Below are 144,179 nucleotides of genomic sequence, written 5' to 3'. Positions count from 1 at the left end.
AGCACTGCTGAAACAGGACGAGTAGAGTCTTTGCCATTGCTGAGGTTAGTATCTTAACTTTGAAAAAATAGATTCTTTAGTTTTCAAAGATGGAAGTTTCACTATTATGGGTCGTTTGTGGTTAGTAGTGTGCCACCCTAGACGGTGCGTATACGCTCTATATCTTTTGGTTCGATTGCAAGACCAGTGCGTTCATGGCAGTGGTGAATTATTGTTTGTTCTAATTGAGCGTTTTTCCTTGGGATTTCTTTGGGAGCGTGTCCGGAAGACCGTAAAATATTAGATTGTAACGGTGGGTGCGTTTCTCGAGGTCGTCAAGCCACTCTCCCAGGTTACACATATGGCGAGCTAACTGAACAGTCTTAGTGTTTATGGCTTCTAGTTCTGTTAGGAGGGTTAGAAGATTTTGACAATGGCTTTCTAAATCAGCAATGCGTGCCCTAAAATTAGTGATAGTTTGGTTTGTGGCCGTTTGCAGGGTTTTAAGACTTTGCAGCTCAGATACTAGTGTCGGCTGGCCGGCGGATAACTTTTTCAACTCTTCCAGGCTAACTTTGTCCGGAAGAGGGTTTGTCTATACGTCCCCTGATAGCATTAGCAAAGCGCGCGTAACATTAAAACATTCATTAACAAGTAAATAGCAGCACTGTGGGCTCGGCAGCTGCACCAACAGTAATCACTTGATTTTTTAGGAGGCGTATTATATACCAGCAACCAACCTGAACGATCAGAATGAACGTTTTAGCGGTCTGTGTAGTGGAACAGCCACGAACAAACTGTCCTACTGCTAACAAGCTGTGAACACCACTAGAAGAAACTGTGTTACCATCTACGTCTTTTCGCTAATACGGGTCCAATTCAGTACTGCCAAGCAAGAAGATTTGTGCCAGAGAATCAGCTGTGCCGCACACGCTGGGTCAACCGTCAAAGTATGCAAGTAGTCTTCCGCATGCTGTAAGGCGTTTTGCGAAAGGGCGACACTTCAGGAGGACATGTCTTTTACAAAACTCTCTTTACTAGAGTGTATACTTTTGAAGAAACCACATTTCTGTTCAGTCATTCACCAATATTTGAACTGATTTTCTACAATGCATCGCAATCACCTCGAAAAAGAACAAAGTAGAAACACGGAACACGGTGCACCACTCTAACCATCAATGAGGGCGACCGCAGAATCCTTCAAAAGCATGGTGCACAGGAACATATCATCGCTCACATTCCTACCGATATACAGATTCATCGTGCACAACTTTCGTTTGCTAATGTTCAGAAAATGATACCGGCTCATTTCCATGCATATAGTCTTAAACTTTTGTGCCAGTGGCCAATGAACACGCGGCTACTACGATATGCACTGTTGGAGGGCGCCGCAATGGGTTTTGCCATCTGGGCTTTTTTAATGTCAACATAAGTAAAGACACGTGCGTCTGCTGAAAACAATAAAATATTTGTGCATGTAAACTACTGAACACTTTACAAGAATGAAATATTTCGAGTTCGGTTTTTTCAGGGACTTGTAATTGTTTCGTTCGGACGCCTAGGCGTTAAAAGGGTATGTGTGAGCTGGTCCCGGGAAAAGCTTTCCTTATGATTCCGACCTAATTAATGATGATTGCAGACAGCTGTCAATTTTTTTTAAATAAATCAATTGGCCGAACTTTCCGAGCACGTATTCTTGGTGCTTATTTCAGGTTAATGCGGCTATGGCACTTCATCTTAGACTGCTAATTGAGGCGATTCCTATTTCCTGGAAAAATACACCGCTCTGTCCGTCTTCAGTCGTATTTGCAACCATTTGAGGTTACCGCGCATGTGTTCATTTCAAGTTTAATTAAGATAACGCGCAAACCAAATACAAGCCTACTGTGATAACTACGACGAGCAACAACGAAGGTCCAGCAGAAAAAAAGGCTGTATATTTGACAGAGCATATAGCGTTCTTATCGTCCACTGCTAGCGTGCCGTGCGCAGCTTATCAAGAGCAAAGAATGACTATTACAACAGCAGCTCCCCAGGCGCTCGCGCTATCACGTCTCATCGACCTTTCGACAACGTTATACAGTCATTTCTTGAAGCCTGATGGTCTGAACCAATCGGGCGGCCAACGCATACGCTGGCTACGGCATGGAGGCACCACAGCGTCTTCATTGGCTGGCAATGAAGACTCCCGTGAGTCCTCTGAAGCATCGGGCGGCACAGTAGAATCGGCTGTCGAAGGAGGTGGCGAAACCGGTGCATTTGTGCCGGCAGTTGCCTGTTCTTGGCATACGGTCTCCAATAGTGGTTCTGCCGATGTCTCTCGAGACTGCTCAGTCGACGGAGATGCCTGTTGCGAAAGCGAAGCTGGTCGCGCAAAGGCAGTGCGGAGGTGATAGGCGTGCACAAATCGAACTTGACACGACACGCGCAAGAGATAGGTCGCTGGGCTCACAACTTGCACTACTATGCCGTCATCCCAAGTGGTGCCCTCACCACGCACGCACTTCACGAACACTCTTTCACCTATGGCAAACGCACGTTGACAGCCCCTGTCTTTGTCTATTTGCTGCACAATGCACCGTTGTTTATCACACATGTCTTGCACAAAACTCGGTTTGAGAAATGAGAACTTAACTCGTGGCTGTCGCCTCAAAAACAACTCGTCCGGGGTCTTCCCATTCCTGAATTAGGGGTATTCCTGTAAGACATCAAACAGCTGTATAATCCTACCTAGAAGAGTTGTTGCTTTCCATGTAAGGCAAGAGACAACAATTTCTTTAAGAGAGCCTTTTTTGTTGTCGGAACTAGACGCTCGGCAGCTCCGTTGGAGCTTCTGTGATACGGGGGAGTCCTAATGTGTTTGATACAGTTACCAGACAAGAATGTTGCAAACACCTGCGACACAAACTGTGGGCCGTTATCACTCACAAACCCGCTGTGGTTGCTCAGTGGCTATGGTGTTGGTCTGCTGAGCACGAGGTCGCGGGATGAAATCCCGGCCACGGCGGCCGCATTCCGGTGGGGGCGAAACGCGGAAACACCCGTGGTACTTAGATTTAGGTGCACGGTGTGCCTCATAATCAGAAAGTGGTTTTGGCACGTAAAACCCCATATTTTTTTTTTATCACTCACAATCTATTCGGCAAACCCGTACGCTGGGAAAAGGCGCCGAAGCTTACCAATACCCTGAGAGGTGGTAGTTGAGGGCATATACCAAACTTCAACCCATTTGGAGTATGCATCCACTAAGACAAGTTGTGACTACCCTTTTGCGTATGGTGAACATGCACGCTTTGCCAACACCTTGATGAGTATGGCCACAGGCGGAGAGGTATAGGCTAAGCTGCCGGTTGTGCGAGTTGGCAGGATCGGCACTTCCTTACATACTCCTCTATAGCTTCTTCCATACTGGGCCACCACACAAAACTTTTTGCCAACATTTTCCTTCGGCTAGAGCCAGGGTGGTCCTCACGAAGCAAGGATAGCACCGTGGGCCCGAGGTTCTCAAGTACGATTACTCCTGTTCCCCACGTAAGACAATTTTGTTCGACTGAGAGATCCAGGCGCCGGACACAGAAGGGCTTCAATTCGTCCACGAGATTTGCTGGCCAAGCCGTTCTAAGATACTCGAGAACATTGCTAAATGTGCGATCTCATGCAGCTTGTTTTGACACATCTCGCCCTGTGAGCGGCGTGCATTGGAAAGCAGACAGACATTTAGCCCTTTCTGGTTTGGAAGAACAAGGGTTAGGTTATCTTGACAGAGCATCAGCCACCTCAATTTCAATCCCTTTGCGGTACTTCAGAGTGACCTGGTAAGAAGACATAATTAAAGACCACCTTTGCAGTCTGTGTGCTACTACGATGGCGTTGCTTTGTTGCGTCCCAATGTAGCCAGTATAGTGGCTGATGGTACCTGTATAAGTCTAATTTTCTACCGTACAAGAACTTGTAGAATTTCTGCAATCTGAAAATGACAGCTAGGGCCTCTCTTTCGCACTGCGCATAGTTCTTTTCTGCAGGTGTCAAGGTACGCGAAGCAAATGCAATCGGGCGCTCTCCGCTGTTCAGCAACACATGAAAAATAACAGCTCCAACGCCATACGCTGATGCATCACATTGCAACCCCAGTGGCTGGCGTACGTCGTAGTGCGTGCGCGCTCGACTGCTGATAAGCAGCTACTTCGTGGCCTGCATTTCTTCGTCCGAACCCAACGCTCTCCTTTTCGAAGTAGCTTGTACAATGTCCCCTCCACGGACGCTAGGTTGCTTAAAAATTTGCCATAGTGGTTCAGTAGCTATAAATGAGCTTTCAACTACCTGATATTCGTAGGCTCAGGAGCATAGGCGATTACTTTCAACTTGCTTTCTGTGGGATGTATCGTATCTGAGCTTGTCTGGTAACCCAGGTAAGACCCTGAACTCAGGAAGAACTTGCATTTCTCTGCCTGGACGGTAATGTTTGCTGGTTCAGTCGCTCTACAACTAGCTCAAGTGTTTTTTTACACTCATCTAGGTTCCGGCGAGCTGCAATCACATCGTCAAGGTAGCAACCTACATTCTTAATGCCCATCAAGGCTTTATTCATCAAGGATTGGAACAAAGCCGGAGCACTTGCTATACCATAAGGAAGTCTGCTGTTCCGATATAGCCCCCAGTGTGCGTTTACTGTAGCCACCGCTTCGGACTCAGGGCTAAGCATTACCTGCTGATATGCTCATGATAAATCAACTACAGAACACATTTCCCTCACAAACTGCACTGAACAAATCTTCAGGCAGGGGCAACGGATAGTGATCCGTTTTTAGGACCGGATCGAGCATGACTTTGAAGTCGCCACACAACCATATTTCTTCACCTTCTTTTTTGGGGACCACTACGAGTGGCATAGCCGAGTCGCTCCGAGTTACACGCTCGATTACACCTTTCTTTTCGAGGTCTTTTTCAGCTCTTTTTCTACCGCTTCTCGCAGCGTGAAGGGTACCGGCCGGGATTCACAAAATACAGGGGTGCACTTTGGCTGCGCAACCAATTTTTCCTCATAGTTCTTAATAGCTTCCAAAGTGGAAGAAAATACCCAAGGGTACTTGCAACTCAGCTTCAATGCCCTCTCTTCAACGCTCAAAGCGAAGAGGGCTTTCCAGCTAAGCTGTAACCCGTCAAGCCAGCTTCTTCTTAGAAGAATAGGCAGATTGCGCTCACCGTTACTAACAACAGGTAAAACGGCACACTCACCTTCATAGCGAGCAGCGACATGGTGCTGACCAAAAACCTGCATTTTTTTCACATGTATAAGTTTTTAGCACCCGTTTTGTTGGCTCACACTGGACATGCAAGAACTTGGCGTTGTACACGCTTTCTGGCACTACCGTCACGGTCGCACCCGTGTCAACATGCACTGGCAGGTCGTGGCCTTCGACGTTGACAGGCACAATATAGCTTTTCTTGGAGGGCGTAGCGTCACAACTGTGCAGCAGGTGCTCGTCTTCCGATGACTCGGCTACCGGGTGCGCTTTTAGTTCCTCCCGGCTTGTCTGGCACATCTTTTGAAGAGGACCTACTTTCGAGCACTTGTAAGCCTTGTACCAACAGTTGTCTAATGCATGGTCTTTGCCACAGCGGCTACACTTCTGCTTTTTCCTTTTTTTACTTGCGCTGAGTCTTTCGTCTTTCTGTCACGTCTTTCGTCCCTTCTGACGGCGTTGACTGGTTTATTACGACTTCTTTGTTGCAACTGCACGGCCTGTTGTGGCGCCAGTTCCCTATCTAACGCAATGTAAAAGGCGCCTTGAAACGTTAGTCATTCCATGGTGAACAGAGCTCTTTGTGTTTCTTCATTGCGAATGCCTGCTACCAGCCTGTCTCGCAAGGCATCCTGCAGAAAGCCTCCAAAGTTGCATTTTTGAGCTATGTGTTTTAACTCAAGTATAAAATCTTCTACACTCTCCTGCTCAGTATGAACTGGGCGCTTAAACGTGCACCTTTCAGCAATGACTGACGTTTGCGGACTGTAGCGGTTCTTGAGTAGAACCTTGACTTCTGTGAAAATGTTTTCTCCAGGAAGCGCTGGAACTACCAGATTCTTGAGCCCTTCATACGCCTCTGCGCCTAGTACTGTTAATAAAAGTGGCAGCTTGTTTTGTTCTTTGATATCACTGGCGCTGACGAAGTGATCAAATCGTTCCAAGTAGGAATCAAAGTTCTGGACCTTGCGGTCGTACTCATTCATTCTTCTAAGACTCGACATCGTTTCAGTTCTCAACCGTAATGCAGTTACTTATCGTGTCGCTGCATTGCTTGGTGCGTAGGATCGGATGTCCGCTGCTTGCCCCTGGCCTCCAGCCACTTGCAGTCTATACAGTGAAAGCTCGTTAATTCGAACTTCAATAATTCGAATTTATGGATAATTCGAACTGTACGATTTGGTCCGGCCAAGCTCCATAGAAGTCTATGTATAAGAAAGTCCGTTAATTCGAACGCGAGAAGGTTCCCTCACGGATAATTCGAACTACGCTCGCCTGGCACACGGCCAGAGAAACGCGCCTACTGCCTACACACAAGGCTGTATTGCCTCCGAAACGGAGAGAACGGCGAGAGAAGGCAAAATCGGACAAAAATCTAACCGACGCGGGGTCAGCCAGAAGGCAGCGGCGGCTGCCGCCTCTCCGTTCTACGTAACCTCGGAGACTTCTTGCCCGTTGCGAATCTCGGAGGCTTTGCAAATCTTGTACAGATGCTAATGTTGTGCGGAGATGGCACCGCAAGCTCCAAAACACAGTGAATCAAGTACGTCGCAGCTGCGCTTGCAATCAAGAACCAACGAATCAGGACCTTCGCCACCTTCACATGTTCAGCGTCTTTGTCTCGGCAGTCTTCATCGGTTGTGCACCTCTGTTTTCAGCTTAGGAGGTATCGGCCGTCGCGATTCATTGAGATGGTGTTAAGCCTCGGCTAACGTTCGTTTCGGTGGACATCGGTGGTGTGGCACAGTCGGACCCAGAGCTTCGACTTGAAGATGGGGTGTGTCTGCGGCACACGCCATCACTTTCTGACACGCCAAATTTCTGACATGCCCTACTGCTTCCAAATCGCAGTGTACTGTTGCCCTCCTTCACTTTCGTTAGTTCGAACTTTCGTTAATTCGAACTGAAGCGGCTTCCCCTTGCGGTTCGAATTAACGAGCTTTTACTGTAGTGGCTTCTGATGTGCGTCGTCCTATCTTGTCCAGACACGCTTGGCAGGCCAGTCTCGGCGAATCCCACCCTCGTCGCCAACGTGATAACTACGATGAGCAACAACGAATGTCCAGCAGAAAAGAAGCTGCTTATTTCACAGAGCATCGTGTTCTTATAACCCACTGCTAGCGTGCCGTGCGCGGCTTACCAAGAGCGTGGAATGACTATCACAACAGCGGCTCGCCAGGCACTGGTACTATTATACCTACAAGTCCCATAAAAATTAGTTTGCTATGGGAAAAATTCATCTTCACCAGCGGAGAGCAATTCAACGCGCAAGACGGACCGAGTGAGTTGTTGAGCTTGATAACTTGCCCACGTTCATTACGCTACTCAACTGGGAGAGGCTCCACAAGGCTTTAAGATCAAACGCGTGAGCTCCGATGTTCTTTTTTTGTCAATCACATGTTCTGCTCTCGTTTTTACCACTTATAGCATTTCTCTTCTATAGGTCCCCTGCATACGAAGTTAAGCCGGTGCTCCGTTCTGCGTGTAATTGGTGCAGAGCTAGTAGAGCTTGCGTCCTTCAGACTACCAACAGTTTCGACGGAACACAAATTGAGTTTAGGCAACTCGTCGAGAACCTGGGCCCGGGAAAACATTTTCTTATTTTTCTAGTGGACTTTCTTTTTTCTCTAAGCTCAAAGAACTTCCTCTGGATGTCATGAATTTTATCACCGTATAACTCATGCTTTTTATGATAGCTTCCTTTTCTAACGTATTTTCAATGGTCTTGCGCAGTTCTCCAAACGAACCCTTCGAACTACGTGTGTGCGAATTTTAGATTAACGAATCAAATGTATTCCTATTCGATTCGTTCCTCAAATCGCGCAGGCACTATTGATTAGGTCATCGAATCAAATAGTCAGCACGTGAAAATCTGAATATTTGTTTAACTTTTTTAACTACTTGACGTCGTCGACTGTACAAAACCATGAAAGTGAAAAAAGAAATGCAAATATATTTTTTTCATTAACAGCTTACGCTGCTTCGCTCAGACAAATGGTCGTGTCTGACTAAACACGATCGCTCGTTATAAAATGCGTGTGCGTGCGTGTGTGTGCGCATGTGTGTGCGTGTGCGGGCGTGTTTTAACTCTGACATCGCCTCAAGCGACAAATTTTTTTTTGGTCTCGAAGGTATACGCAGATATTTATTGATTGCCAACGTTGACCTTTATAAACTATACAGGATAATGCACGAACGCCTATGCCCGAAGAGCCCTGATTTTAAGAAGAATTTGCTTAATCCGTCCCAAAGCTTCCCAAGCAGGTTTTGCAATGTACAGCATAATGACAAAAATTTTCTTTTTGTCGTGAACGCATCTTAAGCGAATCTAATACAAATGGAACAGCACCATGCTTACGTGAAGCAAATCGTACCCAATGTTAAACATTTTTTTCAAGCAATTGGGAATAATACCTTCTCACTAACTAGTTTTACACCCTCATTTTACATCAAGAACTGCCATTCGCCCACCCCTACTTCAAATCCCTTCCATGTTAGAGATTGCACCAAAGCTGAATTGAACCATAAGAACATCAAAGGTTTCGGAATGCGTTTCTCTCTCTATGCACGATTCATAGCTTAATATGCACTGCTCAATCGCTCCGTATATTTTACAAGGGTGCAAAATTTTAACCTGACGAGCATGACAAGAGATCATGCCTTGCAATATTATTGTGAACTTGATCTACGAGGCCGGGAGCTTACAAGATATTGAAGCATTTTCCCGATTATTTCACTCAGTCGACGTCTTTCCGTAAAGAGAAACGGGTTTCCTCCTCGTTGTCTGGCGTAGAGTAGTGGCAAATCATGTAAGCAAGATTTTTCTGCGTGAGAAGGCATATTACTTTAGATTGCGAAACTGCCAACGAGAAAGATGACCAATGCAATAACGACACAATAATCAAAGAAACGACTAGAGGACGCCATAAAACACCACTTTTCGTCGCGGGATCTATAGCCACTCCTAACAGAGTATGGATGTTCCGGCTTAGCAATATGTGATCACAGATGTATTAAGCTCGAGTTGAACGTGTAGAAATGGCGGAGTAACACGCGAAAAGCCTGAACTGCTCATGTTTCCTGCTGTTCCTCGTATATGCGTTACCTGGTTTTCGCCGTTCATGGCAGATGTTCCCTGGTTATACTGTGGACTTTTAATAAATACTGCACAACACATTTTTTGTTTAATTCTTCCAGGCGTATCTGTCGCGTTTCTTTTTGAATCTGCCGTGCCGACATCACTCAGCCAGGTGTTTAACATATTTGCTTCGTGGAGTGATCCTCACCGTAAAGGCATTATGCGTTGTGCTCCATGTGGAAGAAATCTGAAGAGGCCAACGTGACAAATATCGATTAATTAAACAAAAAACCATGTATCGCCCAATTATCGTTGCACGTGTATTTCCGTAGTTAAGCGTACACGCAATAGTAAAACTCGCATTGTGTCAGAATAGGGTATTTAAGCTTATAGTGTATTTATGACTTCTGAATATAATTTAAGTTACAGATACTCATCTGTAAAAAAAAAAAAACACTGACCGTTATTTTCTTTTGTTTTTCTTTTTCTTTTTGTTGAAATTTATTCTTACTGAGTCCTTCTAATGAAATCCTTTCGTGCAACATTCCCTTGTCATATTTTTTTTAACTACCGTGCAAGGTTACATTTCTCAGTCCTAATTTCGTTAATGAGCCTCGCCAGCAGTGCGATTATGAAATGTGTTAGAATAACTTAGCTCCATATCCCTTACACAACCCTGCGCGCTCAGCGAAAAAGAAAACAAGCCGAGTCCACTTCTTTCCCACGGAAGTACTTTCTGTTATATCTCTGCAACGTTTTTTTATTATTTACATACATTTTATATATTTTTCAGGCACCCGCTTTATATAACGCAAGAAGGCAGCTGCAAGGACACAAGGATGTCAGAGTCAGCCCAGCACGACTTCACGTAGTGCAGAGGAGCGAACGCCAAAGAATCAAAATACATTGCCATGCAATTTCGACAAGAAAACTAGGATGTCGGTATATTGGGTATACACTTGAGTAAATATCAACAAAATCAAAATGCAGTATGTCACACCTAGATGAAAATTCTCATGTGCTCCAGGCAGTCATCTTAACTTCGTATATTTATGTAAAGTCTCTGATGGGGAAAGTAAAAATCAAGTATGCTCTCTGGTGATAAACCCATTGGAGCAAGTGTCATTGAAGAAATAGAAATGTGTTTAAAAAAGCTGATTAGTTGTGAGAAGTGACAGCTTTTTTTCTTGCCTCTTAAGAGAGATATCCATGTGATAAAAAATAATGGTACAATGAAATTTCATATTTGCTTAGTGACAGGATACATACTTGCAATGAGCATGGTGCCTGTGTTCATTATAAAAAGCATCAGCTCATGCATGGTTAGGTGCTTACATACATTTAACAGCTTTAATAGCTTACATTTAACAGCATGTGATTCTGTATTTTAAATGACTGTGATTGCGACTGTGATTCAGCTGTGATTCTGTATTTTAAATGCTGACATGAAGCAGGTAGATTTTCATATATACCGCTTTATCTATTTTTTGCACCTAGTTTTATAATTATGACTTCCTTTTAGGTTCCAGGAACGGGTAACATTGGGGAAGAGAATCCCATGTTTAAGAAGTCATCGTTTAAGTGCATGCTTACGAAACCAGTTCATTAGAACCGCTCGTGCCTCCCGAAGCAAAAGCCAGGAGCAATTAAGCCATTTAATAGTGTACACCGTAGTGCCAACCTTATGTCTTAGAAGCCGGAGAGTCACTTGGAATTGAAAATTATTTTAAAAATCTAAAATTGTGGTTTCTCTAATCTACTTGCCAACCAAGTATGCTAGTGGAAGTAGAGATGCGTTCAATGCAAAGAACTGAGAGCATCTGAGTAGAACACTTGTTCATCAATTGCCGGATGCGAAAATGTAGTGTTAAGCGAAAGCCCCTTGGCTTCATGGCTTCTCTAGGCATAATTCTTCTGGACTTAAAACAGAGGGCACAGAGCGGCGATTTATTAATCTTCCGAGACACATACGTACTTGTTTCGAGACGAAGATTCTCTGAAGTGCGATAATTTTTCTTCAGCGCATCTTAACCGCTTCAGAAGGAAAAACGCTTTAGTTTCAGGTAGTTGGTTCATTGTGCAGGTATATGCAAAGTTGCTTGCAAAATCCACGTGCATGCTCAATTGCCACGTGCCATTCTCAATTCATGAATTGCTTCTTTGTTTGTCTTTTTCGTGCACTTCGTTGCCTGTACTTATGCTTATGTCGCCTTTGATGCATGATATTCGTCACACCTGATTATTGGTTCACATCTGAAGCCATGTTATCCTTAGGTTACATCGCATATTCAACGACTCACAATAATTGATCATGTAATTACGCAAGCTGCTCCTCTGAAGCTTATCATACTGACCCTAATGGGAATGAAAAGCTACCATATATGACAAGACATTTCATGCGCAAGATTTTAATGCCAATGCTCCTTGTAGTTTTATACTCATTTGTTACATACTAAATAACATTGTAAATTTTATTTGTTGGTGAGGAAGTGTAACGGATGAATCCGAACAGCACCAGGAAACTACTTTAGTGAGGAGGCCAACCGAAAAGGAAATATAATACGCCTCTGTACCGGTTTGAGACCGGGCCCCCAGGATATTGCTGCGGGACCACGACAAGACACTTAGAAAATATGGAGTGCAGCCCATTCTTGAATAACTTTACGCGAAATACATTGTATAAGCAAAGCTAGCTAGACATGCGACCTCACATCAGAATATACAACACATTTCTAAATGTACTGTACTCTCAGTCAGGAACATCCATACACTGTACAACACATTATCAAATGAGCTGCTGTCTTAGAATATCGCACACAAAAAATTTCTTGCACAATTTATCTGCATTACCAGCCCCATGCTTAGGAGCTTATCTGGTAACCTCTGCCATGTAAGTTCACGCATTTTGTGCCAGAAATGCGTTTGCTGGCCAGTAATCGGGCGCATATTTCTCTTCGTCATAGTGTCAATACTTTGTGAGTTTGTACACGTTTGTTCTATGCTTAACTTTCCATTGTATATTTTTGAAAAGAAGGAGCCAATTGAAATTAAAGGATATTTCTACATTAGTGCTATGATACTTTAGAGAATATACTTATGTTTTATTACATTCTAGAGTTCATGGGCGTCATTGTAATCTGATTTTATGTGTTTCTCAGTATGTTTCTCAAATTATTATTCAGTTCGTCTTGTGACTGATCAATAAAGATTTTGACCTTTTAAGAGAGAAAATGTTTCATTTGAGTAACTCGGCGACTACAGATTACATCCTATTTACCAAACATGCGTGCAGAAGCTGCTTATGAAGGAATCGAATATTCCCCAGATGTAAGTATTGCGAATCCCTTGAAACGTGACCATGGATCTACATCGTGATTTCACACTATTGGAAAGAGTACTAGCACTCTGTTCTGAAGGAGTACAAGCACTCTGTTTGGGGGAGTAGAAACACCCAGATTGGAGGAGTAGACGTACTCGGTTTGGAGGAGTAGAATCACTCGGTCTGGAGGAGTACTATTACCCCTGTGGGGAGAGTATTAGCACTCTGCTGAAGAGTACTAGCACTCCCTGTGGGGAGAGTATTAGCGCTCTGTGGAAGAGTACTCGCATTCCCTTGCGGGGGAGTAACAAAACTCTGTCGGTAGGAGTTGACCTACTCTCTCTCAAAGAGGTCGATCTACTCTCGAAAAGAGAGTGAAATATGGGACAAGCAGTTACTCCCTCAAAGAGAGTGCCCGGAACTCTCTTTGTTTTTAGAGTGTAGCAAAGGTAATCATACACATACCCTTGCCTTTAGAGCTTTTGTTTCATTAGGTTTCTTTCTTCTCTTTTCTTTAAATATTGCTCGGAAATAGCACGCCTTAACTGAAGTAAAGCGGCTATTTCTGAACCGGCATTTTTTCGTAAGCGAATAGTTTCGTTCACTCTTTCAACGGTCGTGGCCGGTAGTGTTCGGGCATTTGCCGCCGACACAAAGGCGCCGGTCCAAAGGACGCCTGCTTTCACGCAACTGAATTGCGGATCGCATTCGTGCCAACTCCCCCCTGCAATCATTCCTTCATTTTTCTATCCTGTTTCTTCCCACTTCCCTGTACCAACAGAAAGGTAGCCGCCCTCCTATTAGAGATGTAGTAGTATATATGGGACTCTTCTTCTAATAATGTGTGAGTGTCCCTTCTGAGAATCAAGCATCAATCAGCCGGACAAACTCCAGCAGCCATGCGTCCCAAGCATCGCGTTTCAATCGCTGAACACTGAGATCTTCTCCCAATCACTACAATTGGAACTATCATGTTACCTTTGCGCAATCAAGGGAATGGTTGGAGGAGTACCGTATTTACTCGATTCTAAGCATGCCTTTTTTTTCACGATCGCGATGCCCAAAGTGAGAGAGGGGGGGTGCTTAGATTTTAAAAAATCTAGAATGACACCCCCCCCCCTTCCTCCGTCTTTTCGCTGCAACTTCACGACGAGACGGGTGCTAGAAATAACATTATATTTTGCAAATATTCAAAAGAAAAATCGGTGTAGACAGTGAACCCACCGCTTGCCTCGGATGCTCAGTCACTAACACTGCCACTCGAGTTCGTCGCACCGCTTGAACCGCTGCTCTCGGTATCCCACTGCAAGTCGTCTTCCGTTCCGTCGAAGTAGTTTGTGATCGAGCACTTCTTAAATGATCTGACTACAACGTCCACTTGGGCCCGCTTCCATGAGTCCGAAATCCATTTTGCGATGGTTGATGGGGACGCTTTCTTCAGCTTTCCCGTCGGCGTCTTCTTCCGGTCAGGGTTTCACACCCACTATTCGTACTCCTGTCAAAGATTGGCTTTGAAGGGTTTGTTGACTGAAACGCAGAAGCACGTGCGCGTCACGAGCCCCCGCTGTACGGCGTACTCGCGCCGCGGACGCCGTGTCACTTCGGGACTCGGACGGCTCCGGCTCCATGACAGAGTGAGCACGCGCGCTTAGCGGCCTTGGCTACATGCTCTTCCTAACAAATAGGGGGGTGCTCAGATTTGCATGCCATCTTTTGTTTAAATTTTTTCGCGAAAATAGAGGGAGGGGGGTGCTTAGAATTGGGAGATGCCTAGAATTGCGAAAATACGGTAACTGGGCTCCAAGGAATAAATGAACCACAAAGAAGGCGTTCAAAAGATGAAGCGCCAATAGTGACGGCACACTAAGAAGGAACAAATACAGGACACTGAGAATGAAATGGTATGACAATGGAAATTCAACTCCGCTTTTTTGGTCGTAAAGCATGTTGTGGGGCTAGTTGGTGCATAGCTTTTAAAAGTTGAAGCGCCAACAGTGACAGCACACTAAGAAGGAACAAAGACGGTCTTTGTTCCTTCTTAGTCGATTGCCTTATAATAGAAAAAAAAACCTTACTATTGTTTCCTCTACCATTATAGTGATCATTAGAAGTGGAGCACAGATTAACGCATGTGCAGAGGAAGGGTACAGAATGGCACAGTGGACCGCAAAATACGATGCTTGTAACTGTCTCTGTAGCGTGATGCGAGGACTCGACAGTACTGTGCGGGCTAGCGGTATATTGTGCCGAGAGAAAGATAATAAGGCGTATACACAAAGGAAGGAGACAGGATGGTGCTCGTCGTGTAATCTTTCTCTGTGTTTGTGTTAATTTGCGCTCCTCTTCAAGTTCACATGCGTCACGAACTAGCCTAGCAAAAAGTACACTTGTTCGTGGATCTCATAAGAAATCAGCAAACAGTGCGAATGTTATAGCCCTTTCCTGCTTGCCTAAAAGGGGATTCGCATGCAATAAGTAAAATTAACGTTGACAAGCTATAAATCAAATAAAGCCTACTATACTCGCTGCTTTATTAGCTCTCGCAAAGCATCTCTATTTGCACGAAAATTCACGCTTGAAACACCGCTGCAGAGCTTCAGCCATAAGAAAGCGATGTAATGTGAGAATGCAAAATATATGTTTTTATATTCTCTCGTCAAGGCGAGGTAGTGGGAGGGGTGACAGATTTGTTGAGACAATGTATCAGGTAACTACAATTACGTCTTCAGACATTGTCACTGCGTGCGGCATGCTCCCTCGACAACGCAAGCTATAGCAGTCGGTATAAGTAAGTAGACTGTCTGGTACAAGGGCGAACAAAGGTATAGCGATTGGTCTAAGCTCTAGATTGGTTATTTATTTATTTATTTATTTAGTCATACTGTTAACCCTCACTTGAGGGTCGTTACAGGGAGGGTCAGTAATACATAGAACAAATATTGAAGATCATTTGTAGTAGAACATTTGTAATACATAGAACATTTGTAGAAAAAGAACACACAGCTACATGCATTATAGAAATGGTTTCACTGGTTCGGTAAATAATTTTTTAGTGTTATGAACGGTTTCATTTGCGTGCTAAAATGTAATTGCATTGTAATGTGCCCGTAAATGAAACATCAAAAATGTCAATCAGGAAATTTATTTTTTGTTACCTGTCGAAGTTGAATATGCATAAATCATGCTAGAATGTATTTTTTGACTTCTGCAGATGATTGACAAACGCATTGCGTACAGCACGTTTTCTTGGCGGAACGTTGAAACAACCTTCCGAAAGACCATAACGCTTGACGATGCTTGCTGTTTTCACAGGCTTAATAGGCGGTGATGAGGAAAGCTTGCAAAAACACTCGTACCACGCAATACTCTGTAAACTTAACGAAACAGTGAATGCCTTGCGGTCCCAAAGTTATGCACATATAGAGATGCTGCGCGTACAAAGTGAATCAGACATTTCGCCCATCGACGTTTCTAGATTATTATTGGCACCTGCTGCAGACAGAATATGGTTGAACCAAGCAACAGCGCAATAACAGAGAACGGGACACTAAGCATTCCAGATAAAGTGAAAAAGAAGCCGAACGAGCGAGTTCGTATTTTCCAGCCACCCGGCGGCAATTTCAAGAGGAGTTCTGACACAGGCCAGAACTTTCGCCGGAGAGAGCCCTTTTCTTTTTGTTGCTTTCTTTTTGCCCTGCCAATGTGTTCGTGGTCTCCCTTTTTCGCTGTCGCAGAGTTGCCCGGGCGTGTCTTCCCTGCTCATTTCTGGAAGAGCGCCTCGACTCCTCGTCGGCTCTCTCGGTTCGTCGTGCTGGGTTATACGGTGTCGCAGCTCTTCTCGCTCCGGCTCTCGCTCCAGCAATGAGTGCCGGCATTTTCGACCTGTCCTTACGTGGGCGAGCTCCTTTGGAGGAGGCGTTCGCCGGCGGATGATGTTCACGCGCCACGGAGAGCGAAATGCCAAACGTCGTTGCATAAATAACGCGCGAGGAGGAAAGGGGGGACTAAATGTCTTCCGTGACGGAGCGGTCACGTCGAGATTTGTGCATTGCAGCTTTATTATATATCTATATTCCTCGCACGCTCACGAGTCTACTCACACTAGGTTTACTGTCTGTCCATTTCTGGAATAAGAATCATCGGGAGATTTGTTTTATTCTATATTGTCTATTTTAACAGAACGTTTGTTTGGTCTAGTCGGTTTATGCTTTGAGTGATAACTACATGGCCTAACAACCTCGACAAAAGTAAGCTGACAAGACGAACGCTGCTTCGAGTAGCGTTCATCCTCTCTTCTTTACGTTTCTTTATGATGTTTCTGCTGAGGTTTCTGCTTTATGATGTCTCTGCTACTTTTGCGTGCATTGCTCTTTCCGATATGCCGAGTATACGCCCCTGTAGCCTATTAAGAATGGCGTTCAGCTGTTGGGCACAAAGGGGGGGGGGGGAGGGGTCGACGCCGGCCACGGTGGCGACCGCACTTAGATGCTACTCACTTAGAACGGTTGCGTACTTAGATTTAGGTTAACGGTGAGAAACTCCAGGCGGTGTAGATAAAACCGGAGTTCTCCCTCCATACGATGTCGTCTTCTATAGCCTGAAGGCTGATCTGAGACCTTAAACCCGATTGTGCAATCAATCGCTACCCGCTATCTCCAAGATCTTGCGCTGCAAGCTCGAATCGCTTGTGATATATCTGCTAAACTTTATAGAAGTCACAGATATTCAGCAATGAAGCAGCGAAAAAGAATTACGCCTATAGACAGTACACCAACGTCACATGAAAGAAACTTGCCATTGGGATCAAGCCGGTGAGCGCGAAGACCTGCCGTATAGGGGTGTGCTCGCAAAATGCATCTACCAGCTTTGTCTCTTCTTGGCATCTTTTTAGGGAAAGTTCGCGAATAGCTTGCTTTACTTCAACGTATAAGTATACAACATAATGAGTCAATATAGATGTTTTAAAGGACGTAGAAATGGCTGACCACGATGGCAGATTATGTATTTCCGGAAAATCCTTTAGCAAAAAGACATGCTTAGACAGGGTGTCAAAAGTTTTCGTCTCGTCTCTCACGATCAGACATGAATTCTCCTTTCTCACTGCGAAATGGCATTTTGAGCGCACTTTCTATTCACTATACAGCTAAATATCTGGCACGTTCAAGAAGAAAAATAGTATTTTGGCATGTTACTATATCATGTTTACAACACATATATCATATGAAGGCAACAAACATTCCTAAAGACAGCATTACATTAAATGAATTACAAAAATAGTACAATAATGGAAATGAAAGTCGATGAATATACAACTGACCACAGGTGGAACACGAACCAACGTCTTCTCATTACGCATGCGATGCTCTTACCAATCGAGCTACCGCCAACGTTTTCCAATCCACTTTCTAGGGTATTTAAGTTTCACAAATAACACTGGAGCGCAACATGTATATACGCCCGAGAAGAAAGGAAACCGAGGGGCCCAATTTTTATTCGTCAGAATCCTTAGAAGTCAGCAGGCAGTGGTAGCAAGGGCAGCAAAGCGGAAATTCTTTGTAGTTCCTAATTGTATTAGAGAAATGATGATAAATGAACCTTGTAGTGGACGAAAAAATAAATAGCCGCAGGTGGCATCAGAACCCACGTATTCTCACGACGCGTGCGATGCCTTCACGAATTGAGCTGACGCAGCACCATTTTCCCATCCACCTTCTGGGGTACTTATGTCTACCGACTAGAACTAATCCTAGCACTAAGTGGTGGCGCTGGCTAACACCCCCTGGGCTAGTTCTAACATATGTATACATAAATAAATAAATATATATATATATATATATATATATATATATATATATATATATATATATATATATATATATATATATATATATATATATATATATATATATATATATATATATATATATATATATATATATATATATATATATATATATAGGTGTGTGTAAAAACTGCGTGTGTAAAAACACTGAACGATATCTATAGCGGCTCCACAGCCACCGTAGTACTCCATAAAGCAAGCAGCAAAATCCCAATAAAGAAAGGCGTCAGGCAGGGAGATACCATCTCTCCAATTTTATTCACAGCATGTTTACAGGAGGTATTCAGAGACCTGGATTGGGAAGAATTGGGGATAAAAGTTAATGGAGATTACGTTAGTAACTTGCGATTCGCTGATGATATTGCCTTGCTTAGTAACTCAGGGGACCAATTGCAATGCATGCTCACTGACCTGGAGAGGCAAAGCAGAAGAGTGGGTCTAAAAATGAATCTGCAGAAAACTAAAGTAATGTTTAACAGTCTCGGAAGAGAACAGCAATTTACAATAGGCAGCGAGGCACTGGAAGTCGTAAGGGAATACACCTACTTGGGGCAGGTAGTGACGGCGGATCCGGATCATGAGACGGAAATAATCAGGAGAATAAGAATGGGCTGGGGTGCGTTTGGCAGGCATTCTCAGATCATGAACAGCAGGTTGCCATTATCCCTCAAGAGAAAAGTATATAATAGCTGTGTCTTACCAGTACTCACTTACGGGGCAGAAACCTGGAGGCTTACGAAAAGAGTTCTACTCAAATTGAGGACGACGCAACGAGCTATGGAAAGAAGAATGATAGGTGTAACGTTAAGGGATAAGAAAAGAGAAGATTGGGTCAGGGAACAAACGCGAGTTAATGACATCTTAGTTGAAATCAAGAAAAAGCAATGGGCTTGGGCAGGACATGTAATGAAGAGGGAAGATAACCGATGGTCATTGAGGGTTACGGACTGGATCCCAAGGGAAGGGAAGCGTAGCAGGGGGTGGCAGAAAGATAGGTGGGCGGATGAGATTAAGAAGTTTGCAGGGACGGCGTGGCCACAATTAGTACATGACCGGGGTTGTTGGAGAAATATGGGAGAGGCCTTTGCCCTGCAGTGGGCGTAACCAGGCTGATGATGATGATGATAAGTGTGTGTGTTTAGGTTTTCCCATTGTAAATTCAAGGATTTTACTATCCTTTTACGCCATATCAAGAACTGACATTTCCAGGTGGCGCAAAGGCACGCCCTCCTAAAAGAGTAAGAGCATGGAAAACGAAATGATGAAACTTGACCTATATTTCTAGAGGGGTCCCGCAAATCATGGTTCGCAGAGCCCAACAAAAACAAATGAGCGGTCATGCCCAGTGAACGACTTACAGCTTCACAACTCATTTTATACCCGCGTAAGCATTTCAAACCCTTCCAAACAGTCACAACGAATACGCTTTGCCAGCATTTGACCAAGGCAGTTATAAATTGGCTCCTTAGGTCCTAGACCATGCCATGAAAGTCCTTTCAGGTCTTTGAAGTAACCGAAGCGCTCCAGTATGAATGGATGCAGTGGAGCGCTTAAGTGGCTGCATACTCGTTATATGACATAGTGGCGTCATGCAAAGAAAAAAAATAGAGTGTTCACTTCGCTGAAGCGGTTATGTAAAAGATGGTGAATAATAAGAGGCTGCTCGTGCTACAACAAAGGCTAGCGCTGTCAGTGTTCTGTGAGATATATTGCACCATAGCGCCTTTTGAGTATGCCGTCGTGAGCTACGCAGAAAAACTAGCATGACGAGAAGAAAAGAGGTAGGACAGCGAAGAAAAGAAAACAATAGCAGCTCATGGTTGTCACCTCCCAAAATAGTGTCGAAATGAATGAGCGTGTATATTATGATGCTTATGCGTTGACAGCTTCATTCCCTGGGCAGAGACCGGCAGGCCAGGCGGCGTCCAAATTCATGGTGTGGGCGAGAATCGCTATTTCGCTATTCAGTGCAAACTTAAGCTCCAGCGTATAATGGGACATCTTAGAAATAAAGGAAAATACTATACCCTCCATCCAACGTGCGTTGCAGAGATTACACAAGTGCATGTGTAAGAGGCTGTATAAGACCTTCGAGGTAAGGTTATCCAAGAATGTTCTGTCTGAAACCGCGCTTAATGACAAACCAAACAGACCGTAATTTTGTTTTTGTTTTTTTTGCCAAGTAAGTTATTTTCCATTAAGCTTTGGAAAATCATGATGACGACTTTGCGGTGGTATGATGCGCTTGCGTCACTGTCATGACCGACGAGTGGAAGGCAAATTACGACGGATGACCGTATGCAAGCCTGCTGACACCACGATGCTCCGAACACAATTAAGCGCAAGAACCATTGCCATTTCTTTTTTGCTGAAAAACGTTTAAAGGTAAAGTCATTGCTAGTATTCCTTGCCCTGGTATTGTATGACAAATGAAAGCAGGTATAGTTGGTAATTCTGTGCAAGAACTGGTAAATACACGAAGATGAATGAGCGACTACAGCACCCAAGCACTATTATATTTTGTGCGATGTGTTACTACCAATAAATTCGCTGTTACGCCAGAGGAGGTATATATATATATATATATATATATATATATATATATATATATATATATATATATATATATATATATATATATATATATATATATATATATATATATACACGCACACAATGTAGCTCTCGTACACGGCTATGGCAGGCTTTGACAACTGAGGCCGGCGGGCACAGAAAACTACGCAATCTGTTTTACGTAACAAGCACAGCTGAAGCACATCCACATTCGTCATATTTCAACGAAGATATGTCGATGGCTTCTGTCCTCGGACACACAGTAATTATGTATTTTGAGCACATCAGTTACGACAATGAAAATTTCATGGAATAACAAACGTCGATTGAAACACTGCTATTGCGCCTTTGAAGCATTGCGGGAAGTGGTTCGCGATGGGGTTATTCTTCCTCCTTTTTTTAGGGTGGAACACATTGCTGGCAAAAAGCAAACGTCATCCTGTCCGTGCGTCATAGTGTTTTTGCATTTTGGGGAAGAGACCAGATATTTGTTTCGCAAACGAAAGAACCAATTTGGTGGCAAAATGCGAAGTGCGTTACGAAAGCGAGTTTCACCGTTTTTTTTTAAGAAGAGAAAATGGCACACCAGGTGAAACAAAGAATGGCCATAGAAATACATGCCCGTTGCTGGTTCAATGACGGAAGGAGCGTAAGCGGAGGAGGAATGACGCATGCGCAGCTAACCGAAGAAAGGAGAGCAGCGGCAGACCGGCGTGCCCGAGGTTATTAGAGTACAAATCACGTTGACAGACAGACGTGTTCTGCCAACGTGGTCGCCACTGGAAGTGCGCTATCCAGTAAGATTGGGCACCTGTTCCCTGCATTGAAGGCCGCACTCTCGAGACGCACTTTCATAACAACGCTGAGGTTGCGCCGGCTGTGCGACAATTCCTTGAATCGCAGGACACCAAGTATTACAACAGTGGTTTCTTCAAACCGACTGCACGCTGCGACAAGTGTATGTCGGCGGCGACTATGTGGAAGAATACTGTAAGGTGTATGATGCCATGGCGTATCTTTTTTTTTTTGACGATAAAGTTTCCATGCGAAAAGAAATGATGGAACTTGCTATCGGAACCTCCTTGGTATAAAGTCATTACAGGCAATATATTGTTTCTCAGCCCCATTCTGATGAATATAACAGAAAATAAGATTGCTAGCAGTGTTAGGACAAAGTTATCTTAGGGCCTGCCGTAATCGAAGAGCTAATATCAGTTGCACCAAAGAATAACTCGCGAAAGAATAACAGTATTGCACTCTTTTGGCTAGCGTCAGACTCGTAATGTCTACGCAAAGCAGAAATCATACAAAATTAAGCGCTTTAATGTAGCGACCATGATGTACGAGCTGATATTATTCAGCGAAGGAAGCCGCCATCACATTTCATCGAAACATTTACTCTAGGAAAATGCGAGAAATGTGCTTTTGAAAAGTTTGGAGAGTTTTTACAACCTATGAGACTATTTTTGCAAGTTTTCAGTCAGTTGAATTATTTTCTGCTTGGACACAAAGTACGGGGCGTTACAGCTAACTCGTGCCAAGTTATTGCTTTAAACTAGGCGTGTGCGGATATTTAACATTTTGAATAGGCGTGTAATAGTCCTCGCTAGTCGATTCGCATTTGATGCGAGAGTTATCTATCCGAAGTTGTCGAATATTTGTTTCGCTCGGATACCATGAAACAGAAAGAGGTTTTGAAGTGTTCAGGAGGTAAGGCTTATGCAAATGAAAAATCTTCCAAATGATTCTACTGAAGGAGAACCGCGGTTGGTGCGCAGACATCGTTTCCGAGGCGAACCAACAGAGCAAATAATTTATGCACATTAGTTTCCACTTGTTAAACACGCATGTCTCACCATGGGCAGCCTAGGAATTTTCTCTCCAGATTTAGGCAGATCCGCTTATCATTTGGACAATTCCACCGTGCCTGAATCACTTGAAAACGACGTGCGGTACTGTATGGTAATGCACTTAGCTCCTTGAATGAGCACAACAGTTGTACGTGCATCTGTGCACGTGCTTTTTATTAGTTGAAATGCTTTTCATTGTCACAACGTGCCCCATAGAGTCACTGTAATTTACAAGCTTTTAAATAAGCTAAAATCCAGTTGATAACAGCTATAAGTGCTTCAGATAAGGCAAACAGGCTGCAAGACAGTTCTTAAATTTTCTTTTGTTTAGAAGTGACAAAATATTTGAAATTCAACTCTAACCTATTGTCGACTTGTACGATCCTTTACTTTTGACACGCTACAAATTAGAGTTTAAAACAAACAATCTCTACTTTAGGAAACTTGCTAACTTGACAGACAGAGCGAGTGTTTATGATACGCACGGAATTTCGCTTATGGACTCGTATAAACTATGGCCGACAAATCATCGCATATATATTGCCTACACTTTTAAACTACTAGCATTATTCACTGTAGTACTACTTTTTTTACGTCATACAGTAAGGTGTTTTCGTTGTTAGTGCTTGACTTTTAGTACTATATATATTTGACCTGTATAGTTTTTGTCACTGTATGCTTGTCGCATGCGGACATTTTCTTTTGCCCTTGTCAAAGAATGAATGAATGAATGAATGAATGAATGAATGAATGAATGAATGAATGAATGAATGAATGAATGAATGAATGAATTTGAAGCCCTCGTTTCTTCAAACACTAGTATTAGATTTTATTCGAAAGTTTCATTATTCGCACACCTCTACTTTAAACATGAATTCTTCAGTGGAGAGCCCGTAGAACCTGTATTGCCACAAATACAAATAATGTCTTTCCGCGATGACAGCTTCTGTCAGTTTCATTTTTCCGAGCTACACTGACAGTGTGCCAGATTTCCAAAAGTGCCACGTGACTAGGCGCTCACACGCAGCGACATTATTGCACTTGAACATGCTACGAATGAATTACCGACGTTGCGCCCACACCGAAGGCAGGAACAGGCCTTGAGCAGCCCCGACGGACGGCATAGAGTGTTCTGGACTTCTAGTTTTGCCTAGTTTCGCCTAGCAGTGAAGCAGATGGAGTAACTTTATGCGCGCGAGTAACTTATGGAGTAACCTTATCGCAAATTTGAGAGCTCTATCATAGTTATTTGTGTTGACAGGCAGCGCAAAGAACGATGAGGTTTTGACGCACGATAGTAATACGCCGGAGACGACTGGTGTGGCCATCGCATATCACTTTTGCTTGCGGCCTGCTCATGGAGTTGTTCTGCATAACATTGATCATTCTTTGCAATAGCATGGTGCGGGCACTAATGTCTGTGTGTGCAAGTTCCTAGTCTCGAGGTGTTCTTTTTTATATATATAGGACACTTCTTTTTCAGCCCCAAAAGAAATTAAAACCAAAACAGTTGTCGTCACGGATATATTTTTTTTCAATATTTGCCAATGGAGGACTCTACAACGTCTCCACTGAAAGCCTTGCCTTGAAATCAATACTTTAAAGTTGGTTATTTATTTATTTTTAGTTAACAATATAAGTTAATTGTAAAAAGTGCTTTAAGTTACTCAAGGCGACAGAGAATAATACTAAGTTGGTTGCATCCTCCTATTGCACCCGTGGATATTTTGCCCCATGCATATTGCTTCCGTGTATATATTTCGGACTTCGCATAATTTAGCTAAAACGCCCTTGTACTTTTTTGTAAATTACACCTCGTAAGTCCTTCTGCCTGTTATCCATGGTGTATCATATATTATGACACGCGACAATTTTTGCTTATAAAATTTCGACTACGGGTATTTACAAAAAACGAAAGGTTTGTTTGAGGGAATATGACCAAAACAATATCTTGTCTAATTTTTCGAAAGAAAATCTATATTCATGCAGCGAAGGGTTACTAATAATGGAGTTGTTCTGTTCAGCACGCAAATAAAGTTCTGTATGCACCAGCTCATGTTACTAAACTCGTTTTCAGGGTAAAATGTACTCTCCTGAACATTGTAAGCTAGGCAAAGAACAAGCAGTGGAACAGCAAAAGACAAAGAAGCGATGACAAACAGCCTTGGTGAAATACAGGCCTGCTGTAGTGAGCTGCCTGAATTTTCCACGTAGATGGAAAATTCGGATACATGGATACAAGAGCAACCTGTGGGACATGGCTAAAGCTTTGAATTTTGCACCTATCACATTGAAAGGTTGTACTGTCCGGATAAGGTGTAATCATTTCCTTTATACTAATTCATAAAAAACGTGCTTGGTTCACAGTGGAGGAACACTGGCCAAGTCTTTGAAGGTTGGCATGAATGATCTTTATGGTGAACTCGATGTTGTGTACCCTTGTGGTGCATTTCGCTATGGCATCGTAGCGATTCTAGTGCACCGAGAAACAAAATTTACCCATGTGTTCCGACTCATGAAGTAATCATGTTGCAGTAAGAAACAGCAAGTATCAAAAATTATTTTTCTTAGTGTATGAGGCAAAGAGATTTCCCGCCGTGCTATAATTATTCCCATGCATTTTTTTTTCAGGCCTGACAATTACGATGTATCGGCTTCGGGAACTCCTCAGACGTGGCTTAATCTCTATTGTGTAGGCCTTCATGTCAGCACATACCATACAAGTACCACACAAGACTGCTCAACCAGACTTTGGATTTCACGAAAAGCTACTTGCTAGATGTAAGCACGTACTTTACGAATCTACACGATATGACTAGTCACTGCTTAAAAAAACAAAATATGGTATTACCTGCAATGAACACCTGGAAAAGGTGACCTAGTGTTCGTCGTTACCTCTACAATGGCAGGAGCGGTGAGGCAGAAAATCGAGGAACTGTAAGATACGCATTTAACGAGAAGGAAAAGAAAAAGAGAGTAACCATACTACATCATCAAAAAAAGTGACATTACTAGATCTGCTTGCGCAAGGCTACAATATTATCAGGAATACTTTTACTGCCGAAGTATACATTTATTTTCTCGACATCAATGAGTAGGCTATTTCGGTCAGCCAATCTGAAATCTGTTCATCTGCGGAAGCAATACCTTAGGTTAAAGCTCCCGAGGGACGCAGGTAGATGCAGGGCGTGCATAATCACCTAATAAGAGCATTCATGACTACGTAGCAGTTCGAATGCGCGTTAAAACGCATTGTCTTCCTTCGAGAACTATGCCTTCAAAGCACAATTCCGCTTCTTTACTGTCCTGCCGATCAAGTATTAAATATTATAACTGGTGCACTCACATGGCACGCAGAAAATGCCTTCGCTATGTCAAGTTTTATGTAATGCAAAAGGGCTCTGGCGTCAAGTATTACTTGAAGTGCTTTACGTATGTCAAGGTCCCAGTTCTTATCCTCGTGAAAAGCAAGATCTTAATTTTTTTCAGCAAAAAGGCAGACTCTCCAGCTTAGAATAATCTTCACTTGTGTATATATATTGCTTGGCCGTTTATGTGAAGAGCACTGATTCTCACTTACATAATTTATTCTCTATTGTCCTTATTTCATCAGTTCGACATTATGCTGGTTATCCCCTACTGGGTAATTCATACATCATGTCACAGATCGTGAACGAATCATTGACGCATTCATTCATTGCTATCCGGTCGAATGCCACACATTATATGTTTAGTGTCATTTGAGCATATCGCAGCTATAAAAATGCAATCCCTACTAGTTACCAAAGGGGCTTTTATTAAACCCCACCTCTCTCCCTTTGCGGCAACATACAGAACTTTCCGTTGTCGTTCTTATGACCGTCTTTGTCTACATTCATTAAGCGGTGCTTGACATAGTTTGACAAGCAATAATGTTCCTCGATATAATAGGCGGTCACATTAGACGATACACTGCGTAGCTACATTAATTCATAGGAAACACGGGATTCTTTAGAAAGCATTATCTCGATAGTGCATATAAACTTTATTTAATCAACACTAATGGCTCTCAATAACTTGCGAAACCCTCATCACCGGTGGAATATTCTGGTCGAGTGGATTAGTTCACCAATATCAATTACCTAATTGATTGCCACGCGTCACCGCTGCCGTAGTGGAGAGTACGAAAATATTATTTCAGAATCACACTCTAGTTCTGCAAGTTATATTTCTAAATAGGATACTACAGGAAATAGAAATCGTAATTTTTCAAAGCAACGGAGAAAAGGATTTCCCAATACCTCAGCGCCCTCGAGCCAAAGTAACCGGACCATTGTGTCGGAACGGAACGAGAGCAAAAACGAAAAATGAACAAAAAAACGATATTTTTTTTTACCAAAACAAAAACGTATAACCGCAACGTTATTTGTTATTTTGTTTCAGAGTGAAACCAAAATATTTTTTATCGGTTTTCGGTTCAATGGTAAAGTTGGCAATCCGAAACAACCGACGTCAGCCAGCGTCAGCATTACGGAATACCTCAGGGGTCCGCATAAGCGCGTATCAGGCATGGAGAGTGCGAGCGATAGCCGGTCGAGTGCTCCACTGATCTAAGCCTGCCGCTGAGGGCATTGGCAGTTCGGCAGCGCAGCGAAATCCCGGGCTTGCACTCTGAAGAGCTTATCGTTTCGTTTTCTACGGGCACGACGCTTTGTTACCGAAGTTTTATTGTTGGTTTATGTTCGTTTAAGTTCGTTTTATCGGAACATCCGCCTTAAATTTCGGCGAGTGCACTCGATGAAGTGCTGCTGTTAGATCATTCTCAGTACCTTGACTCAAGGCGCTGAGCCTGATCTCAGAACTCCTAATTCACTTATTGAGAAAACCAAATGCTGTGTTTCTACACTGTATGCGAACCAAAACCGGTATGAATCGTTACGTGTCTTTTTCTTTCTTTTCTCCTTTTTTCTCGTTCCGAGGCAGAACCGGAACGGTACTCTTTTCATTGAAACGAAACTAAACCCAAAACGAAAGACATTTCCTTCCGACACTCCGACCTGCAGAACACACATAAGTTCTTTTAAACACGCTTTACGACGCCATTTTTGGTCAGTATAGTGCTGGGGCAAAAATCACCACAATGCCGTCGTTAACATTCCGCAACGTTGAAATTGCCAAAGAACGCTCTTTTCACATTCCGACTGAGGTCGCAATAATTTGTCTTCTCCCCCTCCCTTCCTCCCTCCTTCCCTCCGACAATGTGCCCGCATCGCACCTATATACCTAAAGGCTGTTTGCTCGGCGCCTAATGGGCGTGCCGTAATAAATTCGCTCACATTTTCTTTCTCCGCCTTAAGTATGCCACTAAGAGAGGCTTCCGTCGTTGCCGTCTTTTCCCGGAAAGAGTTTTCCTGTCGTCGCATTAAGAGTTCCCCGAGTTCCCCGGAGTGCTGCATGCATCGATGCCTTCGTGGGTGAAAACGGTGCAAGATAGGAAAGCACGCCGTTTAAGCGGAAGAAATTAGGCCCACGGGCCACGCGGGTGACGAGGCGAGTCCGTCGCCGCGGGGAGAAGGTTTGCAGCTGAACTGCGTATTTTTGTTGCTGGAAACAGAGCATCGGTGTCAGAAAGTTTGCAGGTAAGTGGTGGTATCATTTAGCGCAAAAGGAGATGGTTCGGAAAATTGGGTAGGTTGCCACGGCTTTCAGCATGCCAAACTGAAGAGAGAGAAACACGAGTAGCGAAAGAAAGCTGCTGATCTCAGATGTGTGGTCTGCCATTGAGCGCGCAAGACCACCTTGGCATGGCTTGCCAGAGCTTCCTTTATTTGTTTGTTTGTTTGTGGTGTGGTGTCAAATGTAAAGTTTGCCCTAAGTTGCACTCGGAGTCGTCTCGCGGACTCCAGTAGACTAGTAGTAATGTACGATATGTAGGGAAGGATTTAGCAGATTAAAATTATGCAGACCTCCCCACTGTGGGAATCAATTAAAGCAAAGATTTCTGTGCAGTTTGCTTTTATTGATGATCACTAGCGGTGATGTTAAAGGCGAATGTTTAATTCCTTCAACGTTTAGCCCAACACGGGAGTGGTGAGCTTAAGTTACAGTTTACCTTGCGTGCACCAATTCTATTTGTCTGAGTAGTACACAGAGCGCACAGGGGGAGCTGTTTGCTTGAGGTGTCGTTGTGCGCCACACTTCATAACCTCTGAGAGGGTTGAGCATATTCATTGCCTCACATGGCACGTCGCATAGTGGCAGAACTATTCAACTTTAATTTAATTAAGGGGCTGTACTTTCGAAAAGCGCAATTGGATTATTAGGTATGCCGCAGTGTCAGACTCCGGAATAGTTCTGACACCGTCGTACCTTTTAACGTGTCCCTAAATCTAAGGGGACGAACGCTTTTTTATATTTTTATTTTTTAAATGCAGCTGCCGTGGTCGGGATCAAATCAGCGACCTCGAGTAATGCTATAGACACAAAGTGGGCACAGAGGTGTTGCTTTGACGTACGTGCGACCGCTTCCGTAATGTCGCCTAGACTCTACGGTGGGCTTTAATATGGCTCTGCTTTTGCACGCCCTACGTAACTTGTCCACTCGACATAGGTGCATAGTGCATATTTTTCAGAAACAGCATAAACGTACCGTACCACTCCTTGAACTTAAATTTATCGAGTTTGCCTGTAACCGCTGTCGTATCCATAATACTAGTGTTTCCTTGCCTGCTCACGTCTTTCCTCTATCCCGCCCTCTCGTATGGGAACTGTGAGCGAAGACCGGCAAGGCTGTTATTCACTCATTTTGCGACTTCGTAGGTTCCACCGATTCCATGCCTCCTCTCCCGCTCCAATATATTATTCTGCCTATCTTCTCTCTGGACTTGTACGTTAGTACAAAGGCAAGCGCTGCAGTGTCTGCAATGCTCTTGGTGGAGGTCACAAATAATTTTAGCTGTCAAGAGGATAACGTGGCGACGCCGAGGGAGTTCCCGAGGGAATTTTCAGCATTCGATGTGGTGCAAAAGTCCAAACTAGCTTCTTCCGTTGCCTTTCCTCTCTGCCGCGCTCTTGTCACATATGCACAGTTTCTGAACCACCCCACGACGCGATGGGCCACACAGCAGCAGCAGTGGGAAAGTCCAAGGGAAGGGCAAATAAAGCTTCGCTTTTAAAAATTGACTGCTAGCGCTCAAAGCGCTGGCGACATACAAGGCTTCCACCAAGTGTCAATCTTTGGCCGAGTGTGACTGAGGTAGCTGTTTCGAGCTGTGCGACTGGCGGAGATGTTAACAGTTCAGTCGCACTTACCTGGTAGAATTTAGTAATGGTACCGGTTGAGTCAGCAAGTCCTTCCAGGATCTAGGACGTAGGTGAATAGGGATAGATGCAAGTTATAGTACTTGTGCTGAAGACGAAGTGCTTCTATTGTGGAACACATCTCGCCCGTCTCTGTGCTTTTCTGAACTTCTCACTGCACCTGTGGGGTCTACAGCCCCCTCCGTCACGATGATGGATGTGCAACACCCCGAGGATCCTCTCGGTTCCCGTTCAGCCGCGGACATCGGTTCGAGGAAGCGAGGGAATACGTCGAGTGGTAGCGAGGACACAGAGCTGTACTCCGCATCAGGTGACGAGTCCTCGGAAGACAGCTTTCGACTTGTCCAATACCGCAAGGCCAAGCGAAGAATTATCAACTCATCTTCGGCGTCCAGCTCGAACACTGTGAAGACAGCGCCTCAACGATGGCCTCACTCCATCTCGTTTGTGCCACAGAACGCTACCGACAACCTGCGCATCCTCAACAGGCAAGCCCTCTCTGTGTATCTCGAAAACACTGTGCCAAACGAGATCAAGGATGTCAGGATAAACACTAGGCGAAACATCCTGGCAATCGATGTGATGAACCCGAGCGCGCTGACCATACTACAACATGTAACGCAGCTGGGAAACATCAAGGTCCGACCCATTATGCCAACGAATGGTGCCACAATAACAGGAGTGATCTATGACATCGACAACGAAATTCCTAATGCAGACCTCCCAGTTCTCATAAAACCAGCAAGTGAACACAACGTGATTATGCACAAATATGCACAACGTGATTGTGCATATTTGTCGCCTCGGCAACACACGTTGTGTGAGGCTAACGTTCAAAGCCGACTGCCTTCCACCCTACGTGAAGGTCGGCCACTTTCGACATCAGGTTCGACCATTTATCCCAAGACCAATGCAATGCTACAATTGTCAGAAGATTGGCCATGTGAAGGGTGTCTGCAGAAATTCGGCCGTGTGCCCTCGATGTGCCGAACCCCACTCAGAAGACAACTGCAGCGTAACCACATTGAAGTGTCCTAACTGTCAGGGTGATCACTGCGCCTCTTCCAAAGACTGTCCCCAGATCAAGAAAGAGATCACCATTCTTAAACAAATGGTGAGAGACAGTTCTACCCACAAAGAGGCCGCTGTGAAAGTACGGCGAAGACGACGTCACCGTCGAAGGTCTTCACGACGGAAAACGTCAAGCTTCCAGGAAAAGTCAATGCGTCAAGCATCATCATCAGCGGAAGTTTCCAGCACTCCGAACACCGATGTTGGAAGGGAGAATACTGCCAGATCTCTCTCCACAAAGGAATGGCCGCCACTTCCGCGTACACGACCGCCAGAAGAGCCGCAGAAGAAGCCGCCCCCTGTACAGCAAGGTGCTGTATCCGAGGAGTCGCGGAAAACAGATGAGCAAGTGATAGCACTTCTTAGGCCTTTAATGAATGCCATTCGCGTGTTGCTAAGCAACATGCACACACCGTCTGCCAGAAGTGCGCTTCAAGTACTGGACGCTCTGAGTCCGGTGCTGGCAACCCTTGAGTAGATCATGGCTCCACAGCCACGGTCTTTTAGGGAAGAGGTCCGACAAGCAGCTGTTTTCCAGTGGAATGCGCGCGGACTCAGAGCGCGCCTTTCGGATTTCCGTCGCTTTGTGTACGCCAATATGTTTCCCATTATCGTCATTTGCGAGCCGAACTTATCGAACACAATCAGGCTTTCTGGATATGAATTATTCATGTCGTCAACTGTTTCTGAAAACAGTAAGGTTTTGGTGTGTGTTCGCCGTGACCTCACCTACACTCATCAGCCTGTCCCACCTAATGACAATAACCAATATATATGGCTAAACGTAAGGAAAAACAACTTGGCCTTTACTTTTGTGGGCGCATACCTATCTCCGTCAAGTCGATTTGATTACAAAAGACTACAAGACATCCTTTCCGCAACCTCCCATCCCTGGGTCATCATTGGAGATTTCAACGCCCACCATACACTCTGGGGAAGTCCGATGATCAACGGAAGAGGCAGATCTCTGGTATCTTTCGCCTCCAGTAATGAACTTTGGCTGCTGAATGATGGAAGTCCTACGTTCTTACGTGGCTCCACGTACAGCAGCTGTCTTGACTTGGCCTTCGTCTCACGAAGCCTAGTCAGACGCGCAGGGTGGTTTGCGGACATAGAGACGCACGGAAGTGACCATATCCCCACGTACATCAAGATCAGAGGATTGTCCCCTTCCAAAATAAGGGATACGATCCAAAGAGTAGACTGGCCTAAATTTCAATCTATTATGGAAGAACACTGCGACGCCAATCAATCTTTCGACTTGGAAGAGGCAATCAAGAGCGCGGTGCAACACACTATGCGTACTCTCACATGCTCTTCGAGACTGAATGACTTTGATGTGGAAATAGAACGACTTCGAGCAATCCGACGACGTGCTGAACGAAGATACCGACGTACGAAGACAATGGAAGATCTACGGACCGCCAGGCGCACGCAAAAGAAGATACAGCGCCGGTTAGACAAGCACGATTCGCAACGTTGGACTGCCTTCTGTGAGTCGCTAGATCCACGCAAGCCTTTATCTCAACTATGGAGAACGGTGCGCGGTCTCCGGACACTTCCCGTACAGCGATTCCCATTCAAAGCGCTTGCCCTCTCTCAAAAGAGATCGGAGATTGACGTGGCAGAGGATTTCTGCGCCAGACTATCAGGCCAACTCACAGCTACCAACATTCTATCACCTTCGAGCAGCTGTCCGCCACCACGTGATCACCGGTTGGATCTACCATTCTCAGTCCACGAACTTAAGGCAGCATTAGCTTTGTGTAGCCGCACATCAGCGCCAGGACCTGACGGAATTTCCTACCGAGCTCTGTGTCACCTGGGGGAGCGAGCGAGAGGAGTTCTCCTCGAGGTGTACAATGAATCTTGGAGAAATGGCACGCTACCAACAACCTGGAAGACAAGTCGCCTTGTTCCACTGCTGAAGCCTGGCAAATCGCCGTTGGAGCTCTCATCCTATCGCCCGATCGCTTTGGCGAGCTGTGTGGGCAAACTAATGGAGAGGATGGTCCTAGGACGTCTGGAGTGGTACCTGGAGTACCACAACACCTACCCAGATGCCATGGCGGGCTTCCGACGCGGTCGATCATCGATCGATAACGTCATCGACCTGGTCACCTACATTCAACATGAGAAATGCCGTAAGCGTCTCTGCGCTTCTTTATTCCTCGACGTTAAAGGGGCGTATGACAACGTTACGCATGAAGCCGTCCTCTCTGCTCTCGCAGAGGTAGGAGTGGGTGGTCGGATGTTTCAATGGATACGGAGCTATCTATCCATGCGATCCTTCTTTGTAAGCACCGAGGGAGGCCATACTTCTCTACATTACAGCTACCGCGGCGTCCCCCAGGGCGGTGTACTTAGCCCTGTGTTATTTAACCTAACACTAATTGCTCTCCTTGAGCACGTGCCAACCACAGTCAGGCTTTCAATGTACGCCGATGACATTTGCATATGGACGTCTGCAGTAACACGCCTACAGTTGAGAGCGAGAATTCAGAGAGCCGCCACACAAACTGTTATCTACCTCCGTAATCGAGGCCTGGAAATTACCGCAGAGAAATGCGCACTAGTGCCATTTACGCGCAAACCCATGGCCAATTACAGTGTAATGATAAATGGCCAAATAATACGACGTGTCCGATCGCACAAGTTCCTAGGTGTGATAATCGACAGGGACTTGTCATGGAGCCCACACGTATCATACGTGAAAAAAAGGTTGACAGGCATCTGTCACCTGCTCAAGTTTTTCGCTGGCAAGACCTGGGGAATGTCGCCCAGTGCCATGTTGCAACTGTACAGGGTGCTTTTTCTAGGATTTCTGCGATACAGCTTGCCAGCAATAAGCAGCACAGGTAAAACAAATGTACGCACCATAGAAAGTCTTCAGGGTCAAGTGCTCCGGATTTGTCTAGGCCTGCCTCAGAGTGCTTCGACAGTGGCTACAATAGCAATCGCTGGAGACCACCTTGTCAGGACCCACACTGAAATTGAAGTACTCAGGACACATATAAGGCATCTGGCCAGGACTCCCCGTCACCACCTGGCTTCCCTAACAACGGACAGACCACACACATCTTTCAGCCAGACGATAACCGCATATAATGAGTCATTGCGAGCTTGTTTCACTCCGGCTGCGAGACCTTCGATTCCTCCATGGTGCCTCGCTCAGCCAAAAATCAACCTCGCTATACCTGGTATCTCGAAAAAAGCTGATCTATCATCGCCAGCCCTTAGACAGCTCACGCTACTACATTTGTACGAGAACTACCGTGATTCTACGCATATTTACACTGATGGATCTGTTCTTCCAAGCAGCTCCGCGGCGGCAATCGTCATACCAGCGAAAGCTACAACAATCAAATTTAAGACGACTCGCGCCACAACATCGACGGCAGCAGAGCTCGCAGCGCTCTTTACTGCCCTTCAACACATTGGTGATGAACCACCACACAAATGGACAATATTCTGCGATTCGAAGGCGGCACTGCATTCTCTACTGTCACCTTTACGACGCGGACCGCACGAACAGCTAATATTCCATATTACAGAAATGTTACAACATACAAGTGATGCGGGCCACAAAATAACCTTTCAGTGGCTTCCAAGTCATTGCGGGATTATCGGCAATGAACGGGCGGATCACGCTGCGCGCTCAGCCCATACTGAGGAGCGCCACGTCCCAATTCCTCTTTCTAGAACTGACGCAGCACGGAAGCTCCGCCTACTTGCTCGGCAGTGCACCGCGTCGCAATGGAACGAGCCACATTTAAGAAACACGCGATTGTACTCACTTGATCCCACACTAAGTCTTCGAGCGCCATTACAGCTTCACCGTAGAGACGCCACGCTTTTATATCGACTTTGGTTGGGCGTTGCCTTTACTAAAGCCTATGCATTCCGCATAGGGATGACCGACAGCCCAACCTGTGACCACTGCGGCCTTGAAGAATCAATTGGCCATATCTTGTGTGCCTGCCCGCAGTACAGTTCCCAGAGGGCATGCCTTCGCCACGCACTTGACCAACTGGATGACCAACCGCTATCCGAAAAATTAATTCTACAACATCGAAAGGACCTATCGTCATAGAAGAAGGCCGTGCAAGCGCTATTGCGCTTTTTACGATCTACCGGCCTGTGTGAACGACTTTAGCTGGAACGCCATTTGTGTGCGCGCCTCCATGTGTGCGTGTCTTTTTATTTTCCTTTTTTTAGCGTTTTCCTCTGCCATCTTTCTAACCCCTATCCCCCATCTCCAGTGCAGGGTAGCAAACCGGAGCCTCATATCTGGTTAACCTCCCTGCCTTTCCTTTTCATTCTCTCTCTCTCTATATAGTATTTGTGCTGGTGGGGCATTGTGCCTAACTCATGAGCACCTGCGTCCTTTTTGAAAAGGCACAAGGGAAAAGTACTGACGCTTACAATATTACCACATCGCGAAAGCCCCGCAGTGTGAGCTTTTCTACTGTACCGTGACATGCCTTTGTCACGCGTTGTTCTATTTGGCAGAAAATGAAACTGAATTGAAGTTATTCACATAAACCTACTTACAAAAAACATAATTGCAGTAAAGCCTCTGAATCCCCTAGCCTGTGGCTACTTTGAGTTCATTCAAGTATAATTATGAAAAAAAGAACATGTCACATAACAAAACAATGTTATTTCCACAGTGCTGCCAGAATAACAAGTTGTAGAAGAATTAATTGTCGGGCTAGTTGGTTTTGCATATCTGAACAAGTCAATTAGTGCCATAAAAGATAGACACAAGAAAGCGATATAAACAAAATCACTTTTTTCAAAATTTCGCATTATTCTGGGGTCCCACAACATATAGCCAGTCTTGAAAATGTCAAACTTGGCACCCGAGCTCCAACTTCAAGAGTTTGCATAGCCTTTTGACACGTCCCCAAGAAAGCTTCACCAATCCAAATAGGTGACACACATGTCGAGCGTACAGCACTTGTCCTCGTTTCCCTTTCTTTTGTGTATGTGTCTTTTAATGCGCTAATTTACTTGTTTGACTAAAGCGTTAGTCTGTAGGCTTTTAAATTATATTGTTTCTTTCTTTTTGTAGTGACTTTTCTTATAAATGTCCATTTGCATAATTACACATTTGTAGTAACTCACGTCCGCTACCTTGCATTCAGAATATGTTAAAATATAACTTCTGGAGTACGTGCCGCAAGCACGATCTCATCATGTGACACGCCCTAGTGAGGAACTCCGGATTGAATTTCTACCACGTGGACATCTTTAATGTGCACCTAATGCATGCCACACTGGAGTTTTTGCATTTCACCTTGACCAAAATTCGGTCACCGCGAGAGGCTTTTGATCCCGCGAATCGTGCTTAGCAGTGCAACTCTGTCAACGCTAAGCCGCAACCGCGGATGCAAGATTATATTAGAGAGCTATAGAATTGGAGACCCAAGAAAATTGCACGCCGCAAGCGCGCGTGGACAGAACGCAAGGCAGTCCTCGGTTCTTGCGCTTGCGCAAACCCAAGACCCCAAAATCGAAAACTAGCGTGGGTCCCCGAGCCGTATTGGGCCTTGAAACAGCATATTTCATTCGTAGTCCTAACAAAGGGAATATGCTTATTACGTTTCAGGGTTTGCTCCTTTCAATTCAAAAACGCATGCTGCTGGCTTCCATTTATAGGAAAAACATTTTTTTTTGCTTTCGGGCACCTTTTTATATTCCTCACTACGGCGTCTTGAGCGCTCGATCTAAGGCTGTCTGTGCTGGACCCAGTTCTCAAACTCTGCTGCACCTCTAAATTCAAGAGCAGCTTACCCAAAGCGGCCTGGAGACACAGTGTCTTCGGTCCGCCAATCTTAATACTTTCTATTATCCTTACACTTATGCTGTTTGCCCTCGTTTTAGTTCTTTTGAGTTGTCCCCCCTAGTTTTAGGATAGGATAGGGATAAGTTTATTAAATCGCAGGCAACCGACGGTCTAACGCGTCGTGACGTTGGCCAAGCGTCGACCCGGGGTTATGCCCTACGGTGCACTACCATAGTTCGGCCCGTTCGTGGTGGGCCATGATACTTGTGCTTTTCGAGGGCACCCCGAGCCTTCCGAACGGCCCATATGGGTAGAGTGTCCTTGCCTGTATACTGCACTGCACTTTTAAGTTCGGGCGGGTATGTCCTGGAGGAAGCTTCGGTCGGGAACCTGGCACAGTTCCACGTGATGTGCCATTCATTGGTCCATCGGACCCACTGCACAAGCACCGCACACACCACTCGAATAGAGTTCTTGGTGAAGCACGTGTAGCACTGCCGGGGCGAAGAGGGACGCGGTCTGTACCTGTCTTAGGGTGTTTTAGGGGAATGCATCAAAACTAGGTACAACTAATCAAAAGCAGGCCTCCGTAGCAGTGAAACGGCCCCTGTATTTCCATTGGCTGCGACGGCACGTCACGTGTTCACCTCGACGGAGCAGAGCTGGCGAAAGGGAACACTTGCTGGCCGTGCCCACAAGCCAGGTGTTGGGTGAGGGGAGAAGGCCTCGCCGCGACGCCACGTCACCCTCTCTCTCGTAAGCTTGTGTTATCCGCGTGTTCCTTGTCCGCCGGAGCTCTTGCCTGCGTTCTGCCTTCGCCTCAGTGATAATCATACAAAAAATTTTAGTGTAAAGAACAATAAATTCGAAAGGAAAAACGCATGCTCCACGTGCAAACCACATGCTCAAGAAGCCGACTGTCTTACCCACTGGGCTAAACCAGCGCTTCCTTAGATAGCAAATCTGTTGCACTCTGCTTTAATGACATCGTGCTACTTGGGCCAAAATTTCCATTGCCAAGCCCAGAGTGACGAAAGCGGTGACGTCAAAACCGCAATCTTACTTGGGAGCGTCCCCATTATATTCTGTGGCAATAGGGGAAGGTAGTGTGACGTCAAGGATCGAAGTGCACCAGCCTTGTGCTATGTAGGAAGCGTTGGCCAGTGTTTTAACGCGCTCACTTGTCCGCGATGGGCTCATGACTCGAAGGACCAGTCGGCGACGTTCAAATGGACATTAATGCTCTCGCATTGACAACTCATAAGAAGCGCTTAGGTATCCTTGCATTATTTTTCCTGCAAAATTTAGTATTTATTGAAATTTACACCACACTCTGATTGCTACGTTTGTATTAGAAAGTTTTGCTTGAGGCCTTTGCACTAAGGTTTCTTCAAGCATAACTATTAAGAGAAATTATAAAATTGCCACATACAGAGGCCTCAGCAGCTGCAACGGGGCCGCTGGGTTTAATAATCGTGCTGTATATTCTATGATGCTCAGAATAAATGAATCGAAGTGAAACATTGCAAACAAATACTCATTTCCATCGCAACTAGTGAAGTAAGGAAAGCTTTTGAGGAGAGGACGAGTTGCACATATCCTGAATGCGTCCTGATGTGTTCTGCTCGTAGGTCTATAACTTACGAGCCGTATACAAAGCATGAAATAAAACAACTTATATGTCGTACTTACTAACAACCAGAGCCAAGTTTGACCCGAAGGCGGCAGGTAAACCGCGCACTGAGTAATCTACCAAAAAAAGCTTGTAACATTAAAGCATCCAGGAAGACAGCAGTACCTATCAGAGACTAATCCTAGCTCAGAGCTGAAGTAGAAAGAAGAATTAGATTTGTCCTGTTGGTGAGATTGGGCTAACACGACAGGTGCCAGGTAACTAAATAGAAATGCTCTCGAGGGCGGCACGGGACGTCTACTTATCAGGTTGGAAAAGGAAAGAACATAAAAAGAATACAGCTATTGTAACATCATTAGCAGGAGATAGCTGCGGCTCTCTTTCTGGCATGGAGTTTAATTATCTGATAACAAATGGCACACATCAATACGTTGACGATGTTAATTGGAATCCTGAATTCAGCGTGCTCCCGATATTCCACCCTCACGACGTACTTCGCCCACACGGAACCTGTACAAGTAGCCCTGCACCACTTCCATGATGCTTGCATTGGTTACCTGTAATTCCAGCATCGGTATACAGGGCGTATCCAATTGACATCTACGTGCTCTATGTTGTTGCCCAATTCACAGCATCTACAGTGCTGCTAGAGATAAGCTGATCGAGATAGAGCTCGGCTTTTCACTATGCTGGCTGTACGAATATATGGTAGCGTCAGTGACGTCAGCGCATACGCCTGTGGGCAACTAGCACTGAAAATTATTTCACGTGCCAACGACAGCATGTTAGACGCACTTTAGCGAGTGGACGGAACCAATTTCAGTTGCGCAAGCTGTGCGTTTAACGTCAGCAACTTCACCGCTAACGTTTAGGCACACGTGTGTATCCTGCTTCCGATATTACTGGGCCCCAGCGTCCCAAAGAGTATAGGAGAGCACGCTCTCCTCGCAGCGCGCACTTTTGAGGACAGAGGGTCGACTGTATGCATTGAACTAAACAAAACGTTGAAACAGGCGCGTATCGTTTATTCTTCGAAATTCCGTGTCATTTTCGTGACCTCCCTACCACACGGTGTCAGCATATTTGAGTTGTATGCACTTAAGCTGCCGCAGCGCCTCCTCTCCAGCACTGATTTCTCATAGCTAGTGCAAATGATGTGGCATCCACCGACATTTATTTCTTTTTTTTGTACTGCTTTACTAAAAATATGGCATCCTTCCAAAGCACAAGTAACGGCACATTTTTGCACAAAGCGTTTATTTTGCAAGAGCGAGAACGCCATTTCTTGTGAGTGAAATACCGGCACATCAAGCAGCAGCAGAAGCGTTAAATGCAATGTTCACTGCACCCTTTCAAACCGACGCACTCTCGAACAACGGCATTTGTAGTTCTAAAGATGTGCATAGATGGAAACAAAAGGCAAACAAACGAGAAAGAAAGGAGGCTGGCGTCTCCTTTCAGTAAGATTAATGAAACTTAGTAAGAGGAGCGCAGGAAATCCTACGAAAGTTGCCAATGTCGGAGGCTCCCGCCTTGCGACGAAATATGATCTTCCTCATAACCGTTTGTCTTCATTCGAAGCAGTCACTCGAGCGACGAGTCTTACGCTGTGCGCGGAACCGTAACGCTCGCCTCGAGACTCTTATTGACGTATCGTACAGAAGACGAATAAATACCAGTTTGCACCCTATACAACAACTTAGGCTATTCATAAACGCAAAAACTTGCCAGCTAGTCAATCTCATTTAAACAAGCTATGGCTTACTCTATGTTGGTGCTATAATATGACCTTTCTAAGATTAGTCGTTCCAGCTGCAAAGCCGTAAAATTTCAAAAAACAGCAAAGCTGCAGTTCTTGTCTAAACACGGCAAGTTTAAAAACGAGCCCGAACTATTCTGGGAAGGCACTAAGAGAGCGCAAAGAAGTAAGTAGATCATAAGTAATAAAAATATATCTTTGCCTACGCTCGCTAATGTTTGATCAAGGTCATGAGTTAGTTCCGAGCGCTCAGCGCAGTTTGTCTTCAAATGTACGTTTTCAGTCCGCTAGGCACTTTGTTGATGCCCATGTTGCTAACATCTCATCGGATTATTTAGGAAAAAAAACTATCTAATAGGGTCTGCCAAAGCGTCGTCGTCATCATCATCATCATCATCTTCTTCTTCTTCTTCCACTGCAAGGCGGAGCCCTCTGCCAGTAATCTCAAAAAGCCATTCTCTTGCGCCAGGTGATTTTATAATATGTTTTGCGAATTTCGTAATTTGATCTAACCACTTCCCCACCGTGCTGCACTGCCTTCTCTTGGCACCCATTACGTAATATCTAATGCACTGCCGGTGACTGCCCCTACGCATTACACCGCCAGCCCCAAACCATTTTTGCATCCCAGTGTAAACTAAACTTTCGACTGTCACCACTTGTTCTCTAAAGCACGCAGTGTTCCTGTCTCTTAACGTCACATTTAACAGTGTTTTGTCCCATCGCTAGTTGCGCCGTCCTTTACTTCTGCAGCTTCTTTGTTCGCCTCCAAGTTTCTGATAGGTCCTCCTATCGAAACGTTGGCCAGCCTTTCTGAGGCACCTTATCCCTGTTTACGAACTTTATACCGCAGTGTGCTATTCCATCTGTCAGCCCCTTTCTTGTTTTTGGGCTTCGTACGTAAGTACGACAGCATGCAATGGCTCAGCGGCTATACACGTTTCTTTTTAGTAATTCCTATGGCTCCTTCTATAGATACGGGTACCAGAAGGATATTTCAGTTCTTTAGTGTTTCGAATTTGGCATTTTATTATTAGTTTCCGGAATCGTGCAGCGCGGCGACAATACCAAGCTTACGCGGACCTAAATTAAAATTAAATCATGAGGTTTTACGTGCCGAAACCATGATCTGATTCTGGGGCACGCCGCACTGGGAGACTGCGGAAATTTGGACCACCTGGAGTTCTTTAACGTGCACCTAAATTTAAGTAAACGGGTGTTTTCGCATTTCGCCTCCATCAAAATGCGGCCGCCGTGGCCGGGATTTGATCCCGCGACCTCGTGCTTAACAGCCCAAGACCATAGCCACTAAGCGACCGCAGTGGCTTTACGCGAACATTAATTTAAGCTCATTATAATTAGATTTCGATCAGTATACTTCCTGTAAAAGAAAAGATCTTAAATCCTTCTCTACCTGACACACTTTCAGGCCGCAAGCAGCTAAATGACGTCGAGAAGCATTTGGACGTGGCTGAGTACAGATATCTGCAACACTTCCCAATTCGAGTGTTCAGAGACCACTCTCCAAGCTGCCTGAGAACTGAGAACTGAATACTTAGCGCATAATATTAATAGAATATAAACCAGCTGTGGCCGATACGATTGTATATATCCCTTTTTTCGCGCCGCCATATTCCACTGCCACATTGCTTACATGAACATAGAAACGGTTCAGGTATGGCACATCTGCAACTACGAATGTACCCTGTATGAAACGCTCGGCAAGGTTGCGCATTGTCACGTTTAACGGCGACGAAATATGACAAATACTGCCGAGTGAGCGCATTAAAATGTAAGCCTTCACTGGCTGAACTCGTGCATTGAAATGCAAGTAGCAATCAAATAACAACGACTGCGGTGAGTGCGTTCGTCGAATTTCAACCAACAGAACGAGTGTGTCCGCTATTTATAAATGTATCACAGCAACAATGGAGAATAATCGCTGGCGCTCGAGCATGGAACTATTCCCGCCACGCGGACGATTTCATCAAACACGCTTCCTGTGCGGTACAAATCATGCAAGCATTAAATAAATTTTCAATACTGTGGGCACGTTTTGTGCCGAGCCGCACATTTGAAACAGTGATGCTCCGGCATAAACGAACATTGGAAAGAATACGACAATGACAGGTTGAAACATTTTCAATTAAAGTTGTGTGGAAACACAGGAGCGTCTTGTATTCATCATCGCCCCACTTTTGGGTTTGGTGGTTATATCCATCACTGAAGGAAATGTTTGTTTAGCGAAAGCACATGGCAAAGAACAAATTGCTGTGTTCGTTGGCATTATTTATTCTTTTCCATGTACTTACCCTAAACAAATGTTTTCTGTCCCACGTTCTTCTGTCTCTCTCTTTTTATTTTTGTTGTGTAACTCTGTTTTATTCTTTTAAATAAATTATATTATGTGGTGCTACGTGCCGAATCAAGAAGCTTATCATTAGGCATACGGCAGTGGGGCCTTCCGCATTGATTTTCGTCGCCATTTCGAACTTCACTCCCATCTCAACACTGCCGCCACGACCAGGAAACAAACCGAAAGCTTGAACTCAGTAGCTCGCAACGGCATAGCCACTACGCTATACCGAAGAGAGCGGGTATATCCTTTGCCGATGCACGTTTTCACCTTTTCAGATATGTGCGACTGCTTAAACGCCTCGATTTGTTGTAATGGGTCCATTCTCATAAGCTTCTGCAGTTTATTTATTCGTTCAGGTTTAGCGCCCCAACGCAACACTGGGTCTACGAAACGCGCCATATCTTGAGGACTCAAAATTACCCGGCGTTCTACAAATATAAATCTAAGCACGCCAGCGTTCTTGCGTTAGGCCTCCATCAAAAATGTGGCCGGCACGGATGGGAGATCAACCCTGGGATCTTGCCCGAAGAGAATGATGCCGTAGCCAACTGTGATTGAGAATCGGCGCTTGTTTCACGTCGACCATTTGATCTATTCTCGTGTCGTGGTCGCACTGCGTTAAGTAGCAATGGAATCTGGAGCGCTGCGCAAATTCCTGCTTCCCAGAAGATGCAGGCGTCTTTGGTGCTAAAACATTAACCACTCACCACTGTGCCTAAGTCAATATGCCATTCTGCCTAAGAGCACCAAGTCGCAGGTTCCCTTCCTGTGGGGTGATATGCAAGAACCCGCGTTGTCCGGGTTCGGGTGCATGGTAAATCCTCATGTATTTTGTAGAAATTAACCGTGAACACTATACAACGGCCTCTCAAGCTGTGTCATGCATTGTTGCCGTTGAGTCGCTAAATCTAGCCAACCAATCGGCGACGTTTCAAGAAGGGAGCCACAAATTAATTAAAGCTACGTAGCCTGGCATGCGCGATATGCATCTACGTGAAACTGTTTCGAATCTTAAGTCGGTTGTGGAATGCCTTTCCTCTGTTTGTACTCCGCCTTATTTCATCATGTTGAATTCTGTCAAACAGAGGGCTAAAACCTGCCGGTATAGTCTGAAGGTTGAGCGTATGCTGGGGCTATACATTTTTTTCTCGACACAGTGTGATAAAATGAAAGCAATTTAAATGATACGTAGCATTTTGTTCCTGAAAACAAAGGAACAAAAAAAAACGAGCGATCACCTTTGTATCACCCATGTATGCAAATATTAATCTCCTGTGAGTCCAGGCCTCAGCCTGCTACAAGCATTAGTGGTGTTGGTGGTCATAAATAACGGTGGTACGTAACGCCATCCGTAAGTAACGTCGCCATATAAAAACAAAAAAAAACTTTTTCTCTCATTGTGACATAACTAATCAAAATTTAGAAAACTATTCCGAGATTCAAGAAACATTCTAAGGGAACCCTACAACGCTCCCGCTGAGAAGTCTGACAGAAGTTAACCAAGCTGAATTTGTCAAGCACGCCAGTACAACATGTTGTGCTTCATAAAGTTACAGTGACAACGTTACGTTTGCCAGACGAAGTTCCGCACAGATGCTGCCTCTAGCCCGCAGTGTTATACTGCTTGGCACGCTATTAGCGGCAGTAGCTCTGGTAATTGAGGTGCAAAAGTATACACTGCTATGCTAGACAGTACTGCAGAAGTTTTCCATGTTCCCCGCCTCCTCTGTTTGACCTTTCGCAAATGCAACACGCATTGTCGTTTGAGAAATTGTGATTAGCATGAGGGTGAGAAATTATGTATGTATGTCCCTATGTAACCTTTCGCTATAGAAGAGTCGTGTCTACTTTTCCTTTCTTTATTTTCATTTTTATACCTCATTGTGATGGACGCATTGATCGAGGTGTGATACAATAGACTTAATACGGAAATCCTGGCGCCCCTGTTAATCGGTTATCTCGCATTGCTCCGTGTGTGGAAATTCTCCTTACGGTAAAAATTTCCATGCGAACTCAATTCGGTGAGGCATTTTTTTAAATTTTATTGGAAAAGCCACATGAATCAACTGAACTTTCGCAATAGAAAAGGTACAGTGATGGAACGTAGAGCAAATAACTAAGGAAAAAAAGGAACGTTGGGTGTAAATAAATTGGGAATACGACCGAGCTCCTCAGGACCGCCTCAACTAACGTCTTCAGTCCCTTGCAGGTGCAGTGCCGCCCACAGTTAAAGCCAACAGTGTTGTATGTTATTCGCAGTTCACCGACTCTCCCGCTGCAAGTGCAAGGTGTAGCTTTGTCAGTGCAGTGCAGAAGTGTGTAAAAACTTGCCAGCGACACACATAATACACTGCACAGCTAGACGAGTTTTTCACTGGTGGAAAGAAAAAGAAATTGCGTGTTCTCTACATTCCTCTGTTTCTTTTAGGAGTGGACCGCACTGTAAATACACTTAGGTGCACGAAAGAGGCGTTTCTAACTGCCAGAGAACCGCCCATTGTGAACGAATTCTGAGCAATAAAACAAGAAAGTGAGCACTCTTTGTATGGCAGTACTGGCTGCCGTTCAGGCTATCAACAACTAGCAGTGCACGATGTAAGTCTGTCAGTCAGGCAGCGAGGATTCCTAAACCAAACTGGGCCGGTATTTTGTAGCGATGCCTTTTCCGATTCTATGCTTTTTCAGGCTTTTCGCGCTTGGCCAGTGGTCAGAGCGACGGTCTGCCCACAATATCAACGGAATCAGGCGGCCGTGTGTGGTGGATGATAAGAATAGCATAGAATAAGGCATAAGGCATCGCTACAAAATAGCGGCTCTGGGGTCTGGGGTATGTTCGCGCAGACGTCGACAGAACCATTTTTCATAAAAGGTAGAACACGTAATATATATATATATATATATATATATATATATATATATATATATATATATATATATATAGAGAGAGAGAGAGAGAGAGAGAGAGGTTAGTTACATGAATCTATTTATTTTAGCAGCGCATCAGCGTTTTTTATCCTATTGCAGATGTGTCGCTTATGCTGTTTATTTATTTATTTGGAAGCACGGTGGGTATGATACCAAGTTTACAACAAAAGTAAAAATTGTACAAATGCACTACATAAAAAATTATTACAAATTTGTCACTGCGGATGGGGCAACGCTTGGCTTGATGATTTCCGTTACACGGTAGTTGGCACAAAAAAAGAGAGAATTTAGTTGTATCTGCTTTTGCGAAAATCGGCGCAGGCGAATAAGGTATGCGTTGCCTAGGATGTCTGGTTATGAGGGGATATATGTAGAAAGAGGGATCTAAGGCTAGCTCGAAATCAAATATGCGCGAAAGGCACTGCAATCTCCCTTTCTTCCTCCTAAGTTCTAACAGTGCTATGGCGATATCTTTCGATAATGGCAGGAGCGGGGGATGGGGGGGGAAGGGGGGGGGGGAGTGAGTGGCTGAGAACTCGCTAAAAAGCAACGATGATTTTTTTATTTCGATTCTTGCTAAGTTGTTAACGTTAATACTTTTGTAAGGATTCCACATAATCGAGGCGTGCTCGAGTTTGGGCCTCTTTAAAGACAAGTGCTCAAGCTGTCTGAACGGGGTGAAGTGGCTTTAAATTTCTGACGTAGAAAGCATAGCTTTCGGAAATAGGAAGAGCAAATTTTGCGGACGTGTGTATTTCAGGATAAATTACGTGTTATTGTTAAGCCTATTTGTAGTATTTCTGACACGATACTTGCTATAAAGGTAGTTATATTAGGCCGCATGTATATGATGAGGTCTTTTTTTTTTGCTTGTGATTGGAAAGTAGATGCCGTTATTTGCACTGAGAAGCATACTCCACTGCGTACACCATTATAAGGCTATACTCATGTTACTGTGAAATGTCGAACTGATTAGTACATCCGATAATTTCTCTGAACAGAGCGCGTACAATCCTCGTCAAACAGCCGAATCTGAACTCATGAATCAAATATATTCGCAAAAGTGTTTATATAAACGGCAAAAAGACAATTGGCCGAACACACTGCCCTGCAGAATAAAATATACCACAAGGCAGCCCGAGAATTATTCTCCCATTTAAACGAATTACTTACGCTTTTCGAGATAAGCTGATATGCATGTACGAATATTTGGGCCATGTCAATTGACCGAAGCTTTGCAATGAGCTTCTCGGAGGGGACTGCATCAAACGCTTTACTGCAGTCAGGCAAAATGGCATCAATTTGGATATTAGTATTAAGATAAGTAGCAAATGAATGAATTATGGTAACTGATCGAGTTGTTGTAGAATATTGTAGTATTCGTAGTTGGTGACCACTTGCGGGGACTGCGCACGTGCTCTTAATCGAACTGCAAGTACCAAGCAAATAAAAGTGCTAAGAACGCGACGCTCAGTTCCGTCACTCCCATTTTTCGCGAGATTGGCATTATTTGAGTATTGGAAGTAATTTTAGCTTTGCAGGGGCCTATCTAAACTCTTTCGCGGCGCTGTCTGACCCCCCGTGCGACTTTACAGTGAGAGACTCATAAAAGTGAGAACGCGGGCTCTTCTAAATAAAATTCTTAGGCCTGAATTTGACGCCTATGCAATTGCGCCGTACATTTCATTCGAAGTCAAAGATACCGAGCCCCAGATCGACAGTACCAGCGGGATCAAAGTTGTTGCATTTGGGAGGTCGCGTTTATCGAAGCTTTCTTTGCGTCGTTCGAAGGTGTCGATGATGTGGCGTGCGAGAGTATTAAGGCGATTAGTTATCTGACACTACTTCCGCACTACAGATTGTAAATTAGGGTGTCTTCAGCAATGCATTGTGCCCCCAGATTTCTTTTGTTGCTTTTCGTGGTAGTGTCGAGTTCGGTCTTAGTCGTTTACTTACTATTGTAATGAAATTGGGTTCTTGGCTTTGATGTGTCCAGTTTGCGTTCCCACGCTTAGCATCAGGCACGCCGTAGGGGAGAACACTGGTTTATTTTCGACCACCTGCATTTCTCTTACGTGACCCAATATATAAGTACACAAGGGTCCTTGCATTTCATCTCTAGTGCCACCAGTTGATATGACCTGCAGGGCACATCTCAGCATATCTGTAATATGTTTTATTAAACAGGTCTAAGGTCTGCTAAATCGAAGTTAAAAAATTTGTAACAGCAGAGCGAAGCCTTTCCCACCTATTTGGCTTCGCTGTTCGTTTCCTCATTGTTCAGTTGGCTTAGCCTACCAATTTCATTGCCCCTGATTGTTCTCATATCCTTAACTTGGTTAAACTCGCTTTCTACATTACATTATCAGAAAACAAGCAGTTGTTACGAAAAATCACTGTGTGAACACTTACAACGAGAACGCCTTTTGTGCCATATTGACCCTTCAACATGACGAAAATTCATTTTTAACTGCTGGGGAACGCGTTCTATTGCTTCGAGTCATTTGACGTAGCCTATGTCCTATGTCGAGTATTAGTGCGTGTCTGTGGAATGATTACTCTATACCGAAGCAGCACTTTGCGTTCATGCCACACAATACCACAAACGCCGATTGCGGGGCTCTCAGGGACACGTTATATATATATATATATATATATATATATATATATATATATATATATATATATATATATATATATGTGTGTGTGTGTGTGTGTGTGTGTGTGTGTGTGTGTGTGTGTGTGTGTGTGTGTGTGTGTGTGTGTGTGTGTGTGTGTGTGTGTGTGTGTGTTGTGTGTGTGGATGGGTGCGTGCCTGCGTGCGTGTGTGTGTGTTGAACCTTGGAGTCGTATGCACCGCGATCGCTAAAGGTCGCACTATACACGTATTGTTGATTAGGCGGGTTGATACAAGCGAGACACGGCGAAGAGAGCCCGTAATCACGTTGTTTACGAGTCCTAATGGGCCAACTACTATAAATATTCATAGATAATTTGTCCTATATTGACTATGCCGTCGATATTCATGAATGTAGACGAGAGATGTTTGCGTAACGAGCTGAGCATTGTCACGTGGCGAGAAAATATTTTTTTGTTACCAGGATAACAAGCGTGTTCAGCATTCAACTTGTTGAAGCTAGTAGGTCTGCGGGTCGTGTCGCCACAGAGTCACGGGTGTATTAGTCTCTAGGAGTGCGGTATTTTGTGCCCTGTTCTCGTTGCTTTACATGAAAGATGTAAAATGAGGCTACTTGTGGTAAGAGAAACAATGTATTACTGTCGTCTATAAGTGGCACCTTAGTTATCGTTCCTTTTTTTTGGAAATGCGACTCTTTTTGCGATCTCTGAGGAATTGGTAAACAAAACGTTAATCTCCCGGAGATACCTATAGAACATATTTAGATGGGACACAAAAAGTGTTCAGTGAAATGAGCTTGTGCCTTTTGTTTACACTGCATTTCATCGGTTCCATTAGAGGCGTGTTGCATTTCAGTTACTTTATTACATTTTCGGCATTTCTTTTGCTTGTTTGTTTTGCCGTTATTGTGACATATAGCTGTAGTAAAATTAGCAAATCTGCAGGCATCGTGTTCCTAGGGCAGCATGATGTCGTACTGTAATATGAAGGAGGTTTGCGAGCCGCCGTGTGATTGCCAGTAGCATCGGATAAGTAAACGTTACAGTCTCTAATGTTTTCAACAGTTGTTGTTATCCTAAAATTATTTCATTTCTCATCGATGCTATCCGTGCATTTTTACTCTTTTTGTCGAGTTTCACAGATTACGACGCTTCCTATTCACAAGCGTCAAGCGCCGCAGGCTCGGTAAAAAAAGAATTGTTCATTTTCCTGTCACAAGAAAATGTGCCATCGATGTGATACGGTAACGAGCAAGCAAGGAAGCAGGTAAATAAAATTGGTGGTGGTGGGAGGAGTCTGCCTTTTCAGATGCCTTCAGGCTATATGTCGCCGTGCTTGTAACTCATCATTGCAGCCATTTTCTTCATTCAGCTTTTGTGCATTGGTACTCAAACATAGACTTGTGATTTGGTTCTAACGTCCCTTCTGGATATGTTCATTTCTTGAAACTGCACCAGGGCCGTGGACTTTTTTCTGACGTTTACTTTTGCGGTTCATTGTGCTGGAAAAGTATAAACGGGTCCAATAAGTCTCCCATCGCATCATTAGATTTCTAGTTCAGTGTCCCTGGTTTTCGAAAGCTTCGGCTTCTTAGTCTTGATAGCAGTGTGGCGAGTCTGTGACTATTACGAAGCCTGAAAAGCAAAACTTTGATTCGAAAACACCACTGTACTCAATTATCCGCCTCGCCCCCACACACTTTTTATTTACGTTGGTGCGGCCATTCCTTCAGGAAGTAGACACATATATCAGAGATTCTAGTACTCGCCTGGCGGGAGCACCCGACCACTTCGAGTAAGGGCCAGTCACAAAAGTGGAGCCGCGTTATAGGGACACTAATAAACAATGCCTGGCTGTCATTTGCAATCTCTTCATATTTCACTCCTTCTTGCGCAGATGTCTTGCATGACTGCGGAACACACGTCCTTTGTCAACAAGACGGCGCGCACGACAGAACATTCTTTCCGCCTCAGCTGCTACGAACCACAATGTGCATTTGTGCGTCTCCCCAAAGCGTAATTGAGTTTAAAAATGTGACATTCGAAAGCACTTTGGGTCAATTTGGGTTATACTACATATGCCTCGTGTAACCAAGACATTTCGTCGACAGAAGGCCTCACTTCTATATCGAATAAGGACAGAATCTGGCAGTACACCAGCATGGTTATTTAAGACGGGGTGTATCAGTTCTCCGAAGTCTACGACATGCGAGGAGACAGGAGACATTGAAACACATTCTGTGGTCGTGCACTAAATTCCGTGACGAAAGGGACGTTCTCCTACAAATATCTGCAAGAAAAGGACCTTTCGCATGCGTGCCTGCAACAGCTTGTGTTACCCCGAAGGATCAGTTAGAGCCCGCAAACAAACGTCACGTCTTCTTATAGCATTCCTAAAGGAGACTGGTCTGATGGACTCGTGGTGAAACACCACACGCTCGGGCGGAGCAAGTGTCGTGCTTGATTTCCAGGCTAAACCCGCCTCTTGCTACGAATCTCCAACACCACCATCCACTTTTATTCATTTTCGTTAGTCCCTGCTGCTAAATGTAACCACTCAACCTAATTACCGACTACCACGGGCGCTTTTATCTCTAGTTAATGTTAGAAAAAATAAACATGCTAGTCTACTTGCAGCAGTGTCGTGTAGTGTGCACTCTTACTGCGTGACATAGTAAACGAGAGTAACAGCTGCCGGCAAAGCCTTAGCCAGTAATTACATAAATTCCCGTAGTGCACGATGTTTCATATAGTCAAAAAAAAATAACCACTATTATATTTTCAGGATACCCGCTTCTTCAATGTACCAACATGGTGAATCGATAGTGTTACGAGTTACTGCACACATGCGCCACTTCATATCAATAATGAGCTCACAGGGTGATTATTTTCTTTGTGTATGTGTGTGTGTCTGTGCGTTACTGTGTTCATTTGCAAGAAAAACAAATGTTCTGGCAAATCTTACGAAAAACCAGTACGTTAACTTTTTACTGCAGAATTTCGTGCTTCTGAGACCGTCAGTTCGCTAGTTTTCACCAACAGATACAAACACAGAATCATCTACGACGCAGAGAGATCACGCAAAAGCTACGTAATACTGCTATTAAGTAATCCTCTAATGATTTATTACTTGTGGCGTCCAAATGAAACTTTGTGGCACAAAAGGACCATCGACCCGCTTATCTGAAGTGCTCGAAGGTGTAAACTAAAATGTACCATTTAAAGAGAGAGTGTGGTGTCAAATTAATCATCCATTTTTTCCGCGTTAAACGCGCTTTTTTTCATTTCATTAAAAAAAGTGCGTTTGAATCAGTGTGAAACAATAAAGAAGTAACTAAATGCAGTTTATAACACAGCAGATGTGCTTATAAATTATTTAGTGCATAATACCGGTTTTACGTGGTTGAGATTTTTTTTTTCGTCGACACATATTTATATACGCCACGATAGCGCGCACCGAAGCTGCGGCGCTGATTAACGTACGACCTGGGAGGCGTTTAATTTTTTCTTTGTTTTCAGCCCGACTAAACTCGGTCGTTCTCTCTCGCTTTCGTCATTCAAAGCTTTCCAGCCCCTCACCTTGCCTGGTCGCCGGCCATCGGGGCAACCGTCTCTCAAAGCGCTCGGCAGATGGCGGCAGCCGCCAGAGCAAGATTTCGTTCCGCTTCCGATTGGTGGCTGAGCCGCCGCCGGCCATCAGTTCGGCCAGAAAGCTTCAGCAACCGCCGCTCAACCCCCCTCTCCCTACTCTACCCCCCGCACTCCCCACAGTCTCGCCGCGCTTTCCCCATTCCTCCCTGCATTTCCCTACGCTCCCTTTCCCCCCATCCATCGTGAGCTCTCCTTTCGCTATCCCCGCCTCTCCCGAGCATCTTTCGGGCGCCGGCCTCGTTGGCGAGAAGCTGGGGAGCGCCAGTCGGTCGCCGTCGCGCCTGCATCCCGGATCTGCGGACTTGCACGCGTCGTGGTGCCCGGAGACGGGAGCTTGTCAAGCACCCTGAACATTCGCACTGCGCCCCCTGCTCTGACGTCTTGTTGTCAACCTCCTTCGCCTTCTCTGAGTACTGCCTGCACAGCGGCAAGTTGAACTTCAAGGTAAGCAAGTGTAGTCTGCAGCGGCATCGAGACAGGGAGAGTTAATCTGTCACGCTTTCCTTGAGGGCCCTGAGTGCACTGAATAGAAAAAAATAGTGTTTCTTGCCTCTCGTGGGAGCGGTTGTAATCGACGCTTTGAGCATGTGCGCTTGTCGTCATTTGGCGCAGCTGTACACCAGCGATTGTTCGTAATTAGAACAAGGTTTTATTTGGTTGACGGTAATAACTGGAGTCACGGCAATGCTTAGAAACGTTTTTTAATTGAGGTTCAGGAGTCGGCTCTCCTTTAGAACTAAGTTAGCGGCCAAACAGACGAAACTCAGTTAGTACAATTTTGTAAGCTGTGAAAGAAGCCATACAAAGAGAACGACTCAGACAATAATGCTTCTGAGGAAGTTTACGCTACGACATTTACAACTTATTAAACATCGACTTTTATATCAATAGCGTGTTATCATACGTTTTCCCACTTATATGCAAATAGCACGCTCAGATAATTTAGGTCATAAAGAGCCAAACATTTTATCGTTCTTTGAGCGTCGTATTAAGGCAGTAGACTTATATCGCACTGCATGAAAACTGCAAATGCGTTTTTTTTTTCAGACGCCTTTCGAAAAGTTCGCAAAGTCACTTGTTACAATCTAATCATGAGCATGTGTAGTTTCATGTTGTGTTATGGTAATGATTTTATCAGCAGTATAGTAGAAAATACAATAAGAATTTCTAGGTATGTACTAAAAGCCACCGGTTACTTGCCTGGAAACGGGAAATAAATGGCAAATAGCTGCACGCTGTGAGCTTCCTTGCTTATTTCGGTGCTGTCGAGAAAGTTTCTTGGGACACTAATGGCTCTTAGCTGCGCTAATTGCGGTGGCTGGCAGAAATATTGGTCCTAATTAGTCTGGCGAGAAGACGTGCTACAGGGAAGGCATTTCACTCTCACGTAAAGATCGTTTCTCGCTGTAGGCCCTACTTAGTATGTTGGTAATGTTGTTCGATGAAGCTCCGCAAGAAAAGCGCAAGCACGTGTTAATGGGGCTTTGGTCCATTATTTCTGGCAATGGTTGTAGTAGCATTAGCTAATGAGGATTAGCGTACCACAAGAACCACACGTTTTCTTTTTGCGTCGCTGGCAAACGTGTGCTATTAGCAAAGTGCGCATAGCTCTGGGGAATCCGCGTCCTGTCTGATTATACAAACGCAACGATCTCGCCAGTGGAGTGACGTTATAAGCCAAACTATTTCTTTCCCGCCCAATTTTATTTCCTTTCTTTCCTGTACGTTTCATTTATTTGTAGTCAACGTGAAGTGAGATATTCTAAGAATTATAGGGATAAGGCTCTCCATGGAAACTTCTGCTCCGCCTTTAAAGCTTGACTAGTCATGCCAATTAAAAAATATTAAATGTTGCTTGTTTTTGGAAGAAAAGGTCTGCGTCTGAGTTACAGCCACGTATTTTTCACCCTTTGCATTTCATGAAACATTCAGCACTACATAATGCTAGGGCACAAGTCAAAGCATGTTTTGTCTAACGCCACATAAATATATAAATAAAGTCAATTAGTCATGTGACTGTATTGCTTCAAAAACCCCATCATCATCATAATCTTCACTATATATGTATTTTTTTCTTAGCGAATTTCTGTAAATTCTCGTTATAACATTACCGTCACTGTAAGCAAAGACAGATTAGAAACGTCCAGCAAATATCTTTCTTTTCTTTCCCAATAGAAAACTTTGCACACAGCAACGCCTTTTCGCCCTTTTTTACTAAAATAAAACTTATTCCGGTCTACCATCTCCTAGCACGATTTCTAGAACTGGTGTTGATGATCTTGCGCGTATTCGTCTTAGGTGCGAGAAAACTCGTTGGTGCTAAACAGTTGCATTTTTTCTCAGACAGTAGGCAATAATTGTTGCTGCAACACGATTTTTACCCTGAATTTGCGCAACCTCAGAATATGAAGCATGCATTATCGCATTATGAAACCACAATTTTAAGCTCTCTTGTAATTGCATCGCTTCTTTTTCTGTACATTACAAGCGCTCTCATGATTTCCCGGAGCTCTTTGAGCATTACTAGCCTTGCGCCATGACGCACATATCATCATTATCATCATCATTACAAAGGCTCTGGTGTCAACGCGACGGCACGAATGAGCCAACAACACTGTTCACTGGATGCATATCTCACTAAGTCGTTGCGTGTTGACAAACGTGACTGGCTAGACTCCACAGATCTGCGCAAACCTGCTAAATTAATACATGAAAGACAGCGTGAAGGAATTTTCATACCATTCGGTAGAGCTAAGAACATCTACCCACAATCTTTTCGAACGCTTTCCCACATCCGAGCTAAGTACTTTTCGAACTCCTCTTTATTCAGCGCAATTTATTTTAAGCTGTGACGGTAACGCCGATGCCGGTGTCCAGCTGCACGTATCAACCATGTGGTGGCCTGGGCGCTTCGGGGTTTCGGTGCACGTGGGCTGCGTTCCTGGCTACAGTTGCACTCGGTTTCCTACATAGTAGGCAACTCTGCGGAGGCTCGGGAGGCTTCTGTCGCTGCTCGCATGCGTGATGAAAAAACAGTGCGTGGCACATGACAAAGAAAGACGTAGACACGCGTCATGTAATTAGATGAAAATCTTGCTTGCTCATGCATGTCGAAAAATAGGACGTACTCGCTACAGGAAGCGCGCCGGAGGTCCCGCACTATTTACCACCAAGTGAGTGGAGTGACAAGCGTCTGCAACGAGCGGCTACAGCGCATGCTCTACCCTCGCGACCAAAATATCGCACGCCACATACTGGAAGTTCATAGGTTAACAAAAGAAGTACGTAATTTTGCATAAACCCAGTTTCTGCGTGTTGCAATTGTAATATATGAAGTAGTTCATTGGATAGAAATCTCGCAGATCAAGAGAAACTTCGCTGCAAAACGCGCGGAATGAGACTTCAGTGACTGCACTACTTGCCTATATTCCGCAGTGTTAACTCCTATGCGTTTATTCCAAGTGTGACCAGCATCGTAGACGGTCTACGTTGACAGCTAAGGGAACTGTCGAGAGTGCTTCCAGCCCAAGTAATGGAACGCTCATCGAACCAACTACCTACTACCACCTCGCGGCGAAACCAACTACCACCTCGCGGCGAGAAGAAAAGGTTGAGAAAAGCACAAGTTACATTTTTAACTCTGCGGCTGCGAACCTATGAAAAACAGCACGTGACTTACATTAAGCTCATAAGAAAGCGTGACTACAATTTCTTGTGCGCAGACGACCTTCCCGTCTATTTCCGAAGCGTCCTGCTCAGCCGCCCTCATGTTTTGACAGGAAAGTAGCCCGCATCGTTTTTGACTGCGATGATATCTTCGCGAAGCTGTTTTCGTTGACATCGCTGTTAGAATTGGAGCGAGACATAAGATGGCCGCTGTCAGATAAGCCTTAAACTTTGCCTTCTGCGGCGAGTATTGGCACAGAGCCACAGTGTGAAACGAAGCAGCACAGACGCCAGTGACCGGATGCGCGTGTTTACTGGAGCCCTGGTAATATACGGTCACTCCAGAGCTCCCCGACGCAAGCTGCGTTGCTGGCCATTTCCTCGCTGACACTGGATACCGAGTGCGCCGCCAGCACACCGCTGTCAAAGAAAAACCATCGTGAAACTCTCCTTCACCGTTTCGCTCTAAAAGCACACAAACGCAAGCGCACGCAAGGCACGCAAGCTGTGCCTACCCAGGTCACCCGGGGCGCTTTCTTCGATTGCGAATTGCACGATCGTAATTACCACATCTTCGCAGCTTGCGCAAAGGAGTCAGTCGAGATCGAAAAACTCGATCCCGCTTACGCTTGCCCAAGATTGAAAGGGCCCGGGGAGGAAAGGGGTACTTCTTGAAGGAGCATATACAGACCAACACATTTCCAAACCTACACAGATACAGTAAAATGTTCCCACATACATATCGCGGCATCTGCCCCTGGTGCGGCGACACACGCCCTACACTCTTTCACATCTCGTGGGGGTGCGAGGGCAAACCTCAACACTTAAAGACTCCTAGCACGTCATTTGAGTGGTGGGAGGTACAGCTGACCGGCGATACCCTGGCGGGACAAGAAGTTCTCGTCCAGCAAGTACGTCGAGCAGCCATGGCCAGTGGAGTCCTGGAATGAGGACACCACCCACTCGACCTCAAGAGCAACCACCTCGGTGGTCCGAATAAATGTTTTCTCTCTCTCTCTCTTGAAGGAACATAGGTTAACATCCACTACAGAACGCAATAAGTGTTTATTGTGTGCTGCTTGATACGTCAAGTGGTTATCACAGGAACAGATATTATCATCCACGACAGATAGCAATAAGAAGTTAGTTATTTATCAAAGTCTTGGTGCTTAGTATTCTTTCTCAGTTATATCACAGGCGCTACATTTGTGGGGTTGAAGCCAGCAAAAAAATAATATCCATTTATCAAAAACTCTCCTGGTTATCAGTTTCTGTTGATATATGCCCAAATTCTTTGGTGAGATGCACTGATGCTCGACATAAGCTTTTAATAAAATAATGTGCTGATCGGCGATCATTGTAAGATCAGTGCAATTCTTGGAACATCGTTTTATTATGTCAGCTATTCTGCAGGAACCCAGCTATTCTGAGCCCAAGGATTTCAAAACTTCCTCATTGTTTTAGACGATTTCCAGAGCGGAAAAATTACAACCTAAACGGATGGAGTAAAACTGAAAAAGCAAAATAGAAAATAGCATTTGGGCGGACGCTCGTTCAAGAAGCTTAGGAAAATACAATGCACGTGGACACATATAAAGAAAACGGGGGAGGGAGGAGGTTGGTGGCGGGGAGATGAGCGAAAGGGGAATGAACCAAAGTAACATCTCCTTGGCCAAGTTCTATACACGAGTACCCCATTGTTTGCGTTCAATTCCGTAATGATTCTTGTTATGACTGTTACGGTGTTGCATTTTAGTTGCGGTTATTTTAGCATCAAATTCGATTTCCGTAAATAACGTGTGAAATGAATCTGAGTTACGGGCTACGAGGCTGTGTCGGCGCGTCGGCTTTGTGTGACGCGATGACCACATTTCACGAAGCGAAGAGGAGGCAAGGACGAGCTACAAGAAAATGATCCGAAAAGGACGGTGATGGATGGATGGTCGGGCGGTTTGTGGTGAGTCAGCCCTCCCGTACCGCGGATACCACGACGCAGATTCGCAACTCAGTCGAGGGCGCATCGGACGTCAAAGGATAAAAGCAACGAAGTCCGATAGAAGAGTGATGACCGTCTCGAGCAAATAGAAAACGACGTGAGAGAACCCAGCAAATAACGGGCCAGTTTCGGCACAGTCCAATCTGGGCGCCAAGAGAGAACCTTCCTCCTCCCCCCCCCCCCCACCCCACACGTACTCACACGCACACTCCTCTTTTTATTATTATTATTATAACACCGCAAATAAAATTGACTGGGAATGCAGCGTAAATGGTTCCCTTCGATCGGCTACATTCTATGCAGCCTCACTCCCCTCCCTCACCACTGTCCTACGCTAAAAAAAAAGAAGAAAGGAAAACGAGACTTTGTTGTTCCTTCTATCACGTGGTCAATTGCCTGCAGTGAGGAGGAATGAAACAGGTGCCCGAGAATCGCTATAAACATGAGGATATATTTTCTTTTTATGTGCAGTCAGGGATTCCAAATTGGCTTCACTTGGCTTTGCAGTGCTTGCATATAAAGTCAATGATGAAGATGAAAAAAAAGATACAACTGTTTGAAACTCAGGGGGCAACCTAGCAATATGAACATTCTGTACACTCAGCTAAAAGGAGGCACCGGCTGCGTTCAGCCATGACCAAAAAATGGTCAGTGTTTTTTTTTCTCTAAAATGAATATTTATTTACAGCATGGTCAACTGTTAAAAAGAGCAAGTCTATGTGTGGTTATCACCTTGTTAGCACTCAGCTGCCAGCTCCGACTGAAGCTAGTTGTAACAAGGCGCCGAAAGGCGCTTGTGCCACCCAGCACCACTTCTCTGGTGCAGAGCCATGTACTTCACACACGCTAGATGCGAAAGTTTTCGGGCGCTTTACACTTCTTTTTTCAACTTAATCATTGCTGCGCGCTTGCAAAGCCAGCTTGTACAACTAAGAATTACAAAGTGGCGTGCAACACCAGTTTCCAGGCTTTGTGAAATGTGTGAGAGAGCTGTACCTCCACGGACAGCTACTACACAAACATGGAGAGCTGTGCTTTCACATGATTTGCCCTCTCAAGTGAAGGATTTTCATTGGCAATATCAGTGGGGTATTCTACCTACAAGAGACAGGCTTGAACGCTGGCATATGGTAGCGAATGATAAATGCATGTATTGCGCACAAACAGAGACCAACGTGCATCTAGTAAAAGACTGCGTTGTAGCACGCACCTTCTGGAAGCTAGTTGCAAGAATGTTCCGAATATCCATCCTGCGGCCACCACAGCGCCGAGATCGGTTTGCGAGTCTCGTCTACTACAGCGCTAGCTACATTTTGTGGTGTTTCCGTAACATAGCAGAACGATCTCGGCAGTCAAATAGAGCAATGTACCCCAGAATGCGGAAACTACGGGTGATAATATGGGGTCATCTTGAAGAACAGTTGTTCAAACTCGGTGAAGCCGAGTTTCTTCGCCGCTGGTCTACGCGGTACATAACCGTCTCCCGAGGCAAAGTCTTTCTACAGCCACGCTCAATTCTGTTGCCTGAGTTCAGACTGTATGTGTATGTGCCCCGGGTACCTTTCATAAATTCGAGGCTCATAATAATGCTTTTGCGTGGATGCGGTAATGAGTTTTGTTGTTGTTGTTGCTGTTGTTGTTGTTGTTGTCTGTGGAAAAGCCAGTGTCAAGTAGACACCATTTATTATTTCATTTGTTAATCTGTTTTGTTTACATCAAGTATGATGTATTACATGTGATGTACTTTATATTGTACTTTTCGTTCATACCACAGTTGTAAGCGTGCCTACGGGTCAATAAATTTCCTTGGCGACTTCCAAGGCATGGTGGGAAGGCTTTCTTATGAACAACGAAAACGCATTGCTGCATGGTAATAGCCGCTTGTTCGGGTGCTATAGCGATATGTTCTACATGCGATTTTTTTATTGGCAGCCTAAAGCATGTGACTCTTTGCCTCAGTACAAGCATTGTCGATTCTACAACTTTAAATTTCTGAATTTCTCGTCCTAAGACATAAGGCAACTAATAAGTCAGAAAATAAAACCATATACCGGCAATTCTTATGAGTAAGCTGTATGCCTATTGTACAAGACCAGGCAAACCTTGTAGTCAAGTACATATGCGTTAAATTTTTTTTCATAAACCTATTTATCATAGTTTCTCTATATCTTGCCAATATATTGATGTTTTATGGCGATGAAGCGGAAGAAAATTACGTGAGAGCTTTGTACTGTGTTCAGAGCAACTACCTGAAGACCATTCTACAGTTTTTGTGAAATCCTGTGAACTAAACTCGTTGTTTTACTTCACTGTCTTCGGGTAGCCGTTGTGCCGCTTCACCCATTCCCTGGCTGTGCTATATTTAAAAATACAGAGAACACTGTCCTCGTAGTAGATGTTCCGCGGGATCCACCATGGTTGCTTAGTGTCTTCTGTGGTGTTGGGCTGCTGAGCACGAGGTCGCGGGATTGAATACCGGCCACGGCGGCCGCATTTCGATGGGGGCGAAATGTGAAAACCCCCGCGTACTCAGATTTAGGCGCACGTTGAAGAACCCCCGGTGGTCCAAATTTCCGGAGTCCCCCACTACAGCGTGCCTCATAATCAGATCATGCTTTTGGCAAGTTAAACCCCATAATTTATTTTATATTTCGCAGTGTATCAATATTCTTTTTGCTCAATTACACTTTCTGTCAGCAGCTAGAAACTTCTTCCTCCCTGTTTTGCGGTGGATTCAGAGCTGCATTGGCATTTCTATAAATCCACAAATTAAAAAAAAAAGATGCACTGAACAAGCGTTGTCACTTACTTTTGACCCAAAATGAAAAAGAAAACGCTCACACAGTAATTAACGCCCAAGTGCAACAAATCTCAAAGGACGCTATTCAGGTAAAAGTGTGAAAAAGATTATGTAGGAGTATACCGTCCCCCTGCACCATCTGAAGAGAGTGTCAAGATTGCAAGACCATTTTGCAGGATTGCAGGATTACGAACTGGTTCCATTCTGTCTCAAACAACAAAAGATACAACCTTCGCCACTGCTTACCACATAGCAGTCTCCTCAAGTCTGTTTTTTTTTACCACAGCCATGTTGACGCCTGTCATCGCATATGCGGCTTGGTGTCCTCAAAACTCCGAAGGAAATTGCGTCATCAACATACGTCTGACAACACAAGCTCTTTCTAAATTCCACTAGACAGGCACTATAGAACTGCCACTCGGGGAAGTATACGCTCCAGGCAAGGATCGTCCCCAAAAGAGAGGAAACGGGCATACAATTTTGCTCATATAACAACACTTGTATCAAAAGGGCTGCATGTATAGTTGGGACACGCCATTCGGCATGGCAACAGCTCAGCGGGACAGGAGTCGTCTTTATAAGGAGAAACACGAAAGGAGCCCTGCTCCCTGTCTGCACTGACACCGCGTCACCGTTAGGGCGGAAAGATAGCGACGACAATGCGTACGCTTACAGAATGCCCGGTGCTGCAACGGCACCCGGGGGAAGGCATCACGCGGACGACGTTTCTGAGCGGGCCAAACTGATCTGTCAACATAAATAACCCTCACAGCGACTCGGCGCCGCACGGACAGTGTAGACGGCGACGTGGTACACGCTCTACGCACCGAAGCCCTCAGGCACGCCTCAGGCGTTTGCAACGCACCCGGACACGTCAAGGAAGGAGGATGGGAGGGAGGGGGGGGGGGGGGAGTGAGCGCCTCGGTCGCCGGCTAGCACCGGAGGGCAAAGCGGGTGTGCTGCACCACGTCTCTTGATGAGACCAGACTGCGAGGAAGATAACACCCACAGTCTACTTGCCGCCTCGGAGTCTGCTGACTCGCTTCCCGCAAGCCTACGTCCTCATTCTCGATCTTCGCCGTTAAAGAGAGCGATCCTTTTATTGGACCATAGCTTGGGTTCCTCGCCGTTAGCGGCACCATTGTGCTCCGGCTTTTGTCCGCTTTCTACTTGGCCTCGGGGTGGTGGAGAAACTCTGCTTTCCTGCATCGAATTTCACTTCCCTTTATTCCCATTGTCTTGTTGTTTTTTTTCACCCCCTTTCCCATTTGCGCAAAAAGTCAAAAGACGAATCGGCTGACAGGTCTTCGTTTTTACACGTCGCGTGCTTCCGGTTCCTTTTGTTTTTTCTCGGCTACCCTATTAGAGCCCGTTGTTTTGAGGAGATGCGTTTGCTTTCGCTGCGCCAAATTTCTTGAGGAATGACAACTTCGTTTTTTCATAACACGAAGAAGTACCTTCTCTCCTCCATGCATGGTTCGCGAACTTACGCCTGTTCAGCGGGTTCTCGACTAAGCTTTTGTCACCAACGTTTCAGTTATCATATCCCGGTGCATGCCTCTTGATACTAACATTGATAAAATGTGCTCTACGTTGGACGTCATCCGTTGGTTGGAATTAACATAAGCTTCCCTAGTAGCTTATCAATTTCTTTGACATAGTTGTGCAATATTATCATTGTAGGGAAAATTTACTTTCATGCATTAGGCAGCAAGTGCTCATTTACTATTCAATAATACGGCGAAGTAATTGCGCCATTATCCAAACAAAAAAATAAGACAGTACTCGCGTCCATCACGAAAACTGAGAAACGTGTAAAAAGCTAACAAGTGTCCTAACTTTTCTTTCCTCCCACTGCGCCTTAGAATTTCAACACGTTTATAAGAGAAAAAAATATCACTCCCATAAATTATTCACAACTATTTATGCAAACAAGAGTACCGCAAGAACATGGGGGCACGGCAAAAGCGAAAAAAAAAGGTCCTCTAAGATACCGCTCTGCAATAAATTGACGCTCAATTTCTCCTTAAAAGCTCCCGCTTCTGGAACCTATAAAGAAAGCCTAGGCCAAGCGTATTTCCTTAATCTGAAAGCGGCTCACCCCTTAAACGCTTGGCTGCCTGCTTCAGAATCGCTGGTGCCTGGGGAAAATGTTCGTAGGAGACAGCAGATAAGAAATGACAAGCACACAAAGTGGTTCTATGAGTGCAGCAAATCTTTACGCGCAGCTATATGACCATTACATTATGCGCATGAAAGCCGCATGCTCGTACTTCCTGTATAGTACCTCACGCTATATTTTTTCTTTAACAAGTTATATATCGGCCAAAAGCGCACTTGGGTAAGTGGTTCGGCTCCTGAAGATATTAGCGAAATGCTGGAGCAATTTTCTCTGTGTCTTCTAGGTGGCATTCAAAGTGAAAACGACATGCTTGCGAAATTTCGAGGAGAAAAGTTTTTTAATTAGGAACAATAAAGTATTTATCCTAGTTTACAAAGGAAGAGAACAAAAGCGTTGTATTTTTCCAATTAAAAAAATAGTAAAGTAAAAAAACGCAGTTAATTGTGCGCTAGGATAAATGGCAGGCAGCTGCAAGATTTTATCAGCACAGTCTGATTATTGTACATGGAGCCGGGTGTACTGACATTTTGCGTACTCAATACTAAAAGCATGTAGCAGCTACGTTGGGCGTGCACTATTTAATGTATAAAGCAAAACAAATAGGCCCTCAAAAATACTAATGTAGAACTCCAGTCAGTTAACAGTTTCTACTGGCCTCGTATACTCACAAGCCACGTTTAATAATCCTGCCTGTAAAGACTTGCAATTAAATATTCCAATCATGCGGAATCCAACGCACTGTTGACATAGGGAAACTCGTTATGGATGTCAATTTTTTTACACTCTCACACGTAGCATGGACATGGCCATTCTACAGCAGCAATTTTTTTTTCACAGCTGATATAGGAGACTACCCACCATAAAAGACATTCAAGCATCTACAGTAGGCAATATTAGAATAGCACTTCATTTTATTATTGACCAAAACAAAAATGCGAGCCGCGGTATTATGACGCGTGTTCACCATCCAAAGGTGCGATTACCATTTTAGGGGAGAGGAATGGCGGTACAACACAATGGGCATAAGTTATAGATAACCAATAAAAAATATTGAATGAATTCTCACTTGTAGGAGAAGTTAGCGCTCTAAACGGAACGGCAGCGGCTGTTGAATGATTCAAAGCTATATACAGCAGGTAAATTGAATATCCAATGGCTGCAAAACTTGCAATGAAAGGTGCATTGCCAGTGAATGACAGCATATATCGAATAGCATGAAGTCACAAAACACGAACAGTCAGAACGTCATAACTCTGCATAAACAGCGAAACAATGCATACTGCGTTGGAAACCAACGTAGTAGAATTCTTGTGGAATGTGTCCGAGTACAGGTGCTGAAAGAATGAAACAATCCTAACAGAAACAAATTTGTGTGTCAATTAATGTTCGTCATAAAACATTGCACAAGACGCCTAACCACTGAGGCACGCAAAGAATCGCTGACAAATTCACGGCGGTTCTGAGTAAATAAAAAGAAGAGAAAAAAGGATCCCCACCTTTTCTACAGCCAACACTTTACCGCTAACTGTTGCACTGCAGCACCACCAACTACAGCACCTTTAGATGCAGTTGAAACACCGCCACCTACCAACTCGACAGCTGTCCAAACATCCACATTTTCATGGAGCTTCGCGCCTTGTGCAATTGCCGAGTGTTGTCACTTCACTGACATATACCCGACGAATCAAGCTTTTTCGAAGGAGCTGTTCTCGCGCATGTCAGCTGAGTGTCCGCTCCGATAGGCAGGAGAGGAATCCGCGTACGACACGACATACGTCGACACGACATATGGATGTGATGCGTCTGGACAGTCAAGCATTCGGTGCGGATGATAGCTCAGCGGGAGAGCAGCGGAACAGCCCCAAGCTGAGAAAGAGGGGTATGCTGGCTAGTGTCAGCGCTGACATTGCCAGCCGCGGGCACAGTAAGGATGGCGACGATACGGCACACTCATTTTCGCCGACAGGGCTGCAGTGCCCGTGGTCTCTTTCTTGAAGCTGTTACATAACGGGCCGCACGTGTGCCCAGGAGCGCGGCTATCACCGGAGGAACTGACGTGTCAACATAAATAGTGCCGAAACCGTGACTCGTTTCTGAACAAAGATGAGACGCTTGGTGCAGCAGTCACTCCTCGCGTGCTCAGAACGTGCCTTCGGTGCGTACAACGCGGAAGAACATCGAGGAGGCAGGTCCGGGCCTTTCGCTCGCCGGCTGGTGCCGTAGGGCATGGCCGCCGCGTCTCTGCGGCGCGTCTCTTCATCAGAGAAACGCCGGGTCACGCCACCGCCCCCTCACCCCGTCAGTGTACACCACGACGGCGCCTTCTGAATGGCTTCCCAGCACCGGCGTCCTTTCTTGTTCTCTAACTTGGCCGTTAAAGAGAGCAGTCCTTTTATAGGGCCATAGTTTGGGATCTTCATCCTTGAAGGCTTGCCGCCTTTGTGCCTCGGTTCGCCTTTGTCCCTTTTCCGCTTCGCCCCCCGAGGCACCCTAAGAAACTCCCCCTCCCTATTCCCCACAATTTATCTTCTACCTATTTAGTTTTAATATGCATTCTTCAAGATTTCCTGGGTGCGGCGAGTCGAAAGAAGCATTGGATCATCTGTGTTCGTTTTCTCTTTCTAATAGTCATAACACATGAAGGCACGGTGTTCTTTTTTCTTTCGCCCTTGGGCTATTTGTTATGCCGTTTTCAGCACTGTTAGCGCCTGTTAAGCTTTTGTGGTAAGTTTCTTTTTTGTGTGTGTGACATTGTGGGTAGGTAATAATAGATCTTATTTAATTGAAGCGTGCTTTGTCCGTGAACCTTTCAAATTCTCGTTCTCGTTTCAAATATTGCTACCATAATGTCACACCCTTCCGAATGACATCACTGACTGCGCTGAAAACATGTTATTTCTCTGTATAAAGCGAGAGGGCGTCCAGTTCGGTTGTATATCGCACACTGTTGGGTTTTGTCTTCAACAACAGCGTCCAATTTCTTAACGTCCTTTTTAGAAATCATTGCATAATATTTGGGGTTTTACGTGCCAAAGCCACTTTCTGATTATGAGGCACGCCGTAGTGGAGGACTCCGGAAATTTTGACCACCTGGGGTTCTTTAACGTGCACCTAAATCTAAGCACACGGGAGAAATCATTGCATGCCAGAAATGTTTCAAAACATTGGCTGTCACAAGAATATTATTGCGGCATTTCCGGCATTGCCGTGGGGTCATTTCTGCGGGTCCTTTTAATAACAACTCCTCGAAGATAAGCATAATCGCGTCATCATGACTACAATCAAATAAAATGAATAAAATATAATGATAAAATACTGCGCCTTAAATTCAGTTGGAATGCTCGCGTTTTAGAAGTGATTCCAACACAACTGCACCGTAAGGGCAACTCTTAATATTATTACGGATGATCGAAACGTGCTATTTAGAATTAGGGAAAAACGGCGCAAATCGAGCTTTCAGGCAAAATAAGGTGCAGGCAAATAACGAAAAGGATATCACTATTTGATTGTGTGCGCGGATTCAGTATTTCGATCAGTCAATCCTGCTCTGCGAAGACGTGGTAATTTGTTCAGGATAAGAAAGACCGTAGTCATCGACAAATTGACCGAAAGAAAAGCCGCTGCGCCTGGATATAATGATAGCCGTTAATTACTTCAGTGGAAGAAACGGTCGTGAAGGAGCACTTGTGTTTAGCAAGTTAGGCGAAGGCAGCGGCGCAAATTTAACGCGAGGGTCCGGGAGAAGTGAGGCCAGTTATTTGTCAGAACAATGGTGCAGGAAATGTTAACCACGCTGGCTACTAGCACAACTTGAACGCAGCAACGCTCTCAATATCACTGCGTACGAACATGACATTTAATGACTATTTATTAATACGCAATGATTCGTCGAGGTTCATGAGAAGGTAAAAGAAACAAGTAGCTTTAACAGGGAAAAAAGATATAAGAAGAATTAAAAGAAAAATCGCCACGATGGTTTCGGCTGTGGAGTTGGGCTGCTGAGAACGAGGGTGCAGGTTCGATTGCCGGTCGGGGCGGACGAACTTCGGCGAGGGAGCAATGCGAAAAACGCACGTGTACCGTGTTTTGGGGGTCACGTCAGAAACTTCAGGTGGTCAGAATATTCCGACACACTCGAGTTTATCGACGTCATTCGGCGCGTTCGAGATTCACTCCGCATTTATTCGAGATTAACGACGCAGTTCAGTGAATTCTTGAGTCATAATGTGTAGTTCCCGTGAGGAGGGAAGATAACCGATGGTCATTAAGGGTTACGGACTGGATTCCAAGGGAAGGGAAGCGTAGCAGGGGCAGCAGAAAGTTAGGTGGGCGGATAAGATTAAGAAGTTTGCAGGGACGACATGGCCACAATTATTACATGACCGGGGTTGTTGGAGAAGTATGGGAAAGACCTTTGCCCTGCAGCGAGCGTAACCAGGCTGATGATGATGATGATGAGCCTGTAGTTCCGTAGTCCAACATATTGAATGTGGCAGCAAGGCATTGATTTCGCTCCACACTAGCAATCTCTTTGAGAGAATGCCCAGCCCCACGCTCTATCCACGCACTTCAGGGTCGTATATAAAGTATTTAGACTGCGACAGAGCGCTCGAGGAGCTTATAACTGTTCTTCTGTAACTTTCTGGCTTCCGGCACAAGCACGTGTTTTTAGCTCCCTTTTTCGGTGCACTTACATTACAGTTCTCGTACTTACTACTATTATTTGATAAATCGGACTGTTTGACGTAAGAAGCTGCAGAATGCACTATAATATATAACAGAGCACATACTAAATGCTTAAGATATAGAAGTAACCAGGGAGGTCACAGTTGCTTTAAGTATGGCGTTTCATTCTGATGACCTTGCAATGAACGGGTGCTCCGTGTTAACATTGCGGCGTGTTTCATTTTTTGTTTGTTTTCTTGTTTTTTTTACCGCCAGACCCTCACAGATGTAGTTTACTGGAGCACTTCCTATGATTTCCTTTGTGCCGCAGACGCAAGATGTAAGTATCCACAGGAAGAAAGAAACGAAAGGAATGGTGGAGAGGTCAAAAAGACGAGCGTGCGATTTGCTGTACCCTGCACTGGGGCTAAGGGAAATGGAACGAGGAGAAGCGTCGTTCCATTAGAGAGAGTGCGCGCAGTGTGCACACAGTATGGCGCATCCCATGCGCCGGATGCCAGGACTACAATCGGCCACTGAAATCAGTGTTCTTCAAAAATTGCAGTAGCCCACCAGTGGTTTCCTGCACCATCGGTCCATGTGGCGAAGAATGTTCGTTTCAGTAAACATTCCAGTCCAGCTGGCTTAGTGCGGTCGGAAGCCGTATTAAAGGCAAGTGCTCAACAGGCGTTCGATAGTTTTTTCAGACCCGCAAGTGTCGCACGCTCGTGCATCTGACATTCCAAGACAGAAACAAAAAACGCAATCGTAAATGCAGCACGGAGTCAGAGGTGGTGGCCTAGGGTCGCATCTTTGCGGGAGAGGTTATTCGGCTCTTGGAGCTGCACCAAATGGTTCAGAGTACGTAGGCGGCAATTGGAGACGCTCAGAGAGCAGCAGAAAGTTGCCCGCTCTGCCCGCGGAGGCACCCAGACTATTTCAATTCCGCTGGCAAGGCCGGACGCTACAAGATAAATTTCTTTGCGTTCTCGTGCGATGTAGGAAGCTTCACATTTTGCCACAGGTATATCCATAGGAGAATCACAATAGTTGCTCACCATTGAAATGCAGTGCAAACCATACCTGGAAGGCTATAAACATGTAATGCATTGTTCACACGAGATCCGGCGCGGCAAATATAACTTATTTTTACGTACGTATTCTAACGCAGCAGCGACTCAGCTGAACACTTCCCTAGCAAGAAATGCAGCGAGTATTATTTCAATAAAGTAAACCGGAAGTGTCCTGCCTGGACATGTTGGACCTCCTGCCGGTGTGTTCTGTCAGGCTTGAATAACACGGTTATAACACGAAGCACTTCTCAGTCCTCCTTAAAGTAAGCTGCGGGAAGGAGCCAATCGCAATCTAAAATTTCGATCCATATCGAGGTCAATCGCTATCGAAAGTGTTCGCGTGACACTGGTACAAGGCAATCCCCTGTTTGATTAAACTTACCATTGAGGAGATTCAAATATGACGCAAACCAGCCTTCATTCGCACATGACCCGCAAGAATACAATGATGAGACCTTAGAGTTTGCCTACTATACGTTTACTACATCATTGAAGAATTTATCTTGTACTACACAAGGCATATGCGCAAAATATATTGTTAGGGACACTGCATATCTTCTTATTCAAACATTCTGTTATTGTGTTTCTTTTGGTTTATGGGCTCTCGCCTTCCAGATCTGCTCTACTGCAAACTCCAACACGTGCCTGTCATTCGCCAACTTTCCTGCATGGCACATAGTGCACAGTATATGGTAGCTATACATGGTAACACATTCGGAGATGATTCGCGTTATCCAGCTTGTGAATTTAAAGTTATGAAATTCTCACTACAAATTCCACTTGCGCTTGCTACGCATTGCAAAAAAAAAATGTGATCGTCAGCTTCGTGGGATGGCTATATACATGCAGGGAAAACACGGGTAAGGCGGGAGATGGAAATTCAAGATGATGAGGAAAACGAGAACAAGGTGAAAGCAGGAGCCAACGTTTCGACAAGTAGACTTGTCGAAACGTTGGCTCCTGCTTTCACCTTGTTCTCGTTTTGTTCATCAGCTATACAAATGACCACACTGAGGACGAAGCTCTTAGGAAGTGGTAACTTATTACTCGCATAATACGCTACCGTGTGTGATAGTCAGGGTGTTCACGTCATAATTATTCAAAACTTGTAAAAAAAAATATTCATGCTAAGTACAGCTCGAAAAGCACAAATGTGTCGTTTCGAAGCGCTGACGCACTTTATTGGCGAAAAGTTTGCGGAAGCGGCTCTCATCCTCGTAGTATGCGGGGAATGTTAACGCTTCGCTGACAACGTTTATAGCGTATTGCGCAAGAAATCTGTGAACAAGAAGGTATTCGCTTCAAGTATCTATAGCAAAAGCTTCTCGCAGTTAATTGCTCGCCCGTCTGACGTCCTCTGTGTCGAGAAACTCGCAGACAAAGCCTGCAACAAGTTGCCCGCGATCGCTGACGAAGACACGCTTCACTGCTTATTCATTAGGCAATTAACCGTCCTCCGCTTCTACGCGCAGTACCCTACTGCGCGAACAGCGCTTCATCTCACGGCTGTACGCTCGCACCTCCTGTCTGGCGTCCAATTAATTACGCACAGATGACGAGAAAGTGGCACGACATCTGTTAGAGCCTAGCCTGAAATTATCTACAGAGCAACACTGAGGCGTGACCTCGAAGTTTAGGCACTTCACACTAAGTTCGCAGCGGCGACGATGCCTCGCAAGTGTGTTCTGCGAGCTATCGCACATCCCGAAGAATGCCAAAAAGAAAGTTCACTAAGTAGCGTCTAGCAAGCTCATACTTGTGCATTAATGAAACACCGAGCAGGCCTGTAAAGGGGAAGCCTTCACCGTGGGAAACACATTTTGCTAAGGAGGGCAAGCTCGCATGCCTCTGGTGAAATATCTCGAGCTATAAGCATAGAGCAGCGGGCAATAGGTATCAGCTAACTTATAAAATAAAAAGTATTGTATTTGTATATCAGATACTCAAGGAAGAAAAATACAAGCCTGAAGCTCTCCGTAAATGCAGCATCTGCCGTTAATCAGCTGTGTTATTAGAGCGATAAGTTAAGACTCTGTTGCCCAGACGAAATTAACCTTCAAAATTTCGCTTCATCATTCTTGAAAATGAACACAGTTGTTTAAAAACTGCTCGCAAGGATTAAGACTCCACTTCTTATTGCATTTCTGCTTACCTAACCAACGTTACGATCAAAGGAATCCTTTGGACCCAGTGTTCATGTTCGCAATCTTAATAAATATTTAATATTCGCTATTTCGGCTCAAGAATAGAGTGCATACTGAGGCAAATTTATAAGAATTTCCCGAACAGCCTTGCATCTATGAGAATTGGTTGCATAAAAATTCTACAGAACAAATTAATGTACATGTCTCCGCATGGCTCATTAGGGGAACCCGTCATAGAAAAGTGTTTAGTTTTATAGAATCATTTTCTATAAAAAAATCAGTCCATAAAAAAATAAAATGGATGGGTGAGTTGCATCTTTCATGAAAGAAGCAATGTTTGTTGGTGGAAAGCTATGCTGATAATTTTGCGCGTCTTTCATCAGTTTTCAGATACGCGCTTCAGTATCGTATTTAGCTGCACTGAACCAGCAACGTCATTTCAATAAATGATATTTGGCACTGGAAGGGTCTGTTATTCAGAGTTCACTTACACTTGAATATGTCGGACACGCTCTTTTGCGTAGGCTCACAGCTGAATATTGGTTACACTAAAGCAAAACGTATGCATAGTAAAAACGCTTATTTTATAACAAATTTTAAAGAAAGCAACAAACATTCTTTCCTCTCTTTGCGGAGACAAAGAGAAATGAGCAACACACCGGAGTATAAAATACACCACACAACAAATCTACAACACAGCTATCTTTATGATTTAAATAAACTTCACGTTTTGCAAAGCACATCCTTAAAAATATCGAATTGCTTATCTCCCTCATCGCCCGACCGCCGTCCTGCTCCCGCAGATTTTCTAATCTGTTCAGGTAATTTGATTATCTACAGAGTTCGACTAAGGTTTATTTTTCTTGGAACTTATTCTCCTCCACTGATAGGGAAACAGCTTATCTTTCTGCCCAATTCGTCAGCTTTCTTTCATATTGGGCATCGCGCACTCGCGTTATAGCACCTAAATAGCCCGTTTTCGCGCCAGTATGCCACATGTAATTTACATTTCCACCACTCGGCTTGCCATCCTACTCGCACCGAGGAACGTTTTACTTTTGGCCTCCTAAAATATGGAAGTTCTCAAAGTGAGGTTGTCTGCTTTTGCATAGAAGCCGCAAGTGACAACTCATTTACACTAATAAAGCAGAGAGGCAAGTGTTTTCATACTCATAATGTCTTTCTTAAGATGACAGCTTTGAGTGAGCACGCATTGACTTAGTCGCCTTTAGTTATGCTACGCTGCGACGCCTTCACAGTGCTTCGAAAACAAAACGAGAGAAAGGTGAAGAACGAGGCGAAACTACTTTTTAAATCTTCGTCAAGTAGTCTTACATGAAATGCAAGTGGCAGGAGAAATAAAACGTGATAAAAGTGAGAGTGAAGGTCCCAGATCCCACGCTTATGATAACCGAGGCTTCAATTTCTTTTTTAATGCCCTTGCTCACTTCAGGGCATTCAAACTTGGTTTTGCGTACGCAAGCAGTTATTGTTGATATTTAGGTTCTTAGTGTTCACATTTGGCTGCCCACGGCAGGCTCGGCGCTGTATATTTGAAAGGTGGTGGCGCAGTCTGCTGTGAATGTGCCACGTGCAGCGTAAAAAAAGAAGAGTAAATAGATGGACCCAATCTAGATACTCCGCGAGAGAACCATTAAGCCATCTACATGATTACAAGAAAATGCTTCAACTTGCTATTGTTTGTTTGGATCCTCTTATTGTTTTCTTTTTTCGTTGCCTTGCGCTTATTGTCGTTTCGATTTAGTGTCTTGTCAGAATCTTCTGCACATTCTTTGGTTCCACGAAGAGCGTCTGCTAATGTTCACAAAGAAAGGAACGAAATTCTTACTCGTGAATCACGACGCTTTCTCTAGGAAGGACTAAGCTTTTATCTGATACCGAAGGCAGAGAGAAAACCTGCAGCTGTCGCTGCTCATGAAAGCAGCAATCCCCTTATTTTTTTTAAGAGGGTTCACTTAGGCCTACAAAGGAGCGCTTTATTTTTATAGTATAAGAAGTATTTGTAGTGTGAACATTTACGCTGCAATGTAGTTGTCCGCGAAACCGACAATAGTACTGCTACACGCAGGAAACATCAGTCCTGAAGGCAAAAGTCGGGAAATAAAATTGCCGTCGTAGGAAAGTGCGGAGAACTGCAAGGACATTACTGCAGTTTCCAAACACATTTTTCAGATAAATTCTCCCGATTACGTTAACTCATAACCATAATCACCACGATTAAGTTCAATGTAGGACTAAAGCTTCTCCTAGTTCTCTTTGCTTGTTCCCCTTCTGTGACCGCCGGTTAGAGCCCACGTCTATAATTCCTTATTCTCATCACAAGATTTCATCCTTTGCCGTCCTCGACGAACATTTTCTTTTTAATTGACAGTGATTCTTTCACTGAAGCAAACCCCTGCCTAACTGCGAGTAGGCCTAGTTGGAACAGATTAAATCTTAAACCTTTTTGTGCGTGAACAAACAGGGATGAAGAATAGGGGCAGCACAAGGACGAGCGCTTTCACAAGGAAGCGCTCGTCCGTGTGTTGCCCCTATTCATCGTCCCTGTTCGCGCACAAAAAGTTTTAAAACCCCTGCCGATGTTCTTGTCGATAGCCACAGAACAGACGGACCAGACGACCACCTGAAGGAAGAGACACAGCCTTACTGAGGAGCAGCGCTCTGATACAACTGAATGTGGTAAAGTCTATATTAAGAAACAAATAATTAGCGAAAAACTGTAAATTTCGGACTGCTGTGATGTGGATGAGATAAGGGTATTGTTTTGTGGGAGCCGGACACTTTATCCATGTAGCTTTGTTTTTAACATTAACCTTTGAAATTCATTGAAATCTGTGCTGTGGAACTTTTCCTGCTAGTGGCAGGAAGACGCAAACGGGAAGCAGTTGTAAAACTGCTGTGAGCATGTCCTCAAATATTGATAACCACAAGCTCTGCGTGAGGGCTGAATGTTGCATTCAGTACTGCAGGCATTAAACAGCAAACATCTCCAGTCGAACACGCACATGACGAACAGGCTTATGCGCCAAATCCAGTTCAATATATGCGCTAATTTGATATACCCAAACTCGCTTATAACAAGCCTAAGAGAAGTTACGTGGTGCGTTTTTTTTATTAAAATGAAAATAAAAGAAAGAGACGTAGTCACCATATAATGGTGACGGCTACTCCTTTTCTCAAGGAGGAAACAACAATATAAGAAAATATGTAGGAAAATAAAAAGAAATCACTTCATACGGTGAGGAATCCACAGCGCAGTCCTATACGCCCATGAACTTAACAGTATAGAAGTCAAATGCAAGTTGCACCACAATGAGTTCCCAAACAAAGTCGCAAACACACACAAACGGCCGTGATGTAGACTTCGATGAGCATATAAAGGTATGAGGAATTACACAGTGCAAAAATAATTCACGCACACAAAAAATGTATAACGCGTAGTATAAAAGCACTAATAATTACAAATAATAGAAGAACGTTGTAGTGACATCGTGTGATTATGCACTGCAATACCTAGTATTTGTTAATGATGTCTGTGCCTTCATAAAAATTTTCAAGTGCGTTCAATGCTTTTCGTTGTGCTATTTTCGATGGCCATGGGCCCAGCAAATTTGCAAGTGAGAAAAGCCGGTGAGGATCAACGGAGTGTAGCTCTTGTTCCAGCTGCCGTGTTTGAATCTCGTATATGGGGCATTCTCTGTGTGCAGATGTGTTACTTTAAGTTGAGGGAAATGAAAAGAAAAGTTCATTTATCCATTGCAAAACAACGTTCAGTACGTTAATTGCTGACGTTAATTGTTAATTGTTGGCGCGTTAATTGTTGTTAAGTTTCAATTGTTGACGAAGCTATATATTATAGAACAATTCATAAATTTAAACACGAAATGCAACACATGCTATTTTCTGATCACAGCATGTTTAACGAATGTTAATGGAGTTTTTTTGTTTGGTGTCAATAGTTATGTTATTAATGTTATGTTCGGAATGTATAACGTTTGCTAATAACAGAATGTTCTTATTTTCTGCAGTGCTGTATTTATTTAGTTACTTGCTATTTTGCAAACAGCTGATACTTCTCAATGTGTTTAAAATTTCGCTTTAAATATTTTTGAAGTTTTCTGTCTTATTAGTTGTATTTTGTATTATTAGTAAACTGCTACTTCTGCTGCTCCAGTGAGGTAAAGGCCTTAGTTAGGAGGATTACGCCCTCCTTTTACCTTACCTTGCGGGCAAACCTTGTATTTGTTTTGCCCAGATAAATATATAAAACCAAATAGGAAAATAAAATTTTGGTGCTACCTTGAGATGCGTCTCAGCATTACTAATGATGGCGTTTACGGCGCACAAGTTTCTGTAAACCGGCTACACGGCACCTCATTTTATGGCTTTATTTTGCTGGCAGCAGACGCCTCGGGGTCGATATAGCCAAGGTTCAGTTCGTTTTAAGAGAGATATCTAAGGTGAGCATCGGTCAGTAAGTTTCGCATGTTTGATATAAAGAATAATTCACTTGATCTGGATTCCTCATATTCGCTCTCACTGTATAGTACACTGACGGAAAAGCGCAGCCATGCTTGAAAGAACGAGTGAGCAGGGGTGTACAAACGCTGGAAGAGAACATTGCAGGCTGTTGTTAAATACTGCATACAGGTGTCTGGAGTACGGGTAACGCAAAGAGAACGGATGCAATCGGTGAACAGCCATGCTGACGTAGTCTGGCATATTTTAGCATCGAAAAGTAAGAGAAGCAGGCAATCTATTTAAGCGTATCTCTTTCCCCCTGAACAAGGATCTTTAATTATTTCTGCAATGAATTCAAGTCAAGCTACTACTTACCTGCACACCATTAAGAGGTTTAAAATAAATCGAAGGGAGGCCTTCGCAACCGCGAAATATGGCTTCCAGGATGTAGGGTGAAGCAAAGAGGAAGCGGCTACAGAGCAAGTCGCGCTCTTTCTCTTTCGCGTGGGGGAAGGTGCGTGAAGTAATATTAGTGCGAAAACGGTAGGACCGCGAGCAGTTGGCTACTTTCCTCAAATCTGTCGAAGGGTTGAAATCCGGGCCAGTTGGTACAGTGTTGGAGGAAAAAACCAGTCACAAAAGAGAAAAGACAAGAAGAGAGGTTCACACCACAACGTCTGGAACATATAGAAAGGCGCCCAAAGAAGAAGAAATGCTTTGCAGAAGGGTTGAAATCCGGGCCAGTTAGTACATAGTTGAAGGAAAAAACCACTCACAAAAAACAAAAGACAAGAAGAGAGGTCCACATCACAACGACTTTCTTCATGCCTCCCAGCTGGGTGGTAGAGTGGTAGTAAGGTTAGAGGGAGAGAGCGCAGCGCATGAACATGGGTAGCGATATATATATATCGCTACCAGTGTAAGCGCCAGTGTAAGTTGTCGCTGAAATTAGCTAAATATATATATATATATATATATATATATATATATATATATATATATATATATATATATAGTAAGCTAATTTCAGCGACAACTTACACTGGCGCTTATCTCCTTGAAGGTATTCCTGAAGTGCCGCATCCAACGTATATTTATTGCATTCCGTCTTTCTTCCAATCTTCTAACGTCATATTTACGCAACCGTCAACGTAAGCGCGGTCGGTTACCTGCCAGGTTGTATCAAGAGCCCAATCATACTCTCTTCGTTTATTTGAGGTGACGTTTGTTTGGTTTCGCAACGTATAGCACTGCCTGCCACGGCAGGTATTCTTTTATCTTATTGGCTCGCGAGTGGTAAGGAGTGCGCAGAAGGGAAAAGGTTTAGGCGGAGTTGAGATAGCGCCGTGAAAGCACACAACATCATCACAAATGTGGTGCCGTCGTCTCCGATTCGTCCGCCTCCCCCTGCATAGCTTGCGGCGGCTCATGGACGATTAAGGTGGCGTGAACGGGCAGTCAAAAAAAGAAATAAAGAGAGAGAGAGAATGGATGCTCAGGGAAACCGATTTGTAAGATCGATGTTGTATATATGCTGACAAGACTACGCAACATTATACTGCCACACAAAATTATTCCTTTACGCAAGGCAGCCAGTTCTCGCCGGCAGCTACGAATACATGACGCCGGAGCTATGATTAGGCTGCTGTTTTCTTTGCTGTTCCGAATGGGGCAGTCTATCTGGCTATACGAAAAAAAGAAAAAGAAGGTTCAGCTTTGTTCGGCATATAACTGCGCCCTTATCGCGCACCGGCAACATTGAAGTGGTCAGCTTTCGCGGTTTTTTTTTTAGGAAGGTTCCTTCAGAATCGTGCTCATCGCCCTTTCAATTTCCCAGACGAGTTCTTTCGAATTTCCCCGAAATGTACCCTGACACATTTGACGGTATGGAGCTGAGGTAAAGGTATCCGCGATTGCGACATGGCAGGTGTCCACTGCATTCGAAAGAGCGAAGCTTGCAACACAAGATCGGCTAGCAGTGCCTCGTCCACCTCCCCAAATATGTTTCGGGGAAATCGATGTGGAAATGCGCGCTGTGCGGTGCGACGTTGCGTCATATCACCTGCGCGCAAAGAAGTTGCTTTCGCGAAATACGCAAGTTGAACCTAAGCGCTCTCGCAACGACGACAATGCTATAAAAAATGCCTTCGCAGCAAGAAGTTAGGAAGATCAAGAAAAGTGATACCGTGAAGTAAAAGGAAACGCAAGGGTACTATTTCAGGCTCAGGGTCACAGTAGTCGGAGCGTTATTTTAGTGTGAAAGCACTACTTCACTCAAAGGGCGTTTTGCTGCGCTATCCGGCGGTGGCGGTACATTTAACGGTGGGAACGCTAAAATGCAAATATAGTATGTATTAGATCGTTGCACAGCATAGAAAAAGGTTATATTGTATAGAAAGTGGTTATGCAGACACATCCAGGTATAATAAACTAAGAGATTTGGGAAGAGGATTCGAAATGCGTTTGCCCGCAGGCGTATTCGAGCCCATGCCGCCCCCAAGTAAGCTTTGCAATGAGAGCCACAGGCGTTGGCTCTAGTCCACACCAGCAGGTGTTATCGGCGAGACGAAAGAGTGCCTAGTCAGCGCGGCGCGCCTAGCAGTTCGTGACGTCACGGGATAGGCCTCGACACTTGTATACATAAAAGACACGCGCGTTGGCTTGCCTCCATTGCGTGCTGCATTTATGGATGCAGGAGCATCTACCTCGGCGGCTCCCGCGAAGCCACAAGGCCGACCGCCAAAGTACGCCTCGGAAGAAGAAGGACAGGCCCAGTGCAGCGCGGCTCGGCATGCAATGCAATTTTAATGCAATCACATCTCTAAAGTATGCATCTGCATTTAGGGACCATAACATAATGATTGTTGGCGATTAACCTCCATTACCAGCAAGGACATCGTCACCTCATTTTTCAATGGAGTAAATAAGGAGGAGATTGTGATAGTTATAAATGTGTGTGTTTGCAATTAAAAATTGGGAGGCCCGCAACACTTCCGATGGCTACGGTGAAAACACTGAAGGGACCACACTGGAGGACAACATGGGGGAGTACTTTGGGCAACCACATTAGGAAATAAAAGTATCATTGTAGTTTCCCAACGTAATTCCCCATGTAGTCGCCCAATGTGTTCCATTTAGAGCTTTCTCCGTTGCCCCCGAGAATGTTGCGGATTTCCCAAATTTTTGTCGGCAATTCAGCCAGCACAATGTTTTGTGTATGCTGGTTTGGGAATGAATTCTTTAAACCCGATGCCGTCCAAGTTACATTATGGTCGTATGATCGCGCGTACTGACATATTATTGGGATAATTAAGCAATAACCTTACTTCCACTGCCAGAATATTTTAAATGGACGGTGTTATTTACAAAGAGACTGTTATTCTTGATGATATTGATTTCCCGCATTCAGACCTTGAAGAACTTGTTAAGGATTGCGACAAATTGCTGATGCTAATAAAGATTTCCAAAACAAAAGTCATGGCATTTACCAGGACCAGCGCAATTCACACCTGCTTTTAAACAATACTTAGAAACAGTCCTCAAAAAATGTTTGTGGTAGGATACTTAGGCGTTCACATTTCTGCATATGTGACATGGCACCAGCACATCCATTCCTTCGCTATACCAAAGCGTCCAATACCCTCAGTTTCCTAAGGCGTGATCTGTACTCCGCTAATCAAGCAACCAAGGTCTTTGCATATGCGTCACTGTAGTAGAGCGCAACTGGAATATGCAGCTATCACTTGGAATCCGCATCAAGGACACAGTGTCCACAGACTCAAATCAATATAGTATAAAGCTGCAAGGTTTCCCACGAAGCAACAGTCTCGGTTCTGCAGCTTAACCCACACTACAGAATATTTAAATTTGCGCGCAATCGAAAAACAGACGTGTTACGCTGACATTTTAGCTTCGACTTTATCATAAACCGTAGGTATTCACAGAGCTCCATATCAAACCATCCAGTCGCATGCATTTTCCCTCGAGTAGCTCACCCTATTAAAATATAACCGAAGTTCACTCGTACTAAACCTATTCCTGTCACCCCCATATTTTGCCATTCACCGGTGCAATAAACGGCCAGCTGAAGTCACTTCGCAGAACCATCACGATGCATCTGTTAATAAACTAGAGTATTTTAGAAATACTGACAGGCAATAAGGCTTTGTTCAATTGCATTTGTTTTCTATTCCATGTAAAAGCAGTTTTTTTTTGCGAGTAAAATCATCTTTCTCTAATCTACACTCTTGATCCGGTTACACATAGGTTCCAGTTAACACTAACGTTCCACATATTTTTACATGAACGAACCTCATATTTATGTGGATCCGGCTGTTTTCGCGATTAAGATTGCCATCAGAAATCGCAACCTCTTCATTCTTTATTTTTTCTTCATTTAAGTCGAACACCCCAACGTTACGTGAATCAATGGCTTGTTCAACTTACTCTATTGTCCTTACTATTTTTCCGTTCCACTTACATCTTGTGAGGGAGATACTTCTTTTCTTCTGCTGTTGAAATTCAAAACATAAGCATTGCAGTGAACCATGCATCGAAGAAGCCAAGTGACGACATGTTTTCTTCGCATCCCCCTCTTTCACTCAAGCAAATGCTGCGGGCAGTCCCCGCGAATAAAAGGAATGTCTAAGTATTTTCAACTTAAAGGCAAATTGGTCTTGCTAACTTTATTTCTTTGCTGCACTGAAACGCCGACGTGAAGTTTCGCTGGTGCACAAAGCTCACGACAGTTACTTGCTTAGTGGATGAATTAGCAGTGTTTCGAAAAGCGGAAGGCGCTTTCGACTTGTGCTTTCTTTTGAAAATTGAAAAAAAAAAACATGGAAGACTGAGACACAAGACGCGCACAGTGAAACTGAAGTTTATCCATACAGAGTACAAATACGAGACAAAATGTGAATATAGGGGGAAGGTGCGCGAGAGAAACAAGGTGAACTAAATTCAAGTACCATCTAGCAAGGAAATTTCACAATCTAATAGTGATATAGAGGGTGAACTCACCGCATATATCCCTAGTTGTCGGGTCATGATTACGATACACAACTTAAGTGCGCGGAACTCCCACAGCGCAGCCACATTTTCCACAATGATCCGTTCGCAAATTCAAGCAGCGCCAATTCTACCCAATGTATACCTTGTCGCAAAACAAAGAAAGGCAGTAGACAACACTACATGGACAATTCGTCTAGCAGTTGACACGATTTGCAGCACAACCTTTTTTCAAAGCGCCAGCCTTTGTTTCTGTTTTTTTTTTTTTGCCGGTTGCAAAGAGGTGTGTCGATGTATTGCTTCAATGGTAACCGCACGAACGTCGACATTCGTCGTGGCATGGGTTCTACCAAATTTTTTTCTATCCCTAATGTAATGCCAATGAAGCTAAGTAATTAAGGGTGCCTGAATAATAATAATAATAAAAAATGTACCCAACGTCGACACCATTATTGCGCCCGCAATATTTTTAAATTTCATTACACCATCGAGCTCTCTGCCGTCGTCGACAGCGCTTTCCTTCCCTTGGCACCCGTTCTGTAACTCTGATAGACGATTAGTTTATGTGTAAGAAAGACCGAAGCAAATAATTCCCGCAAGGCAGACGGGACCGTGACCCGGTTGTTGTAGCACACGGCAGTTGTACTAGCCAAACACATTAGAACGGCGAAACTGCAGGCGGCGGCAATCACGAGAGTGCAACGGACACCTATTCGCCCTTTTCGGCAACTCTTACACAGTATAAGGAAGAAAGCGAATGGGATGATTGTAACGGCGATTTCGATTGCCGCTGTTTTTACGGCTACGCGACGCGCCTGGCTTTGGCGTATGAGGACAATGACGACTCAGAAGGAACAGAGAGAGAGAAAAAAAAAAGAACGGTAAGAACAGAGTCGCAATATAGAAAGGTGTCGACTGGCACGGGCTTTATATATAAGACGAGTGAGGTGAAAGCAGGTGACGGATGTCCCTTTTCCCGCCGAATAATGCCGCCTTCGTAGGCTCCCGTTAGGCTCCCGTTAGATCCAAAAGTTTAAGTAGGAGAATTGGGAAGAACGAAAGGAGACACATTGAGTCTTGGGTAAGTAGAGAGAAAACCGAGCGCCTGAAAGCAGGAAGGAATGAAAGAAGCGGCGGTGGCTACTCATTGGAAGGATGGGTGGAAAGGAATAGGAGCAAGAGCGACAGAGAAAAGATTGATCGCGCCCCCCCGGCTGAAGCTAAAAGGCTCATTCCTCATGCTGCAGTGGCGCGCTAAGCGATGCTTCTGTACCCGCGTTTCCAGTCAGGTTCCACAGACTCGGGGAGCAGTAAAGAATGGAGCCGGGCGACAGACAGGTGCAAAGAAGAACAGTAACGGGGCTGCGGCATTTCGTTCTGCGACTTAGCTGACGTACGTGGAGCCAGTTGTCTGCATTCTCTGGAAGCGGGAAGAATGGCACGCCAGCCTGCATTCGTCTGGGCGCGCAAGCAACGCACACGCGCACAAGGAAGCCTTGACAGTTTACCCTTCCATCTGTTTTTTTTTTATTTTACAGCGAGAGCAATTATACGGATGCTCGATCGAGGCGCATTCACTCTATGCCACCGTCCTGCTGCCACGGTTTTTGCCGTGCATGCGCGGGTCACGCCTAGAATGTTAAAAGCTCTCCGAAGACGCGCCGTGCGTTTGGCTGCAAAAGTGACGAAGCCAAGCTGACGCATGGTGACGCTGCGTTCAACCGGCTCTGCAACGTTGTGTCTGCCGCTGCTGGATGGATGGATAGATGTTATGAGCGTCCTCTTTGGAACGGGGTGGTGGGTTGCGCCACCAACCTCTTGCTATTATAATAATAATATTTGGGGTTTTACATGCCAAAACCACTTTCTCATTATGAGGCACGCCGTAGTGGAGGACTCCGGCAATTTTGACCACCTGGGGTTCTTTAACGTGCACCTAAATCTAAGCACACGGGTGTTTTCGCATTTCGCCCCCATCGGAATGCAGCCGCCGTGGCCGGGATTCGATCCCGCGACCTCGTGCTCAGCAGCCCAACACCATAGCCACTGAGCAACCACGGCGGGTATCTCTTGCTATTATACTGCCTAATGTCCTACCTAGGTTGAACAATACAAAAAGAAAGAAAAAACACCTTGAACTTCCACAACCACATTTTCTGTTCCCCTATAGCGAACTGTGCTTTTGTACGTCTCCGTTTTTTGTCGTTTCCCTACTTTTCTTCCACCAATCCTCCAATCGCCTCTTACTAATCCCTATTGCGGACACGTTTACTTTTCCACTGCTCTCTCTGAACCCACGGGCTTCAAGGAGGCCAGTGGCGCCTAAATCGACCGCTGGTATGAGCGCTGTGCGCGCACTCCAGCGCTCGCACCGAGAAGCTGTGTGCATTGCCACACCGTGAAGTGCATAGCATACCGCTATTGCCTGCGCCGAGAGCGGACATTTGAAAGCAGCAATATAAGATCTGCCCAATCGTTTCTTCAGGAGCTCACGTATAGCCGTGCTGACAAAATTTAGAGGATGTGGGATACGTATAGAGTATCATAATGTTACTAGAGGGAACTGTGGTGCTAGCCTCTGCGGGAACTGCAAGCAGGTCAATTCAGCTAGCGTGGGAATGATGGGTAGTACGCGGATATTCCTAAAATTTGACCATTTGGCTTTAAATGGCTTCGTGACTTTGCAAAGTGATCATTTCAATAACAAAGCCCTCCATTATAAAAAATTAGGTAAACGTTGTTAAAATTGTCAGATGGTGGAATTTGAACACAGGAGCTCTGTCACAGAAGCGCAATATTGAAACCTTCACGCCGCGGACGCATGGACAAGCGGAACCACTGCAATTAGCAACGATTATGTGTACTTGCAGTCTTATTGCCTTCTTCATTCAAAAAAGTATCAATTACTTTGAAATTTCGCCCAATAAACGAAGCCACAAGGATGTCTAAAGCACCAAGCCCGAAGAGCAGACAAATCCGTGTACTACCAATCATTCTCATAGGGTCTAAATGATCGCAGCCCTAAAGTTCCCTTTAGTAATTGTAGGAAATTTTATTGTGGGTTAGGTACCCCAGTTTCTTAATCCACTTTTATTTCCCCATTACCTTATCATTTGTACATTTCAATGAACACAAAAAACTATTTCCCCTATATTGTCCTACGTTTCGGTATATGTTGGTTTTGAGTCTTCATAAAGCATGGTTGTCTTCCCAGTTTGAACGCGGTCTTTTTCATAGCCCCGCTGGCCACTTCAATAGCACCGCTAAATTCTCCTCCCAACGGTGGCGGTATTTTCTAACGTCTCATTGCATTTTCCGTTCATTTTCGGAATCCTTTGTCATTTCCCCGTATTCCGACGTACCTGCATTGTCACAGCTACTAGCTACCCTGTGTGATAGATAATTGTAAGGAAGGGAAGGTAATTGGGTCCTTACGAAATGTGGTTCATATCACCTTTCATTATAATCATCACGCGCAAATATGTTCATAGTGAGAAACTCCATTTGATTATTCTAGTTCGTTCGTTATGTGCCTCCTACAGACAGCAGGACGAGTAGCCAACGCACTCTCATGCAGTTCAGCTCACTTCAATTAGTTTCATCACTAGTGGATACTCGTTAATCAAGGTGTTATACAGAATGACGCGCAAGGTCTGAAACTACAGCTACGCTTTTTATTATCGCTCACATAAGTATATGATAATGAAGAGGCATCAATTGCAATTAGAACTCAAAGTGATAGACAATCGCACAAGGTACGCAGTGTTTTAACATGACTAATTCGAATAACTGATGCGCAATGGGTAACCATAGCACATAGAACAGAAAAGACACTGAGGTAAATGAACGCTATGTAGTTGCAATCCGAAATAGGTTGCCGGTGCACGCGAAAAGTCTACTAACTTCATCATGGTATCTGCAAGATCTGAGTGAAAGTCGATGCGATGGAAAAGTTGGCAGAGTTCTTTTATACGCTGCTAAGTCGTTCCAGATTTTCGTACCAGCAAAAGGAAAACACCATTTTGTGCGGTTGCTGCCTGAGTTTGGAAGTAAAACATTGTGTAAAGCTTGTTTAAGGATGAGCACGAAGGGTATTTTTGTGAGATTTTCGTACCAGCAAAAGGAAAAGATCATTTTGTGCGGTTGCTGCCCGAGTTTGGAAGTAAAACATTGTGTAAAGCTTGTTTAAGGATGAGCACGAAGGGTATTTTTGTGAGATTTTCGTACCAGCAAAAGGAAAAGACCATTTTGTGCGGTTGCTGCCTGAGTTTGGAAGTAAAACATTGTGTGAAGCTTGTTTAAGGATGAGCACGAAGGGTATTTTTGTGAGAGGTAAATTAGATACGACTCGTGTTGCAATAACAAAAGAAGGCTGAGAAAAGGGAGGACAGCTGGGTGTGAACGTGACTGCAGTCTCTCGTCCTAGAAAGAAGCAAGCAGGAAACACAGCAGTGATTTCACGCGGCTTTCTGAGCACGTACGGTGCCAATGTTGCCAGGGTGCTTATATCAGCAGTTTCTTTGGCAAGCCTCGTTGCACCGTTTTGCCATTAGTTTTCTTTTTTGTTTTTTTTTGTTGTTTTTGATGTTTTTTGTTGATGAGGGCGATTGGGAGACGCCGTGCATCATGGGATTAGGTTCTTGCTTCATGGTCTTATAGGCCGCGGTGTTAAGCTATCACCGACTGGTGCAACGAGCGAATTGGAGTCAGGCCTTATTGTTACCCATAGCAAAGGCAGACACACACACACAAAAACCAGTGTTGGGCTCGCTCGGCAGATAAACTGAGGCACGAAAAACTGGACCAAAAAAATAAATCCCTAAAAATTTATCTTATTGAACAAAAAGCAAAACAATAAGCATAGAAGACCTCATTTGTCTTGCTATCGCAGCGCTAGCGACAATGAAATTCCAAATATTCTAGCTTTTTTTTTGTATATTATATCGTATATTGGCCCGTTGCAGTGAGGGGGAAGAACCAGACAGTGCTGAAACTGACACGTCACCATACTCACCCTCTAGTGAGCGAACTTGTGACCAGGCATGCAAATAAAACTCAAGAACAACAATAGCGGTGAGCACAGCCGTCATTCCTCGATATGTACTCTGTGGGTACAGGCTCGACATACATGCCAACTTAACTGCTGACGCTCGCGTACGTTCCAAAATGTACACCAATATTCGCTTCGCGCTAGCAGCCTGATTAGTCAAGATTCTTTCGCTATCAAATGGGCCACAAGATCGGAGCAGCCATGCATATTGAAATATTGAATGTCAAAGTCAACTATAGCTTCTTTGAATATCGATGGTGTTCTATTTAGTTGCGACTTCCGCATGCAAAGTTCCCTACCATCCCCCTTTCACGTGCTCAAGTTTATTCCTATCACTCGTCAACAACCTCCTCACCACAGTCTTTGTAGTTCCGTTACATGTGGGATCGGCACAGCTCCCCATAACAGGGCCTCCGGAATCAACCTGCTGTATTGACTGAGAAAACGATACAGTGGACACGATCAAACTCGGGGAGCGTCACTTTCATAAATACATTTTGCTTTTGAATCTGTATATTGCTGCGCTGAGGATATGTAAATACGATTGTTTCATTGCTCAATTCTGTAGATAACAGAGCCAGTCGCTGGTACATCTGAGGGTGCAGCTAAAGAAGCGGTATATGGCATCGCGCGTCGCTGTATGAGCGTGATTCCTTAGTCACACCCTTGCCGTTTCTTACTGGACAAAATTCCTGAGCTCACTTCTTTGTGCCACCCGCAGCACATTTCTTCAAACCAGCAGTTCATTGACTCAAGGACTGGATTGCCTCGTATAATCGTAGAGTGAAGGAGGGGGATGAGGAGGAGGAGGAAGGCAGGGATCTTAACCAGAAGTGTTTCTGGTTGGCTACCCTACTCCGGAGGACAGGAAAGAGGGAATAAAAATATAAGCTAGAGCGAGAGGGAGGGGAGGTGGAGGAAAGAAGTGGTGAGCTCGTACACGCACGCGGAGGGCCTGAGCGACTCAAAGGCGTTCATGTAAGGAAGTCGCCCTCAAGAAAGACAAAAGTGCCTTCGAAGCTTTGTGGGCCGACGAACAATGGGGACGCTCTTCAAGTAGCACCTGCACAGACAAGGGCCGATCGTCCAGTCTTCGCAATGCGATAGAAAATGTTATCTTTCCGACCGAAACCCGGTGTGCCTTATATTTGGAGTGTTCCACTCTGTCAAAAGAATACATGACCGGGGTAGTTGGTGAAGTATGGGAGAGGCCTTTGCCCTGCAGTGGGCGTAGCCAGGCTGCTGCTGCTGCTGATGATGATGACTCTGTTAAGGAGAGCTTGCACGACAGGTGATGAAGCTGCCTTGCAGCGTCTGTCTTTGGAAAGGAATGGGAATGATCTGTTGTTCTTGATATGACTCTCGGGCAGCTTTGTCTCCTTGATCATTTCCACTGATCCCGCAATGAAGGCACCAATAATCGTGGGGGGCTTTTGAACAATTACGAAGCATTAACCATCCCTCGTTTCTCATTCACAGTATATAACCGACTGATTTGTCACTTTGCGTAATGTAGTCAACCGCGCCTCAGAGAGCAACAGGCTTTGAACCCATCCGTATAGTGACGGGTAATGACGTGAGAAATCTTGCGCTTGATGTTGACTCACCTTATAATTATATAACCACTGCTTTAGTGGAGCTTGATTTAGTGATATAACCATCAGATGAAATGTGAGCTTTGTCAAAGTAGGAAGCACGAAAACATTTCTGAGCCGCTTGCTTCAAAGCAGACATAGGCATTTCGGCCTTCCTTTGTACCATTAATAGTTTGCACTCTGTCGCGCAGTAGCTTTCGTCCTCCCTACAAGTTCGTGTTCCGGCGTCCTCCAGAGATGGCAAGAATCAGGCAAAATCTGCGAATTTTAGCGCGCGTAATGCGGTGTTGGAGCTACCTGCGCGAAAACTTCGAACACTGTCTGAGCAATTCTTAAACTTCTTCGTTGGTGGATTGGTTAAGCGTAAGCTGGAAAATACACACGCGAAGTCGACGCATGCGCAAAATGTTGGCGAGACGAAGGCTGGGTGCACGAGCAGGGTGTTTTTTGGGAAGAACCAACGTAACAACGCAGCGCATGCGCAAAAAACAGTCAAGAAGCACTGTTCTATCATAGTATACTACAGATGTCGTGCCTACGAATTCCTGCCTAATGTCTTGATGATGAAGGGCGTTACGTATATCTCTTTCTCGTTTGCTTCTTCCCATCCTATTCTGGAATCCGAGCGTGTATGAAATCAGGCTTGCAATCACTAATCCTACAGCACAATGGGAAATCTCCATTTGCATGTCAATCTTGGATTGATCGAAAAATTCTGCCAAATTAAGTGTTCATTACGCAGAAATGCAAAGCTGCTTAAAACCATTTCTTAACTTGTCTGCGTAAATTCGTTTCACCTGACCCATTCGACAATTTATCCACCCAAGAATGGGTGCTTAAAGCTTCTATTAGCAGCAACACAAAGAAGAAAAACACGCGTTTGAAAACACTTTCCGTCGGCCCGTTTGAGAGGAAATTTTCACAAACATATTCAGTTTAATATTTCAGCATTTACGTTGAACATTTCTATGCTTTAGTTAATATGTTTCACTAAACACTGCTGAATGCTGACTGCTATTTAAAGAAGATTCTCCAGCGGAGCACGCTTTCACCTGTGAAAACAAAACAGGGAAAAGAAAACTTTTTCATAGCTTTACGTAGCTCGGACATTGAAGCACAGCTCTGGGCTGTCCATCGGGACCGCGACGAGGCCAAGGGGAATGGCCGCTTGGTCCCGATGTGGGAGCGGCCCGCTATGCACTAATCGCGCGGACGGAGGGACCTCAATAAAGTTATTCACCCATCCATCGATGCATATGCGGCACTACGCCCGAAAATTTAATGCAGCAGTCAATATTAAAAAAAGCTAGTATTATTCGCGCATCATCAGTTTCAGATTTGTTCCACACAACAAAAACCCCTACATGCATTCCCCAACACTCGCGTGTTCACTTAGCCAAAAGGAGGTTTATCTAGCAGAGAAAAACGGCATTACAAACGTCTAAACGAATTTCTTGCGAATCTGGTAATTAAATTCATCTTAGTCGTGATTAACAGTACACTGTCGTCTCTATTTATTCTTGTGCGCAGGACGACGTGGGTGACCAGTGAGTGGTTGGAAACGCCGGCAGAGGTCCCTCGCCGAGGCATGACGTCCAGAGACGGCTGTGCCGTGGTGGCGGGCGGATCTTGAGCAGCGGCCGGCTCATGGTGTAGCATGTCCTTGCTGCGGGGCGTGCACCGACCTTACAGCCACTTGGACGACGAGGACGACCTCGTGCGGTACACGGACACGCAACACGACTCGCGCAGCTCGCCCACTTCGTCGTCGGCCGCAGCGCCCGCTTCTCGACTCGTCGACCACTCGCGCCGCCACTACTGGTCCACCGCCGCAGGAACGGGCTCTCAGCAAGGACGGTGCAGCCCCAAGATGTGCGTTCTCGCAGCCGTCACCACGCTCGTCACGCTCACGATACTGGTCACCGTGGCGGCGGGGTTGATAGCCACGACCGTGAGCCCTACTAGTAGCAGTGCCGGCAATGCGTCTACTGGTGACGCGTCCGGGACGACTCCGACGACAAACGGCGCCGGCAGGTCGCTGGAAGACGTGGTGCGTGCGCGCACCCCCGGCTGTGGGGAGATCGCGGGAGTCGTCGAGGACGGAGCGTTTGTTTTCAAGGTGAGCGGGCCTGAAGCGATTTTGAGAGCTAAAAAAATACGACCTTATGCTTGGCTTGTCGGAAGGGGCTTGCGCCACTATTGCACGCTTTGTATGTTTGTTTGTTTGTTTGTTTGTGTAGACAATGAAGACGTTAGAAAAAAATAACCTGCGGTGGTTAGCGTTCTTGAGCTGGACTACTCGAAGCGGCGGACGTAGCTCGCACAGGAAATCGAACAGCACGACCTATTAAATGCCAAAAATAAAACAGTAATTTTACATATGTATGTTTTTTGTTCGCCGACGATGTTTCTAATGTAATCCGCGTAAAGTCGGTGCTATTATCGATTCCTAATTATTTTATGGTTAAGAGAGATAAACTAGTTCGGGTGGTACCTAATAAAGTCCGTCATATTTTCGCATCAAATTGACTCTACTCATTCTTAGAGAAGTTGACTTCTGCGTGCTATGACACTTGCAGTGGGACTGTCCTTGAGGGGTAGCGCAGCGCGTTCGTCTTGTCTCTTCTTCTTTTCACTCGCCCGTGATGTTCAATGTTACAGGCTACGCACTCTGGCTTACCCGCCTTCAGTTGAGCGATTCGAGACTAAGGTGATAATCTTTGGGAAACTGCAGCAACTAGGTTCCAGTGTTCATATTTACGAAAAGTTAGATAGCAAACCGTTCACCTTGAACAAGATCTTGGGACCATGGCCTCGTATATCGCAGCTACAAAAGGCCACAAAAGCGCTGCTGCGATATGTGAAAGATACAGGATTGAGTGAGCGTCTGTAATACGGACTGAGTGACTGGACGATATCCCCGGTGGACTTTCTCTTCTTTCTTTAATCTTTCCGTCCCCATTTCCCTTTCCCCAGTGTAGGGTAGCCAACCGGGCTCAGTCCTGGTTAACCTCCCTACCTTTCAGTTATCATTTGCTCTCTCTCTCTCTCTCTCTCTCTACGAACATCGATGAAAGTGGCATATAAATGGCGCTTTCTATAGGATTTCGCACTAACGAAGTACATAAGCATTTCGCTTTGCCGTTGTTCCACAAAAAATGTTTGAGGTTGTGGTGGTTGCACAACAATGAAAAAATTAGCAGTTCCGCCCCGAAAGACGAAGCACCGATTGCGATAGCAAATGAGTAGATTGGTGTACGAAGTAAGAATAGTAGTTTTATCGGCCGTATAAATCTGTAAACACTCGCTTACTAACTAAATTAACAGTGATATAATGTGGAAGCGTGAGTCAACAAGGACGTAAAAATAAACATACACACAGAGACAGTGCGGTCTTTGTGTCTGCTCCATTCTACGTCCTTGTTCATTCGCGCTTATACATTCTATCATGGATTCAAACCAACTAGCCCACAAACGTGTTTTAACTAATTTAACCAGCATGGTGCCAAGCGCGTACAGGTAAACATGAACACATCTTGCTAGATGAGCGCTAGAAACTCACTGTCAGAATTGTGGAGTGAGGAATCGCGGCGGCAGCAAGTCAATTGACGTGAACGAAACGCGAATGAAACGCGAATGAAACGTCGAAAGCACTGCGCATACGATGTTACCGGCCCAACTCGCACTCTGTAAACATCGCAGATCGCTTTCAAGACACACCAGCGCCGGCAACGGAGAGCTGCGGAGAGCGCATGCGCCAAGCCGGTGGCGGTGGCGGAGCTCGGCGCGGCGAGTCACGTAATGCGTTGCCAAGCCTACGGCGCAGCTGCGGTCAAATGAAGGTCAAATTGCTGGCGACGGCGAAACTCAGCTGGACGCGCTAAATGAACCTTACAAAAAAGTAGAAGGCGGACGAACACAAAAACCACAATCTAGATGGGATTGCAGTGTACTCTTAAGCCGCATTTCCACTTCCCTCACGTTTACCGCACAATTGCCGTGGCGCAGGCGAAGGGAGTTCTGTTAAGGAGTTTATTCCAGGCTTATTAGCAGGTCACTTAATGTGTACGGTAGCTCGAGGTTTGACCCTTTGAAGAAAGTCGCAGTTTCTCCGCAAAGACGAAGCATGGATTCCGATAGCAAATTAGCAGTCAACCATACGAATTAAGGATTGTACTTTTATCGGCCGCGTCAAATTGTAAACAATAATTGCTAACTAAATTAACAAGCATGGTGTCACTGCGCACAGCAAACATGAACACGTCATACTTCGGGACCGCGGACACTCGCTGTCAAAACACTGGCGTGAGGAAGCGCGGGAGCTGCAGCGAGCGAAGTGACCTTCGCGCTGTCTATTGCTTCAATGCAGAATGAACGCGGAGAAATACGGCCGCCTGACCACGCGCAGCCGCCACATACGCACTTGCAGTCGGAGTAAAACGCCACCCCCCTTCCTCCCCTCCCCACGGTGCCTCGCGGCGTTGAATGCCTGGCACGGGACAGTAGGCGGCGCACTTCCACCCCGCTTTGCTCCCTTCTCCACGGGCCACATTGAGCCGCGATCGTCGGCTACTCTCACATGCTTTCACTCGCACATGCAGCGTAGGGCGCGCGGCGACAGTGTTATCACCCTTGGACTTTATAGGGAACATCATGGCGACGGAGACGGTTTTGTGACGGTAAAAATGCGCCTAGAGTGTCGATGTAATTGCTATCGCGATAAAACGCACCCCATGTGATGTGATTGAGAAGCCGTGAACACGAGATCTCTACTTCCAAACTTCATGTCATTCCCTAAAGATGGAAAACAAATTCACCCACGTGGACGTCCTTGGTTCTAAAGGTAGAGCAGATTGCTACAGCAAATCAGAGGTAAAGTGTGGAGCGTGACGTCTTACGGTATGTGGATGTCACCGTAATCATCTTGAACCCCACAACACGCCGCTATTCTTGTTTGCCTCTTGCGAACTACACTGTATCGTTTGCTTCAGTGTGTATCTAATGTCCGGGCCGCTGGTTCATTGTGCTGACACAAGGAAGGGAGCGCCGACATCCCAGCGAAAATGGCACACGGAAAGGCAAGTAGACCTGGGGAAACAATCTTTCGAAACGATGGACACTACAAAGAAAATAAATTGAAATAAGAACACACTGCAGCTGGATGTCGTGGCTGACAGCGAAAGAGCGGCGCAGAATCTGCGGCCAAAACAAACAACGTCGTGGGACGCGGCCCCCCCCCCCTAAGGGAATAACACACCGCGTAAGCTGCTACAGCGCAAGCAACCCTGACAGCGTCGTCTCCCTGCCTGTCCCGTGCTGCGGTAAGGGACTCCCCTAGTCCCACGTTCTCTCCCCTTAAGAGACAACGGCTTCCGCCGTCGTTTGCTCCCTCTTTCCAATTTGTTCAAGGTCCGCGAGGAGAGACGAGGCGCCTGTACGGTGTGGTTGAGGGAGAACAGCGTTCCCCCACTTGCTTATAGAAGCGCGCCGACTATCGATCGCGGCCACCAGAGGGAAACAAGCAGCAACCTAAAACTGGCACCCAGCTCCTTGGCTGCGACGTGCGAGGGAACGTGGAGAATGTTGTCCCCCGCTTGGGATATAAGAGTGAAACTCCCGGAGCGAAATAAGGAAGCAAAGGAGGACAAATCTCGGTGTCCGAGTCCCCGCCCGTTCCTTCACTTCTGGTCGGCTGCCAACGAGAAAAGTGGAAGTAGAAAAAAAAAAGAAACAATGCAACGTCTTCCCTTCTCATTTCTGCACTGTTTGCGAAGCGGATGAGAGAAGCCCGGGAGTGTCTTCTCAAGTTCCGCGTGGCGGGAAGTGTGCGGGAAAAAGAAATCAAAACGAAATATGACGGTAATATTTTGCTCGGGCGGAAGCCGCTGTCCCTGTGGATGTCTCTATGAGCGCGATAAGGAAGATCCTAAGAGGAAAGACAAACCCGGGAATAGGGTGTATATGCCCGTGAGTGTGTACACTTCGGCTTCTTGGATACGATCGTCTCATTTTTTTTTTCTTCGCGAACAGAGATTTATTTTCTTCAGAAAAAGTAAGGAGAGGAATAAAGCTGTGAAAGAGAGGAATAGAGATACATTGTTCGGAAAACTGCGCTTCATAATGAAAGGAAAAATATGTGAATGGAGGATTCCGAGTTGCTCTGGGACGGAAACCACAACAAACGAGGGGCACAGCGTTATTAGCCTTCCTGTCTCAAACAGCGCGATTACTTAATGGTAATGGCAAAACAAAGAGATGGTAAAGAGAAGAGAAACAAAATATGTCCTTTAATTTTTAGAGCAGGCGTGAGTTTAGGAACTGGGCCTTTCATCAACAAAGTGCTTGCTTCTGTGCGAGCAAAAGGGCAGCCAACTAGTCTCTTCTCTTCTGCCTCTTGGCCCTTGCACATTGCTCCCAAGACATTTCCCTACCACACACGCTTTCCGTTTTTGCACAATCAAATAATAAGATAGAGAATATACCTATATTCTTTCTTATTTCATTGCGCATGTAAACGGGTTTAATAATTTAGGAATCTCGAATGCATATTGCTTAAGGTGAAACACGAGAAAAATGATCTTTCTAAATTACAAAAGAAAGTTTAGAAATATTCTGCGCATATTTGTCCCAAAGACCGCATTTCTATCCGCTCTGCTACGGCTATTACATGCACTTTTAGATTGATCAAAAGTTTTAAGGTGAACCCGAGTGGATGGCTCCGGGCAGCTGATCTTTCTTATATTATGTAGTGTACAAGCTCCACAATTTAGACAAACTCGCGCTACAGAACTTGTACTTGAAAGCTACTGCTGTGAGTTACGTCGATTATAATATCGTTACGAGAAAATGGAGCCTGGGAGGTGATTTTTACTAGTGTATTTGCCTTATTGTCTGCGTTTTATTTTTATGATCACGATGTATAGTTGTACGTACCTCTTATTGCCGGTGCTGATACCAAATATTCTTAATTTGGTGTATATGTTCTTTATCTGACGTATTTTGCCTTCAGGGCATATCTTTGAGCTAGTGATGCTCTTACATTTCGCGATGCTGTGATATTTTTTCAGACCATCTTCAAGCATACTGACAGCAGCAGTATGAATAGGGAGTCGCCTTCTTATTAAAAAAAACGTGTAATAATAATAATAATAATAATAATATTAACAAGAGCCTGAATGCGCGAATGGGAATTCGTTAGAGGAAGGCATTCGGCGCCCATGGTCCCAAGGAAGTTATCAGTAGTCGAACACCACAATTACCCGGAAAGAATTCCCCGTTATCGGTACAGTTACACCAACGACATCTCTGATGGTTCGGTTTCACATTGATCTCAACATTGTCAACTGAAACTCAGTTCTCTTCTGCGTTGTAACGGTCGAAGATTAGGTTACACGGGTAAACATCTGTAAAAGACAGAAAAGGAAAATGCAACCGAGCAAAGAGATACGTGAAAATCCCCAAAGACTCTTGAAGTAGAAGCTCCATTCCCTAGGCCCTTTGCCTTCAATATTGTCCATGCATTTCATTCTGGGTTCAACGACGAGTTGCCGACCACAACAACACAATGAAAATCTCTCTCGCATTCGCTGAATCCCTTTTAGGCGGAAGGATGTTAAGCTTAGTACTCAGTTCGTTCCATGCATAACTCTCTCTCTCTCTCCATGTAGTCCTCTATCTATCCAATCCAGGGCGCATTATTCGTTCAACGCAGCTTTGGACGCCGGAAATCGCTGAGACAGCTGACGGTGGCTGAAGGATTACGGCGGGGAGGATATAATCGACTCAGCCCCATCATACAAATGTTCAAAGCCGCGTCCGAAAGAGAGCATAGAGTCTAAGTCACGGCTGCATGATAGCACTAACTTGCGGGGTAATAGGCGTCAACGGACGCTTAGAGGAGGTTCGGCGTTGGTGGCAATAATGGGTCTCGATATCTGCCTTCAAAACCGGATGGCCACATCAGGCGCCGCAAGCTCCTACTTCGCCGATAACGAAGTTACTGAGGCTTACACATGCTAATAATGCTGTAGCTGCAAAAAATTTGGGGGGTAATTGTTATCACCTATAGATATGAATAACGCAGGCACAGGCGTCTAAAATCATGAGCATGGTTCGAGCACTGACGAGACGCGCATAAAATAAAGCAATATTTCATTGGATTTCGCAAAACAAACATGCAGTCTGCGAAATATTTCTGGTAGGTACAGAACCTTCTTCAAACAAAACTCAGCACTGCATATAAATTAATTTATTTGAGCTACCTTTACTTTCTTGTGCCGCTGCGTTTTCTCTTCTGGTATCCGCACAGTTGGTACTTTATACAGTCATAGAATTTATGGTTTCAGAATTTGCACTAAACATATTTTTTTGGTAGTTTGGTGACGCTAAAGCAAAGATACGTGCTCTGTAACAATTTATTTTTTACTTTCTAGCTTTGACATTGCGCTGGCGCGTTATTTTTCGTTTTTTCATCTTCTTTTTTTGAATAGGATAGCGATGCACTTTGCCTATAGCATCCACCCCAGTAATATAGTAATATTTGCAACGCGCGAAGGAGCGAGGATATTGGTGGATCTGGGTAGTGCCAGAAAGCGGCGAATTCCGAAGCAGAACTGCATGAAAACGGGACCGCGCGAGAATAATTGGAAACGTAATGGAAATACGTTGCAACTTGAAAGGGGGAAAGAAATATAACAACGCGCGCAGAGGCTACAACACCAACAAAATGGATGCTGGGTGCGAGAGAGAGATAGGCCTCTTTCCAATCGCTTCCTACCACCGTCGACCTCACTTGCGCTGTTTCCCCCTGTTTCGACAGGAAACAGCGTCGCGGCTCCCATGCAGGGTTTCGGAAACCGGTACCGCGTCTCTGTAGTACGCCTGTTTATTTGAAGCTGTTGTTTACAGATGCGCAATTTCGAGTTCGCCATATGCTCTCAGAATGTTTTCCCTGATAGATACTAAGAATCGTTGTACCTCCCGTTATCTTTTGTTGTTGTTGTTGTGGTTGTTGTTGTTGTTGTTGTTATTTAGCTAGCGTCGCCTCATACATTTTAGTAATTTACATGGCAGAATCATCCCGCGAGTGCTACATACGAAGAACGGTATTCGAGAAAGAAAGCGTTTGGCAATATGTTTGCACGCTAGGGGAATAGGAAGGGTACCGGTACATATAGAGATATGGAACAGGCGCTTGAGCACTGCGGTATATAGAAGTTGCATAGCACGAAGAGATAGTTCTCCGCGTGGATTTCCTTTAATTTTTACATTTTCCACGCACGGACAAGTTTCTTTCAGGAAGTACGAGAAAAGAACAAAAGGGTCTGGGCGCGTGGCATCTTCAGTTCTTCTAGCAAATCAATAAAAAAAGGCGCAAGTGCTTTGCTCGACTTGTTTGTAGAATTCACCGCTTCTAAGCAAACTGTGCAGATGGTTTTTTTTAAATGTAATTTGTAAAGTAATACAATTTGGCGCCCGGAAGTTTGTGTCCTCTGTACTGCTTGTGAAAGTGGCTGCAATGATTTCAACAAGCGGGTGGCAAAGGTTAATTGTTTTATATTGTTTGCTTTATTGCTGAGTGGCCTGGCTATACTAAAAGCAGACAATAACCCTATATTAAAATTCTGAGTGCTTTCCCATTTTGGAATGTTTTAAATTTGATGATATAAATTTACAGCTTCCAAGAAGGCGCCAAGAGTGATTTGTTTTAATAAAGTCCAAGGAACTCAACAGATAAACGATAGACAAGAAGAAATGGAATGAAAATGCTTTTTCTTTACTTGATGGCAGGCCGTCAGAACGAAATGCTTTTCGTTCTGGATTTATTTCGTTCTTTAAAAATGTTCCGTTCCAGTTCTGCTCCTCAACGAAAAAAAAAATTATCCGTAACGGTTCATAACGGCGCTGTTCGCACGCAAAAAAATTTCGATGCGTAGTAACAATAAAAACATACTAGTTATAGTTCACAATAAGTGAATTATGAATTCTGAGATCGTGCTCACTCAGTGCCTAGAGTTAAGGCACTGAGCATGATCTCAGAAGCAGCACGTCATTGAGTGCACTCGCCGAAACGTGAGACCGCTGTTCCCACAAAACAAACCTAAACCGACATAAACGAAGGATAAAGCTTTGGTAACAAAGCCTCCTATCCGTAGAAAACGAGACAATAAGCTCCTCAGTGCGCGAGCCATGGGTTTTACCACGATGCCGATCTGCTAGTGCAACGAGTGGCGGGCTTAGACTAGTACAGTGCTCGACTGGCAATCGTTCACAGTATTCCTGCCTGAGATACGCGGTTATGTGGACCTCTTAGATGCTCGCTAATCCTGACGTTGTCTGACGCCGGTTAATTCGGATTGCCAACTTTCCCCGTGAAGCGAAAACCGAACAGAAATACTTCGGTTTCACTCCGAAACAGAACAATAAATAACTTTTCAGTTATGCTTTCGTGCCCGTGAAAAATATCGTTTTTCTTTTTCGTTTTTCGTTCTTCTCGCTGTTCCGTTCAGACACGCTGCTTTGCGGGCACAACCAACTGCACATACGTATAGTGACAAACAAAATGATATCGTCATCGTAACAATCCTGTCTCATTTGATGTCCACTTCAGGGCTGAGGCCTCTCTCTTAATGATCTCCTACTTAAATTGACTCTCTTCCGTTGATTCCATCCTTTTCTAGCATATCTCTTAAATCTGATCATACCACCTTCCCCTCTGGCCTCCTTGATCTGAATTTTCCCTTCTTTGGTTCCTTTCTGTGACTCTAATTAACAACGGGTAAGTTTGTCTACGCATTATATAACCTGTTCAATACACTCATAGCCTCAACTGGAGTATCAGTTACTCCAGTTTGCTGTCTGATCGACTACACTGTGTTCTTTCATTCGATTGCGCGCTATAGTGTCACTAGGTTGTCCTCAAGCGTCTTCGTTATCCTCCACGTTTCAGCCTTATAGCTGCATGTTGGCAGATTTCAATGATTGTGCGCAATTCCTTTCCAAGATGTTGGTCAACAGACGGTCATGCACGCGATGTATTTTGGTGCATCCAAGGAAGTTGTACAATAGTTTGTGAGCTTGGAAACTCAAAGAGACACGCAAAGGCAGAACACATGCAACTAGTTTATTTCCGAAACCAGCAAGTTTAGAACAAGAGAGGCAATAAAAGTGCCATATTCCCGGAGCAATGCTCTATGCTGCGAGAGCGCGGCAACAAATCGACGGAAAAGGGAACAAAGTACGGGTACTTGACTCATGCTTCAAGCTGTTCAGAAAACATCTCATCACAGTAACCCATAAAAATGGCGCTAGAGGCTAAAATAGCTCTGATAATTGTTTTAACACTAAGCGATCATAAAGTGTCATGGTGGCCAAGCGTCACCACCAAATTGTAAGCAGCCGACGGAGGTTTGACGACGCGACAAGTTAGGGTTTACGGTGCGTTAGGCATCGTTACCAATCAGGAATATTCCTGTTGGCATGCGGTAGTCCGAAGTTACACTGCGATGGACATTGAGTGCCTGAGTCAGGTGGGTCTTCTGGATACGCTCTAATGCGTCCGTTTACGTCGGTTCGGGCAGTCAATAGCACCATGCACAAGAGCAAAGACGCCCAGTTATCGTCACAATGTCCCTGCAGTACCAGGCCACGGCCACGCACTAGTGACATATCTTATACAGCTTGTCGTTCCGTAGCTGTAATGTATGAAACGAGAGATGCTATGTTACAAGATTATATATTAGCTATCGCCATATGCGGTCCTTTAACGTGAAACTGAAATTGAATAACGCAAGCGTTTTCGCATTTTCCTCCATCGCAATGAGGACACTGTTGGCGTAATTCGATCCCGAACCTGCTCAACAAGAACATTTTGCGGGTAAAGAGGCACCATAGCGGATGAAACCGCAATGAAGTGTTGGCATGGAACCAAGTGAAAGGGGCGAAAGACAGCAGCACACCTGTATATGGCCTGATTTGCTCTCATATCATAAAACTGGGATTTCTTATGCGGAAACTAAAGAACAGTACATCACAGATCAAACTCCTTGATTACAACATATTTATTTTACCTTGTCTAGAGTAGGCATGCGTGGCCTGAGATCCGTGTTTAAAAAAGAGCATGGTTATAAAATAGAAATGGTTCAAAGGAGGGCAGCAAGATTTCTCTATAACACCTATCAAAATCTTGATTCGTCTTCATCACTGATGGCTAGTAATGACATCCGGCTTTTGGAACAGCGCAGAGCTATCGTCAGGCTCAACTTTTTTTTCTTGCACCACAGTCGGCAGTCTAATATCGATTCTGTTGTATACCTTATTGCCACTTTTCTCGCAGCAGGCCAGACATAGTAACAATCGCGACCTGACACCATACTTAGAGCGCACTAACCTATTCAAACATTCATTATTTTCCGCGAACCATCGTCCAACGGAACACACTGCGTTCAAATATCTGTTTCCGAATGTGGCCCTCCTGGCTTCGAGAAAGACCTGTCATTTTGTGCAAACTTCATTGTTCGTAACGCCATACTCTTGCCTATATTTTGACAACTCATGAACTAACTTTTATTTGCTCTTTCTTTGTGCTCATAAAAGTGATTTTACCGACTAGCGCAGTTTTCTGTCTCCAACATATTTTTAACCATGTTCGTTGCTGTAGGCTTGTTTTGAGCGGCAATGCTTGCAATATTTTGCTATGTAACCTGTTCAGTTTTCATCACTATGTTCATTTTCTTGCCCCTCCTGCTTCGTCTTCGGACTGCAGTATGCACTAAATAATAAAGATATAACTGATGTATGAAGGGTACATGTGACCAAATAAAAGTATCAGCGTAGGGGCTATACCCTGGCGTGCTTAGTGTAAATGTAGCGGAAGTAAGCGCGACTTCCGGTTCTGCGTAACAAGCAAAATGAGCGCCTTCATAATACTTCAACAAGTATTGTCTGCGCACAAGTATCTCTGAAACGCAGCGACAAGTTAATGGTACAACAGATTTTATTACGCGGATTGTTTGAATTACATAATATTATTTGATTTATCGGTTCGGTATTTACCTATTCATGGCCATTTTTCGACAGCGGGTACGCGCCACTATAACACAACAGTTAAAGAATTCTCAATAGTTGCTTGATACAAGAACTTATCTGTGCACATGCCTGTCATCACCATTCCTCTCTCGTCAACCACCATTCATCTCTTCTTCTTTGTTGCACCACAGAATAGGCATGTTACAGTGCGTAATAGTCTAATTTGGAGTTCCATGCCCACATAGCTTGTGAGCGGTGTAACGCATGAACGTAAAAATTGTAAGAGAATAGAGTTGTGACTTTGTGGCAGGTGAACATAAACATTTTATGACATTGTACACGCATAGAATGAAAGTAAACGAAATCGTAAGCATCACATTTAGTTGTAGAAATTTATGTAACCGTTTCACTAAAGCTTCGCTTCAGGTACAGTTCGCAACATGTGCATTTCATCTGCATTTTTTCCTTTCTTAGCCTTCACTTTTGCAATTTCAGTTCCGTGACACAGAGACCTAAAATTAAGATGGTGCTGGAGAAATGAAATCCTCCTTTCTTCGGCACATCCTGGAGAATAAAGAAATCAAGAGAGTATATTGTGGTATGAAAGCTCGAGCCTAAGATAACGTGAACAGCAGCCGCGCAGGCTGTCAAACCATGCACCGGCACGCCGATGCTATGGTCGATTCAGTACGGCATCAATGTAGGAGCATCAACTAAGTCCTGCCGAGTCCTTCGGTCAAAATGGGATGCCATCCATGGCAGAGCACGATAACAAAAAAATGGCGTACAAAACCTCGCTAGAGAGAACGTTGGTAATCCTGCGACCCTTTTACGGGTTTGGTCTTAACGTCAAAGCCTCTTGAGCCAGCCTGTCAGCAGCTTCGTTACTACAAGTACCCACGAGCGACGGAAGCCAATAAACTGCCCCGACATTGTCACTGCTTTAGATCCAGCGAAGCTGACAGGCAGCTCCCGTCAATGGGAGAACGCTGTTGAAACCTTTCCGGATCAGATTAGCAGTCTCAAAGCGAAAAGAAAAAGAAACAAATCACAGTTTCGCCCGAAAGGCGAAGCATCGAGTGCGATAGGAAATTAGTAGACAGGTGTAGAAAGTAAGGATAGTAGCTTTACGGTGGTATAAAGTTGTAAACATTCGCTTACTAACTAGATTAACAAGAACGGTGTCCCGCGCTCACAGGTAAACATGAACACATCGCATTTGATAACCACGGAAATTCGCTGCCAAAAACCCTCCTGTGTCACAATGCGGTAGCAGCAGCGAGTGAATTGACGTTCGTGTTGTCTTTCCCTTCAACGCGAGGTAGACGTCGAAAGCACAGCGCATACGAAGATACCGGCACTCGGCGTGTCCGCTTTGTCCACAGCGAAGATCGCTTTCATGATACGGCGCTGTAGGCGGCAGCCGCAGGAGCAGAACGCACACCATCTCTTTCACCTACCCCCCGTGCCTCGCGCGGGACAGAAGACGGCGTGCTTCCGCACCGTCTTCCTTCCTTGTGCACGCAAGATTGAACCGCGATCGTCGGTTGGACTTCGCAAGCTTTCACTCGTACATACAGCGTACAGTGTGCGGCGACGATGTTATGGTGTTTAAACTCTATACAGAATATCACGGTGACGGCAGAAATTTGTTTGGAGTGTCGTAAGGAGCTGAAACGCGGGTTTTATTAACTGTCCGCTCAAATCAACACCGAAGGCTTTATTCAGGCATGGAAGAGAGGTTAACGCAATGCAGCTGCAGCGGATGCGTGAAGGCCAGTTTTCCGGCTCTTTTTGGATGCGAAAGCTTCGAATGGCCCACTGAGGGGAAAAGCCGGCCTCTGTAGTAGCGAAACGCCACCGAAATCGCCCCCGCGCCGCCTCACTTGCGCGTCTCGAAGGAGCAGAGCGGGCGAAAGCGAACACGTGCTGCCGCGCTGACTCTCAAGGTGTCACGTGAGGGAAGAGGGCATCTCCGCGACGCCACGTCAACCTCGCTCTCGAAGACCTGTGTTATCCGAACGTTCGTTGTCCGCGCAATTTCAGGAAGCGTTCTAGCTTCGCCTCGCTAATCGCTATAACGAAATTAACGTATAAAAAAGCAATAAATGCGAAAGGAAATACGTTGGTGGTAGTGAGTTTCGAGCCTACGACCCAACGCTTGAAACCAAGTGTCGTATACCCACTGGGCCAAACCGGCGCCTTCTAGATATCACGACCTGTAAACCATGCTTAAGGAAATCATGCTACTCGGACCAATATTTCCATTTCCAAGACCGGCGCGACGAAAGCGGTAACGGCAAAATCACCGCGGATTAGTCGGGAGCGTCCCCATTAGATTCTGTGACAGTCGGGCAATGTAGCATGACGTCACTAATCGAAGTGCACCGGCCTTATGCTGTCTAGGAAGCGTTGACCAAGAGTCTAAACGCGCTCACTTGCCCGCGAGGAGGTAAAATCTCGGAGGACCACTCAGCGGCGTTCAATTGGATATTAACGCCTTTCGGTATGGTATGGTATGAAGAACTTTATTTAGGTCCTGAGGGATCAGTCTGGGACTGATGCGGGCCACTCCCACGTCGGTACAGAGAGGCCGAGCCCCTCTGCTATCACACGGGCCCTCTGGACAGCCCTGAGCTGGTCCGCCAGCACTTCACTGTGCAGCATTCGCTGCCACCACTGTTCACCTCGAGAACCATCACCGGCCAACGCCAAGCAGCGCCACAGCATGTGTTGTAAATCGAGCAAACCCCCACACTTTCGGTGACCACGATGATTTTCCTGTCCTCACGCACGGCCTGCGCCACCGTTGTCACAGATGAGTGGAGCCGGCATCTGTTGGTGGTGCAAAGAACACAGCAACTGGCGTGGCGTGCGTCCTCCAATGTGATTGATTGGCCTAATCGGTTAGAGTATAACAAAGCAGCTACACCCACGATCAAGAAACCGGGCGATGTTCGCGAAGGAATGCTTCGTTTTGAAAATGGTTCAGGGAGGTGTTGGCTTTACACAGTTACGGATGCGGCAAAGCGTGGCTAGAATACCTCATAATCACACCAGCGCCTAATAAGTAAACGTGACTGTTTGTGCAATCCGAGAGAAGGAGCCTTCCATCCCTGGTCTAACGGCAAACATGCCGAGCTATAACCATGTTATTCTCAGATAGGTTGCTTGGTCAAAAAAACCGAGTGTTAAACTTTGTTTAAAGCCAACAGTCACGTCTATCTGTCGCGTGTTTCGTTCGAAGAGACGAATGAAACGTGCAACAGCGTAGTACACGGTTAGTGATGTGATGAACAGGTCATGCAACATTTTTAATTATGGGTAAGTTTCACTCCTGTGACAGGCTTTGGGTGCGTGAGCAGCCATGAACAAGTTTGAAATAGGATCAGCCTAAAATAATGTCGAAATGCCGAAATAATGTCGAAATAAAAGATGCGCAATGGATTCTGGGCTAAATTCGTAGAGCCTAAGTGAAAATTCAGAGATCAAGTTGGAAGCGACCTTCAATTCAGTATTGCTTGGCACGTGTGGTATGGGTACAAAAAGAAAGGGCGAGAAAAACATGCCTCACGATAACTCGTTAGAAGAACATAATTGTGCGTTTGTTGATTGTTGTTATAAATTCTCGCATTTGTCATTTTCTGAAAGATTCACACAAAAATTTATGGCCACCGTTCTGGCATGACGTCTTAAATTTCACATTATATTTGATATCTTTCTGTGATTGCGTTAAGTGCGGTTATTTTATTTTGTGTGTGGTATTTATTTATTTTGGCAATTACACTTTCAGTGGCCGGCAACAACTATAGTTTTTTATGCTATAGCTGAGTATTTTTCGAAGAAATGTTATGCATAACTATCCGCTCCAGAAGCTCTGTTGCCACCTTCCTGCATTTGCAAAAGCATTCTACACAGAAGCGTGGAAGAATGAACCCCACTAGTACATCTTTCCCGAAACCATGCCTTGTCACTTGAGTTGATGTCGTATGCAAGTGGCATCTCATTTTTTGTCTAAGGGCGTGAAAAAAAAAAAACATAGTATGTTGAAGGTTTTCCACCAATCTTGTGACGGCCATTAACAAGAGGAGTGGGAGTTGAGAAAGGTGCGCTCTACACTTGAAGGCTTGTAGTCTGATTTCTGATATATTTCTGATTTAAAATACCTTCATTATACTCTGCCAAACTATCTTGTTACTACATAAAACGCAGGTTGCTTAGAGGAAAAACTGCATATCATCCCACGCTCTGGGGGAATCGATGCTATACAAAGCAGTGTGCGGGGAGCCTATACCAAGTTAACGAAACTACCTTGCAAGCATGAAGCTGTAGCCGGCTGTTTCATTACCTACATGGCACGCATGTTATGACATTCATGTTGTGACCGATCATTTATGCTCGTCATACACTCTTGTCTTACTACGCCAATTTTGGTACACACCACGTTAACGAAACGACCATGAGAGCACCAATACGTAGGCAGATAGATAGATAGATAGATAGATAGATAGATAGATAGATAGATAGATAGATAGATAGATAGATAGATAGATAGATAGATAGATAGATAGATAGATAGATAGATAGATTGATAGATAGATAGATAGATAGATAGATAGATAGATAGATAGATAGATAGATAGATAGATAGATAGATAGATAGATAGATAGATAGATAGATAGATAGATAGATAGATAGATAGATAGATAGATAGATAGATAGATAGATAGATAGATAGATAGATAGATAGATAGATAGATAGATAGATAGATAGATAGATGCGGTCAAAGTGGCAAATGTTCGGCAAGAAATGCTTAGCATTTCAAATTGGATGGGGGAATGTCGTACGGTGCTTGCAGTTGAAGAAGGCCGTTCGTTGTCACTTGCCCCTTTCGCTCATTGCAGGCGCTACGTTACGCCGAGGCACCCGTGGGTGAACGCCGGTGGCGCAAGCCGCAGCCCAGCAACGCCCAGTCATGCGTGGCCGGTCGCCGGGCAGAGCACTTCGGATCGCCGTGCCTGCAGGCCAACCCGGTCACCAAGAAGTTTGAAGGGTCCGAGGACTGCCTCTTCCTCAACGTCTGGACGCCACGCATAGACGTCACCGTGAGTGTGCAGATGCAATAGGGATCGGTCACGCTCGTTTCCGCATTGCGAGGCAGCACTTTATTGGCACGTTCCCTGTCGTTCCCGCCTCGAGAAGAGCGCTCTAGCGTAAATCTTAAGCGGCTCCGGCGTCGCCTAAACGAAATACGCGCCATTCAGCCAGTCACTGCCGCTGATATCGCACTGCCACCGTGGAGTGCGATGAATAATTCACGGAAAGTTGCAGGTTAAACCATTTTGTATTTTATTTGTAAACTGTTAATGGTTAATTTCGAACTAGAAAGCGAACAGGCGAGTTTCTGAGTGCACACATTTATCTGTGAATGTGTATGCCTGTGTGGTATACGCTTGTACAGAAGCATAAACGGGGACTCACAACCTTCGAGCCTCTCTCACTTCTGTTACAGTTGTTTTTGCATCTTCTCCTTTCTGCCGTTTTGAATTGTTATTTATGTGTCATGTACCGTTGAACAACTGGAGCAATATGTTGTATGCAAATTAGGAGTTCATAATCAGAAGAATTTGCGTTTGTGCAGAAGCGCTTTAACCCATTAGGGACCGGTTTCTTTTTTTTTCTTGCTATCTTGAAATAATGGTAATATTGTTACGTAGAAACACGTAGAAACAGCTTACCTTTATACTAATAACTCACATGCAAAATATTATTACTATTGCCTAATTAGTTTTTGAAATATGGCCCGTGACCATTTGGTCACACTGGGCCCTTACGCTACAGCAAAATACGCTAAGTGAAAAACATTTATTTCAAGCCATGAAACATCACAAAAAACATAGATAGCGAATAGTCGAGCACTTATTTAGTGTGACATTGTTTAAATCATGGAATACACATGCCGTCGTCATACTTTGCGCATTGTGTGTGCACTGCGCTGTTGCAATTTTCTCATGCACACCTCAACCTCTTGCCATTAGGTACTCGTGCAACAAAGTGGGCCACGTAGTCATCCCGCGTACCAGTCAGGACATCACCAGTCTTTGGGATTTTATGTTGACCAGGTCCTCTATGCTTACTGTCCCATTGGATCAGTTAGCTTTGTGCAATTTGCCTGCGGAATTCCATCTGCGTGACGTTGAACCCTGTGCTACGAATTAGCGCTCAAGCGTTGCTGATAGATACCTCACAGTCAAGTGAAAATCGGCCGCCACCACTTTTTGCCACGGATTACAATCCTGTGGGCACCTACATTTGCATCCATCTTGTCCGTACCTCCCATGAAACTTGTACTGAGCAACAGTGTTTTTTGCGGGCCGCCTTGATTTGCTTGTTCTGAACGCGAGAGTAGCTGTCTGCAGATGACATTGGCTCTGCGCCGTGAATGGTGCTTATGATTGTTACTACAGAATTGTCCATCCAGCGGACAACAATTATCCCATCGTCGCTCAGCACGGGCTCTTCATGCCCGCTAGGTTGGCACTTGACGAATTGTGGTCGAGCGATAGGGCACTCTTTGGGAACATGGTTCTGCTTCATTGTACCCGTACCTTCGTAGCCCTGTGCCTTGAAATGCCTGAGTAGCGGCATGCCTGTGAATAAATTATCAAAATAGAAAAAGAAAGGAAGGTCGTGCGTCTCTGCTGCGAGTTAATCCACCATTTGGAGAAGTGGTGCCGCTGCTTTTCCAAAGTCCTTTTCATATTTTTCAGATGTTCCGGAATCCCCTGCTTGCCTTGATACACTTTGAATTCTACAAGGTATCCGTTTTTAGCATTTAGGCACAATACTTTATAACCGAAGCGGAGAGGCTTTCCGCGTGTAAACTGTTTACAGCCATGACGACCATAATACTCAATCATACTTTCGTCATAGCTCAGGTGACGCACAGGTTGAAAGTGCTCCAGAAACCTTGCTTTCAATAGTGACGCCAATGGACGCAACTCTGCCAACTTGTCACTAAGCGTTAGGCTTGCATTTCGCACAGTGCAGGAATCGCATTATCTGTACTAAGTGATTTCTTCGCATAGCATTGTAGGCCATCGTGTTGCGCATATCCAAGCCGCTGTCCCAATAGCACTTTTTCCTTGGCAAGCGGTTATAGCCGGACAAAACGAGCACTCCAAGAAAACCTAATTCTTCTTTGGCAACCTCCGGATTGGGCGTATTGAAAAATAACGCATACTTTCTTGTTAGTTCGACTAGCAGCTACACGACGGCTTCGTCGAAAAAAAGATTTCGAACAACTCAACAGGTGAAAAGTCCCTGTAAGCAGCAATGTTTGGATAGGGAAATATGCCAAGGCTTCTCTGGAGATCAACGTTCGTCTACTTAGAAGCAGTGGATAATTTCGCAGGAATGACCGCATCAACTACAGCAGAAGAAACCTTTCATGTTCCGCCACCTTGCCTGGCGGGGTCGTCATCGTCCGAGTCGGATACAACAATGCGGCGTCCGTCAGAGAAAACAGTTTAAGCACCGGCACATATTTGCCGCCCGATCAGATTATCAATGAGCCCGCCTGAGCCTTCATCGGCCGACTCTTCATCCGAACAGGTGCTAGCCTCTCACGGGTCGATATAAATGACTGACACGTCGTCATCGTCTTCTTCGAGTATCTTCGCTATTTATTCCAACATCAACCTATTCAGACAATAAAATAAGACATAACCACTGTGGGAACGCGCCAGCAGCCGTGCAAGAGATGAGAATGCAGTTTTTAAAGAAAATAAAAAGTTAGGTAGCCTAAAGGCCCAGCGTGACCATATGGTAACGCGCAAGATAACACGATCGTTCATGCATAAATCAAACATTAATCTTTCACAAATGCTCATCGAAGGTCATATATTCAAAGAGCAATATGGAGATAAGGATATCGGACTGCTACTCAAAGAAGTAGTAAAAAAAACGCATTACCCCATGGAGTGATGCATGGCGACGCTACTCGCGCAGCAACACTTATTCCCGCCTTTGTGAGGGGCTCCCACAAAACGACTGACACCTGCTGCCACTTGATATCCATAAAGTGAACTCTCATCTGTCTAACGGCATGTCATAGGCGATTTTGGTGCCGTTTTGTTAATCTTAATTAATTGAAATCCACTGTGCAGACTAACGTGACCATATGGACACGCTGGTCCTTAATGGGTTAAATTGGTGGTGACTGCCTATTGTAGGTAAGCGCACGGTCTGAATAGCAATTTCTTTGCATCTAGCTTTTGTGGGAGATTTTAAATTCGCAACAATTTTAAGCGATCATCCTTGCTTAGAGAAATACGCATTTCATACGTTTGTGGACTGAAATCGGTCAATTAGTCCAAGCAAATACTTGGAGGAACTAGTGGTATACATGCCTATATAGAATGCAGTTAACGCGACCTCTAGCAGCAGTGCAATGTACTGCGTACGTATTCATTTGCGCAGTTTCGAGGAGGTGCGGCGCTGGTGAAGCTGCCGTCACAAAACCTTCTTTTTCCCACCACCTCCACTTCTTAAGTATATGTAAATGCACTTTTCTGATGAAAAAGCAAGCAAAACATGCTATACCACCGGACGTGGTAGAGTAGTGGCTTTGGCGATGCGCTGCTAAATACTCGAGGTCGTGGGGTCCAATTCCTGGCGTTGGCGGCCTCATTTAAAATGAGTCCAAATACATAAACTAACGTATTCCGTGCATTGGGTGAACGTTAAAAAAGCTCAAGGCGGTACAAATTAATCTGGAGCCCCTTCCTACGACATGCCTCAGAATCAGATCCTCGTTTTTTGGCACGTAACACATCCATATTTTTTTAAATGTTCTACAACAGAATGATACACTGAAGGCTTAATATTTACAAGCGTATATTCTCTTTTTCTGTGACGGTTCTTTTTTTTTTTTTGCCGTCCCACTATTGTTAAATAGTTATCGCTCGTCGCAACATGCGGGTGCATGTATCCGAACCTTCGCGAATGCTCTCGCCGATGTTATAGGGAGAGAAAATTGTCTAATCAGATTACACGGGTGACGCGAATAGCATTGTGCATTCAGGAATGTTTGCGAGCACTACAGATCACTATAGAATGTACTGTGAGTCATGCATAAATAGCCGACGCACTTGTCTTATCGATCAGATTTAGACAGACGATTCTACTCACCGTTGATGTTTTGCTGTGGGTGTTGCTTGTTTTTCTTAGCACAAGTTCGTTCAATAGAGGGTTGGAATTGGGACTTGATGTTTTGACGCTGTACAGCTAGTTCTTCACCGTTCCCTACAAAGTGAAATCTCGTGAAGGTGTTTCTACCTTCATAGTCCGGACACCCCCACCAAGCCTTGAGCCCAGTACAAAGCGTGAATGCAACGCCAACGCCGCCCCAGCAACGATTGCCCCCGCCAACGCCAACGGCTACAGGGGTTGCCTGCCCCTTCCAGGATGAAACTTTACCCAGCACTTCCACCAAATGTCACATTGGTTATATTCGTGTTGTTTTAATATTTTGTTGAGCAACGCTTAATTGCTTATTGTGTGCCCCAGAAATATTCTCCTAGCGTAAAAAAGCACTGAACACCAACACAAGTTCTCATTATGGGCAACATAGCAAGGAGGTCAATATTTGCGTGTGCTATCACTGCAGATTGATTCCTCCATCATGTTCAGGGAAAGGGTGCACAAAGTAGTCGCCTCCAAGCGTCCCCAAAAGGACCGGCATTGCTAGTAAACTTGGTAACATCACTTTTTTAAGATTCCAATTTTACATTTGCACTTATCTACAGTTAATATATATATAAGCAACAACACAATAGAGATAACTTCTCAAATAGGGATGGAAACCAGGCCATTGGATGACAGAAAAGAAAAAAATAAGCTCCAAAAGTAAAGGCCTGCACGAAAGTGCGCAATACAGGCTGAATGATCGTCTGCAGTCCCAACATACATCGCTTCCATCTCCTTGCAATCAAAGAAATTCGCACGGAGACATACGTTCAAGGGAAGGCGTCTTTGTCGATCGCGGCTACTTTCTTTCTTCGACCTTATCGCCGGAGCAGGCAAGGTCGTCTCGACGTCGAGACGCGCATTACACGGATCGATGTCGAAAATGGTCTGGTAAGGAGGGCGCCTTGCACAACGCTATTGTCAAGACATCTGCACCGAGGGCGGTTGGGTTTCGGCGCGCCGTTGGTCGGGTGCCTCGTGGGAGACCAGCCTACAATCGGCGTAGCGGTCCCGGGATCTCGTCTGCAAATGCCCGCTTTATCTCCGTCGGCGACGGAGCACATTAAGGAATGGTGGCCGTACGAGTCATTTGCCGCGGCTTTCCTGGCATGATTTGCTCTCGCTGCTCTTTTTTTTTCTTCACCTATTGAAACGACAATAGCAGACGCTCTCATTTTTATTTTTTACGCGCGATGATCAATTTTATGCGCGAAGGTGTGTACGACCATTTGTTTTTCTTAAATCGTAACGTATCGTACCGCAGTTCTGGTACATCAATTACGTAGAGTACTATCCATTTCGTTGCGACCATTTCCTTTCAATTTTTCGTAAATATCAAAATGTTATCGCTGTAGGTTTTCGCTTCAAGCAGAGAAAAGAAATAAGAGGGCAAGTTCAAGTGCGCTGGGTGTGAAGAAATAGCGCGATCAATAGGACGCAACCACACACATTTCCTGTGGATCTTTATCTTTCTCGCTTGTCTGCGTCGCAACGTTTGTTCAGAGGGGGGCCCTTCTTTGAATTTGATGTTTGGCTAAACAAAGATATCTACAAAGCGACGCTTCGTAGGTTGATTCCCGCGGTTAGTCAAGTTTCTTATTATGCTAAAATATTACAAAGAGTGTTTTGATATCTGATTATAATGAATTAGTTCATACAAACAAGTTAATGATAATATTGATCTAGATAGACTATTTCGCACGTTTGTTCAGGCTTCGTTCACATGTGGTAGCCAAAACCTTCTCCTAATCGGGGCAAGCCATTGTATCATGACGTCATCGCGTATGCACATTCTACGTGGCGCAACGAAAGCTGGCTTGTAAATATGACTATTACTGTAAGTTATGTACGCCACTCGGATGCTAACAATAAATATTTCTAGGATTTAGAAGCTTTCTGACCTTCAGATAACGCAAAAAGTGACAAGACGAAAAGGGGTGCACCAGTAGCGTACTCTGTTAAAGTGTCATTTTTTCATTTTTTTTTTCAAGGACGAGAGCCTTAAGTGGCTCATTCGCATGGCTCATGCCTAAAAAACGCGGCGTCTAGTCGAGTGGTACAAAAAATACCATCATCAGCAGTGGCTCATACCCCCGTATGCGAGCAAAGATATGATGACTCATACCCCCGTAAGCAAGCAAAAATTCAATGGTGCATACCCCTTTAAAACAGAGGCTACAAGCACTCAGCAAACAGAAGCGAACAGTGCTTACAATCATTGAAATCACCCATATAACACACAGAACAGCGTACGTTTTAATAAAGAACAAGCTCAAAAAAAGCATCTGAACCATCAAAAGAGCATTGCATGCCCCCCCCTGGAAGTATGCTATGGCCGAGGATGCTGGCCAAGCCAGAAACACAGTGCGAAGTGCGAAGCGGCGGTTGCAAGGCGCTAGGCCACGAGTGCTGCTTTCTCCAGCTGAGAGCGCGCAGAGAAACGTCGTTGGCGCGAGTGTGACTCCACTGTACAAACGCGCGACGTCCCAGCAAAGCATCGAAAACGAGTCGAAGAAAACGAACGGCGAAAGCAGAAACACGACGTCGCGAGACGGCAACGCAGAGGGTAGGCTGAAGTTTGCAGAGAATGGCTTTCCACACGTGCACGTCACACTGCGGCTCGCTATGTCTTCCACGAAGACTGACCCCTCCTATCGTATAACTTAAAACATTACCAAGTGTTCACGTGTCACAGGAGTGTAACATTGCTGCCGAACTTCTTTCTAACCCTGTTGCTCACTGACTTCACTGAGCGAAGATTTTCTTACGTAACTGATACATCCAAGTTGTAGGAAGTCAATATTCGCAAGTTGTGAAAATACCAAGCGTACCAATGGATCGAACATTTGTACGCTCGTATTTTATTCACTGCCCCTCGATCTGAAAGGGAAAGTTAGAGGTGAAACAAGGAAGTGAAGCTTTCCGCGCTGAAATTTATGTTTATGTTTTCTACGTTCGTCAACGTGCCCTTGAGACACGCTCATTTTATTACGTGATCTCAACAATCGCTGAACACGTATTCATATAGCAAGGCAGAAGCGCCGTGATAAACACGTGTTTAGGTTTATTAAGAATGGTCACTTCCCCTTCGGCCTGCGATTACCATCAGTTCGACAGCCGGTTAAAATGATCCCGTGGTTCACGTACGATTTTTTTGGCGAATCTTGTAGTCATGGCTTCGCGTACATATTCGAAATGCTTGAGAAGGTATCGCTCGAAGGTGGTATTCGCGTTTTCCTGCAGAAACAAATTGTCGTCGGAATTTCTTTATTCATGGTGATTGGTGAACCAGTGCGACGAGAGACATATCTAGCAATGGGTTATTCGTAAACGCCTCGTAGTTTCCCTAAAGGTAGGGAGCACAAAAAAACAACTGCAGGCCTCATCCACGATGACATTCTCGTCGCTAAAAAATGCTGCTTTTTAAATATCGAGAATATAATGACACTTGTAATTGTTTATCATGTGACCACGTTTCACAGTCTAACAAATATTGTCGCCCAAAGCAGGACGCGCCGGCATGTATCGCAATTTCTCGAATGTTATCGAAGGTTCTATTTGTTGTCGGTTGTCACCGAAACTTGTGTAATCCGATTGCATGTGTGTGCGACGCGACTTGTGCAGTAATTTCTGGAGGACATGTGGGCACCAGTGATTACTCTGGAACCTTCTTTGACTCATAAATACAAGGTACGGAGAAAGAATACTCCGTGATAAAAGCTGACCCGCTTGACCCACTGATCGGATTTCGACAATCGCCGACTGTGTTCGCCGCTATCGTTGTGCTTTGAGCGTATACATATAGCCTGTCTTTGTGGGTACAGCCCCGCCCAATACAAGTTAGTTTCTTCGTTCGAAGTATTGCTATTGTGTTCTTTAACGTCACTAATAGGTGACAATATCTTGCCATTCAGTCGCAACATCTCCCGTCGAGCGTGATGAGAAGCTGCACCCGTATAACGTTAAAATGCGACAAAACATGGTTTGCGCTCTACCTCTTCGCTGCCCATATCTCTAGAAACCTTCCGACTTTTCTCTACCTATTAAATGACATTAAGTAATAATCGAGAAGAAAGGGGATTAACCAAGGGGCCCGATTTTTATTAGTCATATCATAAGAAGCCAACAAACACTGACACCAAGGGCAACATAGGGGAAATTACTTCTGCTTAATAAATGAAACAAAGAAACAATAAATTGATGGTAATGAAAGTGGATGAAAAAGAAACTTGCCGCAGGTGGTAACCGACCCCACAACCTTCCCAAATTAAGTAATAATGTATTGTTTATATGTTCTGGAAACACGGCGTCTACTGCACACATCAGACGGGCAACATACGAACAGAAAGTAATAAGCTATACAAACTGAATTGCCTTATGTCCGTGATATCTGAAATATTTGGCTGCGCTGTCCTCCTTTAGTCTCGGTGTTCCACGTTGCACCTCAACCTACGGAACAATTCAGGAGGCTCACGTCACCCCTTTACCTGTCTATCTACGATGCAAACCTTTTCGAGTATTCCTGCGACTGCTGTGCCGTCATGGACGCCACCTCTTATCGACCCTTCCCGACATAAGGCCGGACTCCGCTTTTTCAAGAGCCATTAAATGCCGAGAATCGGCCATACCATCATTCATTGCCCCTGCTGACCTTCCACGTATGCCCCCAAGGGTAAGGTTCAAAATACGAGTACGTCTATCTATTCCAGGAATTACTAAAAATCGCGAATACCTACCGTCGGCCTCAGATATTTAACACTTGAATATATGTCGAAAGAATATGACTCCTCGGTTAATGTGTATGCAGACGGATCGGTCTGATCATATGCATCTGGTGCGGCTTTCGTCGTGCCTGCGCATCAAGTCATTCGATGGTTTCGTCTGTGTAACAAGATGACTCCAAAATTTACGGAACTATTGGCAATCAGAGAGGCCGTTTAATATATTTCCCGACAGCCTCCTCAAGTATGGACAGTCTTCAGTGACGCAAAATTGGCTCTGCGACTTCTTAGATTAGTGTTCAAAGAAAGCGCTTACAGAGTGTTGGCTCTTCAAACTGCCGAGCTCTGCACTTTAGCGCAAGAAAACGACCACCACATTCCGTTTCAGGGGATTCCCAGCCACTGTGGTCTACACGGCAACAAACTGGCTATGTCGAAGCGAAGAAAGCACTCGAAGAACTAGAGTCACTGCTTGCAATTCCTTTTTCAAGAGTGCACGCCAACTGTCTCCTCTCCAGTGTCACCCGAAAATCGACAGAAAAGCACTGGGACAATCCAGATAATTGCCCCAGACGACTCCAGAGATTGAACCCTACCATGGAATTTAGGCTACCGCTGAAAATTCAACGTAGCTGTGCCAGTCTTCTGCACAGACTAAGGCTGGTGGTAGCGTTTACGCGTGGGTACGTGCACCTCATGCGACGCACTGAGTCTCCAGACTGGGAGTAGTGCAATTTGAAGGTGACTATAGGTCATGCGCTTTGTGACTACCCTAAGTACGTGGAACAACGTCAAAAGTTGAACAATGACCTTACACGTCTCGACAGCCCACGTTATCGGAAGACGTTATTTTAGGCCCTTGGTCAGACGCCCAATCGAGTTTCAAGGCCATCCAGGCATTACTGAACTTTTTAAAAAGCACGGGCCTGGACTGTAGGCTTTGAACATGCCAAATTGCTTGTCATATGTTTTACATCCTCCTTCTCTCGCCATCGTCACCTATCATGCGCCTCCTTCTTCCCTCTTTCTTTCCCTAATCCCCTTCCCACAATGCAGAGTAGCTGGCTAGAGGAATATACCTCTGGCCGACCTCCCCCTGCATTTTGTATCATTAAACTTCTGTCTCTGTCTCTCTACTGTACATATCAGACAGGTAACAAATGAGCAGAAAGTAATAAGCTACAGGCTGAATTTCCTTAAATCCGTGACATCTGAAATATCTCACTGCGCTGTCCTCCTTAAGTCTAGAAGAAAATATAATAACGTGGTGTCTACTGTACACAGCAGACGGGTAACACACGAGCAGAAAGTAATAAGCTACCGAATGAATTTCCTTAAATCCGTGACATTTGAAATATTTGGCTGCGCTGTCCTGCATGCTTAAGTCTAGAAGCAAACATAAAACCTCATGTGTGACCTGCTATCTCCCGCTAGAAGGCATTCGGATTGTCGCCTTCGGGCAAGTCAGCAAATAGTGGACATAAGGTACTGGCCGGCGCTCGTTTGCGTCATTTATCCCGATATGAGAAAAAAAAGGAAGAGACGTATAAGATGCTTATACGTTCTTGAGTCGACCCTCTCCGAGACAGTATAACAAACCGTAAACGAAACTTTGCAAACAAGAACACTCGCTCGCAAAGCAGAAACGAACGCGGAAGGCGCCGAAAACAACTCCTGGAGGAGTGTCGTTAAAGCTTGTGCTGCCGCCACTGAGAAGATCGATGAGCCCGCGCGGCCTTCGCGAGCGGCCGAAGGGTTTTCCTTGGGGGGTCAGCGACAGCGGAGGTGGCGCTGAGGGAAAGAGGTGGCGGTGGATTTAGGGAGAGTCCCGTTTGCGTGGGGGACAAGGGAGCCAGTGGTCGATTTAAAGGAAGGACCCGAGGGACAGTAAAAGAAGAAAGAAAACACGCCCTTCGTCTTGCGTGACGGTGATCTCCTTTTCGGCATGTAGCTGCACCGCGGAACCTTCCCTCTGCGTTGTTTCGTTTTTTTTTTCTCATGCACATTCGTTACAGAAGCATTCCTTTTTTTTGTTTTCTACATGGCTGAATTTTCTCAGGGATTCGCGCGTTCAGTTCCTTCACGGGTGGCCGCCTCCGTTCGGCACTGCTGAACCGGAAATGGAGCGTCGATCCATTAGAGTTCGAGCGTAATTGGAATCCGGAAGCACTTGCCCGCCGCCGTCCCATGTGCAATGAATGAGGCCTGGTTCGTATACGTCGACCCCCTTTCCTTCGCGACCCGAAAATCCTCTTCCGAGCGAATCCAGTTTCTAATCTATCGATATTGACATTTCGAAGTGTTAAGTTCGATGACCGAAGGAGACCTACGGGACAGACATCTTTACCTGTGATACATGAACTGCTAGAAAAACTTCTCTGTTGATAGTTACATCGATAAATAACGATGCAACGTTTTGTGTGCGCATTCATAAACATAGCAATACTGCCGCAAAGGTTAAGCCACCCTGTTCTGGAAATCTTGGTGCAACTACAAGTAAACCCTTTGCTGAAAATGGTTTCTTTAAGTTGGGCTACCTAGTAATAATCATAAACTAAGTGCTGGTATTATTCGGCTTCATCGGCGAATTCTGGAACACGTGCGTATCATTCGACTGAAATGCTGCATATTGGTGTTCAAGCGAAGACAAATATTGAGCATCGTTTCTGTACAACTTCACTCTGGCTTACGAACGATTTTGTAGGTGAAGCTTTTGAGCAAAATGGTGTAAAGGTGAAGCAGTGAAGCTGCTTAGCACAGTCATTGACATAGGGTCGTACGGGATGTGTGACCATTTCATGGCTTTTTTTTTTTTTGCAGTTTTCCCTACCAAGTAAGTCGGTTGCTATATAGCACAGAGATAGCGAATACATAAACACTTGAAGCGCGATCCTGCCATAGGTGGCGCCACCGTGCGGTCATGACATCAACACCACACGTATGGCACACGCGTGCGAGTGAGAGGCAAAAATCATGGAACTTCGCCGCGGAGGTATGGAAGTTATTCGTTCTCTGAGCAACGCAGACGCATCGCGGCGTTGTTATAGAAGACACCAAAAGACATGCAGTTCGTTTGGCAGCAAGAACCACGCAATCCAAGAGGACGCTCCTTCACGACCTGCTTGGACTCCGTCGACTATGCAGTGGAGCCAGGGCGGCGTTCGTAGGCTGGCATGAGGGGCGTTGGGTGCACAAGCACTAGCGTTTCTGCTTAGACAGGTGTGCGCATACATTGGTCTGAGCGGAACGAACAGTAAACTTCAAGATGTACAAGTTGACGACATTCTTTGGGTCTCATCTCGTGCAACATCGTCGTGCGACGCCTGCTATACCACCGTCGGCAGCCGTCATCGAGCCAGCCTTGTGAGATGCCTACTATCTTCCCGAACGCCTGCTTGTATGAAACTCTATGGTTTGTACTACGTAGCAGTATTTCCCTCTCATGCCCCCGTCGCATCAACATGTCGACCCCCTCACCCGTTTTCTTAGAACCGCGGTCTGACTAGTTTCATCGCAGCGCTAAGCCTAACGTATACCTCATTGAACGCTTCGCACTTCGGAAGAAAGTGCCCAATATTGCGTGCATATATAGCTGGTGCTTTCATGAATGAAGTCTAGCAGCAATCAGTGGGAGTGACATAAATCAACCGATTGGCGTTCTATGAAGGATCGTATGCGGCTACAATTTAGCCCGTTTGTGACGCCCATGCCCGCAGTCAAAGACAACGTATACACAGGAAAGAAGTGTGGTATGTCTGCAGAAACGGCAGTTATAATATGGCAGCGGTATACCGCTGCCATATTATACGTGTCGCCGAAAGCGGGACGATGTTCAGGAAGTGTTACACATATTGCTGATAGTTTCGCCGTTTAATACTGCCTTTAAATTTTTAATCTCTTACATATGCATCTGTTTTTCCGATAACTGTGTCCTGAACTGCAGAAACAACAATTATAATATGGCAGCGGTATACCGCTGCCATATTATACGTGTCGCCTAAAGCGGGACGATGTTCAGGAAGCCTTACACTTATTGCTGATAGTTTCGCCGTTTAATACTGCGTTGAAACTTTTAATCTCTTACATATGCATCTGTTTTTCCGATAACTGCATCCTGTAAGTTTTAATCTCTTACATATGCATCTGTTTTTCCGATAACTGTGTCCTGAACCGTAATTTCAAGACCGTGTGTCAAAACTGTAAGCATATCCATGTTTATTTCATCTCTTACCCTAAAATAGGTCCCGAATTTCTACAACTTTTCTTACGCAGGAGCCGTTCATTACTGGCCAATTCTCAGCCGTGCAGCACTTTTAATAAGGGTTCCCATGATCGATTCAAAAATCGCCGCTTGTCGCGAAGACGAGGCACATGTGTCCCGTAACTAAAAGATACAGGCAAATATTTTAAATTTTATTCTCAAGATACTTCACACTCTATATAGGTCGACCCATTCCCTATAATTCCGTGATATGTAAAGAATCCGAAGTCTCCATGAAACAGACGATCACAAAGACGACAACAACGAGTGCCACGTTTCCTTTATTCGCTTCGTTTTATTTTCAATATAATTTCACAATATCCGTTTTCTTAAGGAGGCCAGATCATCTACACAAAGAGTGAGCTCGGTGCCCCATCTAGGAGGCAATAGCTCATAACGTTCATTTACCTTTAGAAGATCGTGTTCTGCCGTCGGGCTGCTTCGGTGTGCACTTTTTTTTTTCGGTAGAGTAAAGAAATATACCTAGAGATATGTTCTCCCCATGGCTATGAAATGTAACTCGAGATACAGCAGTTAAAAATGTGGAAGTGTTCCTCGAGAGAAGATCGAGTTTCAAAATTCTAATCAGCGTCCCCTCCATTGCTTCACGTCGCGGCATAATTACTCCTGCGGGCTCGAGCGTACAGACGACGGATGTGCTTTGGCAAAAGTGGTTTTAGGAACAAAGGTATTAATAGACATGACACGTCCAGTTTTTAATTATTTTCAACATGGAAGGGTAAATAAAAATGTAATAAGGAGGAATTTTTACATAGCATCACTATTTCCACAATCTAAAAAAAAAAACTCCACATGTCACTTTTTCACGTGGGACCCCTGCACCTCAGTGCACTGTTGATATCGTGCAATAAACTTCTGCACCCTGTCTGCTATGAAGGTATCGCAATTCATCATTAACACCGTTCGCTGGACTTCATCATCTTAGCTTGAGCATGTATATGACCACGCAGGCTGAAGGTCAGCGTGCCTAAGACGCGGTGATCTGATGACACGAGATGAAAGTTCTACGGAGGATGGGGGAACGAGAAGAACCAATTGGGGTATGTCCGCCGGATTGATGGCCTCCGACCACACACCTGCAAGCGTTATATACGGCACGATGTTCCTGGTTGGTGGCGCATCTATACACGTGATCGTCTTGTTTCACCACGCTCCACGGTATGTTGCCGTGATGGGTACTTCTGATTCCACGTGGCTCCAAGTATACAACTGCTGACCTCACATGTACTCAGTGTTCGCTTATTCCCATGGCAGCACAAAACTGTGCTTAGACTTTTATGTGTTCTTGTACGTGAACCGACACTATGGAGCATCACGTCGCTGTGAAACGTTTTTCTTATCTTCTGACCGAATCTCAGTTGTCGCCGCGGTATATCATCTTTGGCGGCTCGCTTTGCAGAGACCTCGTTTTCCTTCCATTTTCATCGCTGAGCCCACTTTCTCTTGAAAATAGTTAAGGTAGCGAATACCCTTCGCATTGCCATATATTTTCTGTGGGCTCTTTGTTTCTCTGTCTCTACCCTAGGCCGGCATGGATGTGCTAGTCTGGATCCACGGTGGGTTTCTCCAGCTGGGTTCCGGCAACCAGCCCGGCCTGAGTCCTTCAGGGCGTTTGGCGAGAGGCACAAACGTCGTACTCGTCAGCTTCAACTACCGCCTCGGGCCGCTGGGGTTCCTCGCCCTGGCTGCGCTGGGGACCGAAGTCAACCACGGCCTCTGGGATGCCGCGCTGGCCCTCACCTGGGTCCGCGACAACATTCGTTCCCTCGGAGGGGACCCTGAGAAGGTGAACGTGTGCTCCCCTCAAGCTAGCACTTCTATTTGCTGACCTTGTCTACTTGAGAACTCGTATGCGCTGGCAGGATAACTTCGAATTACTTTGTAGCGTGTGGGATTAATTAAAGAAGCACGTCTTTGGACTCGCGCCGCAGTCCTCAGATGAGGTAATATTGCACTCGATACTAGGTATATTTTTTATATACTTACTATGTTTATTGGTGAAAGAGAAAGTTGTGAATACAAATAAAGGCTGGAGATAAAATATGCTCATGAGTCATGTAGATTCTACGCTTGATTGCATGGAGGGCGAATGCATTCCACTGTAAAATTTTATTATTAATCTGAACTCAAGCACAAGGATGCTACTTGCTCTTTTTGTGGAATATATTTGTTTCAGAAATGAGTTTAGGCGAGCAATCTCTAACTTTTTCTTGGAACTTTTCCTTCTCTAATTTGTTGCACTTTGAAGCACCCAAAATAACTTTCAAGTGTCGATACTTCGCACTGCAGCTAACTTCGCATGCTGGTTTGAAATCCTTCGTCTCCTTCAATAGAGTACAATAGTCTGTTTTGCTGTCTGTGCATTTGTCGCGTTAACGAACTGATAAGCTTATATACGCAATATTCAGTAAAACATCCTAACTTTGCGCTCTTCTGAACTTCTCAAACTTCATTTACTTACACCTCAGGTGACGGTGGTGGGGACGGACGCGGGCGCCTCACTGGCACTAGCGATTTTGGCAGCGGGGCCCCAGGCTGGCTGGGGCCGTCTCTTCCGAGCTGCCTGGCTTGATGGTCCCTCTTCTGTACTGAACAGAACGTACGCACAGGTAATGACGATTTCACTGCGTAGTGCCACTGATGACGCAATAAAGAAATAAACAATATGCCCGCTCGATGTTCTCTGAGTATACCGTGATGATAGTGCGCGTTGAAATGTTTCAAATGCCTTGTCTGAAAAAAAAAATCGAAGAAAGATTTTCCTGTCCAAACGAAATGGCATCGCTCTTCTCAGCAGTTGAAAAAGAAACCTTTAGCATTTTTCTATTATTATTATGGTACAAGGGATGGCATGCTTGTAGTGAACCAAGACACGAATGATGTTGCCCTGAAATTTGACATCCATTGGACCATGGTTTTCCTGAACCCACTTGAACTCCTTTAAGCTCTATCAGCTAACTTAAGCGTCACGCGAAGTAGCGAAGTTGACTCCGAAAAGCTTGATGCAAGAACCTTGCTTACTGTTTTAGTCATTATTCACTATAATTTCAATCTACCGCTGAAGATTACTGTATGAACTAGCCGCCTATGACGTACTTTTTTTTTCACCACTACCTTCCCTAACGCATTCGGGCATTGAAGGTATCAAAATAAATACATAAAGAAATAAGTTTACTTGCATGGATACCACGTGTTTCTTCATTTTCTGTAGATGCATTCACATGCGAGATTTTAAAACTTGCCAATGGAAAATTTCGGGGTTTTATGAGCTGGAATTCATGCCTACCAGGAGATTACAGTATAACTGAAGCTAATATCCTTCTAAATATTTCGACTGTAGCACATTATTATATTGCATAGTTGCAGCGTGGTCGCGCTGAAGAATTGTGCATTTAGGAGAGATTCTTCAATCAACCTCATTCTTTAGATACGTGCCCTAAAATAGTCCTGCGCAGTAATGTTATTTACGAAGTAAGCCACTTTCGCGCAATGCAGCAAAGAAAGGCTTCATTCCAGCGTATTTGTCATCATGTTAGGGGTAAAATAATTTTTGCTTGCAGAAAGGCGTTTGTCTGAAAATGTCCGCTAAAGAATTAATTCTATGCTGTTCAGCTTCCATTATAAATTATATATGCCATTAAATATATGCCAATCTATTCAGCATAGATTCGGTATTTACTAAACCACAAATTTTGTTATTCGCACCAGAAATATTGGCCTATGTATGTTATGCGAAGCCATTGCCTAACTCATCTAGTTCGCTGTGGCAGTTCTTACAAATTTTATGCCAAAAACACTTCTTCGTATGGATTCACTGCCTAAGGAAATTACAAATCTTTTACTGGCTCTAAGTCATATCATTTCTTTTTTTTTTAGTGTCGTATTCTGTTCGTTTTCCGAGTATTGTGCTACAATGTGTGACAATTGAAAGGGAAAGTTGTCATCCACACGAATATAGCACATAGGTTTTGCAGAAAGCAAGTTTTGCAGGCCAGGAAAATTTTGTCCTGGTCCGGCACCAGTCCCGGCCAATCCGGGTCGCTGAATAAACAATGGTCTCAGCATCAGGCTGCTGCGCTTGGGAAACAGGGTTGAAAATAACCGTTGGACTAACTTGGGTCAGTGGTTATTTGGCATGTGTACCTACCTGTCGCACTTCAAAGACCTTCTTTTACGCCGACAAGGGTAATCGTGGATGCGGAACTGTGTATGCGCCATAGGATATTTACCGCTTTGCAATGAATCTCGTTGACGCAACCTTCATGGAATACACCGATTGTCTCGAACTGTCATCTCCACAGGCTCGATTCTACACTGAAGCTGCAGGTACCACAACATTTCTTCCGCCATGGTGGAACGTTACTGTACCACCACTGATCTGGGTTCGCTTTTACGAAAGCTCACTCATTACTTATTGGAATGTACGACACACTTATCTGTGGCTCATGCAACCCCGAAGAGACGATCGAACACGTGTTGTGTTTTTGTGATCATTGTGACGTTTAACGCTACGCTTTTCTGAGTGTGTTAAATCGATTACATAACGGACCATTCTCAGAGACAAAGTTGCTTTGATCATGGCGCCATGCATCGTAGACTTACAATACGCGTGGGCATTGCTAGGGTTCATGAAATCGACTGGCATCAAGGACCGATTGTAGGCGTGATGTTATAGAGAACCGCACGTGCTCGCATCAATAGTACCTTTCTCCCTCCCTCTCAGCTCTTTCAGTTAAACGACTAAACCCTTCTCCTCACGCAGAGAAGCAAACAGGAAGCCCGTCTGATTGACCTCCCTAACTTTTTTCCTTCTTTTCCTCTTCCTCCTCCTCCTCCTCCTCCTCCTCCTCTTTGACACCGATTTGGAGCACTCGGTGTTTTACATTGGGAACGCGCTGCTTTTCATTGAACCTGGCTGATGCCAACTTTAGACGCTCGGTACGAGCCAGTAAGTGTGTGCTGCACTTCTGTGGACCGCTCTGGCGCCTGCTTGGGTGGGTCACTGGGTATCCACCACTGGGTACGTGCCCGCTCTTTAACCAATCACTTAGACACCAACTCGGGTCAATATGGGTCACTTACTACGTGCTGCTATTTAATGACAAATATCATACTAAATTGTTTCGCTGCTGGCACGGAATCTAACCTGGGTCGTATGTATTCATACAAACTTGTCTGACTGTATATTCACACATTCGACACACGTGGACTTGGCGCCGGCACCGCCGAATGACTCAGCATATTCTGCGGGAAGCGCGAGAGATGAATCCGGTTGCATAAACAATTCGTACGTCATGCGTCTCTGCGGCGGCAATACGATGCCCTGCCAAATTTTTTTTTTCAATGCTAATTACACTAACGTTGACATTCCTCGTGAGATGGATTCGGTCAAGTTTTTTTTTTTTCTGCTTCATTCTCTCAGAGCGGAGCCGAACTCGGTGTTACATTGGGGAAACGACCATAACGTATTACCCGTTTTGAAGCAGCAGAAGCTTTATGTGGGCGAGTTGGTTTAACATACTTCAAGAAAAGAAGAAATCCTGTTTCTTCAAATAAACGTTTAGTTGGAAGTTAGCGCCTGTCCGTCATACCTGCTCTTCTTTTAGTCCTCGTCTTTGTAGCGCTCATTTCTTTTCTTGAAGTACTACCCGTTTCTTTTTTTTCTGGCATCGAACTGCTCAACCAATTTGTATTAGTTTTTTTTTCCTCCACGATGTACGATAAATCTTGAGCAAATCTCAAGTATTTTGCCACTATATTCCACATGTGCAGTAATGCCTTCGATTTCTAAATTCACCCTACGTTACTTACTCAACGCAGGTTGCCAAGCACAACAAGGCATTTTTTCAGCAGCGCTCGGGCTGCACAAATGCCACGTGCCTGCGAGCACTGAGCGGTCATGACGTCATCAAGGCCCATTTGGGTAAAGACGACCCATCTTTCAGGATCAGGGACCAGAACGACCTGCCCATTCAGGGGATATTTCCGGAGCAGTTCCTCGTCGTCGACGGTGAGCCAGTAGAGACGATTTCTTTCGCTGCCGTGTGCATTGCATTGCCTCGATGTATTCTGATCGAACGGGAACGGCGTGGCTGGACATTGCCTGCGCGTCCGACGCTCAACATTTGCTAAACGACTTGCCACTCTAGCGATCCCTGATATATTTATTCCGTTCTCGCGGCAGCCATTTTTCAGCGTGTGCATTGCAAGCACATCACGTATTTTGGCCAACGCGGGACGCCTTAGGTATATGTGAATTTAGAGAAATACTAGCAGCGTAAATGATCAACCCCTGCCTCGCCAGTACGAAAGTGTTGTCACGCGATGAACAGGGCTTACACTTTGTTTTATAAGGATTCGGGAACAGCAACAACACAGTGGAAAGCTTCAATTTATGCTTTTCTTTTGAACGAGTTTCGCTTAATAGCGGAGCTTATCCTTTGGTAAGGTTCACCGCGCTTTTTATGATTCAGAAAAAGCAGTTAAATTTACCCCAGATTTAGAAGAAGAGTAGCTGGCAGTGCCGCCAAAACTCAGTTTAATAATTATTTCTGGAAGTTTGGTGGCGAGAGCTTATCTTGTTTTAAAAGAGGCCTTGCGCCACTTTCTTTAACAATGCTACTGAGTGTATTGGCACCGAATCGCGGGACCTTTTAAAAAGGCTCCAAAAACAAGAAATCAAGATTTTGCATGAAAGCGTAGTAATTGGCAATCAAGGATTACCCTTGAACTTCCTTTGCGCTCCCGCACATTTTTCCGCTCCATGAGCGCCAAGTCTACGGAAGAGAGCGTCGTTACCCGCGTGCTCCGTTCTTTACACGTCGCCACAAAGTTGGGACTTGTTTCTGTTTTATTGGCGTACACTAGCTAAAGTGGAATGTGCTCGCGTAGAACAAACACACACGTGAAATACCTAACAAAGCAAACAGGAAACACATGAAAAGCGAAAAAGAAAAACGTTTGCACGAGGGCCGATCAAAATTCAACGTAGAGAGTGCTCTTTTCAGTACCGCAACTCTTCCTTACTAAGGGCCTCGTACGAAGTGATTTTCTTCCTCTCTTTCATTGTGTTTCATGTTTGGTTTGCTTCTTTCTTTTTTCACGAACGTGTTTATTCTACGTGACATGACTTTTGTTGCACTCAGCTGGTTACTGCTGTGCACTGTTCTTGTTCGGTTTACAGTCCGGAGCATGTTTCCGAGCAATGTCGTAAGTCTGTGTCAGCGAACTTGAGCGATGTAAGTTGATTGTTTTATTTTTGCGGCTATAAGTACACCTATTGTGAGAGAAAAAGTATAACTGGTCGATAAGGAGGGTCAACGACACATTTCTTTTTCCTCCTCATTAGGCACATTACTTACGAAGCCACCACTGGAAATGATCGAAGGCAATTCCAAGTGTGACATCCCTATATTGATCGGTAAGAGATCCATTTTTGATGAACGTTGCGTTAAAGAGTGGAATATTGTAAACATGTTGTGCTAGCTGTGTGGTACTTAACTTAAGCTGTGTGGTACGATATCTTAGGACTCAAATATGTTTGGAATAAAAGAAACATACGTGTTCGAAGGGAGCACCATATATTATACCAGCAATTTAACTTTCATTGCTAAATCGGAAAGTTGTGAATATTGTATTAAGACGGTGATTAAGATATTTACTTAGGGTAAGCTAAGTTACATTTGTATAGTATTGGACATACACTCCGTAACGATTGCGAAGCCTACAAAAAGGAAAACTGGACTATACAGAACAAACCATGTTCTCGATCATCGAAAGAAACGAACCGTTTTTATGAGATAATTTCAGCTTAAATATAGTTCGTCCAACGCCGGCAGCCTTTTCAATCTGCCATTGTCTTTGTTTATGTTTTTATATTTCTAATAGTTTGACTTATATGTGTTTTCAGGGTCATCGTCTCAAGCAGTTGACATATGGCCGGGGCCAGACGACTTGAGCCACTGGTCTTGGAACCAGTACAAGAAATACGTTACTACGAGTCTCGACAGCTTTGGTTCGGGTATCACGCAAATGGCGCTTCAGCTGTACAACATTACGAATGCTACAGGTAACTTCGACAAATGCTTTATTACGAAACTATACTTTCCCTCCACTTCTGCTTCTACTTCTCCACGTTGGGCGGTCCATCGCTTCAGCACAAGGTGGGCGCCTACAACACCCAGCCCGCACAAGGCTAGGAGCCGCCGACGCACCTAGACTCTGGTCCTAACGCAGATAGCGGTCGTGTGAACTTAAGATACGGCCGCGAGACCAAGCGAAGCCACCACATGCGCTGCTGCAGCCGGAGTAAAACGCCCCTCCCCCCCCCCCCCCTCCCTATTGCCCGGTGCTTCGCAACGTTACGTTGCGTGCCACGGAATGGTACGCCCACACTAGCGACAAAAACGCGCGCGACACGCCGCACGCGCCAAGCGCCCGCGCGGCAGACGCGTGCGGGCAAGTCCACAGTCGCGTTTTGCGGCACGCGGCAGCGGCCCGTGGAGTCCCGCGTTGTCTCGTTCCATTCGATACTTCTCGCGACAACGCGCTCTCCGTTCTGCCCATTTCGTCTTCCATCGGAAGTGTGTGTGTTTTTTTGCGCCACTGCCGGCCACGCTCAGGCATGTCGGATACGGACGAGAAGCTACTGGTGACTGTGAACACTATAATACTTGTTTGTTCTTTACTTGTGCGACGCCGACGTGCCAGACAGCGGACGAGAAAGTTTTGAGTGCGGTACAGGGACACTGAGGGCCAGGCGCACACTCTGCTTCCCCACCTTCAACAATTACTCACCTGTCATGCCAAACTGCTGTCCATAATGTGCCAGCGGTTGGCGCGCAGCTCCTTGTCCGACGCTCGATTTATCATAGAGGTACGCATATCCGCGAACGGTTTCCGAAAACGCCTCCATTGCGAGGCGAATTCTTCGTCGACGCCTCAGTGGCGGTGTGGTAAGGCTTAACAAAAACAGCCCCCTTGACTGGAAATGGCCTCTGAGATTTTACGGCGCGCGTGTCACTGTTCAGTCTCAGAGCCCATAGGTTATGATTCTTTGCTTATGCGACAGGTGGCGCCACAACAGCGCGGCTCGTAAAGCGGCTCGCTTCTGATTGGTGGACGTTTCGCGTCTGCCGCGAAAAATGGGTCTCGCACCCATTTGCGCGTTTGCCGCGCGTTGCTGCCGCTTTTCGTGAATCTTGCCGCGCGCGACAGCATCGCTCGCCGCGCGCGTTGTGTCGCGCGCGTTTTTGTCGCTAGTGTGGACGTACCTGAAGACGGCGGGCTTCCACTCCGCCTCCATCCCTTTCGCACGAGATTCAGCCGCGATCGTCGTCTGCTCTCGCGGTAATTGCTATCGCAGCAATAAAGAACACGGAACCAGAGACGCAATTTCACGCAAAATTACGGTCGACGAGGTGAGCCTTTAATCCAAACTTCTCCTTCCGCGAGCGAAGAGCCGCGCTTCCGGCGTTCGTGTCATTTACGGTCTTACTTAACCAAGAGGAAGGCCATAACCAGAAGAAGAAACACGGAAAGGTTTTAGCGGAAGCGAAATTGTATCGCGTCATCACGGTGAGATGGAGAGCATTAGTTCGCTGTAATTACTGCCGCGCTTGGAAGAGGCGAGCGGCGAAGCTTATTCGCGGCAACAAAGGGCTGACGAATGCCCGAAATTCCGCGAGGAAGCGCGCCCGGCGACGAACACGGCAGGGGGCACTCGTCGTTCGGATTCGCAAAACAAGTTCCCCTTGATTGCGGGCGGACGGTCCAGAGAGCGCATTACACCTCCCCTCCCTCAACCACTTCTATAATGCCTTCGGTTCAGAGCCTTTCATTCAGTGAGCGCGCTGCCCTGGCACTCAAGTGAGCGAAAGAAGCGAGGGAAAGTTTTCCCACTTCTAATGCATATTTTTTTTTTTCTTTCTGTTTTCGGCTGAGCGTGTGCTCGGCTCGCTGCTTTCAGGATTTCTTTTGGGCGCGCAGGGCGTGGAAGTTTTCTTTTCGAAACGTTTAAACAGACAGAAGGGTGGCAGGGAGATTTACGCGCAACAAAAGTAGCCGGCCGCTGATGAAAGTTGTCCGTGATGTTAGCGGGGGAAAAAAAGAGTGTGAAAGAGAGAGCGAGAGAGAACAACGCAAAACGAGTAAACACGCTTTTCTGGCATGTGGTGAAAGTAAGTACACTTCTATGATGAAAACATTTCAGCGTGTTAATTCTCGAGCTGCAAGCGTTAGCAAATATAAACGAGTTGTTCATAATTGGGTGCTGCACTGCGTGCATTGCTGTGCATCCTTACTGTGCCACTGATATTTTTAGCCTCAAGAGCGACGCAGATGCCCCCCTATTTGAAAAAAAAATGTAGAGGTGCAATAGAATGCGAACGCCTCCAAATGTGCCATATAAGAAACTGCCCCAAGTCTCTAATCAAAACGATAATTATTTTTTGGTAATCAGTCACCTGATAGTGACATATTAGCCGCAAAGTGAGTCAGCAGCGCCGAAGAACCTATGTGCGAAAACACCATGTTTGCTACGCTCGTAGCGATTTTATCAAAAACATGTCTGACAAATATACAATATACAAAGACGTATTTACCGATGCCGCTAACTACGCCAAGGGTGAAGCACGCCCTCGTACGTGGAACATTACTTTTATAAGATGTTTGTCAGCAGTAACGGTTATATAAACGCTGGTGCACTGCAATGAAATATTTTCGAACATATCAGACGGACACGGCTTTCTTTAAATGTTGTCTTTATTTCTGTCTCCATTATATTCACAAGAAAAACTTACGGATCGATTCGTTCAGGGAGGCGTACTTGGCCGTGAACATGTCGTTCGCCAATGTTTTTTTATGTTCTCTTAAATATTACAGGGCAAACATAGCACCTACAGAGCTGGTACCACTATTTCGTCATATAGCTTAATTAGTGTTCTAGAACACAGCGTGTGGTGAGGAAAGGCAGTCAAGTAGTTTGGGATTACTGTGAGTTCTTAAAAGATACTTAGCTTTTTACCGTAAGGACTAGAGTAGGAAGATTCCGATCCAATGGCAGTTAAAATATAATAGAGGCTTCACGCGCGAATGGCAGCTTTCTTTTTTTTTTAAACAAAACATATCGAGCTCATGAGGGGGAAAACAAGTCTTGTAGCATCTGCAATTTTTAGGGATCTGTTAATGAAACTAAATGGAGATGTGAGTACACACGTACAAACATACGCATTTTTGTATGTACTCAGGTTGATGCTAGAGTGCACTCTGCATAAATGCGGAAGGACAAACTGAGACAAATAATGACTAGACCAGATTTAGCTAGGCTTAACGCAAATCCCCTAAGTCTTAGACACAGAATGGTTACTGTTAATGCGTTACTTAGCGGCTCATTTGATTCCGTACTCTCACCGCTATGCGCCAATCTTTGTTCTAAACGGAACACTCGATCCATGTCGCAACGTCTGCGCGAATCAGCCATTGTTTTATTCAGAGCGCATAATGTTGATTGGAAAGGAAGCGACGTGTAGTCCAGGACGGCAAAAAATTAGGTGGGGCGACGCAATATGGAAACTTGCTGCGGTAATTTGAAATCACAAAGCGCAAGACAGGGGCAATTGGAGTTTGGTAGAAGAGGCTTTCTTCCTTCAGGGGACATAAAATTAGGCTGCTGCTGCTGTTGCTGCTAATGACGATGACGCTGTTGGGTGTGCATTCGCAGACTTGGGCATCACGCCAGAGCTGGTGTACACTACAATGGTGACAGACCTTCGAGTTGCCTGTCCACTGGCGAACATGGCCTCGAACTTGGCGACGGCGTTCCAGTCGCCCGTCTACCGATACGTATCTGAAATCCACCCGTCCAAGCCGGTAAGACAATTGTTCGTTAAGTTTGCCTAACCTTTATAGAAGGGACAACCCGAAATGTACAAATATCGCGAAAGCGGCACTACAAGGCGAATGAGGCGAGGTCGGAAGAGCGTGAATAATAGCGCAAACGCCTTTTTTATTTTAAAAAAAATACTATTTTTTATATATAGCTGGCTGAGTAGCCCCTACAGCGCCAATCTAACGGGAATCCGCAGAGATGCAAAGACTGGGCAATATATTTCCTTCTCTTCTGTTTTAAGTTTTTCCCTAGTGAGAGACTGAGGTAGAAATAACTGGGATACTTCCCTTCTCTCGGTTCTGCCGCAACAAATATATCAAATGATGATGAAAAATAACGCTTTATACTGGCCTAGGTGAGACGTTTAATAATGGAGATAATAATGCATCGGCTTCGACTGGAAATGACATCTAAAAATAGCTTTTTGTACAGCCTCGATTGTTTCAACAGTTCTGTTTCACTGTGCCGAATCCGCTCTATGGCAATATGTATATTTTAACAGACCTGCCACCCATTTGTGGACCGTATATCTGCGTTCTTCTAGTTTTCTTTTGTGCGTGTTTCGCTTTGTGCTTGTCGTAATGTATGCTCTTGTTTGTGTAGTTTTCTTTTGTGGCTTTAGGTAAGTATAATGAAGTCGTTACGGTAACATGATTATTCTGTACAATAATTTCTAGCCTTGGGCACCAGCCGCCCTGTCAAGCCACAGTACTTAGCCGCTTTAATGCCGCTGCTCATTTCTGATCGCCCAAGGAGAATAAACTGACTTAGCTGCCTTGATTTGAATACGCGGCAACACTTCTGAATTCGGCTGTGGACAGGACATTCAGAATATTTACCACGTATTTCTTGAGTGCACATTGTACTCCATAGGCGAACAGCATTAAGAAATAAGCAATGACTCCACAGGTACCCCTTTATTGTAAGTTAGATAATTCGATCGTGGAGAACGAAAGATTGGCCGCAGAAGGCGAACGTCGTCACGAAATGCACTTTACTTGATACGAGACCAGATTAGTGTTCGTGGTAAGTGAGGCGATAAAGTTATGCAGTGGCGAATTTAGATTCTATGTCTTGATTTAGCGTAACTCAGTTTGAGTATCAAGGAAAAACGACAGACAGGTGACGACAGGATGAGTGCTATCCTGTCACATGTCCGAACTTTTTGCTTCACACACAAACTAAGGGCGCTATAACGTAAAGCCATTCCAGATTTTTCTATTCCAGTTCAGAACTCAGCCCTCCGCGATTGGTCAGAAAATTTTCAGGCCCCTCCCACTTCACCTGTCTTTCACGCGGCGTCACAAAAACCCCGAAGACGCTCCATCTGATATCATGTGCACATTCACTACTCACGATTAGGCGGAACGAAAGAAAAATAATTATTTCTGAGTGGACATCTTTTTCTATATTAGCCGTTTTCTATTTGTCAAACATTTTCGGGTTGCGCCCAGTTCGCCTGTCTGTCACGCGATGTCACAAAACCGCGAAAACCCACTGCATCAAAACAATGTGTACGCTTTAAACACGCATTATTATGCAGAATAAAACTTTCTTTAAATAGCCGAAGAATGCCCCGTTCTGACAGGAATAGAAGATGGCTGCCCGCCGATCGCTCTGGTTACTCGGAGGTGCTGGGAAGAATATATGTATTGCCGTATAATAAAAGTTTTTCGGCGCAGATAACGTTATCTAGCTCATTCCCCATGTATACAACATCGCTCTGCCAAGCCTTCTTTGCTGAGCATCGATTTCAGCGACATTGTTAAGCCTCCGTTGCACGCCGCTTTGATTTTCGACCAGCCACCACAAGCTCAGTAAGGGGAAGCGGACCAATCGCAGACGTCAACACCGCCCTCCTTATCTGGTTATCTACTTTCACTGTACTGGCTCAGCTCAATCGAAACCCTGCCCATTTGAGCTTACTCACTCTAGGCAATACTATTCGCTTTGAAAGGAAAAATGTGCCCTGCTATAAATGAGGTGCGCGTTTGATTGAGCTTTTCAAACAACGTTGCGGGTAACCGCCCGATGCTTGCATCGGTGGTTACGTAAATTTGACGTTAGCACATTGGAATAAAAACAGACTGGAATAGTTTTACTTGATAGGGCCCTGAGTTGCGCTAAAGCAAGACAAGAATATAATGCACCAACTCGCCCATAAAGCCATACTTCTGGGCTTCATTAGATTCTGTATTTTGGGCGTAGCTCGAAATCAGCTGTGCGCTTTCTCGTGCCTTCAGTTTTCGTCATTTAGGGACTCCTTCACCAAAGGTCAAACACTGCAGTGCTTAAGTTGCCTTTGTGTAGCAGCGTGGACAGCAGTTACATTTTGTTCAACCTTATGATTATGCAGCCCTATGTATATAATCAAAATATTTAGGTATTTCTCTTATCTGAAGCTCTTGTTTGCGTAGACCCTCTGACAACTTGAATCGTTGGTTTTAAGATTTTCTAAATACAAATGTGCAATGAGGTACATTGCACTCTCAATGTTTCCAGTATTGTATGTCTAATTGTGGTGTTCTGTGGATTAGCATTACTCGGGCCTTATCTCCTTAGAAAACCTTATGTGTTCTCTGTCAATGCCTGTTGCTACGTAAATAAGCTTTCAGCCAAGGCGCCCTCACGGACCGCTTCAATCATATGAAGCTAACAGATAATGAAGTCAAGGAAAGCATAAGATAAATGACTAGATTTTAATCTCAAGGTCAAAATGATAGCTAAAGGAAAAGAAAGTCAGCGAAGAAACAACTGGCGGCAGGTGTGATGCGAATCCACGTCTTGATGCGTCTTGATGCACGCGTGTTTGCGAAACCACGCGTGCAATGCTTTCACGAATGGAGCTATCACAGCACCGTTTCCCCCGTACACTTTCTTGAGGAATATACGTGTACGATATATCTAGCAGCAGAAGCTTAATGGGGGCGAGGTGGTTTAACATACTTGAAGAAAAGAAATGAACGCTACAAAGACGCGGACTTGGAAGTTAGTGCCTGTCCGTCATACATGTTCTTCTCTTCGTCATCATCATCATCAGCCTGGTTGCGCCCATTGCAGGGCAAAGGCCCCTCCCATACTTCTCTAACAACCTTGGTCGTGTACTATTTGTGGCCATGTCGTCCCTGCAAATTTCTTAATCTCATCCACCCACCTAACTTTCTACCGCCCCCTGCTACACTTCCCTTCCCTTGGAATCCAGTCTGTAACCTTTAATGACCATCGGTTATCTTCCCTCCTCATTACATGTCCTGTCCATGCCCGTTTCTTTTTCTTGATTTCAACTAAGATGTCATTAACTCGCGTTTGTTCCCTCACCCTTCTCTTAGTATTCTCTTAGACCGCGTCTTTGTAGCGCTCATTTCTTTTCTTCATGATATATCTAGGCCTAGGATTGTTAGTCCGCGCCACAATTTATGACCTTGGCGATGGAAGCAGCACATCCTTGACGACGCAAGGCGTCATGACGTAAGTAAACTTTTAGGGAAATCAACTGGCCTATAAACGCTCACATGATGTGTCTGAATGCATTAAAGCTGCAGGGTTTGAGATCCTTGTTGTGTGATGGCCAGCAAGGTTAGAAGTTGTGGGACTAGCTAAAACTCCAAGGTCCGGATCTAGTACGCCTATAATATAAAAGAAAGTGGATGAGAAAACAGCGCCGCGATGGCTCAATCGGTAAGAGCTTCGAACGCGTTATGCGAAGACGTGGTTTCCTATCCCAGCATGCCGGCATTTCCTTTTTCGTAGACTTTCATTCTGCTTTACACATCAGTTGTACATTTCAGTTATAAACAAGTAATTCACCCTATGCTTTCTTTGATATCATTGTCTCTTGGCTTCTTATGATTCTGGCTTACGAAAATCATGTCCCTCTGTTCTCCTTTTTAATGGATAGCTTGTCGTTCATAGACATCTCGTGGTCAATTAGGTAACGTTTGTCTCCTATCAGAAATCTGGCGAAGTGCGCTTGCTTGTAATATAGTTGCGCACATGCACAGCTGCATTGACGCGAGGACGAAGAGCAGTGTCTTGTTTTTCGGCCATGCTACGTCTCCGCAGTAGCCCAGCAAGTCTCTAAAACTCTTCCTAACTGACAGTTCAGTTCCTTTCAAATTATAGTAAATACTACAAGAATTGTCATTGAAGTTGTCACCAGACCCCTGTCTTGCGCGCAGGATAGTGAAACCACCTCAGAACAATAAGAGCGGCCAAAAGGACTAGCTTCAAAGGACTTCAACGCTGTTAAACCTGCAGTGATCACTCATATGAAGTAGTGCTAGGCAATTATGAGTGTGGCGAGAGTGTCGCACCCTTTGAGGTTAGTTGAGTGATTTTCAATTGCATCGTCTCTCCTACCCTATTTTCAACCACAGGTGAAAATACTGGGCCACGAGGCTCCGTACAGTCTGCACCCGTGGACGCTCGTGGCATTCTTCGACCTCCAGGGTCACTTTCTGGAAGGAGGCGATGGCGGCGGCAGTCCTCAAGAAGAGCCAGATCTGGCTCTTCGCGATGCTGTCCAAGAGATGGCGCTGCGATTTGTGCGCTCGGGCGGCCGCTCAGTGCCCGTGGCGGACTGGATGAGGTATCCGAAGACGGTAGCCCTACTTCGGGGTGCCAATGCCACGTGGGAGGTAGTGCCGACCACTTCGTACAAGAAGACCGAGTGCAAATTCTGGACCTCCGAGGGACTGACCCAGTACGCCTGGATTAGCTAAGCGCTCGCGCAGGGCACTGCACTATGTACACCGTCCGGAGATTCATTTATTAGTCGATCGGTCTGCTACATGACGCCGGTCATTTTCTGTACAGGCTTGCGTGCTTGTTCCCTTTCCGAATGTCCTTGCGCTTTGGCGAACGGCATTATGACTTGTAGAAATACCACACGATGCAAGGGGTAGAAGCCACGTCATGGCGATGAAACATGTCTGCATGATTTTTGTTGCAGTGACAAAAAAATTTCCTGCTCTTCGCAGAAGAGGCCCCTCGTCGTGAGATGAAGGATTTGTGGCATGTTAAGAAGTGAAGAACACTTTTCGATTTGCATCAACACCCCTGTTAGTTGGGTCTATAAAAATGCCACATCAGAGTTAACAACAGGGAGAATCAATGGCAAGCGGCAAGCAATGTTGCATTTTATGGGTTTTGCTCTTTTACAGTTCTCACGATGTTAGAACAGTGTTTTTTGAAGCAGCATCGCGTTAATTCCTACTCTTTCATAGTGATCAAGTGGATAAGCGAGGAAACGCGTTCATTACGGTGCCACGATTGCTTACGTGCCGAGAGCCACTTTTGTTGCCTTGGGCAAGGCAACAGGTTCAGCGCCAAACGCCGAGAAGAAGAGATGACATACGTTGGGGAACAACTGGGCAAGCTGTTCAATATAAAAATAGTTGTCAGTCATGCGGTTCTACAGGTGAATGCTATACGAGAGAGTGCTACTTATGATTACTTGTAGGTATATGCGCTGACTCGCCGACTTCTGTGCTGTACAGTGACTGAAAACAGAACGTAATGGTCAACGACTCGCAGAAACCAAAGCGGATGCGAAGCGCGTCCGTCCTGAAGCCGCGTCAACAATGCACCTATTCCGCACAGTAGTGTTCTTTAGTAGCTTGAGTAGGTGACGTTTCTCATCTGGCAGTCACTTACTAAGCACATTTTGTCATAATAATCATGGTCAGTTTCTAAGATAAGGAATGATAAATTGCACGCTCATTGCTCGTGTAGGCAGACTGCTAGTCCACAGGCATGTAAAAGAAAATACCACACACATAAATTACGAGGTTTAGAGACTAGCTCAGTTCATCCGGAAAACTAGAAACAATGAAATGGAAAGTAAAATGAAAAGATCTCATCGGAAAGTATCGTTGCTGTCGTTCTATGACATGAATCATCACCTTTATGTGCTGGTTCGTACACTAAAGGAGAGGAGGACGAATTTAAGAAACTGTAAAAGCGGGCGGTAAAGATTGAGAAATTTGTTTCTTGACCAATAAGAAACAGAAACTTTATTTAGCAACAAAAAACAAATCCTTGCGTTTCTTAATTCAATCTGTGTCTTCTGTGCTCTCCACTACTCGTATAATAGCGTGAATTCGCACACTTCTGGCACACTGTTTGGAGTTGGTTACAAGTTCTCACGCGACCGACAAAGCCTACATGTTTCGTCGCCAAGGAAACTTATGTACAGTGCTTGTAAGTGACACTTGTGTCTATGCATGTCCATTGTAAAACAAATACATCACTTAAAGTCCAGTCGATGACATGGACGCCTCAAGAACCCAGTGACACCTTCAGTGAGTGATTGCGTCTGCGTGTGCGTGTGTGAAGACAGCGTGATTTGTGCCTTAGGCAGACTCTTCCTGGGAACTTTGCCGTTCGTGAACGTTTTTTGACGGCGTCAAGTACTGCTTCAACTTTTTGCGCCGCATCTTTCTGTGCTTCAGTTAAACGACCTCTTTATCGTACTTTCATCGTGCTAACCAGGTGTGCATCTTGCTGTGTTCTTGTGAGTGCGTTGTTATGTGTGGACATTTTTAGCCCACCGTGTCAGTGGTGTTTTCCTTTTTTTTTTCATCTGTATGCTTGAATGAATTATACATAACCCACCATTCAAAGTTTAGAGTTTATACACAAATACTTGCTGCAATCTCTTTCATCCAAAGGCCTTTCTGAGCATCAAACTATTCAGACAAAGCTTTCTCTAGTGAATTCAAGCTCGCCAACTGTGACTAACGGCAATGGAGAATAATCAGACCATAGTGGAGTTCCTCTTCTACGTAAACTTCTTATGCTCTCAGGCGTTGCATAATTATAGAGCAAGGCATTGTGCTTTCGATAATCAGATCATGTTTACAGAATTTCATTCATTCTTAATTATAACTGCGTTCCAACGTTATTTACTGTGCTAAATAATGCAAGGCAAACAAAAGTGCTATGCTCTAATTCCTGGAACTTAGGATTCTGATACTCGCATTGAACGTGTATAAAAATGGTGTATTCGGTGAGTGTGTGGTTAGATAAAGCAGTGATTTTGTTTCTATTTTTTACACTGGGCAATTGTTAGTTCATAAGGTAAGTTGCTATCAAGGTGCATTACCTCATCACTTCTGCTTTGAGATTGAGCGCGCTTTCTACAATGTACTTCGTTGAAGTGGTACTTGCTCTTGTGCACTGACTGTCAAAAATATCGGAGAGGTGCTTTGTGAAGACTTCTCATTTATATGTAATATTAGTATTAAAAGAAAATTAGTGCATACGTGTGTCCCACTTATTCGAGTAGGACACATACAGAATCCTCCATTTTGCCAAAATTTGTGCATTAGTGGTGCTTGCTACTAATGACGTAATAAAAACTCACAACCAGTATGGTGGTATAAAGAAGTGTCAACCGGAACCTAATTTAGAGAGTCTCAATGCAACTTGGAAATACTGCTTCAATGGGACATTTGTGGGAACTTTTGTTGCTGTGGTGTGGCTGCATAAGAAACAGGAGTGTGGATGTTGTACGTTGCTTTTCCACCTACATCTGATTTTACTCGCTGAATTTGCGTGATTGCGAAATAATTATATGCATAAGAGTGATGGGGAGATTGACGCGCTTAGTGATGGGTCAAACCACACCGCCTGATGGAATAATTTAGGTACCAAAAAAAAAATATTCAGGACTGCTCACGCGTCAACAGTCCTCTTTCCCAACTTGAAACACTCACTGAAATTGACGACAGTTCTTTTTAGCGGCTTCTACTTGTTTCAACAATTGTTCCTCGGCTGACAAATGTGTTGTTTCTGTATGTATGGCTTTGAATAAATATCCATTTGCTTATTTATAACTAGAACAGTACCTTTAATTTTTCGCATGTGTATTGAGCTGGCCATTAAGTGATATTTCCTATTAATTTGCCAGCTTATTTAAATGGTAGCTACTAATAATGCCTTAAAGTATGAATGAACTAAACCACTCAATAATTTATGTTCATTCAGCTCTGAGCAGACAGCTCTAGTTGAAATCTTTTGCGTCAAAGGAAACATGCACATGGAACTAGAGCAATGCAGAACATGTAACTGTCACAGAAGCATGTCGTGTCCCCTACGCGACGTTGTACACATTCGAACGGTGGTGTCGTGTACTTGTGTGATCCACAATACTCGCCAACTTATAGCACGACGTCGGCGCCTCTCCGGCCAACCAGCAAGGTCCGGATACAACGGTGCATTGCTCTCTCCTAAGGTTACATCTTTGCTGTCGGCTGACTCCGTCTTCTTGAGGGCCCTCTCCTCCTCCCTACGGCAATGCCCTCTCATTCTGTCAATGAAGAAAGTGCAGCCTGCCCCTTGAAAATTGAAAGGTGAGTGAGAATAAGCTGCTACATTTCAGAACTTCTACATGCCCTCGTCTTTCGCCAATGTAGGAAAAATAATTTCCACTGCAGCTAGTACCCTCACAGGCCTTCACATGATGATATTAACAGGGCCGATACGGCCTAAAATGGTATTGGCAATAGGGTTAACCCATGGTACTTTTGACTGGTGTCTACTGCGCTCCAACTTGGTTGTCACTGATGCGGAGTCTTCTCGTGATTGGAGGCAGAGTAGGCCTTTAGACGAACGCTCTGCTGCTCTCGGATCAATCGGATGAGCCACGCGATCGCGTTTTCTGTCGGACTTCTGCAAGCTCGAATATGAGAGCACCTTAAAGGTGAGCGCGGCGCCTTGAATAACAAGAGAAGTGTGTGCCGATCACTCTACTTCGCCCACGTGATTTACAACTGCACCGCGAGAGCGCTCTAGAACGACCGAAAGCGACCAGTCGAAGCTGCCATTAGGCTTATGCTCCGCCTGATCCCTATGCCTCTGAGACCTGGAGTCATTTTCATAGGCTGCAAGAAATGAACGGTAAGCAGCACTTATTGGTGTCACAATCAGCAAAACCTTGTACGCAAAACAGTTACTTTTGATGATAAGGAAAATGCGTTTTTCACTAACCCGTCATTTTAACCATGCATATAATTTCTGTGGGAACAAAATTTGTCAAAAATAAGATATCGATTATGATAGCTGCTTTTGTGGCCGTCCCAGATCGGAGCTTATATATATCAAAAGTGAAAGGCCGTGCTTACTCCGGAAGTTACACACCACACAATCATATACGCTCAACTGCAGAAATGCCAGTGCATACACGTTTGTGTGTACAGATGCACAATACGCAGCTGCAATTCGCGGAGAACGGTTTTGGAAACTTTTTCTTTGACAGGCCCCAAGTCACGTCCTACAACACTCCAATTTGTGTGAAAAGCGGATAATGGTGATCATAGCAAAAGTAGTAGCTTGCCCTGATCTTTTTTTTTTTTCTAGTGGTTTACCTGATCCTAGACGTTTGTCTCATTGTTCTTTGTTGCAACTTTTTTCAACCTTCTGCGGTAGCAATTATTCGTATTTAGTTACCAAAGGATTCTGCTTTGCCGAAAAAGGCAGCGTTACTGCATCCAGCTGGTTCACTAACGAGCTTTGCGGAATCCCTATCGGAGTTAAGACAAATGGAGGCTCATATACCTCTGGTAGAATGGAATGGGAGCGAGGCGTTAAACCGAGTCAGAGAATCTTGAGGAATTTTATAAGGGCCACGTTCATTGTTCGCCTAGAAATTTTTTCGTGTGCTACTGAGGTTCCCGAAGAGCATCGGGCTCATTCGCCGATTATAGCACTGCTGTAAATCCTTCTCTGCGCCTCCTCTGTTGTCTCTCTGTCTCTTTATCTCTTTCTATTCCCCGTTTCTCTTTCCCGCAGTGTAGGCAGCATACCGGACGATAATTGACCTTCCCATCTTTCCTGTTCTTCCTTTTACATCACAGAAAAGAAATGTGTTCTGATTCGTTAGCAGCCCTGACGGAGAAGCTTTGCGCGTATTGCTTCGCTGCAATATTCAAGGTAACGGTAGCATAATCACGAATATTCGTAGGTAGGCATGCTAAGCAGGTCATTCTCTAGCTCTCCGGGCGTCGAGCGTACCAGGGCCGCATGACCATGGATTACAGAACAACATGAGATCAAATATACACCCCTGAGAGCACGTCGGACCTTGCATTGATGGGAAAAGCCCCGCTCTGCCGAACCAGGTTGGCCTTAATTCACTCCCACCGCACGAGTCGATCACTATTTGGCGTGCAAGTGCGATCATCTGAGGCGGACTGCCGTCCAGTTACGGTTGGGGCGCCTGAGCGTGAAATGGAGTCCATGATGATCCGACAAGGGCGGTTCCCGAAAGTCGCCGGGAATCCTGGAGAAAGGGCGATCGTTAATTGCACGCACTATTGGCCGCGACCCTCTAGATAATTAGCGGCGTGCAGCTGTGGCTTGTTGTATGGCGCCAGTAATTGCTGGTGATGAGAGCCCTTCGCACAGTATCCACAGTATGGCGAAAGCGAAGGAGTAAAATCTGTAAAATGGATAGAAGGAGAAAATTCGCTTGCAAACCACGTGTGCTTTTCAATGTATATCATGCTAGCGGACGAGGATATACGCTCCCAAAGCATCTAGAGCAAAACCCTGGGAGATGAACTTTATGGTCACTTTGTACTATTACTTTGTATTACTTTGTATTAATTTAAATAAGAACTGAAGACTGGTGCGACTGCATTTTGTGCCCTTTCCACTTTTGCTTTCTCGATTTTTTTTTAAAGGAGACAAAAAAGCCCTTTCATGAATCGCATGACACATATTGCGCTGTTGCTCAAGGAGAGTGGGCTTCTAGAAGCGGTGGAAATTACCTCGATTAGAAGTTACTATGATTGGGTAGATTAATAAAATACATTGCCATGTTAACTTTTTTCATTTTTCAAGACATAAGTTGCCATAGCGATGTGATAGCCAAAAATTTTTCACATTGGCCAGAATTTCGCAACATTGAGTTAGCAGCGTCGGGAGGGTACCACCCATTTAATACCACGCGCTAAAGCTTGGAATTACTTGTTGCTTGAGGCAGCTTTTGTGTGTTTTTATTTAGGAGCCAAGTGTTTGCGTCGTCTAGTTCTACTCTGCAGAAACAAATAGGTTTCTCAGTTTGCCCGCTTCTGGAAAAGACATATATGAGGTCTGCTTCATTGGAAACGGCTATGTCGTAGACATTTTAGAGAACGTCGAAGATGCGGACAATGGATCCGATTGGTCGCCGTTTTATGTTTTTGTGTTATTTTAACTTGAACTTCGCGTTCTCCGAGTCGTCTATTTCCTGTTGTACTTCGCATTTAAGCTGGAAATTCCCCTTCAAAATTTGACTTAATATTATGCAGTCATAAAATCCTACTATTCTTGGGTATATTGGGGCTATTCGTCAAGCTGGTCGCCAATCCGCCACAATGAATGCATGCCATAGGTTCTGCATTTAGCGTATGCAAAAAAAAAGAGCACAAACACCAACAACGATGCGTGCGGGAACCATTGCGGTGCTTTTGAACGCGTCGAATGTTCGCGTTGGCGAATCTGGTGGAAAGATTGCAGCAACTATGTCCCTGTCCTGGAGGAAAGCTCTTCTATCTCTCTCTCTCTTCGAGGGAGAGAGAGAGAGAACAAATACGTAGAGATGAACAGAGGCACTGAAGCAAACTGTGGCACCTGACCTCATGGTCGGCATGCTTCGTGTGGTCATTACTGAAAACTGTGCCCATCAGTCACCTTTATTCTTTCCGCTCATGGAAAGCAGCTTAAGGATCAACTCTAGTCTGACAATGTTTTTCCTTTCTCCATAAAGATTCTCCAGAGAGGTCTTGCCGGCGTACAAACTCCGCTTGCTTTAACAAGCGCCAGCCACCAGACCATTGAAGAATCGACGAATGGAGTTAAGCACAGCAGAAAATACGCTTCAACAGCTGTAATGTTGATTTGAAGAGGTGATTTAAGCGTTGATTAGTGTTGTTATTATTCTTGTGTAATTATGGCAGTGCATACTTGTATTTGAATCAATTACGGTAGTGGAAATATAAGCAAGCTGTCGTGCGCGCGGTTCCCTTCGAAGAAAACTGAAGAATCCAAGAAATGTTTCTCTTTTAACGATAACATTTTTTTTAGTTTTTGATAGTAACCTGCGTTGCTTGACACTGCGAAATATATGAACATATTTTCTTTTCCGCAATGTAGGCAAGACTGTGTCACCATTACTAACAAAAGTGCCCCTACATGCCGAGTGTCACAAGAAATGCTGACTAAAGACGGCGCCGAAATGCTGCCCTGATCTGTTATTCGTCGCAGCAAGCATCACGCCTCCGGAAAGTATGAATGATCGTAGGGGAAATGAAACTTGCGCCTATAGGCTAGGCACACAAGCAGAAACATTAGAGTAAGAAGACTAGGCACACAAGCATGAGGTAAACGTGTTCTGGAATCTGATTTAAGCATGGCTTCATATTTACGCGGGTTGAGTATAGTTCTCTTCGAAGTGACAGCTCACACAGAAGAACCAACAGGATGGTCAAGATTGCTGGGATTTACGAGGCTGAGGCAACGACGAATTTGTCGGTGGGGTTTGACGAAGCCACAGACATTGTGATTTTTCTCCTGTCGCTGGAACGATCCCAATAATCAAGCGGTGCAGAACTGGCGTGGGAAGCAGATCAGCATCGAAAAGGAGGGTTCAGGTGAAGCGCGCGTCGAGCAGAACAAGACGAGTGCTTTCCTGTTTGTTTTTAACTCATGAAAGTGAGTGTGGAATTCGGTTTGGGTGAGCTGCAAAAGTGCTGCTCCATCTTTTCTGAACACATGCATAGCTGAGGCAACCGACAGTTCCTTGCTGCTTGCGTTCGCGGGGTGTTTTTTTGGAGCAATTCGCGCTTTTCTACAGGCGACAAAAGCAGTGCCGACAGCAGGCCTTCTTCACACGCACGAGATTCGATCAGTTTGCTTTTATTTTTGTTCTTGTGACGGAGTGAGTCAGCGTGCTCGAATGTTACTGCTACTTCTCGTATTACAGGGCGTTGCTCTTCCGAGCTTCGCTTGCAGCTCTGTCATTACGTTTTGTCAATTCCTTTTTTTTCCAAATTATTCTCCCGAAAAGAGACTCGCTTTTAATCTCTTTCTGCGAGTTTCTTTCCTTTCAAAGGGAAACCATCTTGGCGTGGCGTTGTGATCTTTCCTGGGATGAATATGGCTCTCGCGGTGCAGTTTCTTTCCCACTCGTCTTTTATGGTGGCCCATGCTATAGCTTCGGGGCACCCGTAAAAAGCAGAAGCAGTGGCGCAGAAGTTCGCACAATGCGGCTTTCTAGGCGTTCGTCTCCGATGGATTCTTTTTTTTCGCACTTGCATGCATGCGGAAGCGCGTGCGTCCTCGAAAAAGCCTCCCTCGTTGACGCGGGCTCAAGCGTGTTTTATTCAAGTTGAGTGTCGGGAGACGCAAATACTTTGAGAGAGCGAAGCCACTGCCTCGGAACGTCGGGTGCTCCGATGCGGGACATTTGGCGGCCTCCACACAATGGAACGCGCGCGTGGACGATTCCTACTGGCGAACGACGCTGTGAATTATGTTGTCCCTCCGTTTCGTCCTTTATTCAGTTCTTTTCTCGTTCGTCATGTTTTACGCTTTTGCCATCATCGTGATGGTACGAGGAAAATGAAACGATTGTGTTACTTATGAAATATTACCAAGAATGCAACCAGTCCCCGTCGAACAAGAACAGCTGCCACGTGTGCCATGGCATTAAACGAGTTCAGAAGATAATAACTTCAACGCGCTGAAATTCTCGATCAGCACGAAAATACATTGTCCCTATTTAATATTGTCAATTTTATTTTAAACATATCATTAGGACTGATTTTATTAAACAAGAAAGTAGCGAATCTGCCCCGCATGGCCAGACATAAGACATCTGGTAGATCTGCGCAACTTTCAGTGGCTTAAGTCGCATACTAATGAGCCGTTGTACAGCAATATCCACCGACTGAATATTGCTTATTGAATTTTGCGCAGAAATTGGTGGTTTATGCATTGCAGTCTCAGTGCAGTTGTTCTATTACTATGGCAACCAGCTTCTAAGCACGAGCTATCCGGTTCAATTTCACGCTCTGCTGTCACGTTTGCGTTCCGACGAAAAAAAAACGCCCGAGAACTGTTCTGCATCATCTTGAAAGAGCAGAAGGCCTAACATGTTGAAACAAGCAATATAAAAGAGCACGGTATTGCTTTATCGTTCCACTATCTTGAGAGTAAATAATACCAATATGTAAAAGGAACTGCATATAATACCAAAGCGAACAGTCTGATTCGTCTTTGAGCCGCTGTACAGACAAGAAATAAAAATATAGTGAATATCTGAATATATTAAAAGATCACACGCCAGCCTCGGTGTAGCAGTCATATTGTCGTGCAAGAAACACAATTCCGTCCGCGTACGGGCCAGGCTGCTCACA

The 144,179-nt window shown here is 44.9% G+C and overlaps 1 protein-coding gene across 1 annotated transcript; it reads left to right on the top strand.

Moving 5' to 3' along the window:
• Positions 1-52,245: 52,245 nt before the first annotated feature.
• Positions 52,246-137,600, top strand: LOC135913972 (para-nitrobenzyl esterase-like). Its single transcript, XM_065446681.1, has 10 exons — positions 52,246-52,454; positions 88,141-88,729; positions 104,543-104,743; positions 119,416-119,676; positions 120,359-120,499; positions 123,711-123,900; positions 125,239-125,310; positions 125,800-125,958; positions 129,610-129,758; positions 134,154-137,600. The coding sequence occupies exons 2-10, from the start codon at positions 88,268-88,270 to the stop codon at positions 134,496-134,498; spliced, it is 1,980 nt and encodes a 659-aa protein (XP_065302753.1). The 5' UTR covers positions 52,246-52,454; positions 88,141-88,267; the 3' UTR covers positions 134,499-137,600.
• Positions 137,601-144,179: the final 6,579 nt, after the last annotated feature.

Source organism: Dermacentor albipictus, chromosome 3, assembly GCF_038994185.2.
Source record: "Dermacentor albipictus isolate Rhodes 1998 colony chromosome 3, USDA_Dalb.pri_finalv2, whole genome shotgun sequence".
Classification (NCBI taxonomy): Eukaryota; Metazoa; Arthropoda; class Arachnida; order Ixodida; family Ixodidae; genus Dermacentor; species Dermacentor albipictus.
The sequence above is the reverse complement of the archived record's forward strand: the minus strand, read 5'-3'. Positions and strand labels throughout refer to the sequence as shown.

Coding starts and splice junctions, on each gene's coding strand:
- LOC135913972 (XM_065446681.1), top strand. CDS start 88,268: ATGTCCTTGCTGCGGGGCGTGCACCGACCTTACAGCCACTTGGACGAC. Junction 125,311..125,799: donor TGACATCCCTATATTGATCG/GTAAGAGATCCA, acceptor ATGTGTTTTCAG/GGTCATCGTCTCAAGCAGTT. Junction 129,759..134,153: donor AAATCCACCCGTCCAAGCCG/GTAAGACAATTG, acceptor TTTCAACCACAG/GTGAAAATACTGGGCCACGA.